This window comes from Dromiciops gliroides, chromosome 2 (assembly GCF_019393635.1).
Source record: "Dromiciops gliroides isolate mDroGli1 chromosome 2, mDroGli1.pri, whole genome shotgun sequence".
Taxonomy (NCBI): Eukaryota; Metazoa; Chordata; class Mammalia; order Microbiotheria; family Microbiotheriidae; genus Dromiciops; species Dromiciops gliroides.
This window is the reverse complement of record NC_057862.1, coordinates 299,247,306-299,391,484: the sequence shown is the minus strand read 5'-3', so window position 1 is coordinate 299,391,484 and position 144,179 is coordinate 299,247,306.

The following is a 144,179-nucleotide window of genomic DNA, read 5'->3' as shown; positions in this document are numbered from 1 at the left end:
TGATGGAGTGTCCATGAAGTATGACCAAAAAAGAAAAGGAAGTGGCTCAGTTATGTAAGAGCAGGAAATAGACAATTTCTGGTTAAGATGGAAGAATGACAGGTCCCAAAGAGGCTAAATTCTTCCATATTTTCTCTAGCTATTACCTAAAAAAGCACCAGATTGAATAGTTGATTTGGAATATTAAGAGAAACATCAATAAACTTTATCATCTAGCCCACAAAATGACAGTGAGAATTAATAAGTACTGAAAGAGGGGTCCCACCAAAAAAAAATGCTAGCACGGGCTCAAGTGAACAGATTAGAATCCCTGCCTATAAACATCCTTAGGGATGAGAAGCCTGCAAAGGGAGTTCGGGGGGGGGGGGGGGCGCGGAGAAAGACTAAATGATGATACCTAAGGGGGTCAAAAGCCTACAGTAGCACCTTGATCAGAGATAGTAGAAGCAGGTTAGAAGCCCACAATGTTGTAGACACTGATACCAACTAGCACTCTTGATATAGATAAATTGGAAGATATATATCTCAGTGGCAAGAGCCCAGCAAACTGAGATTAGGACTGAACAGGGTCTTACCACACTATGCAAGAGGGAAAGAAAAGGTTGAATTTGGAACAAATTTTCAAATCAGGAAGTAAGGCTAGAGGTTTAAGTAAGGAAATAAGGAACCATGATGGTTAAGAGAAATGTATGGTGAAACCTAGAAGATATAAACTGCACAGCAACTAAAAGCAGAGCCTAGGAGAAAAGAATAGCTTGAACAGAGGGACTATGAATAATTGGTGCAAGAATATCTATCAATCTGTCTATCTCTCTCTCTCTCTCTCTCTCTCTCTCTCTCTCTCTCTCTCTCTCTTTCAAGATTGTAGTCAATAACTTGACCACAAAAATCTACCTTGGTGGTAAGGATGACTGACATGCAAACTCATATCCACATACACATACACACAAGCATCTGTATATGTATATGTGTACATGCATGTGTACATATACATACACATATACATTACATATGTATGCATAGTTATCAATTAAACAGTAACCTAAGAAGAAAAATTTAGAAGCTGAATAAAGAGCTTAGAACTAATGATAGGAAACCTTACTCAAGTAACAAACTTTCAGAAAATTAGAATGGACCAAATAGAATTGAAAGACTTTATGAGAAAACAAGAAATATCATAACGAAACAAAAATATTTGACCTGGAGATTGGGTCATTGAGAAATATTTTAAATATGGCTGGATTCCCTGAAAACTGACCCAAAAAGGGTCATGATTTTAAGGGTTATGATTTTAAGAAATCATAAATGAGAAAGATGGCAGATTAGAGGCAACAACCCAGCTGAATTCTGTTAATGTTCTTTTATAAACAACTTTAAAATAACACCTCACATCAAATTTCAAAGTGGCAGAACCAATAAAATTCCAGGGTGAGACATCTTTCTAAAATAACTTAAGAGGTTTGTGCGAGAGGTCTTTCCACTGGGGTGAAGGCCTGTCGGGGGTACAGCAGCCACAGCAGCAGCTTCAGGAGCTCTCAGCCCAGAGACAGTACAAGTGTCAAGCAATTAAGAGATTATAAGGACCCATTGCAGTCACTGGGTACAAATTGTACTGATTGGCAACTCTACTGATCATAGACAGTTCTGGGTTACAGTTCTTGTACAGAAAAGAGAGTTTATGGTCTGCAGCAAGATAACAGGAATCCTTGTCAGTTTCAGGGCCAAGAGGAGCCCTGGCAGGGGTAGAGGAAATGAGAATCTGGTTATAGCTCCCAAGCTGAGAGGAATACTAGTGATTATGGCTATAGGGGAGTAGCAGTCCTTCTTGTGTAAAGACCAGAACACAGACAAGGAGAACAGTGACCACACCTCTCCCTGGATCACACCAACTTGAAAATACCAAAAATTTCCAGGTCCCCAGAACTAGCTCTGAAAATAACAACATGAAGATGGGCATAGTGCCTCCCCACCACCTAGTGAGTAGAACCAAACTTTAACATAAAGTTTCAAATCAAGAAATAGGCTGGAAATTGAGCAAACAAGAAGAAAATAACCTGACCACAAACAGCTATCAGGGTGGCAAGGAAGACTGAGATGCAAATTCAGAAGATGGTAATAATGAGAAAACCAAAACCTCGAGGAAAAATGCTAATTGGACCCAAGCCAAACAAGATTTCCTGGAAGCACTAAAGAAAGCAATAAAAATAAGGGTGATGTAAGAAAATTATGAAAAGACATAGCTTGGTTAAAAAAAAGAAGGCTCAGAAATTCAGTAAAGAAAAAATGCCTTAATAAGCCAAATTGGCCAAATGGAATAATAGAATTTGGCTAGTGAAAGTTAAAGATTCCATGAGATTTCCAGATGCAATAAAACAAAATCAAAAGAATGATAAAAATATATATGAATATACAAACTATATCATTTAAAAAGCAATTGACCTAGAAAGTAGATCAAGGAAAGAATTTAAGAATTATTAGACTACCTGAAAGCCATGTGTTTTTGTTTTTTTGAAAAGAGCCTACATATAACATTTCAAGAAATTATCACAGAAAACTGCCTTAATATCCCTGAACTAGAGGTTAAACTAGAAATTGAAAGACTCTACCAATCACTTCTTGAAAGAGATCCTAAAATGAAAACTCCCAGGAATATTATAGCAAAATTCCAGAGCTCCCAGGTCAAAAAGAACATATTGCAAGCAGCCAGAAAGAAACAATTCAAATATCATGGAACCACAATCATCTTCACATAAGATTTAGGAGTTTCCACATTACAGGAGCAGAGGGCTCAGAATATGATATTCTAGAAGCCAAAGGAACTAGAATTGTAACCAAGAATCACCTACTCAGCAAAACTGAGTATAATCTTTCAGGGTGAAAAATAGATATTTAATGAAAGAGAAAATTTTCAAGCATTCCTGGGAAAAGACCAGAGCTGAATAGAAAATTTGACAGTCAAAAATAAGACTCAAGTAAAATATAAAAAGAAAAACATGAAAGAATAATCATAATGGATTTAATAAAGTTAAACTGTTTACATTCCTGAGAGGGAGAAAGAATTTGGAACTCAGACTTTAAACAGAAAAGAATGTTTAAAATAAATAATTAATGAAATTTTAAAAAAGAAATCATAAATGAAAACTATGGCAGGTATATTAGAAACAATGCACTTGATCACCTCCTAAAGGAAACCCCCAAATGAAAACACCTATGAATGGTATGTACTATATTCAACTGTTCCCCAATTGATGGACATTTACTTTCTTTACTAATTTTTGTTATGACAGAAAGTATTTCTTTGAGTAGAAATATGAATATGAATAGAAATGAATAGCAGCACTGTGCTCTTAGTAAATGTGGGAATTTTATATCTTTGGCTTCCTATATGTCTAACAGTAGGATCTTTAGGTCGATGAAAATAGACATTTTAATCACTTTCCAAGCATAATCCCAAATTACTTTGCAAAATGATTGCATCAATTAACAAGTCCACCACAGTTTTTCTATATTCTCAAGTTTGATTATCTTCATCTTTTATCAACTTTGCTAATTTACTTTGAGGTAAAAATCTCAAAGTTGTTTTATGTTCATATAATTTTAAAACTTATCCATGGGAGATGATTTCTTCATCCTATGTATTTATGGTAGTTCCCTATATCTCTGTGATATAAGATGCTTGTCAAAGATATTTGAAATAAAAATATTTCCCATTTCCTAAATTTTACTATCTTTTTAGTAGTTCCTTATAAATCTGTAATAGTAGACTCATCATACATACTTGATACAAGGCTTTCCCCTTATTAACAATTTCCATTCTTATCCAAGATTCATTGATAAATTATCTATTTTTATCTTTTGTGGTTTCTTGTAGCCTTTGTTTTATTAGGAATTCTTTCCCTAGCCATAGATCTGAAAAGTACATAATTTGGTTATCTTCTCCTTTATTTATTTATTTATTTATTTATTTATTTATTTATTTATTTATTTATTTATTTATTTATTTATTTATTTATTTTATTCATTCATTCATTCATTCATTCATTCATTTATTTATTTAGTTAGTTTTTTTTTTTTTGCAGGGCAATGAGGGTTAAGTGACTTGTCCAAGGTCACACAGCTAGTAAGTGTCAAGTGTCTGAGGCTGGATTTGAACTCAGGGAGTCCTGAATCCAGGGCTGGTGCTTTATCCACTGTGCCACCTAGCTGCCCCCTTCTCATTTATTTTTAAGGTATGATCTTTTTTTTTTTTTTTTTAGTGAGGCAATTGGGGTTAAGTGACTTGCCCAGGGTCACACAGCTAGTAAGTGTTAAGTGTCTGAGGCCGCATTTGAACTCAGGTACTCCTGACTCCAGGGCTGGTGCTCTATCCAGTGCGCCACCTAGCTGTCCCAAGTATGATCTTTAATATTCAGGTCACATAATCACTTTAAGTTAATTGTAGAATATGGTAAAAGAAATAAAAATACTCACCTTTAAAAGTGTCATTTATATAGTGTTTCACACCATATAGTGTTTCAGGCTTCACAACAACTTGTCTAGGTAAATATATACATTTTACAGTTGATGAGATATATGGTTAGGGAGTTTAAATGACTTTCCCATACAGACGTTTTGTGGTATAGTGGAAATTATACTGGATTTGGAGTTAGAAGAGACCTGGATTTGATTTCTGCCTCTGACCCTTAATAGGTGTGTGACCATTAGCAAATTATTTAACCTCTCTGAGACTCAGTTTATTCAACTATAAAATGGGGATGATTTTATATCCAGTACCTACATGACTGGGTTGTAAAGATGAAAATATTTCAATAAGAGCAAAGCGATATACAAACATAAATTTGTTTTCATAATTTGTTTTGATCACACAGCTTATAAAGGTCAGAGATAGGATTTGAACTGAGGACTTCTGTGATCTGCATCTACTATTCTATCTACTACACCACAGTTGCGTCATATCATTCTCTTTAGAGAGAGACAAGGTTGGTGAAAATATTTTCTCCTTTAATTTTGGGGCAAGTCCTCTAAGAATCTCATTCCTAATAATCTTTAAAATGAGGGGGTTGGTTTAGATGATTGTTAAGGTTCCTTCCAGACCTAAGTGTGAGGATCCAAAATCCAGCGGTCCTGTCTCAGGCAGTTGGTTATTAAATTTAGATTTGGAATTAACCTTCTAGGATATATAGTCTAATGTCTTAATTGCATGAATGAACAAACTATTATTTAAAGAGGGGAAGTGACTTACTCAAGGCCACAGAGGAACCAGAGCTTAGATGTTCAATTCAGGTCCTCTGGCTCCTCAGTGCTCTTTTCTACATTTAAAAAATATCTTCCAACTCACTTTGCCCTTTCATTTTATCCCCTATCATAGCCTGCCTATTATTGCATCTATTTTACAGATAGATCTTGTCTTTCAGTAAGTCAGTCAACAAGCAATTATTAAATTCTTACTATGTGCCAGGCACTGTGTTTAACTCTGGGGATATAAAATTTCAAAAAATTCACAATCTAGTTGGTGAGAAAACATGCAAACAACTGTGTACAAACAAGATTTATATAGGATAAGTTGGAGATAAACAACAGAAGGAAGTAACATCAAAGAGGAATCAGGAAAGGCTTTTTTGGACAAGGTGTGCTTTTTTTTTTTAAACAGGGACTTGAAGAAATACAGGGAGGTTAGAAGGCAGAGATGTGGAAACATAAGGGACAATCATTGAAAATTCCAGGAGTCTGAAGATAGAATGTCTCGTACAAGGAAGAGCAAGGAGGCCAATTGACACTGGATTTCAGAACATCTGAGGGAGAATAAGATAAGAAGACTAAAAAATAGGAGTAAGGCAGGTTATAAAGGCCTTTGGATGCCACATAGAGGACTTTATATTTTATTCTAGAGGTAATAGAGGAACCAATAAAATTTATTGAATAGGGGAAGGTGACATGATCAAACCTGCACTTTAGGAAGATCAATTTGACAATTGATTGGAGTCAGAGAGCCTTGAGGCTAGGAAATCAAGCAGCAGCCTAATGAAATAGGCCAGGTACTAGGGTGGTAGCAGTAACAGAAGAGAGAAGGAAGGATATATCCAAGAGATAAATATGAAGTTAAAATCCATAGGACTTGGCAACAGAATGATTACATAGGGTATGAGAGAATAAGAGGTTGAAGATGACATCTAGATTGTGGGACTGCATGACTGGGAAGATGGTGGTGCCATCTACAATATTAGGGAAGTTTGGAAGGAGAAAGCGTTTGGTTAGGTGGAGAAAAGTAATCAGTTTTTGACATGTTGAGTTTAAGATAACAGACTCATTGGGATGAAAAGCAGAGTTATTATTATCCCCAGTTGTATATAGTATATCCAATTCAAGATGTCCAATAGGACAGACTAGAGGGCAGAATTTCCACGCTCTTATTATCTATAAAGATGCTGGTACAACAACTTTCACCTACTTAAAGGCAAACATGCTGCCAAAGGGTTTGATCTCAGCTGAGCCCATTAATATATGACATGAAGAAAGTGAGTTCTCTCTAAGCCTCATTTTTCTCCTCAGGATTTGCACTGGTTGCATTAGATAACCTCCTCCATCCATTTAAATCCAATCTCTACACTTGCAAACTGTGTGGGACTCACTTTCTTCATCTGTAAAATGAGAATAATAACCACTTTGCCAACTACTTAATGGTGTTATTATGAGAGAAAAATTTAAGTCATAAAATTATATAGAAATGTGAGTTATTAGTATTTTTGTTGTCATTATTATTGTTGTAAAAATGTTCCCAATGCTTTTGATTGCTTGTTTGTTTGGTCTTGGTGATGGCACTCTGTCAGTCAATCATAGTATCATAGATCTTTATTTATCTAGAAGGGACCTCAGAGACTATGTAGTGCAACACCCTAATTTTACACATGAAGGGATTGAAGACCAGAAAACTTAAGAAACTTGTCCAAAAGGGGCAGCTAGGTGGCACAGTGGATAAAGCACTGGCCCTAGATTCCGGAGGACCTGAGTTCAAATCTGGCCTCAGACACTTGACAGTTACTAGCTGTGTGACCCTGGTTAAGTTACATAACCCTAATTACCCTGCCCCCCCCCAAAAAAAAAAGAGGGAGAGAGAGAAACAAATTTTCTCAGAGTCACACAGATAGTAAGTGTTCGTGCTAGGATTTGAACCCAGGTCTTCTCACTGAAGAGCCATTTTCCATTCCCTATTAGACATCAAATTGTGTAGACATAGTCTGGTTGGTAGGCCATTCTCTACCATCTCTTCTGTGTCCAGGCACATTCTCGAAAGCAAAGGGAACATTTTGGCTTACTTCTCCCTAGCCTAAAAAAATGCATTCCTAAAGTAAAGAAAATACCTTTAACATCAAGGTACTTTGTTATAATCTTTTAGAGTGCTTTGAGATCTCATGGTGTACAGCACTGACACAAAGTGCTAGAGAAGTTGAATTGTCCTTTACTCTACAATAGTCCTCAAGACTAGCTAACACTCTTCTGCCTGTTCATAAAGCATTAAAATTGAGCCACATTAATGGTGATGATTCTCCTTCAAGATCAACACTTGAACTATTTCCTTGAGAGGCAAATTTCTAGCTTAAATAAAAAGATGATTTAGTATGAAATAATCCCCCTGATTTTTTCCAAGGTCCTATTGAATTTATAAAGTGGTTTAGAGCTACAAATACTGCCTATCAATAAAATCAACCTTGGGACAGCTGCCAGACCCCACCCAGCAATAATGTGAAAAGCACTGAATCTAAAAGGGAATTATAAATGGCTTTCAAAAGCACATGGAGGAGTTTCATGGATATACTCAAATTGCCCAAACCCAGGTAGAACTTGTTTATGTGGGGGAAACAGAAAGAATCTTCGAAGACTTGGAGTCAGATGGTGTGTGATTAAGTCTTGACTCTGCTATTTATAACCAGGGTGACCTTAGGTAAATCATTTAACCTTTGACTCTTCCTTTCCTCAACTCAAAAATGAGAACATCTCACAAGTGGCTTCTAACCTTAACATTCTATAAAAACAACTATTTGACCTTCAATTCACTTAAACACATGGTTAAAATTTACTATATGAAAAGAGCCTTGGTAGGGCCTGGAAATAAAAATTTCAAAAGCAAAACAATCTCTTATCTAAGGATTCTTACATTTTCTTATGGAAATATAACATATATAATATAGGTATAGGTATAAATATACAGATGGAGATAGAGATGGGATAGAGATGATATGGATATGAATATATACATATGTAGATGTAGAGATACACAAAATAATACACAATACTTTCAAATAGGTCTGACAATTGAAATATCAGGAAAGGTTTTGTATAGGATGGAATACATGAATTAGATTTTGAAGGAAATTAGGGATTCTGGAATGTGGTGGTGAAAAAAGATTGCATTCCAGACATGAGGTTCATTTCTTCAAAGGAATGGAGATAGGAGATTGAATATCATGCACAGACACCATTCTATTACTAGAAGTATCTGAAAGGGAGTAAGTGAAAGAAGACTGGTATACATATGGCTTTGTGTGGTAGGCTGAAGATTTTGTGTTTTATCCTAGAGATAATAGGGAAACATTAAAGATTTGGGGGTAGGTGAGTGATGTAGTCAAATCTTTAAGACAGGGGGTTCTGCAGAGATTTTGTAATAATGGACCAGGGAAGGGTATAAAAACATCAGTAACTGGATAGAACTGGTAGGAAGGCCCATTTTTGTCATTCAGTTATTTTAGTCATGTCCTACTATTTGTGATCCCATTTGTGGTTTTCTTTGCAAAGATACTGTAGTGGTTTGCCATTTTCTTCACCAGCTCATTTTATAGAGGAAACTGAGGCAAATAGGGTTAAGTGACTTGCCCAGGGTCACACAGCTAGTAAATGTCTGAAACTAGATTCAAACTCAGGGAGATGATTCTTTCTGACTGCACTGCTAGCACTCTATCCACTGTGCAACCTAGCTCCCAGGAAGACCCTATAGCACTCTAAAATGGGTCAATAATTTTCTAAAAGATGTTTTCTGGAGAAAAGGGTGCTAAATTAGTCAAACATTTGTGATTCAAGCTCTAACTCTGGTCCTATAAAGTAGTATGACTGCAAATTAGCTTACCTCTGTGCCTCAAATTCATCATCTGCAAAAAAGAGATAATGATATTTGTACTGCCTACCACCCAGGGTTTTTTGGGGAAAATCATTTTATAAGTTGTAAATAGCTATAGAAATGTGAGTTGCTATTTTCCAGTGCCTCTCTCTAAATAGGATGCCACTAATCCTTCAATGCCTTTAGCCAGCACATGTGTTTTGCGGGGTCTGATTGAAGAAAAGATTTCTCATGCAAATTTCCCGCCTCTGAAAAGAGAAAATATAAAGGCACTTGGAGAGGAGCTCTGGTCCCACCAACTATCAGCCAGGATTGGGAGCTCTGAGGAGAAAGGTTCCCGTGGTTAAGGGCTATTATTCTGTGGCCAGAAGCCCGTACTGATCCCATCATTTGTGGCTGTTTTTAAAAGGGGATTCATAAGAGTTCTGGCATCAGCCTTATCATTGTGGTTTTGTGGTCACATGGACCAGCTGAAACCCAAGCCAGAACTTAATATGCACTCCCTGTTACCTCCACTGTGCATTGACAGGAACAGTGAAGATCGGGCTGGGAACATGTGAGTAGTTATCAATCTCAGGATCATTTAGAGGTAGCTGGCAGCAAGGAACATAGATTTTAAATATACTCTAAGAACTTTTCATTTAAAAAAAGACTATCAACATTTCCCCAATACTGACTCATGCTCCTGTTGTGCAAAAGCACTGTTGACAAATTCATGTGTAATTTTCCCATTCACCCTCAGCATTATCCAAAATCATAAGTAAGGATTTCAGAGATATTATTCAACATAACCCACAAGAGTTGAAGTGATGTGTCAAAAGAAACTGCAACAGGTATACTATGCTAAAAGCAACTGTATAGCATGGGTGTTTGGGTTAAGGAAAGATCACTAATCAGTTAACGTCTATCAATGCTCAATTTGACTAGCCTGGGATTTTCTTTCTTTTAATGGTGCATTTTTTTTTTTTTTAGTGAGGCAATTGGGGTTAAGTAACTTTCCCAAGATCACACAGCTAGTAAGTGTTAAGTGCCTGAGGCCAGATTTGAACTCAGGTACTCCTGACTCCAGAGTCAGTGCTCTAACCACTGCACAACCTAGCTGCCCCTTAATGGTGCATTTTAAATAATTCTGGATGTACAGTTCAGAAAGCATGGGTTTCATCTCCAACTTTGCTCCCAATTAATTGGTTCTATGGATGTGAGCAAATCTCTTCATTTCCTGAGCCTCAATTATATTCTATGGGCATAATTCTATTTTGTTTCTTGACTCCTGACATCGTTGTGAGAAAAAGTACCTTGTGAATTCTATTGTTCTAGAGAAATAAAAAAAATAACTCTTTCTTGGAAATACACTTTTGGAATTTAATGGATTGTTACTGACTTCATTGAGACCTAATATCCCACCCCTCAAAATAGGTGATAAATTGTACGTGTTTATTCTTTTGTCTCTGAGACGGAGATGTTGTTGCTGCTGCTGTTGGTTTTGTTGCTGTTGTTGTGGGAAGGTGGAACATGAATTATCTGGGAAGGGAGTATTGAATATTAGAGGCCCTAGTGAACAGAATTCTAGAAATAGGTTGAGACCATAAGTATGTTGATGTATAGTCAATTGGGCATTAACTGAGCATAGGTACCATACTTTACTAATTTAGGAAAATACCTTTGACCAATATTTTATGTACTGGGAAACTGAAATAAATTTATTTAAGAACTTTCCAGTTTCATCTGTGAGATGCTCTTTAGCAATATACAAATATGTACTCATATAAATGATGACTTTTTATTTTGCTATTCTCAATTTGTACCCCAACAGTGGCATATTCACCTTTAATTGTCTAGAAAAGGCCAGAGCATTTGATTTTTAGACCTGATTTCATGTACCATAATAGAGTCCCCCTCTCAAGCCTAACCAAAGATGAATCGCAAAAGTTATTTCTCAAATCTAACCAAACAGTAGGGTTGGGTTGAGGATAACATTCAATTCTGCAAATTAATTGCAATCCAGTGACCTTCTTGTTACAGCACTATATTCTTCTAAAACAATAAATACTCTAAGAGCAAGAACACAAAATTTGGAGTTTACTATAATGTACATATTAGGAAAATTATACCCACCTATAATATGGCCTGGGAGAAAAATACCTTAGGATATGTATAAAGATTCCAGTGTTGAAAATTATTTTTTTCATTAACCAATAAATATATGGTGATCAAAATGAAATATTTTCTGATATTTCATTTTAGCCACCAAATGCACATTCAGGTCACTGTCTGCCAGGGGATCCTGAATTCAAGACAGACCAAAAATGAGGGAGTAGGCAGTATAGGGAGCACAATACAATCATAAAAATGGATGAAATGTTTTGGGAAGGGATTTGTGAGATCTCAGGCCTTTTTATTATTTAGTTATTTCAGTTGTATCCCATTCTTCATGACCCCATTTGAAGTTTTCTTGGCAAAGATATTGGAGTGGTTTGCCATTTCCTTCTGCATCTCATTTTACAAATGAAGAAACTGAGGCAAACAGGGTTAAGTTCTCTGCCCAGGGTCATACAGCAAGTAAGTGTTTGAGGCCAGATTTGAACTCAGAATGATGAGTCCTCCTGACTCCAGGCCCAGTGGTCTATCCTCTGGGCCATTTGGCTGCTAAGTTTTAGGCCTAATGTAGATCAGTTGTTGACTTCCTGTTTGTACTTGCCAGATTTTCAGCATCAGACATATCTTCTGTTTTGTATCATCTGGGGAGAAAATGGAAAGATTTAATTAATCCTTTGCCACATTGATATCTGAAAGTGAAAAGACCTTTAATGAAAAAACAACATCAACAACACCAACAAGATGTGATAGAATCAGACAATGACTGAAACCTTTCAGCTACAGATAGGTCAAATATGAATTTGTATAAAGTAAAAAGATGATGACAGAAGAGAGAGAAAAGAGAAGGATAAGGAGAATGAGGAGGTGGATTCTTCATGTGTCATTTTTCAACCTTTGGCAAACAATTAATTTCAGTGGCTCGATGCCATGTTACTAAACTCACAGGTACCAATGATATCAAGGCACAATTTAATGAAAAACAAATGAATTGCTACATATTATAACTTGCTCTTCTAACAAAATGAAATGTTTGAATATTTCATTAAGTGAATTTCTTATAAATATAATTAAGTGTTGAAAGAAAAGGTGATCTAATTGGCACAAAGGAATAATAAAATTTAAAAAAAAACTGGGAAATTGATCATCATATGTTACTTGCTTGAAATTATGACTTCAGACCCAAGTATCTCCACTTTGACTCCACATAATATAATTGGAATAATAGAACTATATTCATAACCAGCTCTGCTACTCATTAAGAGACTTTGGGCAAATACCATCCTTTCTTTGGGCTTCCATTTCCTCATATGTAATATGAGAAAGTTGGGATAAATTTTTTTTTAATTCTTCTAATTTCAAAGGTGGCAGAGGAAAGGAAGTGACTTCCCTGACCTCTCAACAAAACCCCTCCAAATACCTTCAAATAATGCCATAGTACAATTGTTGGAGCAGCAGAACCCCCCAAAACGACAGGGTGAAATAGTTTTCCAGCCAAAGATAGTTTGGAGGGTCAGCAGGAAAGGTCTATTGTACCAGGGAGAGAGTGGAGTGTGCTGAGCAGACCTAGCCCCAGCCCCAGCCCCAGAGAACCAGTCCTTGGGACCCTCTGACTCAACTGTGGCAGCAGCTACTTCTGGAACTCAGTCCAAAGACTGAGAGAGGAGCTCAATGTGCAGTGAGGACCCAGCCTGGGTCAGACAGCACTTCCAGGGTCTCTGAGTCTTTGGGGCCAGCAGCTTGTGGTGAAGCTCAGCTGATGGACCAGTGATGGGCTTTGGTGATTGGCTGGGGTGAAGTGGCTATGGTATCTGCTGGAGTTGGGGCGAAGCACCCAGGTTCTGATCCAATAGGCTGAGTCTGGTGGTGGTGGCCCAGTGGGGGAAGGGCACAGGCACACCAAGCTTCCAAACACAGAGAATCAGATTTCAATCAGACATTGGCTTCCAGGTTGAGATGAGTAGGCAAAGAAAGCAGCAGACTATAGAAAGCATTTTTTGGGAAAAAGTAGACCAGAATAAATGGTCAAAGCTCCACTACCCAAAACTTCCCAGAAAAATATGAATTGGTGTCAGGCCATGGAAACTCTCAAAAGGGACTTTGAAGAAAAAAGTAGGGGAGATAGAAGGAAAATTTAGCAAGGTGGAGGAAAGAATGGAAAGAGAAATAAGAACAATGCAGGAGAGTCATGAGAAAAAAGTCAATGGCTTTAAAAGTCAAATGGGAAAGGAGATACAAAAGCTCTCTGAAGAAAATAATTGCCTAAGAATTAGGATGGAACAAATGGAAGCTAGTGACTTTATGAGAAACCAAGACACAGTAAAGCAAATCCAAATGAATACCCTCCCCCCCCCAAAAAAAAATAGAGGGGAATATGAAATAACTCCTTGCAAAAACAGCTGACCTGGAAAATAGATCCAGGAGAGATCATTTGAAAATCATTGGACTACCTTAAAACCATGGCCGAACAAAATAAGAGTTTAGACATCATCTTCCAAGAAATTGTCAGGGAAAATTGCCCTGATTTTCTAGAAGCAGAAGGTAAAATAGAAATTGAAAGAATCCACCAATCACTGCCTGAAAGAGATCCCAAATGGAAAACTTCCAGGAATAGTATAGCAAAATTCCAGAAATTCCAGTTCAAGGAGAAACTATTGTAAGCAGCTACAAAAAAGGAATTCAAATACTGTGGAAATACTGACTACAGTCAGGATAAACAAGATCTAGCAGCATCTACATTAAAGGACTGGAGGGAATGGAATATGATATTCCAGAGGTCAACGTAACTGGGACTACAGCCAAAAATCACCTACTCAGAAAAACTGAGTATAATCTTTCAGGGGAAAATGGGATTTTAATAAAAAAGAGGACTTTCAGGCATTTGTGATGAAAAGACCTGAACTGACTAGAAAATTTGACTTTCAAATACAAGAATCTAGAGAAGCATAAAAAGGTAATCAGGAAAAAAGAAATAATAAGGGATTTTAAAATATTAAACTATTGACATTCCTATGTGGGAAGATAATACTTCTAACTCATAAGATTTTTCTCAGTATTAGGGCAGCTGAAAGGAATATACTTAGACAGAGGGCATAGGTGTGAATTGAATATGAAGGGATATCTGTAAAGTATTTAATTTTTTTTCACATCCTTCTTTTGTGGGGCAGGCAGGGTGGGGTGGTTTATGTATGGGGCCAGATTTGGGCTTGGGGCCTCCTGGGTCCTGGGCTGGAACTTTGTCCACTGTGTCACCTAGCTAACCCATGATGATATTTTAAAAATAAAGTTAAGGGATAAGAGGAATGCACTGGAAGAAAGGGAAAGGGTGAAGTGGACTGGGGAAAAGAAGATCACATAAAAGAAACAAGAAAAAGCTTATGGAGTGGAGGGGAAGATGGGGCAGGAGTGGGGAAGTGAGTGAACCTTACTCTGATTGGAATTGGCTCAAAGAGGGAATAACATACACACTCAAGTGGGTATAGTAATATATTTTGCCCTGAGGGAAATTGGGAGGGGAAGGAGATGGGGGACAGAGAGGTGAAGGAAGGAAGGGCAGATTGAGGGAGGGGGAAGTAAAAAGGAAAACACTTTCAAGGAGGGATAGGGTGTAGGAAGATAGAAAATAATGTAAGTATCAAGCAGAGGGAATAAGATGGAGGGTAATATAGTTAGCAATAGTAACTGTGAAAGAAATGATGAGCAAGATGTTATCAGAAGGACGTATGAAAAATGAAAACTATCAACAGAGGAAGAACTGATGGTAGCTGAATACAGATTGAAGTATAGTTTTATTTGTTAGCTCATCTTTCTAAATTTATTTTGTCTATTTTCTTTTACAACCCGACTAAAGTGCAGATGTTTTGCAGAATTGCACATGTATGACTTATATTGAATTGCTTTATTTCATAGGGAGGGTTGAGGAGGGAGCGAGGAAGAAAATTTAGGATGCAAAGTTTTAAAAATATCAATGTGAAAAAAAATTTAAAATTTATTTTACATATAACTTGGGGAAAATTCTAAATAAAATGAAAATTAAAAATAAAAAAATAAATTAAAATTCTCCTGGTGTCAAATGTTAGCATAATGGAAAGGTTAAAAACATGTTTCAATTCATCCAAAAATATTGATAAAGTACCTATAAGAAGCTATTAGTATTAAAGGAAGCATCATGTCATGAAAAAAAGAAAAGATAGATTTCAGGGTTCAAGGTATAAAACTAGAATCTGACACTTACTAGGTATGTGACATTATTAAGTAACTCACTTTCTCTCAGACTCTTTGCACTCTCCTTCCTTAACTCCACATCATGACTAGCCAACTTCAAGTTTCAGCTAAAATCTTACCTTCTGTAAGAAACCTATCACATTTTTTCTTAACCGTCCCCCAAGATGGTCTCCAATTTTTCCTTAACATATGTTGTTTATTCATAATGTTATTCATAGCAAAGAATACATAGTTCTTTGTATATTGGCTCTCTCATTAGAATGTAAGCTCCTTGAGAGCAGAGACTGTCTTTGCCTTCATTTGTATTCCCCAAACATAGTGGGATCACAGTGCCTGGAAGATAGTAGGAGTTTAATAAATGCTAATTGAATTTTTCCTTGCTATGCTACATAATAGTGCATAATAATACTTGTGGGGTCTTCCTTACAATGTTGTTGTGAGGAAAGTTTTCTAAATTTTAAGAGTATACCAGTTTATGCTTTATAGGTCCAGAACTTGGATTTAGAAGTTATAGGGAGGCAGATTTTGGATCAATAGAAGGAGAAACTTTCTAAAAATCAGAGCTTTTTGATGATGGAATGTGATGACCTAAGTGGTATCCCTTAACTCTGAAAGATTAGAAATAGATAAAAGGAAAGCCACTGAGTATTCCCATTTTGTACAAAGTTTAAACAATTTTGAAGAACCAACACAAGAAGGCCAAAAGAATCCAACAAACACTTGATCTCTTTGTCAAGCAATAGAGAATTTTTAGTCAAGGGGTGAACCAGATTAGAATAAAAGATCATTTACAAAATATAACAAAGAAGATAGTGAGAATTCAAATACTATCATTTCACCTAACAGCAAAAATCACTGCAGGAGAAAATGAGTATGCAGCGCTTGGCATGAGACCCTCTCAGAAATGCCAAATCATTTCAAGAAAATTTCTAGAGAAAACTATAAGGGTAACAACAAAAAGAAGTGAAATGGAACAGATGTGCCTACATTTCTATCTCAATCTATTATTACCAAGATAGTGAGAAATATTTGCATTCTAAAAGTTCAATAAACAATAGGCAATATGCTCTAACAGTCATATCTAACTCTTTCATCACCCCATTTAGATTAGGTTTTTTTTTGGGGGGGGTTGGTTTTCTTGGAAAACAAACAAACAAAAAAAGAACCCTGGAGTGGTTTGCCATTTCCTTCTCCAGCTCAGAAACAGGGTTAAGTGACTTGCTAGTGAGTTGTCACACAACTAGTGTCTGAGGCCAGATTTAAACTCTTCCTGACTCTAAACTTAGCAATCTATCCACTGTATCATATAGCTGCCTCCAAGGAGATAGAAAAGGTAAGGTGAAGTTAGGAAAAACAGCTAGGTTGGGCCAAATGCAACATTGAGGCAACTCATGATAGAAGTGACAATATTTTAAAAGCACTTGCAGATTAAGTTTCAAGAAATCTCAAAGGAGGAAAAATGTGTCATGGATATTTCAAACAGCATATTAATTATAATAGAAAAAGGAAACTATGAAGCAATTATTGACCCTTATGTATACCTTCTCATCTTTATAAAAATCTTATGAGAGTCATTTCTACATATACCTTGAAAAATCATAATGAAAATATGTAAAGGAAAACAGAATTTTCCAAAAGAATTTGAAAATCTTGATACTGTCCATTGAGGTTCAGCATTGATGGGCCTCAGTGAAATGCTACACTACCACAGTTTTTGTATACATGGATATAATTTGGAACTAGCAGAAACACAAGCATAGCACATACTCTGCAAGTTACTGAAACATCCATTTTCTTAACTCTTCATTCATGGTGGTTGAGGCCAAATTTATCATCTGTGAATCTCATTGGTAAATATTTTAGCTAATATCTGAGGCTGACTGCCATGGCACACTTATTATTTGAGAGATGTGAATCTAAAGATAACTTATTTCACCTTACTCTTTATCTCTAGTTGTTTCCCTCTCTAATTCCCAGAATGCTAGCTTTTTTTTTTTCCATAGAAGATAGATTGGGGTGGAGGTAAATTTCAATTTATTTACTAAAAAGAAGCTGACAAAACACAAACATTCAAGATGAAATATAATTAGTTAATGAGCTCTGCCAATTTTAGTTGACCTTGTTGTTAATCTCACTCTACTTTCATGCATGTTAAGTTCCCTGTACCAAATGAAGTTGGGCAGGTAGGGGTACGAAGTAATGGTAAAGCTCAATTTGTTTAGCAGATTGAAACAGAAAATACACTTGTACACACAACTTGAGACATAGCACATAGGACCCTCTGCAATCTGGTTTCCCACCTCATCACTCAGCTGAGATTGCTTTCTCCAAAATTACTAGTAAACTTTTAGTTATCATAATCCTCATTCTAATTTGAACTTTCTAAAGAATTTGACACCATCAATCCTCTTTAATACCCACAATTTCTAGGTTTTCATGACACTTCTCTCTCCTCATTCTCCATCGACCTATCTGATCATTCCTTAGTTTCCTTTGCTGTATCTTCATCCATATCATGTACTCTAAACATAGGTGTTCACCAAGATTCTGTCCTGTGTTCTCTTCTCTTTTCTCTATAATACCTCATTTTGAGATCTCAGTAGCTCCCATGTTATCTTCTTAGTAGTAGTAGTAGTCATCACTGTCATCATTGTCGTCGTTGTTGTTGCTGTAGCAGCAGCAGCATTTTTATAGCATTTTAAGGCTTGTAAATCATGTTTTACAAATGTTATTTCATCCTCAATACATTTCTGGAAGGTAGGTGCTACTGTCATCACTATTTTATAGGTGAGTAAACTAAGCAGAGTTAAACAACTTTCCCAAGGTCACATAGCTAGCAAGTGTTTGAGGATGGATTTGAACTCAGCTCTCCCTGACTCCAGTTCTAGCATTCTATTCACACTGTGTCACCTAACTGCATCTCTATGCATATGGTTACTGAATCTCTATATCTGGCCAACTTCTCTCTTAAGCACCAATACTGAATCATCAATTGCCTGTTGGAAATTTTCAACTAGACGTCTTTGAGATATCTAAAAATTCAATTTTCCTATAAGATTACTCATGTTTATCCACATAAACACACACGTATAATGCAAACACACACTTTTTTCTTTTCTTCCTAATTTTCCTATTACTGAAGAGGCTACCAGAATGATCCCAATCAATCAGAATAACAACTTTGATGTCATCCTAGACTTCTCACTTCTATAGCATATGTGCAAAATATTGCCAAATCTTGGTATTTCTGCCTTCACGTCCTCTCTAACACATGTGTTCTCTCTATTGTATAGCTACAACCCAAGTTACAGCCCTTATGGCTTCTTATCTAGGCAAAAGTCCTAAATGTTCTACCTGTTTTCAGTTCTCCCCACTCCAATTAGCCCTTGACTCAGGTGCCAAAGTGATTTTTCTAAATGTAAGCTTTACCTTGCCATTTCAACTACTCAATAATCACCAAAGGCCCCCTATTACCTGTAAAATCAAAAGTTCTATTTGGCATTTAAAGTTCTTCACAGCATGTCCTCTTTCAAATATTCTTACAATTTACTCCACTCTGTGTCTTCTATTACAAAATAAATCAAGAAAAAATTCAGTTATCTAGTGAGCCTAGTTGCTGATCTCCAGTTATTTCTTTGTATCTAAATGAAGGCCAGGGTCTCTGGCTCTTCTAGAGGAAATGGGAGGCTTTATTTCTTTAGCAGATAGAAACTAAGAAAGCAAAAGACAAGGCCTAAAGCCAAATATTTTCCATAGTTTTTTTCTTTGACATAGGCTTCAGACTGCCTACCATCCTGGTTACTTTTCTCTGAATTTATTCCTCTTTGTAAATGTCCTTTCTGAAATGTAGCTCCTTCCAATCATGAACCATGCTATCTATCTCCTGATGAGAAGTGGTAGACTCAGGATACTGAATGAGACACGGAATTTTGGATATGGCCAAAATGCAAATGTGTTTTGCTTAATTATATTTATCTTTTACAAGAGGGTTTGCTTGTCTGTTTGTTTTTAGGAAAGGTAAAAGAAGAGAAAAAAGACTTTTGTGAATTGAAAAAAAATAGGAAGCAAACTAAAATGTAGCTTTTTGAAGTAAACAAAATATTTTATATGAGATCTGATCAGAAAGGAGAAGAGTGTGACTCATCTCATTCAGGGTTCTATGGCTCTGTTAATGTAGCTCAAGGTAGTATGAATGAGTACCATGTAATATTGTGATCTCATGTGGAGTTGGATGCCTACTCAAACTCAAAATCTTTTTCATGTGAACTGCCATCTACTGATGCCCCAAACATCTTCTAACCTATACTTGTATATTTGAGTTTTTGACCCCAAATATGGGACTTTGAACCCCTATGAAATTTCATTATTAGATTCAAGTCATCATTCCAACCGCTCCATATCTTTTGGGATTCTATCCTATCTTAGAACCAATTTGAAACAATTCCAATGAGAGCGAGGTTCAAGCATTGTATACCCCACCCCAATTTGCCCCTTCAATATAAAAGTTTTTTTGTGTACCTCTTAAATGTGAAAATTATTTCCCTATTCTGCCTCTCCCCACTTCTCCCAAGGAATCCCTTTTTCTCACTTTTTCATTTTTTAAGGGGGGAGATCATCCCATCACAGTCAATTTACTGTCTTGTCTCCTGTCTATGTAAATTCTTTCTTACTGCCTTAATGATGATAGAGTTCTTAAGAGTTACGTGTTATTTTTCCATATAAAAAATGTAAATAGTTTAACTTTATTGAGTCTTTGATGATTACTCTTTGGTTTTTATCTTTTTTTTTTTTTAACCTTCAACCTCATGTTTGAATGTCAAATTCTCTATTCAGCCACAAAATTTTCACCAGGAATGCTTGAAAGTCCTCTATTTCATTAAATATTTTGCTGGGTAAGTTATTCTTTTTTTTTAATTTGAAGTTTTGAGTTCCAAATTCTATCACTCCTCCCCTTCCTCCCCTCTGCCCTCCCTGATGCAGTAAGCAATCAGACAAAGGTTATACATATGCAATTATGTTAGACATTACAGTGTTAATAATGAGTAGCTTAGGCGGCAGTTAGGTGGCACAGTGGATAAAGCACTGGCCCTGGATTCAGGAGGACCTGAGTTCAAATCCTGCCTCAGATACTTGACACTTACTAGCTGTGTGACCCTGGGCAAGCCACTTAACCCTCATTGCCCCACAAAAATAATAATAATAATAATGGGGAGCTTATTCTTCCTTGTAATCCTAGCTCTTTTGCTTTCCTTTAATGAGGGAGTTGCTAAATTTTATGTGATCCTGATTGTAGCTCCATGATATTGGAATTATCCCTTTCTAGGTGCTTGAAATATTTTCTCCTTGATATGGGAGCTGTGGAATTTGGTTATAATATTTCTTGTTGGGTTTTTTTTTGGGGGGGATTTCTTTCAGAAAGTGAACTCTAGATTCTTTCAATTTATATTTTACTCTCTGTTTCTTGTAATAGGATGTCTAATTTCTTTTTTGATCATGATTTTCAGATGGTCCAATAATTCTTAAATAATCTTTCTCCGATCTATTTTCTAGGTTAGTTGTTTTTCTAAATGAGAAATTTCACATTTTATATATTTTTCATTCATTTTTGAAATTGCTTTTATTGTTTATTAATACTTAATATCTCATCGAGTCATTTAATTCCCACTTTCCCAATTTTATTTTTTAAGGAATTATTTTCTTCAGTGAGCTTTTATACCTTTTTCCCATTTGGCCTATTCTTCTTTTTAAGGAGTTTGGATTTTTTTTCAGTGAATTTCTGTGCCTCTTTTTACCATAATGCAAATTCTGTTTTTAGGGTAGTGTTTTCTTCAGTATTTTGTGCCTCTTTTTAGCAAGCTGTTATTTTTCACTTAGTAATTTTCTTCCACCACTCTCAAAATTCTTTTCCCAATTTTTTCCTCTCCCACTGCTATCTCTTCTTTAACTCTTCCAGGAATTTTTATTTGTCTTGTATCCAGTTAGCATGCTTTCTTTGAGGTTTTGGTTGTAGCTGGTTTCACATTGTTGTATTCTTCTCAGATTCTGTCTTGATTTTCCCTGACTATAGGGTAGTTTTTATTATTTTTTATGGCCATGTCCTTTTCTCTTGATTGCTCATTTTTCCAGCCTATTTCTTGACTTCAAACTTTATATTAAAGGTGGGCTCTGCTCACAAGGGGGATGGAGAGGCACTTTGCATATCTTTTTTATGCTGCTATTTTCAGAGATAGTTCTGGGGGTTCTCAAGTTTTTGTTGTTTCCCAGTGGTGTGATCCTGTGATAGATGTGGTCCCTACTCTCTTGTTATATGCTCTGGTCTTTACCCAGGTAGTGCCCCTGTTCCCCTAAAGCTCCAAGAACTAGCCTTGCTCCTCTTGGTCCTGAAACTCTGACCAGATCCCCTGCTTTCTTGCAGCATGAGAGCTAGTGCTCTTCTCTGCTATATAAATGTAATAATTTCCCCTGCTACCTTGGAAGTGACCACAAACACTCTTCTTCCCCCAGAATTATGAGCAGGGTCCATGTTCCTTTATGAGAAATCATATGCACTCCTCTCCATTCTGGAGCTGCTTCTAAGTTGCCAATCAGTGCCAGCAGCACCCAATGCCATCAACAGGTTGTCTGTAATCTCATTCTGGCTAATTCTCCAACCCCTGTACCATATTTGGGCTAATGGCCCCATAAGTTGCTGCTCCTGCTCCTAATAAGGTTACCTCCAAGGTCCCCAAACTCAAGTTGCCACAGAGTGCACACCTGGATGACCCCCCATAACCTCCTAAATTATCTTAGGTTAGAAAATGATCTCTGAACTTTTGTTATCTCTATCACTCTAAAATTTAATTTGAGGCATTATTTTAAAGTTGTTTGGAGGAGAATGTTTGGGAGAGTTTGATTGAGTTGTGGCCTCTAATCCACCATTTTCCTCCTCAAATTATTTTTCTTCCTATTAAAAGAAATTTTAGGCATAAAAGTTTGCTTTTCAGAACTCAAGATGCTCTGTCTGCTCACTACATGAATTGAAATTAGACTATTTGGCATATCTCTATTTTGTTGTCATTAAACTAGTCAGTTCCAGAAACCTACCTGAAGGCTAACAGAAAAGCTCTTTTTTTTTTTAAACTCAGGACATAACAAAATTCAGCCCTCTCCTAAATTAAAATAAAAAACAAAAAACAAACCAAAACTTGTCATGTCCAATGTCCCTCTTCAAGCGAATGTTTTCATTCACATTGTTCTCCCTGTCTCAGAAGGCTCTTTCCTTTAAGACTGAATACCTGTCTTTAGAAATCCCGTCAGGCTGTTGTGGCATTATGCTTTCTCCAGCTCCACAAAAGAACCCTCTATTAAGGAAACTGGAGACACAGGTTTGGGACTTGGTGCTAAATTTGCCCAAAAGTAATTAGTTCATTAACCATGTGCACAGAAGCTCATTAGGGAGGCCAGTGAAAGTGTAAAGATGCAAATCAGTGGCTTCCTCAAGACCATCAAAAACTGAAGGGGCCTGGAAATATCTGATTCAAACACTTCCAACCCTAAATCCTATGATTTTGTGGCCTCTGTACAAAACTACTCAGAGCCAAAGTAGTTTTAAGAGGTGGCATAATCCCCGAGGTCATAAGATTTCAAAGACACCAGCAGTGTTGCAAGGGGACCCAGTTGGAGGCTTTCTAATCACATCACCTGCTTTGGTTGCCTTATCATCTAATCTCACAATATGTTTGGGAGTTTGATGGTCAGGGCTATATTGAGCAGTTTCTCCCCGCCTGTTTATTTACAAGGTATTAATTAACTGAGTTATTGGCAAGCACCTAACAACAATGAAGTTGGCTTCTCCTTTAAGGTGGGTACTGCAAGACTTAAAGTGCCATATGCCTAGAAAGCTACCCATTTACCCCTATCTCTGCCGGTTGAAAATATTTCCAACCTTGAAGGAGCTGCTGTAATGCCAACTCCTCCAAGAAGCCTTCCCTCATCATCATTATCATGATAATAAAACTAGGATTTTTCAGAAATCATTAAATCTAATCCCCTCATTTTACAAACTCTCAGAATTGAAGCTAATTCACTATCATAAACCAATTAGTTAGTGGCAGACCAAGGATTCAATCCCAGGTGTGCAGACTTTAAAGATGGTACTCTTTCTAATACAGTTTCTTCCCTACTTAAGTGAAGAACTTCTCTTTTTTAGTCTCACAAAGCACTTAATTTATAGCCTTTTCCCCCAAGCTCCACATGGTATCATTTTTATTTTACAGCTATTTCTGTGTGCCTGTGTGTGCCTCTGTGTGTGTGTGTGTGTGTGTGTGTGCTATCTTCTTACTAAACTGTAAACTCCTGAAGGGCAGGGGCTTTCCCCCTATGCTAAGAACAATGCTCTTCATACAACATATACTTAATAAATGATTGTGGAACTTAAACTTGAAATTCCCCTCTCCCTTGCTCAAGAAAAGCTGCCTGAGATGGACAAAACAGAAGTGCCAAGCTGAAAGCAGTTCTTGCTGAATGAAAAAATTTGTTATATTTTAGAAAAAAAATATTTAGGGAGGAACATGAACATTTTCTCCAAGTATTTGAAGGGCTGCTATGTGGAACAAGGTTTAGACATGGTTCTACTTGGCCCTGGAGGGCAGAAAAAAGAGGCTGAATGACTGAGAGACATAGATTCTGGCTCTTCAAAGGAAACATATTTCAATTAATAGAGTTTTCTAAAAGTTGACTGAGCTACCCTATAAGGTAGGATCATAGAATCATTGGTTTCAAGTCAGAAGGGGTCATAGATGCCAACTAGATCAAACATCTTCTTTTACTAATGAAGGAACTATGGCCAAAAGAGATTCATTGGCTGACCCTGGGTCATGCAAGTAATGAGTTCCCCATCACATCAAGCAGAGGATGGATGACCACTTGTCAGTGATATTATTAAGGGGATTACTCATCTGATGTGTTTTGGATAAAACACCCTCTGAGGTCCTTTTCAGTTCTGAGATTCTCTGATTCTATAATTTATTGAAAACACGTTACATATTTCCTGGAATAATAATTCTATAGAGATGATGTTGAGTAAATTTCAGTTGTGTCCAACTCTTTGTGAAGTCATTTGGGTTTTTCTTGGCAAAAGTACTGGAATGGTTTGCCATTTCCTTTTCCAGGTTATTTTATACTTAAGGAAACAGAGGCAAATCAAGGTCAAATGATTTGTCCAGGATCACACAGTTAGTAAGTGTCTGAGGCCAAATTTGAACTCAGAAAGATTGGCAAATATTTTAGATGCATTTTGATTTTATACATCTGATAAAATTAGGTTTCTCTGCATTATGCCTTATATTTTCCTGTTTTATACAATAATAAAGCATACTTATAGATGTAGCAGTGTATTTTTGCTAACACACTAAAGTATACCTTTTAGGTCTGTATCATTGTGGTCAATGTGATAGACTAGGGCTCTTCACATTCAGGTAACTGATCTCAAAAAACTGGATGCTTATTTGTTTGTATATGGGCCATATGTAGATACAGACTGATAGCTAAATAAGCCATTTCATCCCCCAAATCATGCACTGTGGGATTTGTGTGTGTGACTTCACATCCTTCTCACTGAAACACATAAATAAATAAATTAATAAAGAAAGAAACAAATAAATGAATGAATGAATAAACAAATAAGTAAATAAATGAATAAATAAATAGTAAATGAATGAATGAATAGATAAATAAATAGATAAATAAAACCACAAAATTTTTAAAAAAGTTTTCCCACTCCAAGCCTGGTGCCATTGAGCCACCTAGCCCCTCCATAGAGAAAGTGCTTCCCAAAAGTAGCAATGCAATTGCCACATTCTTCCTAGAAGAGACTTCTCTATGATGCTGATGCATGATATAGTGGATATAGCATTTAATCTAGAATAAGAGGATCCAGGTTCAAGTAATGCTCCTGCCACTGATTAGCCTCATTTTTCTCATCTGTAAAATGGGCATCATAACAATTGTATTACCTAAATCACAAGGTAGTTGTGAGTACCCAGTAACAGAGAAGCTGTAAAGAGCTACATATTTCATTACTCCAATAATCAAAGAATCCCTTTGCATGGCACATCTATACATGCAGGACATATTCTTAGCACAAGACCTTTATAAATTGCTATAGCTGAATAAAGAAGGATTGTGTGCCAGTTATTATTATCCTGGAAAAGTACATCTAAGAAAAGAGTTCTCATTTTCAATTCTAACCACATTCATTGTTAGGATGAGGAAGTCTTAAAAAATGGCTCCCCAAAGAAGAAATGCATAGATGCTAACAGTATTTCTTATTTATATAATGCTTTAAAGTTTTAAAAAAGTATCTGTTTTCAAAACAATTGTTTAAGATCATGCAAGTATTACACCCATCTTATGTGTAGGTGATGTAACCAAATCTCTTGCTCTCAACTCCAGCAACATCAGTTATTGGCATGATGGCTACTCCCTGGAAGTAGAAGACATTTGTCCCCAAAGGAAATTCATAAGAAATAACAACTCACATTCTCTAAGTACTTTCCTCACAACAGTCCTTTGAGGTAAATGATAAAAATTATGCCATTTTACTGCTAAAGAAACTGAGATTTATGAATAACAGAGTCAGAGTTGGAATGTGCATCCTTTACTTGCAAATGTAATGTTCTTTCTGACTCATTACACCATGACTTTGCACAAGATTGAAGTGACTTCTACACTGTCACACAGATATTAAGTGTTAAAGTCAGGCTTTCGACCCAGGTGTCCTGACCTCAGGCACAGTGCTCTTTCCCCTTAGCATGGCAGCTGGCAAAGGGATTCCATTCATTTGCTAACCATAACAGCTCTCTTGCTCTCACTGGCTTAGTCAAGGTGATGGCAAAACAGAAAGCCGACTCTCCCATTTTGGTGGAAATCATAGACAAAATGTAGATCAGCCTCCACTTGGGAAGAGGGTTGGGCAAGATGTTAGCAGGTCTTTTGTTCTTGCAGCTGGTCTGTGGAATTCCACAGAGCCAGGGCAGTAAATAATACTCCTATTGTCTGCCTGTGTCAGAGACAGACAGAAGGTACATTTGGACTGGGTCCAAACACCACAAGGGCCACTTGGAGTCACAGTGTCCAATTACCGCTTGCTTGACTATAAAATGCACTTTTTTCCCCCTGAGCTAATTTAAGAATGGGAGCTTTTAATGGGCCCTGCACAAAGAGGGAACTGCAGCTTATGTCAGGGGAAGGGAAGTTTATGTTTGGTACCTTAATCAAACAAGCCTAAGATAGGAATAGTGCAAATATGATTGTACTAAGAAAGAGGAAGATCAGTTCTGAGTTCTTCCTTAAGGAGAAAATAAAAGGAAATCTTTTCAATTCTCAGCTTCTTTTCCAATTACTCAGTGAAGTTATCAGTATTGCCTTTAACAAGAAGCATGGAGAAATCAGGGGAATTACTGGTTTGGTCATATCTATATCATTCTAATAAAAAATGAGATATCTTATTATTTTTTATATCTAATCCAAGTCCTCCTCTGAAAGTTGATTGTGGGTTGGAAGGGATGTTGGGTTGCTGAGCTCTGGGAAATCTTACCAAGCTGGAAAGAGCACAGGCTTAGACAGAGCATGTGCCTGCTGTCTGAGAATAAGCCTATATCTGGGAGGACAGATCCATCACCAGTGGGCTGGCTATCACATTGTACATTCTTTTGGTCATAGCAACTTGTGGAACCTCCCACTACTGAGTCAAGGGGTGACTGAAACCAGGGTCAGTGAAAAGAATACCCAGATTGATGAAATTCTGACTTATTATGGTTTACAGAGTAGTTCTTCATCCATTTTCCCATTTTATTGTCACAACAAACCTATGAAGGAGTCAGGATAGCAATTATAAACCCAATTTTGCAGATGAGTAAACTGAGCACAAGAGAAGTGATGTAATTATTCAAAGGCATATAGGATGTGGGATTAGGTGTCCTGATTTCTTTTCCAAAGTCTGACAGCAGTGACACACAAGGCTACTATCCAAGAAAGAGGCCTACCAACAGTACCACCCCCCCCATGATGTGTCCCTTGAAAGCAAATACTTTTCCAGTGAGAATTAGGATTTTCTCTTTTTAGACAAGATTCTTGCCTTGATTTTGTCCTTTGTCTCTAGAATTTCCTTGGTCCAAGGTAAACCACTCACACTGTCTCAGAGGTCACTCATTTTTAGCAATCTCTTTTTTTGTTTCTTCTCTTACCAATAAGAGAATATTTACTTCTTTCTAGGAATAGCTAAGAAACTGAGTCTACTCTAATGCAGAAAACTGCAGGAGACACAAATCTTCCCCTTTCTTTTGGGGAGATTATGTAAGTTTAGAGGTTTAGTGAGAATATCCAAGTATCAATCCGCCACTTTCACACTAAAATATCAGGAAAAGAAATCCAAATATTATATTTAAAAATATTTAATGACTGATTACATGCTTAATGTCTTTCCTTTTTTGGGGGGAGAGAAAGGATGCGGGGGAGGAATTTTGATGTGTCCTTAAGATACATTCACCCAGAAGTTCAAAAGGTTCTTTCCAAAAAATATACATGTCAGAGTCTCCATACCATTATCAATTGCACTATTAAAGCCTTGAGAAGCTCCCTGATGGTGAGTTCAGCCTCAGTCACTTTCATCTGGGCCCATCTCACAGAGAGCTTCATTTGGAAGAAGACCTAAAAGCCGCATCGGGTAACAAGAAGGGATAAAAGGGGAAAAGCTGTCGGTTCATATTTGCCAATCCATGATGCAGTGAATGCTTCAAGCTTTCTGTCAGAGAAAATGAGGATGTTCTTTGGGGACTCTTTGAATCCTTAAAAGACTAACCTTCTTTAGAAAGAGAAAAGAAATGTCTCCATGCTTAAGTCAAGATAGAGAACTTTTCAAAGGCTACGAAGTTGGTTAGAGCTAGGCTTGGGCCATGTGAGTGATATCCTCATAGGCTGATTGATATTTCCGAAAGGCTGAGGAATTTTGTCCTCAAAATATGGTATATGGACAATGCATTCACACAAAGGAATAATCAAATATTAATAGGGGACTGACTTAGCTGAGTTTCTACTTTTGGATTATCTCTCTTGCCACATGCACAGATGCTTAGAAGGCAAGGAAGAATGTTCTAGTTATTTGTGAGAGGCCATGTCTTTTCTCTGACACTGTCTAGCTCAGTGAACCTAGGTAAATCCTTTTTCTCTCCATTTTCTCATTGGTAATAATATCTGTACTGTTTCCCTAACAGATTCTTATAAATAAAATGCTTTATAAACATTGGACCACTATGGAAATGTTATAGTGTGGATTAGGGAACTGAAATAAGAATTAGTACAAAACTATGGAATAGGGAAAGAGAGCAGGGAAGCACTAAATTTAAAGTTGTAATATTTAGGTTTGAATCTGTAACAATTGGAATGACGCCACCTGCTGGATACTTACTGTAGAAGAGTTCTGCCCATGAAGGGAAGGTCTTTGAGGGCAAGACCAGGAGTCAGGAAGTGACGCGGGCTAGTGGGAGGAGGAAGGAAGAGACTGGCGCTCAGTCTCGCTCTCTTTCCTGGGGACGCTGGCGGAGAAGGGAGCTAGAAATGTGCTCTCCCTTTAACAGATAGGAATCTAGGCCTTTCTCTCTCTTTACCAAATTCTTATTCTCCTTAATAAATGCTTAAAAGTCTAACTCTTGCTAAAGCTTGTAATTGATTGGCGACCACTCATTAGATATTTTAGACAGTTTAGCTAGAATTTTACCCTTAACAAATCTAACCTTACTTGATAACTACCTAAATAACCTTTGAAATTCAACTTTGTCATCTATAAAATGAGAAGACTGGACTAAATCTCTAACACCTCATCTAGTTCCAAGTCCTATGATTATGGCTAGACTTTAGAGCCTATGAGTTAGGCTCTAAAGAAGCAAAATCATTAGTTATCCTCTTGGATCATAAAGCATTTCAGGAGCTGCTTCTATTGTCAGCAATCAGAGGGACATGGGGTGGGGTGCTAATTAACCCTTGCAAGATTATGATGGAGAATGGACCAGTTGTGGAATGGGTACAAAGAATGGAAATAGAATCCTAGTTTGAGAACCAGAGGAAGAAAATTTGGTTAGAGAGGTAGCAAAAAAGTGCTTGCTATTTTACCACAATGATTACATTAGGGGGATTGTTCAAGTAAAAATCCCTGGTGGTTTGTGGGTGATTTTCTGGGTACAGATCTGCAGAAGTATTGTGTTCACAGTTAAGGTGACTCAATTTATGGAGGTGTGGAGATGATTGAGAGTTAATGCTTGCCCCCAGCTTGGCAATCGGCCAAGGAGTTTGAGTGTGTCTTTGGTCCTAGTCCCAATCTCCATGGAGTGATTCTAGCCTTGAAAAGAAATATAATGATAAGCCCTAACAAATATGAGGTATCAGAATGGCATGGTTCTGAGCACCCAGCATTTTCTTTGTTGAAAAGATGCATCCATAGCCAGTGTCAGTATATACATGTGAATGAGTTTGTACCAATGGATTTCAAAGCCTGAGAGATCAAAGACTTAGGGAAGCAATTCTTGGTTATAAAGTATAGTCTGTTTAATGGAAAACATGACTATAAGTTTGGGGCTTAATGACACAGAAGCCTGAGTCCTCTAGTCCTTGAAATCAGTAGTGCAGAGGTATTTAACCTTGGGTTTGAGTTCAGGATAAGCTTGGATGGGGAAAGCATGAATATTTAAATTTTCTTTTTGTTTTTGTTTTTGTTTGTTTTGTGGGGCAATGAGGGTTAAGTGACTTGCCCAGGGTCACACAGCTAGTAAGTGTCAAGTGTCTGAGGCTGAATTTGAACTCAGGTCCTCCTGAATCCAGGGTGCTTTATCCACTGTGCCACCTAGCTGCCCCGAATCTTTAATTTTTAACAATCTTTGGTTTCCTTTGTAATCCTATGTATTTTACATTATGCATTTAAACACTTTACTTTGATAAGGGGGCTATAGTCTTCCAAAAATAAAAAGCCCAAGGCATGAAAAAAAAGTTTAAAACCTTTACATTCGTCTTTTATGAAGAATCAGAAAAGGGTTAACAAGATTCCATGTGGTCTACTGCAAATTACTGTATTTAAAAACTGAAAGACTTAGGTTCAAATCCTGGCTTTGATACTAACTTGTATGACATTAGGAAGCCACTTCAGCTCCTATGATATATGCTGTCTGCTGCTTAAACCCATTTTGCTGGGGACAGGGAATGCACTTTGTAGGTCAAATGCATAGAGCTCAGGCTAAGCCTGTTAACAGATCATCATTAATCAGATGCTCTTTTCAAGATATTCTATGTCCAGCCCAGTACCCAACCACAGACCAACCCAGATGCAGCCACAGTAGCCAGACTCCTTACCCCTTCTCTCAGGGAGCCAGAAGCCAAGTACTCCACAGAACAAGAAACATAGGGAATTGTATAGGAGAGATGAACCCATGCAGCTCAGGAACATTCCTATGAGCCCAGACCTGACCTTCACACTTTCCCACACAGTATCTTTCTGACACACATCAAGTTCCATTTTCTCTTATTTCCCTAATGGCCCTGCCTAACTAACTACAACCCCTGTCCAAAGGGCAAAGATAATCATCTTCAAAAAGGGCTGAATTGTTACCCATATTCATAGGGAGAATCCCAATAAAATGTGTTGTTGTTGTTGTTGTTCAGTAATGTCTAATTCTTCACTGGTCCCATTTTGCTCCTACTTGACCAAGATACTGGAATGGTTTTGCAATTTCTTTCTCCACCTCATTTTACAGATGAGGAAACTGAGGCATGCAGGGTTAAGTGACTTTCCCAGGATCACATAGCTAGAAAGTGCCTGAGGCCAGATCAGGAAGACTCAGGAAGGTGAGTCTTCCTGACTCCAGGTCCAGCACTCTATTCATTGCAAAATTCAACTGGCCCTAGACTTGACATGCATTATATCTGTTCTATGCTCTGAGCCAAAGCTCCTTTCCCCTGCCCCTACCTCTCACGGTGCTTGGGATCTCAGTTTTTTCATGTATAAATGAGGGGATTTAACCAGATGATGCCTGAGACTTTTTTGCAGCTCTAACAATCCATATTCTGTGATTTTAAAGGCCCAGTGTAACATTCTTTGTTCAATCTTACTAAGGTACCTTCCACATTTAAACTGCTAGAGTTCTATGGACCTTTATAACTCTCCCATTTTATGATCCCATGACATGCATGCATATTCTAAATTTAATGAGTTTAGCATATACTACATGTGGAACTTTGTTTAAATAAAATCTCTTTTCAACAACTCTAGTTTGCTATGCATTATGGGAACTCAGATGTCAATCATTTCCACTAAGTCCATAAGCTACATTCTCATGTCAAAATCTACTTGCTGCAGAGATCCCTTATTACATAAATTATTGACACAATAGGCCATTGTAGCTCCTTTGGAATAATTATATTTAATTGTGTCAAAGTCCCATCAAGGACTCTTTTAATCTGAGGATTCTTGAGCTGATAAAATGTTATAGCTCCATCGGAGCCATAAAGGTCTCTTTATGTCATCGGCTATTTGAGCACTCAATATACTGTCAATCTGGGAAAACAATATGGCAAAATACAAACAATTTTCAAACCCACAAGGTCTATTGAGTGTCAGTAGAATGGTTAGAATTTGAATACTTGGAGAGAAGTTTGGACAGTATTGTAGTCCAGGTGGAAAAGATGGCTTGGAAAATATAAGACTTTGGGTAGAAATATATACTTTTGTCCCACTTTGCTATCCTCTCTTCTATCTCCAGGTTATCATAATAAGAGAATATATTTATAAAGTGCTTTAGAATTACAATGTACTTTAAATATATTATCTCATTTCTGATTAATACTATTCCTGTGAATAATAATTACGTCATCATAATAGCTAGAATTTAGAAAGGTTTTCCAAGCACTTTACAAATATTATTTCATTCTGTTATTATAACAACCCTGAGACATAGGTTCCATTTTTATCTCTATTTTACAGATGAAGAAGCTGAGGCACAAAGAAGTTAAGCAATTTGTCCAGAGTCGTATGGCTAGCAAGCATCTCAAGTGGAATTTGAACTCCTCTTCCTTATTCAAGGTCTACTGCTCTATCCACTGAACCACATAGCTGGCATTTATACCTATTTGAATAATCCCCACACCCAGTGAAATAGATGTGATTATTGTTATTTTACAGATAATAGGAAATTAGGCTGAGAGAGGTTAAATGACTTGCCTATTGATATGAGGCTAGTTACAGTCAGAGGTGGGATTGAAACCCAGCATCTCCTGATCCCAGATCCAACATTCTTTTCACAGTTCCACAGTTCCCTTCCAGTACTACAGTGAAGCCCACCTACAAAACAGATGCTATTGAAGGAGTCATAAAAGAAGGCTAATCAGCAAACCAAAGTTCTAATCCCAGCTCTGCCATTAACTTTCTCTTTGGCCTTGAGCAAATTACTTTGTCCCTCTTAAAAGTCCACTTCCTCCACTGGTTAAATGAAAGGGTCTGAGTTTGATCTCTTAGCTCTCTTTCCATTTCTGACATTCTCTACTTTGTGAGTCTAAGGATTCTTCCAAATCTAACACGCGATGGTTCTGTGATTCTAAGGTGCTCTTTTTTTTTTTTTTTTTTGCATCTCAAACTCTATGCTAAATGATTCTAATATCTTGTTCCACTTAAATGCTCTTTGTGCTGTGATTCTCAGATGCCTTCCAGCTCTGACACTCTATGGTTCTAAGTTTCTTTCTAACTCTGATATTTTATAAAAAAAATAATAATTCCATCTTACAGATAAAGAACCTGCAAGTAATTTGCCCACAGTCCCAGAGCCAATGAATGTTAGAACTGGGACAACAATCATATTCATTTCTATTTCCATTGTACTGTACTTGCAAAGCAAAGAAAAGGGAAGCAACTCATTCTCAATTTTAGTGGAAAAATGTTGGGTGCATTTACCAGAATTCTAATACCAGAAAACATCATAAAAATCAACCAGAAAAAAACATGATGTATTAAATTCCTTAGCAAGAAAATCTTGCATTTATTTAGGACATTTGAATGTGGACTGAATTTGCTTTACATAGCTGTAGTGAAGCAGCACTAACCAATAATTTAAGGAAAAATTTCTAAAAGGGGAATGGAAAAGTATGATGATATAGGTCAGTCCCAAGATGTGGATATTGTCACAAGATAATAGTATAAGGCTATGGAAATAGCCTTAACCTGGGGATAAAGAGACCTCGGCTCTAGTTCAGATGCTTCTACAAACTTATTGTGTAACCTTACACAGATCACTTCCACCCTTCTGGGCCTCAACTTCCTTTTTTCTGTAAAATGAGAGAGTTGAACTAGGTGATTTCTAAGGTCCCTTCTACTTCTGACATTCTATCATTTGAAGATTCTAAGGTTGCTTCCATTTCCAAAATTTCTGTGATTCTATTTTTTTAAAAGGTATGTGTGGGTGTGGAACTGAAGTATATTATGGCAGATATGATGCTTAAAATAAAATATCTATCATTAAAAACCAAATTCATCTGGTAAATTATGATAGCACTGACTGAAAGTTGAATCCCAGGTTATTTCATACTTGGAACTTCATCCCAATCTAAGTGACTTTTTCCCCCTTTCAAGTTATGAAAATAGAATAAAAGAACTTTGAAAACTTAATGTTGAAAGTAAGAAGGTGATATTGCTCTATTGGAGAGGGTCTAGTGGCTTCTGTTCTCCAATGGGACATACAGACAGGGTATAGTTTTAAACAAGTAGATCTTAAACTGCTTAGTCTCTGAACCCCTTTATATTATTAAAAATCTTTAGGACCCTCCAAAGAGGTTTTTTTTGTGTATGTGGATTATGTCTATCAATATTTACCATTATTAGAAAATAAAATAATTGTGACATTGTTGTGAAAATATCTTTGACCTTGTGGATTCCCTGGAAGGCTCTCTGGGGCCTTAGACCACACTTTAAGAATAACAGTTCGAAAAACATCTAAGTTGGGCCAAGGCCAAATGAAACACAGAAATGCAAACAACTGTTCTATGAGGAGCAAGATGGCTGTGGTAGGGAATTAACCAGTTTTCATATCCTACTTTGAAGCTTCCATCTGTAAAATTGTGAGATATAAAAACAATAGATACCAATAGAATGAATCTATATGTATATGTAATATATATGCATATATATTTAAAGTCTGTTCCATAGCAGATAAATGACTTCTAATAAAAAAGAATTTATTGGCACCTACTTTTTCTTAGGGGTATCTTGATAAGGAGTTTGTACATAGGATCATAGATTTTAAGCCAAAGGTTCCATAAAGGTACAATGGACTGACCTTGTAGATGCACACTGTCATCTTATCAAACTCTCTCCTTTTACATTTGAGAAAACTGAAGGCTAGAGAGGTTGAACAATTTGACCACAGTTATATAGTTAATACAGAACAGCGCCAAGATTTGAACATGGGTCCTCTGATGAATAATAATCCACACCCTTTCCCCAAACCAGCACTTTCCCACTCTGGGCCATCACCAATCCTAATGTCTTTTGTCTTGCCACTGAAATCCAATGACTCTGAAGAAAAGAGTAAAGCTGATGACTTTACTCAATGCTGCTTCACTTAAATCCAATTCATGCACCAGTTATCACCCATCATGTCATTGATCCTCCTCAAGAACAAAGGATGAACCACAACAACAGCAACATGAAACTGTTCAGTTTCTCCTCCTGGAGTAGTGTTTACCCCAATTGAAGAGAGATAGAAGGTTAGCAGTGAGATTAAGAAGGCAATCACTGCTATGAATAGCCCTAATGAAAGCAATTATCCCTCTCCTACCGTAGGGCTTCTTGGAAGTTGTTACCAAACATTGAGGCAGCCAAGTAACTTTGGGGCTGATGCTCCCTAAATTTCTTCTGATACAAAGGATGTCACCAGGAAGGAAATCTCACATTGGCAGAACAGCTCTGTGGAATATACTTAAGTGGGTTTTCCTATATGTCTGTGGCTTCCTTGGTGTTGTATGTGTCCTTAGGGAAAGTCCTATGCTTTGGGCTGTACTGTACTAATGCTTGAGGCATAAGCTACTGTAGGGATGATCCCTTCCAGTCTTAATATTCTGTGATTCCTGAAGAAGATGTTCTCTAAAATACATTTAAGTTTGAATGTCTATGATCCTAGTTGGGTTTTCCTAAGTCAGAGGAGGCTTATATTTACCATTTCCCAGCTAATATCAGCCTAAATCCTATTGTAAATCCCTTTGCAAATAGGAATTCTTTAATACTGCAGGAGATTTCTGATTTCATTTGGGTAGGGAGCACTCTTTTATGATGACTCTATACCTCAAGGTCAATGACAGCTATGACTTGACAACACATTCTGATACAGATATGTCCTGTCTGCATGTTCCCAGGAGCATAAAACCTGCTACAGACTCAGAGGATTGACAGGAAGTTGATATAATTTTTTACTTTCCATATTAAGTTGAGTTAAAAGTTTTTTTAATAACTCAAAATACTTTCTCTATTTTCTCAGATCTGTCTGTGTTGGGGGTTGTAACATCTTGACAGTAAATTAACTCAGCTCAGACATGACTCAATCAGTTCATCTTTGCTGGAAGCATCTCTGGAGGCTACCTGTAGGGTAACTTATAAAAGTTGAGCTAGCCCAATACTTTGGGATAAAGTTCCCTAAAATCTTTGTCTTATATTGCCACGGTGAAACTGAGTATATCAACAGATTTCTGTTCTGATGGTTCAATATTTATTATGACTGATTACTATTGCAAGTCTGCACTATATAATATAGAGAACAGCATTCTGTTCTTGAAGTTAGGAAGACCTGCATTTCTGTCCTGCCACTGCCACTTACAAACTTTGTGATGATGGGCAAGTCTCTTGACCTCTCTGAACCTCAGCCACATCAACTATAAAATGGGGGAAATAATGCCTATTTTAACTACCTCAAAGGGTCATTGTGAAATTCAGATGAGATAATACAGGATATCTCAAAAGTCTTAATGAAGTTTTAGGCTGCTACAGCTGCCTCCCAGAGTTATGTGAGGATAAAATTAGATAATATCCTAAAATGCATCACAAAACTTAAAACATTATACAAATGCTATTATATCATTAGCATCTGAATATCTGCCATTATAATTGTTATCTTATTCTCTCATAGGAGTAATGATAATGCTTGTGTTAAGTTTGTGTTTGGCAGCTAAGCCTTAGTATTTATCATAGAATTTTGGATGTGCCCCTCTCCAAATTCTTGGGTACTCTTTTACATAATATCTATCATCTGTCTTACAGCAATAGAGAATTCGAACTTCTAGATACATGTATATCACCAGTAATATTCTGACACATCAGCCAGAGAGGGAAAAGTTGACAGAAGAGAATTTCCCACAAAAACTGATTGAGAGCCTTCATAGAAAGCAGAAGAAAGTGGGCTAAAAGGGTCATACACATAAATATGAGAAAAGTTGTCCAAAGTAGAATTAATGTATTCAAAAATAGAGTAAGGGGAATGAATTGAGTATATGTGTGATCTCTGGAGGAGAAGTAAGGAATAGGTTAGAAGAGAAGGCATTGGTTTAGACATTTTTTTTCTCCCTGTGGGCATTTAATAAATGCTTCTTGACTGACAACTTGTATTGTCAGACCAAGACAGATTATTTGTGTCCTGAAACATGTTAGAATGGGAAGAAGCAAATTCAAGATGAAGGAGGTGGAGCCTATATGCAATAGATTATACATTTATACTGCACACTTGAAAATCAGAGTTCCATAGCTGACTGTGGAGTTCTGTGCTGTGCCTTTAAGCACCCTCTCTTTTTCACATGAGGCTTAGAGAGGTAACACTGTATGGTAGAAAGAAAGGTGATCTTGAAGTCAAGTGATATCTGTTCAAATCCTGTCATTTTACTACTTGTGTGACTTTGGGTAAGTGACTTAACCTCTCACTGCCTCAGTTTCCTCAACTATTAAATAAAGTAATTGGACTAGATGATATTTAGGTCCTTAACAGCTTTAACATTTTGTTATTTTCTAAGGATATGAGCTCTAAGATATATTCAAGTTCTGAATTTCAGTGATTCTAGAAAGGATTTCTTTTGATTAGTTAATTAGTATTCCTTACCAATGGCATCTTGAAACCAATAGTAAATCTCTTTATAAATAGAGCTCCAGAAGTTCAAAGATCTGTGAGTTCATTGGTAGAGATATTCCCTTCATAACTGAATTAAGCATTTCGTGAATTTTATGACACCCCCCCCAAAAAAAAGAAAAATAATTTCCTGGTGGCTCATATTTCAACAATGAACCATTCTGAATTTAGCTAGCCTTACTCTTATATAATATAAATAGTCCACTACCATGTCTATACTAAAATCCTTTCCAGCTTTGTAGGACCTTCAAGAGCTTCACTTCTGATGGAAAAGCCTTCAAAAAGCCAGAATCCCCTCCACATAGTAAAAAGGCATCTGAAGAGTATTTCAGTAGAGGTGCAAATATAACAAAACCAAGAAAACATGAACAGACCTGCTCCTTGGATTGCCACTTATTTCAATATCTCTGCAAGTCACCAATTTTCACCAAGTTTTGTGTTGTTAGAGTCTGAGAATATAAGGGAAAGGCAAACAGCTGTGTGAGAAAGTTGCTATTTGAGAGAAGATGAGGTGGTAGACACAAATCCCTGGGTATGCTTAGTCACTGCATAGAGCAGTTTGTGGGTAGCAGTAGGAAGAAGTGATGAATAAAGAAAGAGCAGGCTGTAGAAGAGAAGGCTGCTTTGAGAGTGGTGTCTAGGGCAGGTGCAGAGGCTGCACCAGCTGCCTGCTCATTCAGCCCTGAGAGCCTACTTAAGAGGCTCTGGCTCCTAATTTCTTCCCCTTCCCCCTCATATGAGTTTGGGGGGTTAATCCAGAGTAGCCATTAACCAGATTTTGTGTTGTGACATTTCTCTGATTCAGCATTTCAAGATTCCCCCAGTAATATACAGAAGAGAAAATAAAATCGGGGGAGTATGGAACAGTGGTAGAAAGAAACCCATGCAGGCCCAGAACTCCCTGGGTAAATCTATATGGCTAGGTTTGTGACAATTGGGACGGTAGATCTGGATGGAGCAGGAAGATGGGCCCACACAAGAGAAGTCCACTGAGGATATTGACTGATTCCCTGAGGAGCCATCCCATATCATCAAGAGAGATCTTCTCCAGCTGGTTCCTAGGTTTTGAGGCCCTTGTAGCCAGAGGGGGATATTCCTTCACAGAAGATTCGGAGCATAGAGAGAAGACAGACCACCCTAGGGAGACTTTCTCCATGTGGCAATAAAGGCAGGAGCTCATCCCCAAATACTTAAGGGTTTCTTGGCCCATAAATCAGTCTATAAAAGTAATTACCCAAGATCTTTGAAGCTCAAGCCCCCAGACTTTCAGGGGGCAGGCAGGGCATCTGAAATGCAACATCAGAGTGTCTGTGTCATATAGTGACAGCTTGAAAACAATACCCTCACTGTACTTTGATGGAAGCCAGTTATTCAGCAAAGGCAGAAATCATTTTGCCACAGCGTTGTTGCCTTGAGTTACTGCCAAGCCCATGTTGTTCTGGTCGCATTTCCCATGATGGGTGTTTGGGCTGCCATTCTTGGTGCATGGTGAAATAGGTTCAAAAAGGTGTGGCAGGAAGAGCCTAAGAGCAACTATGTGGCATAGTGGATAGACAGCCAGGCCTGGAGTCAGGAAGACTGGAGTTCAAATTTGGATTTGGATATTTACTACTGGGCAAGCTAATTAACCCTGTTTGCCTCAATGTCCTCATCTGTAAAATGAGCTGGGGAAGGAAATGGCAAATCATTCCCATATCTCTGAGTAAAAAACAAACAAACAACCCTGATGGAATCCTGAAGAGTCCGACTAAAACACAACTGAACAAAAGAGTCTCTGGAGTCAGATGCTTTGGATCAAATCCTGGCTCTCTGCTGCTTACTACTTACTGCTTATTTCCCCATAACTGTTTCTGCATCTATAGAATGGGGATAATATTAACTTCACTAGCAACTTCATAAGGCTGTCATGAGACTCAAATGAGATAGATAATGTGTTAAGTACCATGTCAGAAATGTGATACTGCTTCAAACAAGGACAATGTTTCTGTATACTACACTTTCTATGCATGGGCTTAACATTATACTGCATTTACGTTGCAGAGCCTCAATATTATAGTTCATTAGAGTTGGGAGAGACTTTCGACACCTTTTAGCTTAAGCCTTTCTTTTTGAAAAGGGGAAAATTAGGCCCAGAGAAGGGTATGAACATCTCACTTGGGAGCAGCTCCATTGAATTTGTTCTAGTTACCAGATGTTAGTTGTAACTTTGGTGGTAACAGCATGAAAAAGGCAAAATGTCTCACTCAGTATCACACAGCTAATGAATAGAAGAATTGTCATTCAAACCAGGGTTGTCCAGTCTTCATTCCAATCCAGGACTCTGCATTGGGCCACCTGGCCTCTCTCACCCTGGTGATGTCCCATCTGCCTGGAGGGCTAAGGATGATCCTAGAGGTTGTACAATATCTCTGTCTTCCTGAAATGAGAGAGGGCTCATTGTCCTTAAATGGAGTGACCAATGCAGTATTTATGAAGGGTTTAGGCTGACATGACAGCAAGAAGCTAAAGACAAAGAAAGTGTCCCTAAAATCAATCTGTCAGGAAACCAAATATCTAAGGAATCCTACAAACTTGTTTGTTCTAACAGAAAAGATGTGATGACTAATCTGTTCTCACCTTCTGTGGCTTTCTATCTCCCAAAATTATTTCCCTGCCACAAGGTCCCTAAGAATGAGGAAATGGAGCCATAGGGAGGTAGGTGAAGGGACTTTTCCCAAGTTCACAGAACTACTTACTGGTCACATATCAAGCTAGAATCTTGGTCTTATGGAACTATAGTTCTTTCAGCTGCTACCCATTGAAAACAGTCCTAAGCCACATAGGAGCTCATGAGGACATTGTCTTATTTGGGTACCCAAGGATCCCAGGTGGAAGATCTCCCCATCCTCATCCCACTTATATATGAGGTTGGGAAGGAGGCATTTCCATAGCAGTAGCAGACACACTTCTATTGTCATCCTGCTGTTTGGGATCCTCTTCTTGCTTTGCATCAAAAGGCAGTATAAGGAGAAGGGAGGTGGTAGCAGGCATTTCCAGCCCTCCTGTGATCCCTGTCATTGGTTGGCTGAGCTACTCACTGGCATCAACCTGACAGGCACAAAATATTAATCAAATAAAAGCATAATTGTTTGATATGGCTAACCAGTGACACTGGTGAAAAGAAGGAAAGGGATAGTCTCCTCTCTATATGGACATCATCTGTCTGCATTCCCATTACTAGGAAGTCTCTACATCTAACTTTGTCCACCAAGATTGACTTATGATTTGTAAATGAGTTGGGGATAACTCTTTTGTTGTTGTCATTAAAACTTTTTACTTCTTTCTTCTTTCAAGACAAGGAAAATAATGTACCTTTTTAATGTAGGGTTCTTAATCTTTCTCATTTCATGAACCAGATTGCCTTTTCAATGACGCCTATGGAATCTTTCTCAGAATATTCATTTTAAGAATTTAAAGAATTGTTAATTTAATGAAAGGCTAACAAAAATAAAGATGTATTTTTCCTATCCAAGTTCATGAACCCTGTGAAATCTAAGGTCAAGTTGAAAATTCCTGTTCTCATGATTATTTTCCAATAACACCTCTAGCCATCTATCTAGCATCAAAGCATTCTAATAAAAGAAAATTACAAAAAATATTTATCAAATATCTGTGACCATGGGCATTCTCTACTGCAGACCCCCATGCCTGGAATGCTCTCTCTCCTGCACTATGATTACATATCTCCCTGGCTTCTTTTCAGTCCCAACAAAAATCCTACCTCCTAAAGGAAGGGGTATTTTTGGCCCCTCTTAATCCCAGTGCATTCTTTCTATTAATTATTTCTTATCTATCCTGTATGTAACCTGCTTTGTGTGTGTTTACCCATACACACATAATATATAATATATATATATACACACATATACACACATATATACATATATGTACATATATGTGCAGATTTATGCAGATATAGAGATATAGATGATAGAAATGTATTGAGAGAGAGAGAGAGAGAGAGAGAGAGAGAGAGAGAGAATGTCTATATATTGTCTCTCCCATTAGATCAAAAACTCTTTGAGGGCACAGACTCTCTTTTGCTTCTTTTTTTGTATCCCAAATGCTTAGCACAGTGCCTGGCACATAGGAACTTGTTCAATCCTAATTCTTAGGCAGTTATTTTCTTTAGTGAGCTTTTGTATCTCCTTTTCCATTTAGCTTTTCAAGATATTGGCATTTTTCTCATGACTTTCGTGCATCACTCTCATTTCTCTTTCCATTTTCCCCTATATCTCGCTTACTTTATCTTCAAAGTCCTTTTTGAGTGCTTCTATGACTTGAGATCAATTCATAATTTTCTTGGAAGCTTTGGGTGTAGGAGCCCTGACATTACTATCCTCTTCTGAGGGTGCACCTCAATCTTACTTGTCACTAACGAAACTTTCTAGGATTTGTAACTTCCTCTGCTTGCTCATCTTGCTCATCTTTTACTTGACTCCCAACTCCTTCCTAAGGTGGGGCCCTGCTTCTAGGCTCTACTGTCACAAGCCTCAGGGGGTCTCAGGTGATTCTATTCAAGGAGGGGCAGGTTCTTCACTGACCTGGCCTATGCTCTGGTCCATAAGTAATCCCAGGCCAACTTGCTAATTAACCCAGCAACAAAATTTTGTTTGCTGTGGTTGTTAGCTCAGACAAACCTGCACCCCTCCCCTACCTGGGCCTCCTCAGTGCAAGATTTCTTCCTGGTTTCCACTGGGGTAGGACCACCAAATTCTTCCTCAGCTCCCACAGACACCCCTGTCTGTCAGCTCCCACACTCCCACCCCGGCCAGCCGTTCAGCCCTCTCACAAGACTGTGAGTTTAGTTCCAGAAGATGATGGTTCTGTAGCTGATTCGGAGTCTTGGGGTTAGTTTCTCTGGTGCAGCCTGCTTGGGGCTGGATCTATGTTGGTGCGACCACAGGGTTGGACTCCACTCACAGCCCAGCACCCCTACTGCTGAAATTCTAAGCCACCTTTGACTGGAAAATAATCTCAGCATGTATTTTTGTGGGTTCAGATGCTCCAGGAGTTATCTTATGGCTGTTTGGAGATTTTTGGAGTAATTATGTCAAGACTTGTGTCCTTTTACTTACTGCCTTTCCTCCACTGTCTTGGTCACATAGTAGGAACTTAATGTTTGTTGAATTGAATTGAATGTAAAGCCCTTTTCTAGGTACTGGATGACATATAAATTTAAATATGGCAGGACATCTTCCCTCATGGAGGGTATCATCTCAATTAGAGAACTGTATACCTAAATTACTAATTATAAGCTTTCATGAGAAGTGAATTTTGCAGTTTCTGAGATACAGGACAAAGTGTCATGTTAGGAAGAAGGCCATCACTGACTGTGAGTTCAATAGAGGAAGCAACATTTGAGTTGAGCTTTATAGTAATTCAACAGGCAGAGATGAGGTAAGTCATTCTAAACATGAGGAAAAGTATGATCAAAAATATTGTATCATATACACAGTATATTTGCTCAAGTTCTATGCTTAGATCTTTGACTGCCCATCATAACATTTTTGAATTAGAAAAAACACAAAGAAATAAAGAATTTATAAAACTTGCACATTTTTCTGAAATGAAAATAAGGTAAATATACCTCTTCATCTCAGAGACTAAACTCTAGAATAGGAGTTCTCAAATGTTTTTGTATCATGGACCCCTTTGGCAGGCTGTGTGACCATGAACAAGGGACATCCCCTCTCTGGGGTTTGTGTTCTAATCTATGAATTGAGAAGTTAGAATGTATTCGTGGTTTGTTTGTTTTAACATTCTTGTGTGTCATCAACCGCATTGGCTAGCTGGTAAAGTCAACTACATTTTCTCAAAATAATGTCTTTAAATGCATAAAACAAGACACAGAGAATTAGGAAGGAAGAATATTTTGAATATTGAAATATGATTATTTTTTTTTAAAGTTCCCATACACCAAGTTAACAACCTTTTCAGCAAATGGTCTCTTAAGTTCATTCTAGGTCTAATTATTTTTTTGGTTTTAAAAGTTCTCCTGAACAATATTTTAAGCTATTTAAGGAAGCAGTTAAACTTTATTTTAAAATATTCTTATTTTAGATTTAATATTTTAGATGGATCTTCCCCAAGTAGTCAAAATTAGTAAGGTTATTTTTACTTTTTTAAAGCAAAACTCTTTTATATCCAAGAACTCTGTCTTGATGCAGTAAAAAGATAGCTAGATATGAAGTCAGAAAACTAATGTCATGAGTCCTTGTTCTTATATTCACTATGGTGTTTATGGTCATTACTTAATCTGTATGAGTTTTATTTCCCTTGTCTGTAATACTTGAAGGAACTATCATTCAAAAAGCTAAATAAGATCTTTGTAAACTGTTAAAGAGCTACACAAATGTAGATGGTTTTTGTTATTATTATTTTCCATCCCAAGATTTAATAGACAGCATAAGATGAGAAAGAGGGATAACAGGTAGACAGCCCGAGAGTTCCACTGGTACCCTTGTGATGACAGGGGAAAAAAGCAGGGAAGGCCTCTTTAAACAATGAGTGGACTCCATGTGGTGGACTTGTAGCAAGACATGGGCAAAAGTCAGATGTAATGGGCTGTCCTGAAAGGGTTGCACACTGTATCACTGGAGGGAATTTCCAAGTCAATGCAATAACAGAACCAATTAAATGTTCAGCTATCTATCTGACTCTTCTAGGTGACACTAACTTGCTGCATGATCTTTGGCAAATCATATGCTATCTCAATATTATATTCCATTAGACTGAGCTCTTTAAGAATAAGGACTAGTTTTGGGAGGTTTCTTCAATGGAATTTTGTTTTCCTTAGTTGGTTGGCATAATTCTTTGTATCCTTAGAATATAGCACTGTGGTGTATGGCTCATAGTAGGTATTTTTTTCAGGGCAATGAGGGCTAAGTGACTTGTCCAGGGTCACACAGCTAGTAAGTGTCAAGTGTCTGAGGTCAAATTTGAAATCAGTTCCTCTTGAATCCAGGGCTAGTGCTTTATCTACTGTGCCACCTAGCTGGAACTCATTTCATAGTAGGTACTAAGTGCTTCTTGAATTAACTTTTATTCTAAGATACCATGCAGTTACATAATTCTGTGATTCTATGATTGCTAGGCCCTTTCCAGATCTAATATTACATTATTCTCTGATTCTAATGCCTCTCAACCCTAATGATCCCATGATTTTTTCAATTTCAATTTATTTATTTATTTAGAATTTTCCCCATTATATTAAAAAAAATTATTTTCTCATTGCTTTTTAAAAACTTTGTGTTCTAGGGGGCATCTAGGTAGCACAGTGGATAGAGCACCAGTTCTGGATTCAAGAGGACCTGAGTTCAAATGTGACCTCAGACACTTGACACTTACTAGCTGTGTGACCCTGGGCAAGTCACTTAACCCCAATTGCCTCACACACACAAAAAATTGTGTTCTAATCTTCCTCCCTCCCTCCTCACACCTCCCTAAGAAATCAAGCAATTCAGTATAAGTTATACATGTGAATTAATGCAAAACATCTTCATATTAGTCAGTTTGGGAAAGAAAACAGAAAAAATAATTTTTTTGGGGGGGGGGTTGAGGCAGTTGGAGTTAAGGGACTTGCCTAGGGTCACACAGCTAGTAATTGTTAAGTGTCTGAAGCAGGATTTCTGGTGCTCTATCCACTGCACCACCTAGCTGCCCCTGACAAAATAATTTTTAAAAGAGGAACTAACAAATAATATTATACTTCAATCTGAATTCAGATACCATCAGTTCATTCTCTGTTGATGGTTTGCATTTTTTCATACATCCTTCTAATAGCATCCTGCTCATCATTTCTTTCACAGTTACTATTGCTAACTCTATTACTCTCCATCCTATTCCCTCCCCCTTGCTATTTACTCTATTTTCTATCTTTTTTTCACCCTGTCCCTCCTCAAAAGTGTTTTGACGTTTACTGCCCCCTCCCCCAATTTGCCTTCCCTTCCTTCAACTCTTTCCCCTTATCCCCTTCCCCTTCCCCTTTCCCTCAGGGCAAGATATACCCACTTGAGTGTGTATGTTATTACCTCTTTGAGCCATTTCTTAGGAAAGTAAGGCTCACTCACTCTCCTGCTCCATCTCCATCTTCCCCTCCACTCCATAAGCTTTTTCTTGTTTCTTTTATGTGACTTACTTTACTACATTCCAACTCTCCCTTTCCCTTTCTTCCAGTAAATTCCTCTTACCCCTTAATTCTATTTCAAAGATGTCATCATGGGTCAGCTAGTTGACACAGTGGACAAAGCACCAGCCCTGGACCCAGGAGGACCTGAGCCCAAATCTGGCCCCAGACATAAGCCCTACCATCCTGCCTAACCCACCTAAAACATGGATAAGCATAAAAATAGATGCTTTACAAATGTCATCCCTTCATATTCAATTCATACCTGTGCCCTCTGTCTAAGTATATTCCTTTCAGTTCCCCTAATACTGAGAAAGTTCTTATGAGTTAGAAGTATTATCTTCCCATGTAGTAGGAATGTGAACAGTTTAACCCTTTAAGATGCCTTATGATGTTCTTTTGTGGATTTTGCTGCTCAAGGAGTTATCATATAGCATTTTTTGGAGCTATGTGGACAGATTTATCGGGAGCTCAGAGAGTCACAGCCTTTCCTATAATATGTTGGCTCTCCCCTCCCCCCCCCATGATCCCATGATTTTAAGGTCTCTTCATACTCTGATATCTTTGACCAAAAGTTAAGTTTAAATAGGAAAAAAATAAAGCAAACCAAAAATAGTCCACCACACACTACTTACTTTTGTTCCCAAAACCCTGGCATGAAGCTGGCCTTAGAACTCAATCTTATGTAGCCAAAGTCTAGTTCCAGGAACAGGGGCATTGGCCAATCTACCAGGCAACCATGATGGCCTGTTGAGTTCCTTGGAAGGGAGCAGGGATGGCAGGTGTTAAGCAGAAGCTAGTATAGCACATCTCAAGGACAATTAGAAAAAAATACTGTACAGTGAAGCTCAAAGGACAAAATAATCTTAATTGGCAGGTATTCTTTCTTGAAGAATCATTAAAAACGATAAGACACAAAGGCTGTCCTTTATATTTCATGAACGTAACAACTATTTAAACAGTAAATTAAAGATTCATTCTAGTCTATTATTTAATAAAAATTTTAAGAGTCCCTTTATATTGCTACAATGAAGCCACTGTTAAACTATAAATTAAAGATTCAGTTGTATCTTATTATGTCCTCAATTCCATTTTTTTTGTAAATTTCATATCTCGAAGGACCATTTAACATTTTTATGAAATACTTGATTACTTTGACAAATAGAAAGGAAACTGGCATTCATATTGCCAAGTAGGGCAACATCTATAGAGGGGATTCTTTTTGCCCTTGATCTAGTGTTTTAGTGACTTTGAATTAGAAAACAGGATATTTATTTTATTATGTGACCTCATCCCATCTCTTGCCTTCTCAATTTTGAAGTCCATTTACCTCCTTTCCCAGTTCTTTACTTTTGTCACCTTTATTATCTAATCAGCTGAAAACTCATGTTGAGTCTATCAGCACAATGTCTCTTATATCCATCCTCTTCTTTCTACTCACATGAACACTATACTAGTTTCGGCTTCCATTGCCCCCACTTGGACTATTACAGCAGCATCCTGGTTAGTCTCTGTATATTCACTATATATATCTTCACCTCTACATTTTCCACAAATCTGCAAAATTTATAAAACATACCTGTCTGTGTCACTTCCCTATTCAGGAGGCTTCCCTATTGCCTCTATGATGGAAGATAAATTATTCTATTTGTCATTTAAAGCTCTTCACAATTTGGCTCCAACCTATAATTCTAGATGAATTCCACATTGCTCTGCTTCACATGTTCCTGCCAAACTAGTTTACTCACTGGTCACTTGATCTCCAGCCTTTGCACAGGTTCTTCCTCATGCCTGAAATCCACTCCGTCATCTCTGTCTCACCACACAATGCTTAGCTTCCTTTAGAGGTTGGTTTAAATGTCAACTCCTAAAGGAGGCCTTTCCTGAAACCCTATCTGAGAGGTCCTCTCAGCCTCCAAATTCCTTTGTAAAACGTGTGTGTGTGTGTGTGTGTGTGTGTGTGTGTGTGTGTTTTGGTAATATATTATCTCCCTTTCAGATTTCACAATAGAATTCAAGTTCCTAGAATCAGCTATTGTTTCATTTTTGTCTTTGTATTTCCAGTGTCCAGCATAGTGCTTGGCACATGCTGCTTAATAAATGCTCCCTGAACTAGTGAGCAAATTGAATCTATATCTATCTTTCTGCAATTTCCACTATTACTCCCTAGTTCTGCCCTCCATTTCATTCAATTGAATGAAACAAGCATTCATTAAGCACCTACTGTGTACATACCTCTGGGCTAAGTATTGGTTGCAAATACATAGTTTAGAATAAGTCGAATCACTCTTCCACATGACTGTCATCATTCTCCAGCCTCTTCCTAAAGCTGATGATAGTGTTTTGGACATGAGAGAAAGGAAAGAACCATATATCATGAATTGCCAAGGAACATGGAATCCTCTCTTTCCAGATGGTGGGGTGTACCAGATGTAACACAATAGAGTGCTTCTCAGATGAGAACTTTCTGGAAGAAAAGCAGATGTAGCACTGTGTTATCCTTAAAGTATGGAAGATTGGGGTAGGAAAAGGAGAGGAGGGGAGAGCAAAAAGACCACTCTGTCATCTATTAAGAAACTAAATGGATTCCTGTTAAGGATTCCAATGAAGCTAAATCATTTTGGACAGAGTGAGGTGCATCCATGATAGAACTTCATTGCCATTACTGCAGAATAATAACATGATAATGGCTCACTTCCTCTCTATGAAACAATAAAGTTACAAGCAATTTGTGTTAATGCTATCACATTATCCTCTGATATCTGGGCATTTAACTTCTGTTATATTATCATAATAACAACACTGGGAAAAAAAGCTGGTCTTTTTCATCAGAGGTTTAAAGATCCCACTTTTGCTCCTACCTTTGGGAAGCAAATTATTTTCTTCCCCTTCAAAAAAAAGAGTAAATTGTTCAGTTATGGTACAATGGTTAGAAGAATAGATATTGGTGACCTTTTGTTCTGGAAATATACCATTTTATAGGTAAAAACACACTGGATTTGAGTCAGAAGAACCAGGTTTCAAGACTGGCTCTGACACTAACCCTATGTCTATTGAAAAGTCTCTAAACCTCCAAAGCCTTACTTTCCTCTTCTGTTAACAATACTTGTAGTATCAATCCCACAAGCTTGTTGTGAGAAGCTGTGAGTTACTTTTATTAAGTTACATAATACTTAAGAAAACTTAAATCTATAGAAATATTCATTATTGCCATTATTGTATTATTATAAATGTGACCTGTTATTATTAGAATAATAGAATGTCAGAGATCAAAAGAACTTTAGGGATGAGGAAACATGTCCAGAGAAGGAAAGTGCTTGTCCAAGGTCACATAACTCATTATCTGCAGAGTTAATGTCACCCAAGCCTTCCAGTTTTCAGGGCAGTGATCATTCCACCATACCCCACTGCTTGCATCCCCACAGTACTAGATGCTTTCAATGTGCTGCTACCAGTCCTTTCCACCAAGGAGGAATTATTCTGCCTAAGGAGTGGAAAATAAAATCTATTGCTATTGATCAGCAGTTGTGGAAATTTAAGTTCCAATATACTTATTAATGAACATTAATGTTATCTTACTTCTTATAATTAAACAGTATCAGAACAGAATTGCAAATTGGATTTATCTCTTCCTTCAACTGAACTAGTTCCTGATAAAAAACCATACCTTATAAAGAAAATAATTAAAGGAAAACCCCTCCTGTTGAAGTTACCCTATTACTGAAGCACTGAAGAAATATGATTTGGTTTTGCCAAAAGAAGAACCATGCAGATCAGTGTGTTAAGGCCAGGATTTCTCATCTACTTCTTATTAGAATGACTTTGGAGAGAGGAAGTCTGAATTCAAATCCAAACTTTCACACATAAATAAACGCTTGTTGAATTGTGGAATTATCACTTGTATGGACCAAGAGAAACTACTTAACTTCTATTAACTTTAGTTTCCTAATTATTCAAATGTTCACATTCTCTACTCCAAGGTATGACTATGAAGGAAGGACTTTGTAAACAAAATACCATATAAATGTGAATTATTTTTTGAGAGAATGTTGTGGGAATCTACTTGCCTGAAAAATCCAAGTTCAATGTGCTCTTTAATTACTCTGTGGTCACTTAACAACACTGAGAGACAAGAGAAGAACAAACAGTAGAAGGGGTAATTTCAAATAACAAAATGGCAAAAGATCAGGATGAAGTCTCTTGCCACATTTGGAAGATCCTTGATTGAAAATTTATGAGATTCCTGGGATGAGGATTGCGTAAAATGAAAAGACATGAAGGGGTTTCCATCTGGTCCCCATACTGAATGAGATCTGAAATTTAGCAAAGCTAAAGGTAAAAAAGCCCTTAAATATACACTAGTTCATATGAGTCTTATAAAAAGCCTTATGAGGGAAGTAATATTTTACAATAATCCTATTTTAGAGATGATGAAATGGAGAACCAGAGAGATTTTGTGACCTTCTGAAAGACACACAGCTTGTTTTTGTTTGTTTGGTTTTTTTCTGACCCTAAGTCTGGGGTTCTTTCTACTACACCATACTATGTTTTTCCAAAAAGGGACTAGTCAAGATGCAGACCCTTGTTTTGCACTCTGTGGACAGGGAGGAGTGCCCAGAAGTAAAAGTCACATTGGGTGTGTATCATGGATTTTAAGATAAGTCACCAGAGAAGAGGAAGCATTTAGAACCAAAGAAAATATAGAGAGCAATACAAAATATAAAATCAATAATTTTGCTTATATAAAATTTTAAAACTTCTGCACAAACAAAATTAATGTTACTAAGTTTATAATGAAAGCAGAAAATTGGGAAAGAAATTTTGAAACAAGTAACTTTGATAAAAGTCTCATTTCTCAAATATATAGAGAACTGAGTCAAATTTATAAAAAATAGGGGCAGCTAGGTGGCAAAGTGGATAAAGCACAGGCCCTGGATTTAGGAGGAACTGAGTACAAATCTGGCCTCAGATACTTACTAGCTGTTTGACCCTGGGCAAGTCACTTAACTCTCATTGCCCTGCAAAAACAAAACAAAACAAAATTTATAAAAAATACAAGTAATTTCCCAATTGATAAATGGTCAAAGGACATGAACAGGAAGTTTTCAGATGAAGAAATCAAAGCCACCTATGGTCATATAAAAAAATGCTCTAGACCACTACTGATCTGAGAAATGCCAATTAAAACAACCTCACACCTACCAGAGTGGCAAATACAGGAAAAAAGGAAAATATTGGGTACTGGAGGGGATGTGGGAAAACTGGCCTGCTGTTGTGTTGTTGATGGAGTTGCAAACAAATATTTATAGCAGCTCTTTTTGTGAAGCTAAGAATTGGAAGTGAAAGGAATGCCCTCCAATCTGGGAATGGCTACACAAGCTGTGGCATATGATTGTGATGGAATATTATTGTGCTATAAGAAATGACAAGTTGGGGGGAGGGGGGAATCTGGGTGGTACAGTGGATGGAGCACTGGCCCTGGAATCAGGAGGACCTGGGTTCGGGTCCGGCCTAAAACACATGACTCTTACTGGCTGTATGGCCTTGGGGAAGTCACTTGGCCTTCATTGCCCCACCAACAAAAAAAAAAAAAAAGAAAAAAAGATAGAAAAAGAAAAAGAAAATGACAAGCAGGATGATTTCAGAAAGGCCTGGAAAGACTTACATGAACTGATGTATAATGAAGTGAGCAGAAACAAGAGAACGTTGTGCACAGTGACAGACACATTGTTCAATGAAGAACTGTGAATGACTTAATTAATCTCAGCAAAACAATGATCCAAGATAATCCCAAAAGACTAATGGTGTAGCGTACTATCCAGCTCCAAAGAAAGAACTGATGTTGATTGAACACATACTGAAGCATGCTATTTTTCACTTTCTTTCATTTTTTTCTTTTATTTGAGTTTTCTTGCACAAGATGACTAAAAATAAAGGTAGAAGCAGTATGTTTCAATGTCCACTGAGAATCCACAGTTATTTTTTTCTGGATGTGGAGAACATTTTCCATCAAGAATCCTTTGGAGTTGTCTTGAATCATTGTATTGCTAAGAAGAGTTAAGTCTATCACAGTTGATCATCACAAAATGTTTGTTACTGTTTACAATGTTCTCCTGGTTCTTCTCACTTCATTCAGCATCAGTCCACTGAAGTCTTTCCAGGTTTTTCTGAAATCTGCCTGCTCATCATTTGTTACAGCACAAAGTATTCCACAGGGGGCAGCTAGGTGGCACAGTGGATAAAGAGCCAGCCCTGGATTCAGAAGGACCTGAATTCAAATCTGGCCTCAGACACTTGACACTTATTAGCTGTGTGACCTTGGGCAAGTCACTTAACCCTCATTGCCCTGCAAAAACAAAAACAAACAACAACAACAAAAAACCAATAGTATTCCATTACATTCATATATCACAACTTGTTCAGCCATTCCTCAATTGATGGGCATCCCCTCAATTTCCAATTCTTTGCCACCACAAAGAGAGTTGCTATAAATATTTTTGTACATGTAGGCCCTTTTCCCTTTTTTATGATCTCTTTGGGATACAGATCTAGTAGTTGTATTACTGGGTCAAAGGGTTTGCACAATCCCATAGCCCTTTGGGCAACGTTCCAAATTGCCCTCCAGAGTGGCTGGATCACCAAAAATGTATTAGTGTTCCAATTTTTCCACAGCTTCTCTAACACTTATTATTTTCCTTTTTTGTCATATTAGCCAATCTAGTAGGTGTGAGGTGGTACCTCAGATTTTTTTTTAATTTGCATTTCTCTAATCAATAGTGATTTAGAACATTTTTTCATATGGCAATAGATAGCTTTGATTTCTTCATCTGAAAACTGCCCATTCATATCTTTTGATCACTTCTCAATTGGGGAATGACTTGCATTCTTATAAATTTGATTTAGTTCCCTATATATTTTAGAAATGAAGCCTTTATCAGAAACACTACCTGTAAAAATTGTTTCCCAGCTTTCTGCTTCCCTTCTAATTTTGGCTCCATTGCTTCTATTTGTACAAAAACTTTTTCATTTAATGTAATAAAAATCATCCATTTTGCATTTCATAATATTCATAATATTCTCTATCTCTTATTTGGTCATAAATTATTTTCCTCTCCATAGATCTATAGAAAGGTAAACTATTCCTTCCTTTCCTAATTTCCCTGTGGTATCACCCTCAGACATAAGTCTAAATCATGTACCCATTTTGACTTTATTTTGATATGTGGTATGAGGTATTGGTCTTTGCCTAGTTTCTGCCATACTATCTTCCAGTTTTCCCAGCAGTTTTTGTCAAATTCTGAGTTTTGTATCAGAAGCTGGAGTCCTTGGGTTTATCAAGCAGTAGATAACTATAGTCATTTACTACCGTCTCCTGTGCCTAACCATTGTTTGACCACTCTATTTCTTGGGGTTTTTTTGGGGGGGGACAATAAGGGTTAAGTGACTTGCCCAGGGTCACACAGCTAGTAAGTGTCAAGTGTCTGAGGCTGGATTTGAATTAGGTAGATCCTCCTGATTCCAGGCCCAGTGCTTTATCCACTGAGCCACCTAGCTGCCCCTACCACTCTATTTCTTAGCCAGTACCAAATAGTTTTGATGACTTCCACTTTAATAGTATATCTTCAAATTTGATATGGCTAGTGCACTTTCCTGTGCACTTTTCTTTTTCTTTTTCTTTTTTTTTCGGTGAGGCAATTGGGGTTAAATGACTTGCCCAGGGTCACACAGCTAGCCCTGTACACTTTTTCTATTATTTCCCTTGATCTTCTTGACCTTTTGTTCTTCCAGATGAATTTTATTATTTTTTTCTAGCTCTATAAAATATTTTTAAAAAATGTTTTTTATCAATAATAATGATGATGATGATGATGAAGCATCAGAGGAAGCAGCAAAAGGAAGGAGAAATATTTTAATTAAGCCAGTCTCAGTAAAAGAATGAAAAGAAAATAGGAACTGGAGTCGAACCAAGAAGAATCAAGTTCTCCAGGACAGCTGAATGTTCCTTAAGGAAACCATATTAGAAGAATGAGGAAAGATGATAGTATGGGCCAAAGCAGGTTAAGATACAAAGATATGACTTGTTCTTATAGCAGCCCCACATCACACATGCTCTAAAGTATGCCTACCCCAAGCTTCTTTGAGCTATCCTGGAATGCCCCAAGATGAATGAGGGCAGAGATAGGGGTAATGATATACTTGCATGATGAGCATATATTCCACCAGAAAGATTTTCAAGATTAATGTAGCACTGTATAGGTGGAAAAAAAAAAAAAAGAATCACAACGGATTCTGAGCAAGGGTGTGTCGGTAAATGATTAGCAACTGGTTCTCAAAAAAATGCAGGTCTAACCTTTGCTTTCAGTCTTCATTATTAACATTTTCTCTGTCACTTTCTTAAGAGTAGACAAACAATGACAAAAAAATCATGTGATGATTTGTATAGTTTGCTGATTTCTGAGTATTCAATTCAATAAACATTAATTAAGTGCCTATTATATGCCAGGTACTGTGTTAAGCACTGGGAATACAATTCTTAAAAAGAAAAATAAGGGGGGGGCAGCTAGGTGGCACAGTGGATAAAGAACTGGCCTTGGATTCAGGAGGACCTGAGTTCAAATCCAGACTCAGACACTTGACAATTAACTAGTTGTGTGACCCTGGGCAAGTCACTTAACCCTCATTGCCCTGCCAAAAAAAAAGAAAGAAAAAAAGAAAAGAAAAGAAAGAAAAATAATATGTACCCTCAAAGAGCTTACAGTTTAAAGGGGAAGACAATACACAAAAGGAGACAGAAAAAACAAGGGTGGGGATGTGGGATACCTGGCACAGGGACATCTTGTTCTGTGAAGTTTAACCAAGGGCAGCAGATGCAAAATGTAGTGAAATGAGAGTCAATTTCAGCCTTCTATAAAAGAAGGCATTGGGAGGAGTTTGGTAATCTTCTTTCTAGCCCTGTAGTCAGAAGGGAGAAGAGCCTGATGGAGGTGGTGTCAATCAAAGCCTGAGTTAGCAGCTTGGTGTTGAGATTGGTGGTGAGATTAGGAGTGATGAGTTTATTCTGGGAGGGACATCTTGTTCCGGGTAGTTGAAACCAGGCAAGGCAGCAGATGCAAAGTGGAGTGAGGCATAAATGCTCAACCATGTGCTCTTCCAAGCTGGTTCAAGCTTGCTCCAGCAAACCCCTGACCAAGTCAGATAATCAGTTCAAAACTCATCTCTGTTACAACATGTATCACCCTTTCAGTCAGATCAGCACTCTGGGTGGTTATTTATTCAGCTATTAAAAAATGAGGTTGGTCTATATCAGAGATTTAAAAAAATTGTTCTGTAATGGACACCCCTTTGACATTCTGGTAAAAACAACGGAACTCTTCTCAGAATAATGTTTTTAAAGGAATAAAATCAAATACATAGAAACTCAAAGGAAGTCACTGATACTGAAATGTAAGTTCAAGGGTCTCAGGTTAAGAAATTCTGGTCTAGATGATCTCCAAAGTACCCTCAAGAACAAAAAACCTGTGATTAACCTTAAGATTTCCCATGTACCCAAATTCTTTTTCTTGATATACCTACCCTTACCTTTCTATTTATATTATTTTTTTCACTTTCTTCATCTGTAAAATTAGGTTGATAATAGTTTCACCAATCTATACAGGATTGTTGCAAGTATCAAATTAAATGTTATTTTGGCTATTTAATATTATTTGTAGTAATATATTACTGATGACTACATCCATCCATACTGTTTCTTTTGTTGTACTGTTAAATCCTTAAAGGCAGGAGAGCATGCCTTAATTTAAAATATTTACCTTAGTTAATATGATATTATGTAGCATAGACATAGAATGTGAGACTGACAGGAGTCTTAGAATGATAGAAAATAGACTGTTAGACCTAGATAAGAACCTTGGAATCATTCACTTAACAGAAAATCATAAAGAAAAATCGCTTTAATTATCATATAATTATCATTTCATTAAGTCAGTCCCCTGATTTTTTAAAAAGAGGAAAACTAAGAACCAAAGAGGGCACTTGCACAAAGTCATACAGCCACTGATTGGCACTGCTGGAACTTGAACCCAAGTTGCCTGACTCCCCATCCAACAGTAATTTCATTACGGTTCTTGCAGAATGCTTTCTATATTTAGTTGTCATATGAAGGTCTCTCTAGGTCTCCTGGAATCTAAAATAATTCAGAATACCCTGCAGATCCATGTCTTACTAAAAAATCTCTAGCTCTATACCTTGCACCTGGAAATATATAAACAAATTTTTGAAATGCATTTTATTGACTGGGTGGGAACATCTGAAGAAAACACACAAGCACACTTCTGGTCAGACTCAATTTGTGTTCTAAATCCTGTTTCTATTTTTTTCCCTAAACTGATCCAACACCATTCAGGGTAATTTTTTAGATCACATTTCTAGACTGTTAATCCAAATATGTCTTGCTTATTGCATGGGGTCAAAAGCTGTTTGTTTTTTTCTGGGCAATTCAATTGATGAAGGATAATAGAGTATCCATCCATTTATTATAGTCCACAGCCTTCTATAAAGATTGTGCAATAGAATCTTTGAATTCAATAATTCTTTCTTACATGAAAATCCTTTATGCCTGGGTCCAACTCATTATAATAGTGCCTCAAGACATATAAAACTTAGATGGGAAGAAATCATCATCTTTTTCTATGTGTTGCTTTGCTGGTATTTCTAAGGTAATATAGTGTAAATAAGACTATGACTCAGAGGTAAGAATTTATTCATGACCAAGGCATGAGAAAAGGGGAACTTTCCAGCCAATAATAGTAACCATGCAGAGAATGAGCCTTTCTGATTGAGGCTATGAAATAAAAATGAGAATGAAAGGATCTTCGTTTTTTGTGTGTTATTTTAGACCTGTCCATGTGTTCCTACATCCACAGCCTTATACTCCTAAAGTATTAGAAGAATGTTAAGAAACCTTACAATTTGACAACATAGGATATCTATAATGAGAGTACCATGACCCTTGAAATGATTGAACCACAAACTGTTCCATGTATAAAGGACCTCAGAGAGCATCTTGACCAATATCTTTTACTGCCATTTCCTCCTATTGTCATAATCATTGTTTCTATCTTTTCCTTTTCATACATTCACAGCCTGGCTGTTTATACTAAGAGAATCCTTTGGATTTTCTGCCTCCAAACCTTAGTGTATTTAAGTCAAAAAGGTCACAAAAACTTTGCTGTTGGGTGCGAAACAGATTCTTTGCAATTCTACCACAGAGTGATACAAGGTGAGTCAAGAAGGGTATAGTTTCAGGCAGGGCTCATGTGGTTGTGAGTTAGCATGACTGTGGTAGATTTGAATTGTCTATTATTTGTTATGTTGTGTCTTTGTGAGTCACTGTGGACCGTGGCATCTCAGAAGTTTTATAATCACACAAAGTGATGGTTTGACTGGTGTATTAATAGTAAGTAAAAAGGTCAGAACAGGACAGCTGTACAGTAGGAAAGAACACTGACTTTCTAATCAGAGAATCTGGATGTACAACCTGCCCCTGTGATTTTGAATATATCACTTCCTTCTTGGGCTTCATTTCCTTCATCTGCAAAATTAGAAGATTAGATTAGACACTGCCTCAGGTCCCTTACAATTCTGTATCTACAGCCCTAAGTCTGCACGCTCCCCGGGTATTTGTGTATACCTGTGGACAAATTTAATAGCTACACTTGGGTCCAAATGCAGGTTAATTTGATCTCATGGATTACACTGAAACTTGGTAGTATAGGGCACACATCTGGAATATGACTAGACAAAAAGAAAACAATCAATAAAAGGGGAGGTAGAAAACCATTCTACATCAAAGTGCTCAGAAATGTTTGGATTTCATTCCCCTCTTCCATACATCTTGCTGAATCCTTAGCTACCTTAAGGCTCATTTCATGAGCCCCTCCCTCCTATGAGAAAATCTTCTTGACATCCTCAACTGTTAGACTTCCTTTGTTCTTCAAATTATTATGTTTATACTTATCTGTTCACATGTTGGGACTCCCCCTACCAACCTGAGCCTTCCAGTAAATTTAAAGTCTTCTGGATTGGTTCTGTTTACTGGAATTTTTAGTTGGTTTATTCCTTATTGTATTCTTGGTGTCTTATACTGAGTTTGAGTTTGTTCAGTTGTGTCTGACCCTTCATGAACCCATTTGGAATTTTCCTGGAAAAGATACTGGAGTGGTTTCTAATTTTCTTCTGCTATTCATTTTATATATTGAGGCCAATAGGGTTAAATGACTTGACCCGTGCCATACAGCTTATAAGTGTAAGTAAGTGTTATAAGGCTGGATTTGGACTCACAGACTCACAAAGATGAGTCCCTCTGACTCTTGGACCAGTGCTATATCCACTGTGCTACCCAGCTGCCTATCTTTTACTAATACTTAATAAATGGTTAGCTTTAGCAATAAAAGAAGAAAAAGGAATTAAAGGAATTACAATAGGCAAGGAAGAAACAAAACTATCACTCTTTGCAGATGATATGATGGTATACTTAGAGAGTCCTAGAGAATCAACTAAAATTACTTGAAACAATGAACAATTTTAACAAAATAGCAGGATATAAAATAAATCCACATAAATTATCAGCATTTCTATACATGACCAACAAAGTCCAGCAGCAATAGATAGAAAGAGAAATTCCATTTAAAGTAATGTTAGACAATAAAAAATACTTGGGAATCTACTTGCCAAGACAAACCCAGGAACTCTATGAAAACAATTATAAAACACTTTTCACACAAATAAAATCAGATCTAAATAATTGGAAAAATGTCAATTGCTCATGGATAGGCCAAGCTAATATAATCAAAATTACAATTCTACTTAAATTAATTTACCTATTCAGTGTCATACCAATTAGACTACCAAAAATTATTTTAGAGAGCTAGACAAAATAATAACAAAATTCATCTGGAAAAACAAAAGGTCAAGAATATCAAGGGAAATAATAAAAAAAAATACACAGGAAGGTGAGCTAGCTGTACCAAATCTGAAGCTTTAGTATAAAGCGGCAGTCATCAAAACTGTTTGGTACTGGCTAAGAAATAGAGTGGAGGATCAATAGAATATGTAAGACACAGGAGACACAGTAGTAAATGACTTTAGTAATGCAATGTTTGACAAACCCAAAGACTCCAGCTTCTGGGATAGGAACTCAGTATTTGACAAAAACTGCTGGGAAAACTGGAAGGTGGTATGGCAGAAACTAGGCATAGACCAACATCTTACACCTTATACTAAAATAAGGTCAAAATGGGTACATGATTTAGACATAAAAGGTGATACCTTAGGTAAATTAGGAGAGGAAGGTGTAGTCGACTTCTCAGATCTATGGAAAGGAGAACAGTTTATGACCAAACAAAAGATAGAGAATATTATGAAATGCAAAATGGATGATTTTGAATACATTAAATTAAAAAGGTTTTGTACAAACAGAAGGGATGCATCCAAAATTAGAAGGGAGGCAGAAAGTTGGGAAAAAAATTATAGCCAGTACTTCTGATAAAGGCCTCATTTCTAAAATGTATCATAAACTAAATCAAATTTATAAGAATCCAAGTCATTTCCCAATTGAGAAATGGTCAAAGGATATGAACAGGCAGTTTTCTGATGAAGAAATCAAAGCTATCTATTCCCATAGGAAAAAATGCTCTAAATCACTATTGATTAGAGAAATACAAATTAAAACAACTCTGAGGTACCACCTGACACCTATAAGATTGGCTAATATGACAAAAAAGGAAAATAATAAATGTTGGAGAAGCTGTGGAAAAATTGGAACACTAATGCTTTGTTAGTGGAGTTGTGAACTTATCCAACCATTCTGGACAGCAGTTTGGAATTATGCCCAAAGGTCTATAAATCTGTGCATACCCTTTGACCCAACAATACCACTATTAGGTCATTATCCCAAAGAGATCACAAAAAAGGGAAAAGAACCCACATGTACAAAAAATATTTATGACTGCTCTTTTGTGGTGGCAAAGAATTGGAAATTGAAGAGATGCCTATCAACTGGGGAATAGCTAAACAAGTTGTGGTATATGAATGTAATGGAAAACTATTGTGCTATAATAAATGATGAACAAGGAGATTTCAGAGAAACCTGGAAGGACTTACATGAATGGATGCTGATTGAGATGAGTAGAACCAGGAGAATATTGTACACACTATCAATAACATTGTGTCATGATCAGTTGTGATAGACTTAACTCTTCTCAGCAATATAAAGGTTTGGCATAATTCCAAAAGACTTGATGGAAAATGCTTTCCACTCCCAGAAGGAAGAACTGTGTAATCTAGATGAAGATTGAACCATACTGTTTATACTTTTTTGGTTTTGATTTTTCTTTTTTGAGGTTTTTCCCTTTTGTTCTGATTCTTCTTTCACAACATGACTAATGCAGAAATATGTTTAATGTGATTGTACATGAATAACCTATATCAGATTACTTGCAGTCTTGGGGAGAGGAAAGGGAAGGGAGGGAGGGAGAAAAATTTGAAACTAGAAAATTTATAAAAACAAATGTAAACTATCTCTACATGTAACTGGAGAATAATAAAATACTTTTATGATAAAAATAAAAATAAAATTAACCACACACACACGAAATGCCATAGAGTAATCATATAGCAGTAGGCATCTGGTGGTACTTTTCCTCTGTTAAAAACAGTTAATAAATTCTTCTTTTGATTTAAGGAAGCTTTTATTCTTAAAAGGGGGAATCATAGGATGATAGATTTAGAGTCAGATAGGACAGTACAACAATGGTAAGAACAACAGAAAATAAATTTAAAAATAATGTTTTAAAATTATAATGAATCAAGTTCAACTAAAAGAAGAAATAAGAAAAGTTGCTTGCCCCCTTTTTGCATAGGTGGGGGACTACCAATATGGAATATACTATATGGAATGTCAGACATTTTTGATGTGTTGCTCAGCTTTCATGAACTTTTTTCCCTCCATTTTTATTTGTGAGATTCTCTAGGAGGGAGAGTAGGAATTGAAAGTAATATAAAATGATGTTTCAATGAAAATTATTTTTTAAAAAATATTAGAGGAAGCAACGAGAGATTCTGTTTTTTGGTACCTATTTCTCTCCCAAAAGAAGTATCTAGTAGATTAGAAATCATTTAAGTTTTATGGGAAGGTTATTTTCCATGAAAGTTATTTTCTCATGAAATTAGAGAGCAAAGTCAGATATACTTTGACATGTACTCTAGATTTGAAGAGATCAGATTTGAAAAAATTTTAAAGGTAGGATCCCACAATCTAAAAGGGATAATCAACTGAGAAAGAGAGGGAAGCTCTCAAATATGATGCAAGGAATACATGAAGAGAAGCTATTCCAATAAGAAGGATAAAAAAGAAAGCTGTCTAATATAGAAGGAACTTAGCTTTTTAAAAGGTATATACAGAAAGCAGAAGCAGAGACTGAGAATAACTATGAATCCATGGCCTGGTCTTATAAGACAAGGACTCTCAGGGAGGGCCAGGGGGGGTGCAACTAGGTGACACAGTGTATAAAGCATGGGCCTTGGGTTCAGGAGGACCTGAGTTCAAATCCAGCCTCAGACATTTGAGACTTACTAGCTGTATGACCCTAGGCAAGTCACTTAACCCTCATTGCCCTGAAGAAGAAGAAGAAGAAGAAGAAGAAGAAGAAGAAGAAGAAGAAGAAGAAGAAGAATTAGAAGAAGAGTAGGACTCTCTATTTCTTTACTTTATCATTCCTTTTCTCAAGTCATGATGGGAAGGAGTTAAAGGAAGCAAAATCTACCACATGGTCCTGCATATAGCTAGCCATGTTTACTGAAATAATGTTGTATTTTCTATGTAACAGTTACAATGAGATCTTTATTTCTACTGGTCTTATGGTCAGCCATTGCGAAAAATGGTAAAGAATGTTGTTCTTTGCAGCCCTGTCTTTTTTTTCTTTCTCCTTTTCTCTGTGACCTTTGAAGAGTTACTTCCACTCTCCAAGCTTCAGTTTTTAAACATTTGAAAAGGGGATGGTATTACTTGTACCATATTCCTCACAGGCATTTAATAAAGGATTATTGACTAGCTGACCAACAATGACTTGTGAGGAAATTTTCTGATTCTATGTGACACCCAGTCAGATTTTCTTTACGTTCCCCCTTTGAATTTCAGTCCATTCCAAATTTAACGAATACATGGAATAATGTAAAGAATGCTGGTTTAGGAGCTAGAAACTTCCAGTGGCTTTTTTACTTTCTTTTTGCATCATTTCATATGCATTTTTTCCTATCTCTGGCTTCCACTGTCATCAAACATTGAGGGAAAGGGTTAGATGAGACCATTTTGAAAACAGCTTCTAGTTTTAATATATTGTTCTATGAATCTCAATTCTTTTCCTCCTAGCACTGACATTCTATAGTCTTATGAATTTCTCCCCAATTTGAGGCTAGTGTTAACTGGCTAGTAAAACCCCAAACATACACTGTACTACAGACATCTGCTCAATTTAAAACTGTGTGTTTCTCAGGGGAGATTTGTCCCATATGTTTCAGGTTCACAAACCTTGAACCAGAAAGCTAATAGTCAAAAAGTGAATATGAAATTCTCTTCCCTCGATTCCTATCCTTTCAGTTCATTGACTTTATCTACATGGTTTCCAAACTGTTGATTTTGAAATTTTAAAAAAAGATTAAAAAAATTCAGGCAAATGCCATTTTGGTGCCTCTCTTGCAAAAACAAACAAACAAACAAACAAACAAATAAATAAATAAATAAATAAATAAATAAATAAATAAATAGTTCCACTCATTTCTTTACAAAATTGACCAGCTGTTCAGTTGTCATGTAGACCCAGTCTCAAGTCCCAAGATTTCAATTTTCCTACTTATGTAAAATCTCATCTAGATTTTAAAAAGTCCACAATACAATATGGATAGCCTATATTTAAATCATTAAATCTTGGACTAGATTATAAAATTTTTAAGTTTGGAACTCACATGTTCCTTAATACACAGTTTACATGTAGTCATCATTTACAGACTGCTTTATAATTAGAAGACATTTAAGTACTTTATTGTCTTTATTAGTATTTTATTAAGTACTTTATTATATGATTATCTCAGTACTAGAGACTAGGTGGAGCAGTACCATCTCTGTCTTGGTGCCTCTGCACAGATTGGCCCCAGTACCTAGAATGTATTCTCTTCTTATCACTTCTCTCCAATTCCCTTCCCTCCCTTCCTTTGAGGATCTATTCCAGTGCCATCTATTAGAGGAGACAAATCCTACTCCTTGCTCCATTCCTACCTCTCACCTCATGTTAATGCTCTCCTACACTCAAATTACTTTTCATTTATTTTGGATATATTATATATATATAAATGTGTGGTTTTCCCCATTAGAATATAAGCCCCTTAAGAAATACTTGGAGATCACTAGAATAGCTTCTAATACTGATTTTGGAGTCAAAAGACCAGGGATCAGGGGGTGGCTAGGTGGCACAGTGGATAGAGCACCGGCCCTGGATTTAGGAGTATCTGAGTTCAGATCCGACCTCGGACACTTGACAATTACTAGCTGTGTGACCCTGGGCAAGTCACTTAACCCCCATTGCCCCGAAAAAAAAAAAGACCAGGGATCAGATCCTGCCTCTGACACTTACTATTTAGGTTTCCCTCACTTAACCTTGCTGAACCTCAATTTCCTTGTCTGTAAAATCATGGAAAGGGGTTAAAAGGCCTCTGAGATGCTTTTCCAGCTCTAAATAAAAGTAGTAATGATGATGATGATGATTTAAAGTTTGTAAAGTGTTTAAATTTAACGAGCCTCAAAGGCCAACAACTATTTTATTTTGGTTGGTTGGGTCTTTGTATCTGAGACACTTAAGCACAATGTCTGAAACATTTTTTGTTTGTTTAGTAGTTCAATTGTGTCTGACTCTGTCTTAGCATACCACTCCTGTCCACACGATTTTCTTGGCAAAGATTCTGCAATGGTTTGCCATGTTGTTCTCCATTGGATTAAGGCAAATAGAGGTTAAACAATTTGCCCAGGGTCAGTCACACAGTTAGTATCTAAGGCCAGATGTAAACTTAGGTCTTCCTAATTCTATGTCCTATGTTCTATGCACTGAGCTCGCTAGTTGCCTGGTATATAGTAGATACTTAATAAATGTTTTTGAATGAATGAATGGGTGGGTGGATAAATGAAGACTTGTATCGATATAAAAACAGAATATCAATTTAAAGATCATTATGGAGACTTACTAGCTGTGTGACTCTAGATAAGTCACTTAATTTCTGAGAAATACAATTTCCCCTTATGTAAAAAAGATAATATTTTTATTGCATACCTCATTGGCTGTTCTGAAGCACAAATTCTAAAAACCTTAAAGATTATATGAATATAAATTATTATATGTTAAGAATATATTTTATATGTGTATATCTTCACACATATATGTTTGGAATATCTTAAACTATCTCTCTCTCTCTCTCTCTCTCTCTCTCTGCATGGATTCTTCTTTTCAAAAGAAATATAATGCTATTAAATGCAGTAGTGAAAAAAATCACTGCCTGGGCTCAAATCTCAGTTCTTCCATTGTCACTGATCACACAGGTTATTGTGCAGAAAATATTTTATAAAATTCAAAACACTATAGAAATGTGGGTTGTTATTGCCCTTATAAGGCATATGAATTCTCTTCCTAGATTCAAGAGATGAAATGAATTTCCCAAATTTACATGGGAACATTGATAGAACTAGAACCCAGCCTTTCTGGTTTCCTGGTTCACAAAGCCAGACCAGACATCTCTTCCCACCTAACTACATTCCTTTGGACTTCTCAGTCATGCCTGTATACCAGGAATCTTACCTCCTCTCCCTCCTATTTTTCAGCTTCCTTCTGTGTGTTAAGTTCCTCCATTAAATGATAAGCTCCTTGAGAACAGAGATTCTCTCTCTCTCTCCCTCTCTCTCTCTCTCTCTCTCTCTCTCTCTCTCTCTCTCTCTCTCTCTCTCTCTCTCTCTCCTCTTTTGTATTTGTAACCCCAGCACTTAGCATAGTGTCTGGAACATAGTAGGTATTTAATGAGTTTTTAATAACTGATTGATGACTACTATACCCATTCCTTCACAGTTTCCTTAACCAGTTTTTATTCAGAATATCTTGTTTCAGTTAAGTATGTTAGTACATTTTCCTATTTTAGGAAATATATGCAGTATTTACTTCCCAATATGCTTTATTTTTCTTACATTCTTGCCTTACCATTAACTTACTTTCCCCACTTGATGAGTTCTGTTCAGGTTCTTTCTTACTTGTCAAACCTACTTCTTCTGTAACCTTCTATCACAACAATCAAAATTAGAATTTGAATCTGGAGATTATTTTTCAAATATCCCTCAATTTCCCCTTCTTAAATTTAATCTCTCGCATTCTTCAGATGTTTACTGCTAAAATATTGAATCAAGATGATGAAGACAGGTGGAAGGAACCTCAAAGTGTGAGGTTGTATAATAATGACCACAGAGGGAAGATCTGAAAGTGTTAGTAAGGAACAAAGAGTTGGCAGACTCCTTTTGACCTAGTGCATTGGACGACCATGAGAGAAAGAACAAACTGTGTCCAGGAATGATGTGTCTCTCAAGAAAAAAACACCTTTCTATGAGCAACAGAAGGTGGAAGAAGTATGATGAGGTGGAGAATGAAATGGGACTCTATCAATCAATGAACATATATCAATGATGCAACTTGGGTTCCCAAGGGCACAACAGGAAAGAAGAGAAGATGAGGGCCAATAGGGAGAGTATATGACCTTTGATTTTTGAGCTGGGTAACAATGAAGGCAGAGATTGAAGTAGCAAGGAAAAGAGCTTTCACTTCACTGGATGGTAACTGAATGACCAGGATTAAGGGAACAGAAGGTAGGAATTTGCCTTCCCCATAGGGATGAGGGGAAAACATTTAATTGGGGCCCCTCATCTCCAAGGTTTTGTGATGACTATGCAGCATTGGTCAGTGGCATTGGCTTCTATAGATTCCATTCCAAACATCAGAGAGCTAAGCATCAAAGTGACAGAAAGTTTGTGTTGAACATCTGGTCAGGAAATACCTGGTGTTTGTGCCCCCAGTATGAGATTATACTTACTCTCAATACAAGATGAAGAGGAAGAAGCACATCCAGACATATCTGACAGGTAGCACAAGTGCTTGGCTCTCAGAACCTGGAAGTTTTGAGTTCCTAGAGGCACTACAGGCTTTTTATTATAATGGGCTCCTTTTAAAGCACTTCATTTGTGAATCTTTCCACTGCATTTCTGTGGATTTAAACATTACAAACAAGGTTTTAAATAGGAAGAATTTCTGTGCACAAAGCAGTATCTGGCAAGTACCAAATCTGTAATCAAGACAATGAATACAGAAGGAACATGGATTACTGTGAGGCACAATGTAGGCGATAGATTTAAGATAGACCTTAGAAGATAATAGGATTTGGCTAGTTAGATCTTATGGGAGAAAAAACATTCCAGGAATGAATGTAGAGGAGGTAGACAAGATATTATAATAAAGCAAAATGGGTTTGTTTCCCATATTTCCAACAGGAAAATCAGACATTTTTTGTAGACACTGATAATAATTTTATAGCTTGCTACCTGCATTTGTGTATACATATATACACAAATGATGAATAAAAACTATACATTGGGTATACATACATGTACAAAGGGTGGAAATATAAAATTATGGTTACTATATATACACATGTAATATATGTATACTCACAAGAGAAATGGAAACAAAATATGCCTGACAAAAATACACGCAAAAAATGATCATGAAAAGTTGGGGAGGTGACCTGTAATATGACATAGATGATCAGTATATCATTTTCAGCATGGAAATCCTTTTCACCTATGCAGATCAGTAAATCATCTATAACTTGTAGCATTCGAGAGAGTCACTGAGAGGTTACATGACATGCCCAATGTTCACAGTGTGTGTTAGAGATAGGACAAGAGCTCAGGTCCTTCTGACCATAAGACCAGTTACCACTTAACTACCTGTAATAATACTAATTAATAATAGCTAAAATTTTTACAGTGTTTTATATGTGCCAGCTACTATGCTAAGTATATAAAATTAATATTTCATTTGATCCTCACAAAAAGCCTGAGAGGTAGATGCTATTGTTATCTTCATTTTACAGATGAAAAAAATTGAGGCAAACAGAGGATCATACACCTAGGAAGTTTGTGAGATTATATTTGAACTCAAGAAGATGAGTCTTCCTGACTCCAGGCCCAGTGCTCTATTCATCAGGCCAACTAGTTACTTCCACTACTCTTTGACTAGAGATATATGATCAAATAGGAGTAGGAGGCAGTTTGATGGCACAATGGATAGAGTACTTGGCTTGGAAGGAGGACATGAGTTCAAATCTGGTCTCAGACACTTACTAGTTCAGTCACATTAGCCTCTTTTCCTCAGTTTCCTCATCTGTAAAATAAGCTGGAGAAGGAAATGCCAGGTCACTCCACTTTCCTTCCCCCAAAAAATCCCCAAATGGTGTCAAAAAGAGCTGTATGCAACTGAAACAATTCAATAAGGTATGATCACATGAGACTATCAATTGCAATAATATAACATGCTATGATCTGGGGGGGAAGAAGTACCCCGTTCATTTTATAAATGAAGATACTAGGGAATAAATATCAGAGATAGAAATCAAACTGAGTTTCTCTTTCCATTAAATCCCACTGCTTCCTTTACCAACAAAAATCATATTGCCTCTCATAAATGGAAGTATTACATAGGAATAAATAGATCAATATGTGTATGCATACACAAATTACAGATATAAAAATACAAATATGAATCAACAGATAAAATGCATATGTGCAGTAAAAAAACATACAATTGTAGCTACATATATTAAAAGGTAGTAGAGAAGGCAGCTAGGTGGCACAGTGGATAAAGCACAAGCCCTGGATTCAGGAGGAACTGAGTTCAAATCTTGCCTTAGACATTTGACACTTACTAGCTGTGTGACCCTAGGCAAGTCACGTAACTCTCATTGCCTCTCAAAAAAACAAAAACCCATTGATATAAGGAAATCCCAGATGAGGAAGCTCGTTCTATCATCATAGGTCAACACCTTCTCTGCAGCCCATAGTCATAGATTTGTCTAGAACACTGAAAGATTAATTGACTTACAGTATCTCATAGCCATTGTGAGTCAGATTTCCTTAACTCTGAGGCCAGGTCTCTAATATAAATGTTAAGGCTTCCTTTATTATAGTAGTAATAGTAATATATAAATATAGTATGGATAAACAAACAGATAAAGACAGAGACACATAGATCCTGTTTATTTTCCCCAATCAGTATAAAGTCCTCAAAAATCATTGCTAATAAATGTGTATTTTTTAAAGAAAAGTGAAACCTAATTCCCCAAAATGGAGTCTGCCTCACATTGCTTAAATGACATCATTGAACACACAGTCAAAATTCTCCTTGCAATGTATACCAACCAATGACATGATACATTTAAATCAATGCCCCTGTCTATATCTCTCCATCTCCAGATATTGATGCATTTTAATAGTTTAATTTTCTCATAATGAGGTTACAGTGGGTACCTATATCATTATTTTTTTTAAATAGTTCCATTCTACAGTTCTCATCAGGTAATTTGGGAAACATAAGATGTGCCTCTTCTTACTGTTATTTCAAAGAACAAACAACTATCAGAAGACATACAATCAAGCATATTGGAATTAAGTCTAATCTCCTTTGGATTCCACGAAGCTGACCTATCTATATGCAATTTGCACAGATGGTCATTGAAAATTTAACCATTTTAAGAGAGGTGAGGTGAAGCTGGTTTTTAAAGGGGAGAAAGAGGAGGTAGAAGGACTTGTTTAACTTTACTTAGTTCACTGAGCCAAATTTATAAAAATATAAGTCATTACCCAGGTGATAAATGGTCAAAGGATATGAACAGGTAGTCTTTTTTGTTTTGTTTTGTTTTGGGTTTTTGCGGGGCAATTGGGGTTAAGTGACTTGCCGAGGGTCACACAGCTAGTAAGTTTCAAGTGTCTGAGGCCGGACTTGAACTCAGGTCCTCCTGAATCCAGGGCCAGTGCTCTATCCACTGCGCCACCTAGCTGCCCCGAACAGGTAGTTTTTAGACAAAGAAATCAAAGCTATCTATAGTCATATGAAAAAATACTCTAGGGCAGCTAGGTGGCACAGTGGATAAAGCACCAGCCCTGGATTCAGGAAGACCGGAGTTCAAATCCAGTATCAGACAATTGATACTTACTGGCTGTGTGACCCTAGGCAAGTCATTTAAAACTCATTGCTCTGAAGAAACAATGTCCTAAGGCTGTGTAAAACTATATGCATTTATCTCCCTTTATTCTGAAAAGTTGATGGCCACCTAGCAAGGGCTGATGCTAATTCAACATGGGGGCAGCTATGTGGTGCAATGGATAGAGCTCTGGCCCTGGATTCAGGAGTACCTGAGTTCAAATCTGGTCTCAGACACTTAACACTTACTAGCTGTGTGACCCTAGGCAAGTCCCTTGACCCTCATTGCCCTGCAAATAAAAAATAATAATAAAAAACTCTAAATCACTATTGATCAGAGAAATGCAAATTAAAACAATTCTGAGATACCAACTTACACCTATCACATTGGCTAATATAACAAAAAAAAAAGGAAAATATTGGATGTTGGAAGAGATGTGGAAAGATCGGGATGCTAAACCACTTTTGTTAGAGTTGTGAACTGATTCAACCATTCTGGAGAGCAATTTAGAACTATGGCCAAAGGGCTATCAAAGTGTGCATACCCTTTAATCCAGCAATACAACTGCTATGTTTATATCCCAAAGACATCCCCAAAAAAGAGAAAAAAAGACCTATTTATGCAAAAAAATTTTATAGCGGCTCTTTTTGATTTGCCTATGAATTGGAAATCAAAGGAATGCTCATCAATTGGGGAATGGCTAAATAAGCTGTGATATATGATTGTAATGGTATATTATTGTGCTATAAGAAATGACAAGCAGGGGGGCAGCCAGGTGGCACAGTGGATAAAGCACTGGCCCTGGATTCAGGAGGACCTGAGTTCAAATTTGGCCTCAGACACTTGACACCTACTAGCTGTGTGACCTTGGACAAGTCACTTAACCCTCATTTCCCTGCAAAAAAAAAAAGAAGAAGAAGAAAAAGAAAGAAAGAAAAGAAAAGAAATGACAAGCAGAATGATTTCAGAAAGTCCTGGAAAAGATTATATGAACCAATGTATAATGAAGTAAGCAGAACCAGGAGAACCTTGTACACAGTGCCAGCAATATTGTTTGATGAAGAATTGTGAATGTGTTTTTCTATAGTCAACAATGTAATGATCCAAGCCAATCCTAAAGGACTAATGATGAAGCATTTTCAAAGAAAGAACTGATATTGATTTACTTTCGGTTTTTTCTTCTATTTCAGTTTTCTTGTATAAAATTACTAATGTAGTACTGTTTTATATAATTACACATGTATAACCTATATCTGATTGCTTACTACCTCAAAGAGGGGTAAAGGAAGGAGAGATGAAATTTGTAATTCAAAACTTTAAATAAAAATGTTTATTATTAAAAAAATTAGTTCAGCTTTAGAGGAGTTAGTTTAGTTAGTTCAGTTTCAGTTGAAGAGATATTTTAATTGCTACTTAGTTATCAATATCATTTATATCTCTTTATACTCACACAAATGTCTATATTTTAAATTTGATTTGTTAGCTCAATACTTCAAGGAATCCATGACTTTGTTGATCTATTTCTTCTGTTGGTATAGAGAACACTCCATCCATAACTTTTGATCCTATGAAATTGTCACTTTTCTTCTACCATAGATTCCCCACAGGGAAGTACCCAATTTACTCAATGTGCTTATCTATTTTTTTACATTTTGTGGGTACCAGTGCAGCACTTGGATTGTCCATCTGTTATTATTCCTGCTCTATATCTGTCTGGGCCCCTCTTTTTTTAATCATACAGTTCTGGAATGATATCCTCCCGCCACTTGTTCATAGGTCATCACTGGAAATATGTTACAACCTATTTATACTCACCATGCAGCTCTTCATGGACTTTTGGGTGTCCTCCAACTTAGCTTCTTTGAAAATTGTGGTATTCCAAGATTCACAACCATATGGTATCACGGAGAGAATAATTGAGTTGAAAACATGCATTTTAATACTGGGGAGCACTTTAGATTATTCAAAAGTACAATACTGTTCAATATCCCAAATGAAATTCAGCCCTGCTCTCTTCTGTCTTCCAATTCAAACAACTCATTGTCCATCTGCAGTACCTGTCATAGACAAGTTTTCTAATAATAAGAGTTTACGTGTAAATGGATATTAAGATATGCAAATTACTTAACATGTATTATCTCATTTGATTCTTACAGAAGCTCTGTAACCCTCTAGAGATTATTGCATCCATTTTACAGATGAGGAAAACTGAAGGTGACATGGTTTAAAAGATTTTTCTACCAGCATACAGCTGCCTGGGGTGAAAAGGTGGATTTTAAATACAGGTTTCTTGGGACTTCACATACAATCATCTTACTATTGCAGCATGCTCCCATCAGTTCGTACAAACGTACTAATCCAATGGATTGTCCTTCCAACTTTGTTTCATTATCTGGATAATCTTTCTTCAAAAATTATGACTTTCATTGAAGAGGCTCTGTATTGTACAGAAGTTTGATGTAATTAGGACAATATCATCCACAAATGGGAGCATGTAGAAGACCTCACCTTCTATAAGGAACCTTTTTTTCATTTATTCTCTGTACAGGATATCCTACATGACAGTATTCAACACTGCTTGGTGAGCATACACATTAATGTGTTATGCTCCACTTGATGTAGATAATCAACATTGAAGGGTCATGAACAGAATTACCTTTGTCTATGCTCATATTAATAAAGAAATTTTACATGATCTGTGATGAATAAAATCTAATGTGTGTGTCCTTACCTGCCCTCTCCATACACCCCCCCCCCAGTTTGGGGGGGACACTAGCTAGGATTTACTTATAAATTAGAAACTTCAGCAACACTGTTTGGGCCTTAAGCATTTATTAAAGTATATTAGAAGTTAGTAAAGACAGAACACGTGGAGTTCAGAAAGATAGCCAAAGCCTATCTACCCTAGGGTTCAGAATTGACTCCTTCCCTCAGCCAACAACCTGAGGTTCAGGAAGGAAAGGGACCAGAGCCAGGGAACCATCCTCTCTTCCTGCTTCCTCTCTCCCTCCCCTGAAGGGGAGGTCCTTCAAGCTGATTGGTGGTCTCCTGTTGATGTTGTAGTCCACAGCCTCTGAGAACAACACCCCATGCAGGACTGGGCCAGGTGTGATCTAGATTTAATCAACCTTAAGTAGGTTCTCAGTCAGTCTCACCCAATTCAATCAGTTCAAAATCTATCTCCAGGTGGGGCCCCTGGGCGTCTGCCAAATCCCATTATTTTCTCACAGATCAAAACATGAATAACAGACAGTTAAAAGAGAACTTTTAAGTCTGAATTATTTCTCTACCATGGCAAAGAGGTTGTTTTTCCCCCTTTTTGCAATCAATGAACAATTTCCATAGAGGGCTTTGTATTTTCTAGGCAATTCAGTCAGTTTTGTGAATGTAAAGATTAGATTTGTTATAGAAATTTGTTTGCAAAAGCCTGCAAATGCCTTTCTTAATATATCCTTAATACATTTGTAGCTTACCTATATGTGGATATCTTATCCTACACATAATATATCTACATGTGTAGATATCCTTAATATATGTGTACCTCTTTCACTAAAGGTATTATTTTAGAAGAAAAGATGGGCATAAAAGAATGTATTTAATATCTTTAACACAGTTTTGTCAGTAATATGATCCCACTTTTTCCATCTTGAGGTTATCTTTTTTTTTTAATGTTACAAGACAGTTCTTTAGTGATCCAGACCAAATCTTATCTAGAAAAAATCTCCACTACAACATGCCCAACCACTGGTCACCCAGGCACTGAATAAAGACCTCCAATGAAAGATAATCTACTACTGCCAAAAAAAACATTTTCCTATTTTCTACAATTATGATTGTTAGTATGTTTTCCCCAACATTAACACTAAATTTGCCTTGTTGCTAATTCTATGTTCTACTCATTGTTCTTAGTTCTGCCCTCTGGGGTCAAATAGAAGAAAAAATTAATCCTCCATTTAGGTGGCGTGGTGGAAGTTCTGGGCCTGGAGTCAAGAAGGTTTGAGTTCAAATCCAGCCTCAGATACTTACTAGCTTTATGTCTCTAGGTAAGTCCCTTAACCTTTGTCTGCCTCAGTTTCTTCAACTATAAAATGGGAATGATAATAGCACCTTCCTCATACATTTTTGTAAGAATCCAAAGAGATATCATTTGTATTATTAGTACACTATGTCCGATACATAGTAGGTGCTTAATAAATACTTGTTCCCTTCCTTCCCCCACTTCCAGATGATAATGCTTCAAATACTTAAAGGCAGCTAACAAGTATGAGGTATCTTTTTCCTGAGACAATTTATCCAGTTCTAATTCTCTTGACTTACAGGCCACTTTTCCTAACCTGAATGTCATTTTGACTTCTTCGAAGAGCACAGTGGGGACTGGAATATTAGAGTCAAGATTTAGTAATCCTATTGTAATTGATGATGAAAATAGGCATCCTGGAAAATCAGTTCCTTTTTTTCATCAAGTATTTGTTGCCTTGCCAACTTCACTGATGATTGCTCTTAGGATAATACAATTTATTTGTGTCTTATGACAAACTTTCCATAGACCTGTTTACATTTTTATTATGGGGTTTTTGTGTGTTCTTTTATAAAACAATGCTATTTAAAATCTTCAACCATGCTCCTCCATAATGTCTTAAAAATTAGTTTGTATTCTAAAGTGGTATTTCCTTTGGCTGCCATCTTTATTCTCTTGGCAAAGAGCTTAAGAATTTGCTAACTGAGGTGGTTTCTAAGATCCTTTAGCCTACCTTATTTTGTTTGATATCACTTAAATTTTTGTAGGATGTGGTAAAAAAGAGGTCAACATCTTTTTTGTCATTTTCCATTTTTCAGTAAAAGCATCATATTAAAGTTAGAATTATACACTGAATCATTTCATTACTATCTCTTATTTTATTCTGATGGCATTTTTTTTTGGACTGAGCTGGAAAAGACCTGGAAGATCACTTAATCCAACTCATATTTCCATTTCTCCTGCCTCCACTTGGATTTTTGCAAGCAAAGAGTGGTCTGACTACCAAATAGACAGCTGAATCTAATATGATTCTCACACAGGTAACTAGCAATTTCCTGTCTATTAAAGGCCATGGTGGAAACAATAATGACTTTGAGGACAAATGGCCTAGGTTTGAATTCTGCCTCTAACTCTTATTACCTGGTTTACTTTGGGCAATCTCTGTGCCTCAGTTTTCATCTATAAGATGAAAATGGGACTTTTTACTGTCCCTTATCTTTGAAACATATATTGTTCCTTCCAACCCTAAATCTATTCTTTTATAAAATAAATATAATTTCATTTAAAATGCTATATGGAGCTTGTCATAACCAACATCTTCCAATTATCTTCTGGAAAAATGTATTTATGATGTATTGATTAGAGGTTTCTGAGTCATTTGGATTCATTCATTTCTTAAATTTCAGCCATCTCTTTAATATCATCTTCATCATCTCCATTGTACACAGTACCTGTCATAGAGTAAGCACTTAATAAAGGGTTAATTTGTCTATCTATCTATTATCTATTATCTATCTATCTATCTATCTATCTATCTATCTATCTATCTATCTATCTATCATCTATATCCACTTTGTCATCAAAGTCATCAAGTATCAATGTGTATGATGATTGATTTAATAGACCTCTTTAATATTAAGAATAGAATTTCTCTAATTCTTCCACTGAAACAGATGTTGGCACATAAGGTATAATTATTTTAAACAAGATAAACAAGATTTCTAGGAAATACTTTCTTTCTAGTGTATAACAAATTAACAAAATCATTCATTTTCCATATTTAGACCAATTAAATTCAACATACCTCTATAAATGCTTACTGTGTGTCAGGACAGTGGTAGGTCTATAGATACATGATGAAACTAACTCTACTCATGTCTGTTTTCTGTCTTTGTTTGTTTTTATCCCCAAGGAAAATCTGTGAGCCATTCTTAATTTAATTGCATATTTCTTTTGTCTTCTGGTTTCCTTTATCACCTGAATATTAATATTGATGTGCTTCGATTTTTTTCTGGTAGTATATTGATGTTGATCATTAAACAAAAAGCTCATATTTAGAACATCTACAATGAAGATAATATTTATAGATGGTCGAATAATTGTCTTAACACCCCCTCCCCATTTCTTGTCACTATGCCACCTTCATTGTGGAAGCAGAAGACAATGAGCTCAGAACAAAGTTATACTTTTTTTAAATAAGGAGAACATGTTCTATAAATTTCTTTGTCCAAAATAATTCATCACCTAATAGTCAGACTCCTAATGCTAAGCCTATTGGTATCTTTTTTGGACTGGTCCTTTGTCTGAAGCCAAAATCTGCCTCTAGAGCAAAAGATGTTACAATGAAGCAAACATCTGTCTTATCTACAAATAAATCACAAACAAGGGATAAAAGATTTGTTTCTTGTCCCCAACTGTTTCCCAGTGGGTTGAATATACTTTGACATCACCTCCTTTTGAGGAGTGGTTCAAACACCATTTGTTTTGTCCAGACCCCTCTATCCATTTCCCTCCTTTATTTTATATAATCCTCTTGTGCATACCAATTATGAAAAATCATGTTACTCCCCTTAATCCTCATTTATTTTTACATCGTTCCCTATTTCTTTTTTTCAATTTAAAAAAAATTTTTGTGGGGCAATGAGGGTTAAGTGACTTGCCCATGGTCACACAGCTTTTGTCTGAGGCCATATTTAAACTCAGGTCCTCCTGAATCCAGGGCCAGTGCATTATCCACTGTGCCGCTTAGCTGCCCCTGTCATTCCCTATTTCTTATCTTTTTTTCCCTCTTAAATAAAATAACCACTCCATAGCTCTTACATTTCTTTCTTTTCTCTCTGTATGAAACTTAAAAACAGTGAGATTTTGAAGGAAAACTTGCCTCCTTTATCTTATAGAATATAAGCACTTTGATAACTATTTTGTTCCTTTTGGGTGCTTAAATATATTAACCTTTCTAGTTTTCCATTGTCTCCTTTGTTTGAATTATAAAGACTCTATCTAGCTATGGCATTTTCATCTGGAATGCTTACAAGTTCTCTCCTTTTTTTTTAGTGAGGCAATTGGGGTTAAGTGACTTGCCCAGGGTCACACAGCTAGTAAGTGTTAAGTGTCTGAGGCCGGATTTGAACCCAGGTACTCCTGACTCCAGGGCCGGTGCTCTATCTACTGCACCACCTAGCTTCCCCCAAGTTCTCTCCTTTAAAAAAAAAAAATCAAATGTCTATTTCCTTCACTCCCAACCACCATGCTCCTCTGGTATGATAACACTCAGTTTTTCAGGATAAATTATTTTTTGTTGTAAGCTGTTTTTTAACCTTTGATTTTTAAATATGTTCCAAGATTCCCTCTCCTTTAATGAAGTTTAGTATAGGCTTGAGTGATTATTACTGAGGTGCCTTGGTACTTTATCTCTTATTTTTTGACTGCGTTATTTTTTTCATTGACCTGGAACCTTTAGATTTTGACTATGACATTCATTACTGTTTACAATTTGATTTTTCTTTCAAGAGGAGATCAATGTTTTATTCTATTTTTATTTTGTCATCTAGTTCTAATAGATCTGAGTAGTTTTATGATCTCTCAAAATGTATTCTCCTTTCATTTTGTTATTTTAAAGCCACTGATGATTCTTAAATTAGCTCTCCTTTAGCAGTTTTCATAATCAGTTGGTAGTAGATGTATTGCATTTATTATAATAGTAAACACAGTACATTTAATTTAACATTTCTTTGTGATGTTTCATGAAGTCATTGAGATCTGTCTCATCCAATCTAGTTTCATGGAGTTGTGGTGGGGGGACTTTATTATTTATCATTTATTAATGTTGTTTGAACCTATTTTTATGTGGCTAGAAAATTATCTACTCCAAAAGCTTATTATCATAGAGTTCAGGCAAACCTTAGTGACACTACAGGGAAGTAAGAGGGTTATAAGGAATATTTAGATTCCACCCAGTGCCTGTTTTTGGTCTATTCAGGTCTTGTTTTTGGTCCACCCAAAGACTGTGTTTTGGCTTCCTCTAATTAGACTAACTTACCTGCTGATATACATCTCAAATTGCTCTTCTCTGGGGCCTAACTACTTCCTTTGAAGTCAATCAGGCAAATGTTTTTATGTTCTTTTCTGAATTCTATATAATGTGGGAGGTAAACATACCTTCTTCTGGCTCTCTTCTTTACCAAACAACCTAATAAAATTCTTTCTAAAACTATTTCAGGTTAGGCTGTTTGTTCTCACTGCTAATAGTATATACACACTTGAGTAAGATTTTCCATCTTTTATTATTATTCCCATTCAAATTTTTTACTTAAGAGCTCTAATTTCTTTTTCTTTTAAACTTTTTTTCATTTCTTCCAACCATTCTTCAATTCCTTGTGGTCAAATGATTATTTTCTCTGGGGTTCCACTTATATTTGCTGTGAATTAAATTCCTCTCTTTGTTTATCCTTGGGAGTCTTATAATTCATAACATTTCTTTATTTTATTTGGAGTTTTCTTCTATTTAACCCATGTCAATTCCTACATAGGGATTTGTTCCCTAGCCAGTCTCTTCATATTTCTGTACTCTTTTATGGAGCTGATAGATGCTATTTGGTCCTGACATTCCTGAAGAAAGTACTGAAGCCACAGTTTTGGATGGGATGGTTGGGACCAGAATATGCCCTCTGCCACTCTGTTTCTTGCCTCTTCATTGTAGTGACTCAACACAATCTCTGTCTCCTCTTTGTGTAATTCCCCACTAGCAACTTATTCTAGTCAATACTATAGCTCAGAAAGGTCAGAGAAGAACAAAATAGTTCCAGTACTCCTGAAAGACCTGTGCTAAACTTACCTGTGGAACTTTGATGGCCCTGTAACCTTTTATGGCTTTTTGGCTTTTTATAGCTTTAGTTTCAAGTCTCTTGGCACATAGTTCCCTGCTCCATTTTCTTGGGAAGTGCATTACTGAGGGACTACTTCTGTTCCCAACTGCAGCTCAAAAAGACCAAGGTCAGGAACTTGCTAGCTATAAGCCCTACTAATGAAGCTTGAGTTAGCATCACCCTTATGTGTTTTTCTCTCTGAGAACACAGAGGCATCTGGCTGTCTTCTTGTGTGGCCCTGGACTTGAATGAAGATCTAGTGTTTCTTTTTATGTAGTTAACATTTCTCTATTTTTCTCTGTCATTTTTTCATATAATGCTCTTTTAAATCTTTTTTTTTTCACTATTTGTTGAAAGACCTGGCATCTTCTAACACCTTTTATGTCTTCATATCTGACATAATTCTTTTCCTAACTCCAACTCTGGATAAGTCACTTAATCTTTTACAGTACATCACTGATAACATTCCTTCATAATCATCATTACTATCTTCCCCCAAATACCCAATCGAATCCTTCTTTAATTTGCTACATTGTTGAGATGATGACACAACCATTTCACTTCAGTCTTGCCGTAGATTCTTATCCACAATTTGTTTCTTTGATAATATCATGACCTGGCCAAGGAATGTCAGCCACCTAATTTTACATATGAAGAAACTGAACCTTAAAAAAGATAAAGTTGGGGGCAGCTAGGTGGCACAGTGGATAAAGCACTGGCCCTGGATTCAGGAGTACCTGAGTTCAAATCCGACCTCAGAAACTTGATACTAGCTGTGTGACCCTGGGCAAGTCACTTAACCCCCATCTCCCCGCAAAAAAAAAAAAAAAAAAAAAAAAAGATAAAGTGATGGCACAACCATGTCGTACAAGTAGCTAGTGAAAGAAGACATTGGTTAGAAGCCATGACTCTAAAGGGCAATATTATTTCTGCCTCTCTAGTATGGAGAAAATACCTCCCATTCATAATGTGGTAAATTTCCTTTTCCTTACATAAAATACATTCTTGTTCCACACCAAAAAGCAATATATCTACACCATTAAAGGTGCTCCCAAGCCCTGGCGTGATAGGAAGATCTATGATCAAAGTAGTGAGCATTCTACTCTGGATTTGCAATATATGTGTCTTTCAAGTATAGGACACAGATGCATTGAGCATTTAAAGAAACATTTTAAAGTTCAATGTTACTGTGATTAATGCTTTATTGAATAGTGGGCAGTAGAAATGCTATCAGCACTTACACGAAATAATTCAAATAGAGAACATTGTCCATTGCATAAAACTTCCATTTAGGAATATGTGTGTGTTTTAAGTGCTTTTGTGAGGAATTTTAAACTATGGAAAAGGATCAAATGTAAAATTGATGGCTTTAGGGTGATTTTGCTTTCCTTTGGTAATTTAGCTGCATAGGTTAAAATAATAATGTGCATCTGTCAAAGTAAAAAGGAAAGAGAACTGCAGAGGATGATAGTAGAACATCAGGAGAGCATATCTGACTGGCTCAGCTGATACTATGGAAAAACTAGTATTTGAATACTTAAGATCCAGAAATGGAAGAGATCTTAGAAATCTTAAGGCCTGCCCCACCTTCCCTCTACAATATCTTTGGAAAGTGTTCATTCTGAGCCTGCCTCTTGAACCTTCAGTAATTGGGAACTATCTACTTTCTTTTATTCACATTTTATTTGATTTTTTGTTTTTTCTCACTTAATAGTATTTTATTTTCAACAATTACATATAAAGATAGTCTTCAACATTCATTTTTGTAAGATTTATTCCAATTTTTTTCTTTCTCCCTCCCCTCCCCAAATAACAAGCAATCTAACATAAGTTATACACGTACAGCCTTGTTAAAGAAATTTCCACATTTCTCATGCTGTGAAAGAAAAATAAAAACAAAAGGAAAAAACTATGAGAAAGAAAAACAAAAACAAAAAAGGTGAAAATAGTATTCCTTGTTCTGCATTCAGACTCCTTAGTTCTTTCTCTGAACGTAGATAGCATTTTCCTTCATGAGTCTTTTGGAAGTGTCTTGGATCATTGTATTGCTGAGAAGATCTATGTCTGTCATAGTTGATCATTGCACAAAATTGTTGTAATTTAGTACAGTATTCTCCTGGTTCTGCTCACTTCACTCAGCATCAGGCCACTTAAGTCTTTGCAAGTGTGCTGTTTTGTTTTTCTGAAATCTGTCTCTGTTCATCATTTCTTATAGCACAATAGTATTCTATCATATTTATATACCATAACTTATTCTTCCATTTTCCAATTGATGGACATCCCCTAAACCTCCAATTCTTTGCCACCACAAAAAGAGCAGCTATAAATATTTTTGTACATGTGGGTCATTTTTATTATATCTTTGGGATATAAACCTAGTAGTGCTATTCCTCAGTCAAAGAGCATGCACATTTTTATAGCCCTTTAGGCATAGTTCCAAAGTGCTCCAGAATTTTTGGAGAAGTTGACAACTCCATCAACAATGCATTCATTAGTAAATGCATCTCTACTTTCCCAAGGCAGTTTACCACCAACAAAAACATTTAGGCACCAGTGATTAGCACCCCAGTTCAAATTAACCTTTTAACATCAAGTAGCTTTTTTTAAAAACAATCTTGGGGGCAGCTAGGTGGCGCAGTGGATAAAGCACTGGCCCTGGATTTAGGAGGACCTGAGTTCAAAGCCAGCCTCAGACACTTGACACTTACTAACTGTGTGACCCTGGGCAAGTCACTTAACCCTCATTGCCCTGCAAAAAAAAAAAAAGAAAAAGAAAAGAAAAAGAAAAAAGAAAAAAAAACAATCTTTATTTCAAAAATATAGTAAGAACAAAAGAACAGATCCCCCTGTACACTCAATACCATAATGAGGGCTCATTCTCTTATGAAAGGTAGGTTCAAAATGTAACTCAGTTCCTATACAATAATAGTCATACCAACTTCATGTTTAGATGTGGCATAGCTGCAAGATGAATCCTGAACTTGACTTCTAGTGGCCTGGGTCTAGAAGATCACTCTTGAGGGTTATTCCTTGTTCCTTTTGATGTCAATTCCATTCTGAGCTGGTTGTAAAATCTGACCTAGAATACTTGGCTGCTCAGATGCTCTCTGGACCTTTAGAAATTTACAAGATTAAGGACAGACTTCATGGGCTCTCCCTTTATAGCTTGATATATGGATATGGATGCTATCCAATAACAAACAGAGCAGCTGAGAAGACAACAGCAAGAAAGTCCTGTGGGAATCCCAAGAAGGCCTTTTGAATACCCCTGTAGCCAATCAAAGAGCTTCATGTTTCACAGATTAGAACCAGTTACAGAATGTCTACAGATGTTCCACAGTCTCTCAAGGCACTTCCTTTATACATAATTATTACTGTCCTGGAAATAAGCTTCCCAGTTCCTCCACATAGGAAAGTTGTATCAGCTGAGTAAACCAATGGATCTGCACATGTCCCAGCCCCCAGTTACAAAAGTATTATTTTTATTACATTACAATCATTTCCTCTTACTCCTTACCCTGCAACTGTACTTCCCTTCTTTTAGAACAAAACATCATTTAGGCAAGATAAACAGATTTTAGATAGATAGATAGATAGATAGATAGATAGATAGATAGATAGATAGATAGATAGACAGATGAATGGATAGATAAATGATAGGTAGGTAGATAGGTAGGTAGGTAAGTAGGTAGAGATCTTATAGACTATACCACATACTAAATCTATAGATTATATACCTTTCTAATAAGAAAAGGAAGATTTATTTCATCATCATTTTTCTATGACTAGGGTTCTCTCAAATTATAGGGAAGGAAACTGAACAAAAGAAAGTAAATCATGTTTCCAAGGTCACAAAGTTAGTAAGAGCCAGAGTTGTGCTCAAACACAGGTGTCCTTTATATGCCAGGGCTTTTATCACTAAGATGGGACGAAGGACTTAGCAACTATCAGTATGAATATACAAAACTCATCCAGATTGTGGAATCTTTACACTTACATATCTAGAAAAGAAACAAAAATGGTGAGTAGGGGGATGTCTACCCTAATCATGTGATGACTTTCCCTGACAGAATCGGTAGATGAGAGCTATTTGTTCCAGTAGACTTGAAGGTGTTGAAGTCGGTGCTGCATTCAGTGCTGTGGAGTGCTGACTTGGTCAGGCATCAAAGACACCAAGGTCATTCACTTTATCCTGGACCATGGTCAGTCCTTTTGACTTTTGTCTTGCCACTAGACTTTGATGTCTCTGCAAGAGCGAGGCTTGTAATTTTGCGCAACTCTGCCTTACTTAAATACAATTCACATGCAAGTCAAGACATCACTTGTGATGTCATTGGTCATCTTTGGAAACAAAGGATTGACAATAACATTTATAAACTTAATAACCATCAACAAATAAATAATCAGAAAAGGTCTGCAATGTTAAAAAAATGAAATGTTACATAAACCCTTAGCATTGAAAAAAAATAAAATCAGGTATTTGATTAGAAAACAACAAGAAAGAAAACAAAGAAAAAAATTTTATCTTTCTGGATATCTTAGACAGATATTGATAATGAAGTTAGAAGTAAAGAGAAGGAGGTCAATTGGCTTGTGTGGCTGTGCTACGAATGTGATCATTGATATTTTAGACAACAGGAAGCAAAGTAAGTTACTGAAGAGGTAGAATACATTATGTAAAATCATTCCTGTGACTGTAGTTATGTAATAAGGCCTATTTTACCTGTGTGCTTTGTTGTATCCTTCACTGAAATAGCATTAACTGGGATATTTTTCATTATCAGCTATATATTATAGCAGAAATAGCCCTAGACTTGGATCCAGAAGGCCTGAAGTTTCTATTCTTATAGCTACCAGTAAGATTATGCCAGGCAAATCACATTCCTTCTGCAAAACTTAATTTTCCCATTTGTATAATGGGTATAACAAAGTGGGTACCAACTACTTTACAGAGTTCTTATGGGAAATCACTCTGTGATTTTATAATATAATAAAATCTAAATCTGAGAATGATTTTAGAAATGATCTGATGTAACCTTCTCACCTCACCGCAAATTAATTGAGGCTCTGAGAGCCAACGTGATTTGTTTGAGATCAAGTCAGTTAGTAAGTAGATTGAGATTTGATTTACATCCAAGGACTGTGACTCCAAATTCAATGTTCTTTACACTAGAGTTATCAAATACACAGTCCATTGGCCACATGTGGCTCACAACACATGAGCCCAAAACAGATTAAAATGTAATTGGGAAATGTTAAACAAAATAAATAAAAATACAATAAGATGCAGATAATATCTCATTTTAAAACTAAGTCAATAAGCAACCTGCAAGAATCTTTACATACAATTTAGTGGCTCCGATTTCTATATGTTTGATACCATTACGTTATGCCACAACATACTGAAAGAGCTATAAATTGTAGCTACATCCCAATTAGCCAGAATAAGTCATCCTATGAAGTAGTCACATGTATTTAAATTATAATCATGTAAAATATGGCCATTGATTCCAGCCCAACGGAAATTTACAGTGTGAATTCAGATAATGCGACCACTTCAGGGGATTAATTTTTTCCCACTAAGCAGCTACTTCAATGTCTACTATTATTTTTACTTCCTCTGCCTACCTTACAAGAGCTGTGAGAATCAAAAGTGCTTATTGGATGTGAAGCATTTTATAAACTCTAAAGCTCTTGAAAGATATGAACCACTTTGATCACAAGCTAAAAACTGAATCAAGGATATATATATATATATATATATATATATATATATATATATATATATATATATATATATATATATATATATATATATATAGGCTATAAGCAACAAACCCTGCAGGCCCGCAACAAAAGAAAACTATTACTATCCCAATAGATTTTTGTATTCCTTACTTGTAGGAAATGAGTGAACGTGGCACAGAGTATACTCTGTAATGGCCAACAGCAACAAACTCTTAGATTAAAGGGATGCAACTTTTCCCCAACAGACACATGACCAGAACATCTGTAGCTCCACTGATGGGCACATGTGGATGGAAAGAGCAATCAAGCCACCATCTGGGATTGGCAGAAGACTGCCAACCACTTTGCTGTTGTCTCACATTCTTTCTGAAGTGTGAAGAGACATAGGAACCCATGGAGATTTGGTGAGAGTTTATTGAAAAGTTCATAGATGATGGTAGATTTCCAGGAAGAGGAAAAAATATCAAGCAATAAAAAAGAAGACTAATATTTTGAGGCATGTTCAGGTGAACATTTGAAAGGATACACAGAATCACTAAAACACAGAATGTCCAAGGTGGAGGGGTTCTTTGAGATCACTGAGGCCAATCCTTTCATTTTATGGATGAGTAAAATGGGTGCCTGAGAAGAAGAAGCCTTCTGGCTCCAGGACACACTACAAGAAATCAGTAAGAATGAGAGGAAGAAGCAATGAATGGTGGTAGTGGTTACTCTCTGTTGAAGATTTCTAAGGCAATTATTTGTGAACCTGAAAACAGCAATCGGGAGGTCTGCTATCCTGCTAGGCCATATCGGAAATACAAGGAAGAACCTCCAACACTAATCAAGCCTGATAAATACTATTTATTTCTGGTGATTCACATAAAGACAAGTGATGCTGCAAAAATGAATATAGGAAATTTTATCGAAAAGTATAAACTTTTGGACAGGAAAACAAAAGACCTAGAGGACACAGGTTATATGTTCTTCACTGTTACATACTGGAATCCAGGACTTCAAAAAAGAAAAAAAATGGAAGTTAATAGTTAAAAGGGTATTTTTGGAGAATGGGATTTGGATTTGTGGACCTCAGCCTAAAATACAGGAAGGATGGACTCAGAGGATATATAACAAAACTTGGCAAAAAATGTATTGGCCTGGAGTCGTACAAATCTAGGGACACAGGACAGGCTCAAGGCTGGTTTTCCTGTGGCACCACTGGAGAGCTCTCTCTAAGTTGACATAAGCTAATTGATGACTACTCATTGGGTTTAGTAATTAAATCAGTTCTGCATCCAACAAACTATGATATTATCCAGCTCACATCTTTGCATTTTATTTCCAAAGATGGCATAAAAGATTCATATCGTGTTTTGATATAATCCAAGAATACTACATCTAGAGCTATACTGACCAACCCTATTAACTTTGTCAAAAAATAAATTATTTTAATAAGATTTTATTGACATCATTTGTTATTTTCATCACTGTAATTTTCCCCAATATCCCTCCTCCTCTCTCCCTCACAGAGAGCCATCTTATGTAACCATTTTTTAAAAAAGAATAAATTTGCATAACTATTCAATACATTGAAAAATATGTGCAATGTCCCACCTTGTGAAGGGCAGGGATTTTTAAAATCTATTTTGAAAGCCATTCTTATTCTTTGTAATTTTGTAACATTCATTTGGGATTTCTTTTCTTTTTCTTTTTTTTTCCTGAGATACAATGAGGGTTAAGTGACTTGCCCAGAGTCACATAGCTAGTAAGTATCAAGTGTCTGAGGTCTGATTTGAACTCAAGTCCTCCTGAATCCAGGCCCAGCTTTATCTACTGCACCACCTAGCTGCCCCTCATTTGAGATTTCTTTTGTGGTTATTCTTACCATATACATTGTCATCATTGTGTATACTGTTTTCGTGTCACTGTACCAATTTATGTGGATGATTCCATGAAGAACATATTCATTACATTTAATCATTCACTGTGGTTTATTGATGTTGCTCCATTTTCTACTAGTGTTTGCTATTTTTCTTTTTAAATATCTAGAAATTAGCCTTTTCATTTGTTTTAGAATTTTATAAAGAATTTAAATCAAGTCCATTGAACTATAATTTGTAGACTCTTCTCTCTCTTTTGTGAAAACCAGTACAGGTATCTTCTAGTCCTGTAGTATGGCTCCCACTTCCTAACAGATGTTTAGTAATGGAATGGGGCAACTAAAGAGATGATGAATTCCCTGGTACTATAGGTATCAAACTGACATTTTTCATGATGATTTCAGAGATGATTGGCAGCTACTCAAAATCTATTAATCAATCATTTAATTAGCAAGCATTTGTTGAGGTTTACCTAAATTCCTGGAACTCTGCTTTACATTAAGGATGCAAAGAAAAGAGGAAACCATCTCAGCCATCAAAAGCTTATATACTCTCATGGGAATCAACACACACAAATCAGTCTTTTTCTGCCCTTCCTCCCTTTCTTGCTCAATTAAATTGTATTATTTGTCTTCAGGATATGCTTTTTTTTGGGGGGGGGGAGTTCTTGTTATGCTTTTTTCCTATAAAAATTTAGTGCCACAGGAGTCTACATTTAAAAAAAAACTTTTCTCCCCAAATCTAAGATGCATGACAGATTGTCTATTTTTCCTCTCCTTTATCAGAATTTATGTGATGGGGTGGTCATTCCCCCCCACCCCCCGCAAAGGTCCCATCACTTCTACTTCAGCTACCAGTTCTATCTGGTTAGTAAAAGTTAGGGATGTGATAGTTTCCCCTTGTTGTTTCCTCTGCTTCTTGAGGACCAAAATTATCATTAAGTAAATCCAATAATTTACTTGATGCTTTTGGCTGAGAGCTCTGGCAGATGTCTAGATAATTGAAGTCCCTCATCAACTACTATGTTATACTTCTATGCTTATGATGTTTTTTTCAAAATTCAACTATTTCCTCTTCCTCCTCATATACTATGTAGTATATTACAATAATAATCTGACTTTTCTTTCAGACTCTTATTCTTCACCCAAAGGCTCTCTCTCCATCATTCCCCCCTCCTTCCAGGATTTCCTCACATGCACATACATTTTTAACATATGATATTGTCTGTCATGCCTTTTGGGTAATTCCTTTCCCATTCTGCTTCTTAAACTCTAATAGATTATATGCTTTCTTTAACAAAAGAAATTTTTTTTTCTTTTTGTTTGTCTTCAGTACTATGACAGTTACAAAATAGTAGCTTAATTTATAGCTGTTGATTAAAGAGAATGGTGAGTATAAAGTAAACTGTAATATATGCAAAATATGAAATATCTTTCTTTTTTTTTGCAGGGCAATGAGGGTTAAGTGACTTGCCCAGGGTCACACAGCTAGTAAGTGTCAAGTTTCTGAGGCTGGATTCGAACTCAGGTCCTCCTGAATCCAGGGCCAGTGCTTTATCCACTGCACCACCTACCTGCCCCTAAAATAGGGAATTTCTAAGAGCTACAGTAAAGGATATCATCAAGGAAAAACATGATAAAACAGGGGTTTGTCATGTGGCAAAAAAGTGAGGGAAAACTGGTTGTTAGCCTGTGTGTCACTTTTCATTCTTTTTGATATCAAAAAAAGTGTATTTTTAAAAGCCCCAAGCACATTCAGTGTTGTGCAAGGGGGGAAGGGGTCAACCATTTATATCTTATGATCTGTATTATTTTTTTAATTTCTTTTATCTTATCATAATCTTTTTTTTCTTTTTTTTTGTGGGGCAATGGGGGTTAAGTGACTTGCCCAGGGTCACACAGCTAGTAAGTGTCAAGTGTCTGAGGCTGGATTTGAACTCAGCTACTCCTGAATCCAGGGCCGGTGCTTTATCCACTGTGCCACCTAGCCACCCCCTGTGATCTGTATTATTGAAGGGAATTATTCAAGTCATTGAGATTACAGCTTCATTTATGCCCTTCCAAAACCATATTCCAGTTATAATCTACCAAGTCTCAGTTTTACCTTTCGTGAAGATGTCATGTGCAGAGTACTAAGAAAGAACATAAGCAATAAAAGATCACTAGCCAGGCAGTTTATCACTCACAAAAATTCAAGTGTGTGACTCTTTAGCCCTTCGGTCCCTCATGCAAGCATAGGTTGTGATAAGACATGTACACCAGATGAAAACTCAGAGTGTTTACTGTATGCCCTTATATATAATTTTTTCTGATTAGAATCACAGGGACCAGGAAGAAAGGCAACTTACAGGCAATCAACACTCCAAATCCCTACACACACACACACACACACACACACACACACACACACAGATATGTATTTACATGCATATATGTGTATATATGTATATGTGTGTTTTATACTATATGTTTTATTATTTGCTTCTACCTTGAATTTTGACCTGTGAAAATTATTGTGTATCCCTAATGCTATTTTTCTTTCTGTTACAGTTCTTACACTCATACTTAGATTGGGGCCACTTTGTAGAAGGCTTTAAATGCCAAATAGAGAGGTTTATATTCAATTCTAAAGTCAATAGAAAGACATTGGGGTTTATTATGGAAGATTGTAACATAATGAGATACCTCTGATTCATGTAAATCACTTTGGTAGCAGTGAAAAGGATGGATTGGAGCGAATAGAGACTTGAGGCAGGGGGAATAATTAGGAGACCATTGCAATAGTCCATGTGAGACCTGACCAGGACATACACTAGAATGGTGGCTGCATGAGTGGAAAGGGAGAGATGTGGGAGAGATAAAAATGGAAAGATTCATGCTATCATACAGCAAATTGTAGGGAGATTGAGTCTTGAGGAAGAGAAGATTTAGAAGAGAACAGCTGCTATCTCCAAATATCTGTGAGGTTATCATGAGGAAGATAAAGGAGAATGGTTCTGTCTGGAATAAGAGGAAGAATCAGGACAAGGAAGAGGAAATAAGACAAAGGAAGACTTCGGCTGAATCCAAGGAAGCTCTTCCTAACAGCTGCTTAATAATGGAATAGGGCAAATAAAGAGATAATGTGTTCCCTTGTACTATAGATACCAAACCGACATTGGTCACTCTTTACCAGTCTCTCCTTCAAGATGTTCTGTCTTCTTCATGTTTCTGTTACAAAACCTTACTATCACTTCTCCAACCTGATTCACTAGTCGTGCTCCATCTTCTTTGCTGTCTCATCATTCATTATTTCACAAGCCCTACCTGTGGATGTAAACTGATGCTCAGCCCTAGGTTGTCTTTTATCTCTCTCTGTTCTTTCATTAATGATCTCATTATCTTCCAGATGTTTAATTATTTTATCTATGCATATGACTTACAGATCTAAATAGCCAACTATAGCCTATTTCCTAAGGTATGTGTGTGTATGTATGTTTCTATGTCAAATACTCTACTCATCTTCACCTCCTGACTTCCCTTTCTTCCTTCAAATCTCAGCTAAAATCCTGCCTTCTACAAGAAACCTTTTTTAAATTCTAGGACCTTCTCTCTATTGATTATCTCCAATTTATCCCATATATCTCTTGTTTGAACATAGTTCTTGTTATCTCTCCTATTAGATTTGTGAGTTCTTTGAGAGCAGGGACTGTCTTCTGCCTTTCTTTGTATCCCCAGCCCTTATCAGAGGGCCTTGCACATAGAAAACACTTAATAAATGCTTACTGAATGACTGATTGGCCCTCCTCCATGCCAAAAACATTCCTTCCTCATCACGAACTTGAAGAATTCTCTTCTTCCTTCAATAATCAGGTTAAGGTAAAGTTTCTCTTTGTAGATGATTCACAGATCTCTGTATTCATGTCCATTCTCTCCCTATGCTAAAATCCTGCAATATCAACTGTCAATAAGTAGATATTTTAAATTGAATGTCTTGAAGACATTTAAAACTCAGAACGTGCAAGCAGAATTGGCTTTCCCCACAAACCTTCCCCTCTTCTTTACTCCTCTTTTTCTAGCAAAGGAAACACTGTCCTTCCTGTTTCTCACTAACCTCAGTATTGTTTGACTCCTGACTTCCTCACTCCCCGCATGCTTTTTCTCCCTCCCCCTCTCTTAGATATGAACACTTATCTCTACTCACATACCTACCACATCCATCGAGCCCTCATCAATTGTCACCAAGATCATTGTAACAAGCTCATAATAAATCTCTTTGACTCACATCTTCTATCACAGCAGGTCATCCTATGTTGTCACCAAAATAATCTTCATTGCAACTGATTTGACCAATTTGATGAACCCTATTGTCTTTAAAATAGTATATAAACTACTATTTAGCTTTTCAATCCTTTCACAACTTGGCCGCAAGCTATCTTTCTAGCCTCCATAAACATCACTCCTCCTTACCACTTTATGATGTGACCAAACTAGATTTCTTTCTATCCTTTGTAAATTCGGCTCTATATCTTATCGCTATTTTCAATGGCCCTTACTTCATACCTGGAATTCACTCTCTTCTCACCTCCATCTCATAATCTCTCTTTCCCTTCAAGATAAAGTTTAGTCACAACTTTATTTATCTTTTTGGGGAGGTGAGGCAATTGGGGTTAAGTGATTTGCCTAGGGTCACACAACTAGTAAGTGTCAAGGGTCTGAGGCTGGATTTGAACTCAGGTCCTCCTGAATCCAGGGCCAGTGCTCTATTCACTATACCATCTAACTGCCCCACCACTTTATTTATGAAGCTTTTCTTTGTATCCTACCTACTAGATCACTCACCCCCAAACTACCATGCATTTAAATACTTTGTATTTATTTACTTTATATTTTTATATATTTTTGCAGTTTCTCCATAGGGATTGTCCACCATTATTATTCTTTGGACTGACTTCACTCCAATAAGTCTGGGTTTCCAAGAAATAGATCATCACCCCATTGCTATGAACCTCACTGATCTATATTACTAGAGATATCCCTGATGTAAGGTGGATAAGGGATACAACCATTATAACTCCTGTCCTCCATTAGCATGCTTCTCATTTTTATAGGATAAGTCACCAGGTCCCCAATATTTTTAACATAAAATATTTCTTTAATGATAAGGCAAAGTCAATAATAATCATTACATGATAGTTATTCAATATAAATAAAATGCAGGAATAATACAAACATCAAAGTCAACACATAAACCTGTATAACACTGTCCCATAAATTGATGTAATATTGGCCTGAGAAAATAGGCACATATTTACAGAAATCTAGCTGGGAGGAACATCAGTGAACAAAATCCAGGTACTCAGGCCAACTTATAACCCTGAAAGTCTCAAAGACTTTGGTCCCTTCTTGTTCTTGTTCTTGTTCTTGTTCTTGTTCTTGTTCTTGTTCTTGTTCTTGTTCTTGTTCTTGTTCTTCTTCTTCTTCTTCTTCTTGTTCTTCTTCTTCTTCTTGTTCTTCTTCTTCTTCTTCTTCTTCTTCTTCTTGTTCTTCTTGTTCTTCTTCTTTCTTCTTTTTTTTTGGTAGTAAGGATAAACACATTTTTCACTTTTATTTGCATATTAATGCCACATTTACTCCCATGCCATAAACTTTTGTTTCTTCAGTTTCTTTTGGGATATATTTTTCTTTTGAGCAACCTCCTCCTCCAGTTTAGGAACAATTTGTTCCTTTTCAGTCAACTTAGGCTGTTTCATGGATAATCTTGAAGTGGACCCAGAGATTTGAACTCCTTGACTTGCATGATTTTGTGGGGTTCTCTGGATCAAGAGAGCACCTCACTATTTTAAATGTTTACCTAGGATGGCTCAAGGGAAAAGAAAGAGCCTCCTTGGCCCCTTCTTGAAAAATGTATATTATCCAAAACCCCTTATTATTAATAGCTAGCATTTAAGTTTGGCAAAATGGTTTACAAATATTTTCTTGTTTTATCCTCATTACCACCTCAGGAGATAGGAATTTTTATTATCCCCTTTGTTACAGATTGGGAAACTGGAACAAAAAAGGGTTAAGTTGGCCAGTGTCATAAAGCTAATAAATCTCTGAGGCTGGGTTTAAACTCAGGTCTTCCTGACACCAGGTACTGTGCTCTTTCCACTCTGCCACCTATCTGAATATCTTTGATAATTATCCTTCCTTCTATTTCTTACTATTTTTTTTAAAATCCAGTCCTCTTCTGCTATTGAACTGATGAAACAATAACAACCTCTTTTAATTAACAATCATTTTTCTTTTTTTAAAAAAAATATTTATTTTAATTCTGCTCAATTACATGTAAAGATATTTTTTGAGTTCCAAATTTCTCTCCCACCATCTCTTTCCTCCCCACTCTCAAATCCAGTAAGCAATTTGATATAGGTTATACATTCCAATCATGTTAAACATATTTCCACATTAATCAGAACAAAAGGAATGAAAAAATGCAAGAAAAATAAACAAGAACAATAACATAAAAGCAACAACAAAAGTGAAAATTGTATTCTTTGGTCTACATTCAGAATCCACAGTTCCATTTCTGAATGTGGAGAGCATTTTCCACCATAAGTCCCCTCACATTATTTTTTCAAAGGTGTCTGAAAAATCATTGTACTAGTAATAGTGACAAACAATTCACTTCTACAAGAGAACTCTTCCAATTGGCTCTCTGGCAATATAAACAAGTTCAGCCAGCTCCACACTCAACAGGATTCAGCATCACCCCATCAGCTATGCTTATAGCAAAGCAGCTGCAAGGCTTTTTTTTTTTCTACCTCCTTCTTTTCCCTCTAAAAGCCAAAAGGGGTAATGGAAAGTAAGTAAGAATCTCTGAGATGTTATCTTTTTCTCAAACTCTAGTTGTTACAATAGCTCAGAATTGATCTTTCTTAAATTCTGCAGGCTCTCTGTCTTTTCTTTAGCCAATCCACAAAGCAGTGCTTTTCTTCCAATAGTAGGCTTCAAGTACAGCAATGGAACCCTTTCTCTCATCTAACTGTTCTTGATGTCATCTTATGCAGATCCTACTGACTTCTTTAATGATCTTATCATCCTTTTTACCTCTCTCTTTCTGGGTTCTTCACTTGTATGTGATAGCACAAATCAGATCATCCTGTTTGGTCAGTCAATGATTCATCTCTTTCCCTTAATGGTTAAAGCTCACTAAAACCAAATTTTGGCCAGATATAAAGCCAACTTCTATTTAATCTCCTCATAGCCTCCAAATTTACCATTTTATGATACTTAACCTTAGATAAGCATACTGATGAATACCTGTTTAAGGGAAGAGAAATGGCATAGTGCAAGGCACTATGGTCTCTCAGTTCATCTTCATACAATTGGGGTTTTTTTTTGAGTTTAGGGTTTTGAGAATCTCAGAGGCACCTAGGTGGCAAAGTGGATAAAGCACTGGGCCTAGATTCAGGAGTACCTGAGTTCAAATCTAGCCTCAGACACTTGATACTTAGTAGCTGTGTAGCTGTGTGACCCTGGACAAGTCACTTAACCTTCATTGCCCTTCCAAAAAAAACGATTCGGAGAATCTGTTTCTGTCCTCACATTTTTTTATTGGAAAACCATGTTTCTACAAATATAGATGTATCAGTTTTTCAAACACAAAATTTAATTTTCTACAACCTTCAACAACCAAACTGCTCATATATAGAAAAAAGTACCTTCTATTTTGTATATAAACTTGTCTTTGATTAAAATATGATTTTGTCAAACATATAGATTGTTTTCTTTGTTGTATTTGTATTCCCATCACATTGCAGGTGCTTACTAATTGATTGACTGATTGAACCTCTAAAATTTCTATGAGCATGTCCAAGGCAAATCAAGTGTTAGTGGTGGATCCAGCACTAGACCTCTTATTCCCTCTCTTCTAATTCTGTGTTCTTTCTAACTTAGATCAACCACTAGAAAGGTCAGTCATCCCCAATTTCATTCCTTTTACTTTGGTTCCTTTGTCATTTTACTCTGCAATGAACTTTGTTTTTACCACTGCTGCAGCTCAAGGAATAATGACCCCAAAGATGTTTCCTTGAACTTAAAATGACAATCCAGAAGACAATAAAGAGATTTATCTTGAACTCAATGAGAAAGATACATGGAAAGTGAGGAAATAGGAAGCAAAGAAGTTACTTACCAAGACCTGTATGGACCATGCTTAATTAAGACAAGTCATATTTTTTCTGGTGACTATTCTAGACAATAATTCCTGCTGGATAAATAGAAAATAGTTAATTGGCTTACTAAGGCAATACTATATTTATTTAGCATTATTCTCTCTACTGTAAATTTAATTAAATATGGTTTATGTATATCATACAATTCATTTCATGGTTCCAACATTAAAAAAAACAAAATTCCTTTGGGGTATAAATTGGCAGATTATTTGCTTCTTTATTAATAAAGAGCAAAACATGATATTCAAAATACTATGTTGGTCTGAATATAGGCTACACTTTCTCCCAAATCTAGCTTGGTATAGTCTATAATCTTATTCTCAGAAAGAGAATAACAATGAGGGGGATGAAGGCAAAAGTAACAGCAATAATAAAGTGAATAAAAATACCTTTATTTTAATTGAAAGAACTATAAAAAATTCACTATATCTGCGTGTGTGCTTTAGAAAGAGTACTTTATATAAAGAGTATTTTCTGTACCTTCATTTAAATATTTATATAGGGTATTTATATAGAGAATATTTTCTACACTTTCACTCAAGTCCTTCTACTAATGCCTTATTATGGGCTCCCAAAAGTTGTGCCACTCATGAAGAACTATCCTACCAGTCTGGTAAAGCTCTGATTATTGGCATAGTAAAGGACTATGAGTCTATCTTTTGAAGACCAGACTGTGGTATATGATGTTGATGGAGTATTATAGTGCTATAAGAAATGATGAAAAGGATGACTTTAGAAAGGCCTTGAAAGACATTTACGAAATGATGTATTGTGAAGTGAGCAGAACCAAGAAAACTTTGTGCACAGAGACAGTAATGTTGTTTGATGAAGAACTGTAAATGACTTGACTATTCTTAGCAATGCAATGATCTGAGACAATCCCAAAAGACTATTGATGAAACAAACTATACACCTCCAAAAAAGAACTGATATTAATGGAACAGACTGAAACATGCTATTTTTCAATTTCTTTCATCTTTTTTCTTTTAATCAAGTTTTCTTGACCAAAAGGACCAATATGGTAATGTTTTATGTGACCATACATGCATAACCCATATCTGATTGTTAGCTGCCTCAGGGAGGGGGGAGGGGAGAAAAGGGAAAAAGGGATAAAAATTGGAACTCAGAACTATAAAGACTATTGCAGAGTAGCTAAATTTTGAGAAGCTAAACACCAAAAGTTTAACTATAAAGAAATGAATTTATTTCACTCATAGAAACTCATGAAGTTATTTGCTAAGTCCTAGAAGCAGTCATAAGCCAAACTGGTGGAGAAGAGTCATATAGTGAGGAAATTATTAAATCCTTGGAGTAGTTAATTGTAAATGTTTTATTTTACTTTTAAAAAGATCTCATTTTCTGATGAGAAATTATTAATTCTCTTCTTCATAAACCATGGTTTCATCCTTGATTCTTTACTCTTCCTCATTTCACTTCTTCAACCAGTGGCCAAATCTTGTCATTTCTACCTCCACAGTATGCCTCTTATGAGTTCCGTTCTTTTTCACACAGTCATGGCCCTACTTCAGGTTCTTATCATCTGCGGCCTGGACTATTGCAAAGTCTCCACATTGGTCTCCCTGCCTCAAGTTACTCCTCTCACCATTTACTCTTCCACACAATTGCCAAAGTGATTTTCATTTTTAAAACTATATTATTTTTTTAATTAACAAAATTATTTTTATTTCCCTCCCATTTTCTACTATTAAAAAGAGAAGAGAAAAAAGAAACCCTTGTGATATATATGTATATATATACACATATATGCATATACACATATATGCATATACACATACATATACATATACACACATGTGTGTATAACAAGTAAACCAAATTCTCTCATTGACAAAGTGATTCTCCTAAAGTTTGAGTTTGATTATGACACCTCTTTCTTAGTAAACTCTAGCATGTCCCTACCTCTAGTAACAAATTAAAATTCCTCTCTTTAGTATATAAAGTATTCACAACCTCACCCCAACTTAAATCCAGCCTTCTTATACATTTCTCTCCTTCACATACTCTACAATCCTGTAAAATGGGCTTTCTTACTGTCTCTCATTCAGGCAACTCCATTTCCCATCTCCTTTCCTTGAACTGGCTTTTCCCTGTAATGATGTTCTTCCTCTTTTCCTGCTCTTAGGATTTGTAGTTTTCTTCCAGATTTGATCCAGGCACCACTTTCTATATTAAACCTTTCCAAATCTTAGTCCCCAGCTGCCAACTCCCCATAAAAATGTTGTGTATTTATTTTATAAATACATTATATGTATAAGTAATTTCTCCTTGATAAAATATAAGCTTGACATCAGAGACAGTTTCCTTTTTGCTTTCATAAACCAATTACCTAGTAAAGTGCCTGGCACATATTAGGTACTTAATAAATGTTTATTGATTGATCATCATGTTCATACAATTCATACTCCTCTTTGCACCTCATCCTCTTCTTCATTATTCTCTGTTCAAATGTCAGTTCATTTCAATAGAAACTAAAATATAAGTGGGAAGCTTGATTTCCTAAGGGACAGAACAATGCAATAGATCCCTAAAGCCAAATAAATAATGAATCTTGAATTCTCCAGAGAATTCTTCACAGCCATGATGAGAATAATTGAAGATTTGATATGTAGTAAGATTTCTAGGGCAACAGAAAAACATTTGCAATCACCCCCAAAAGTCCCACCAGCATGATATGGTGTCTGTCATTACAACTATTAGAGGCATTCCCTTGAGTCAAATCATTGAGTCCCCTTATTGAATATGTTTTCTATTTTAAAATATATATATGTATATGTATGTGTATATGTGTATGTATGTTTACACACCCAGGTGTGTATATATATATGTGTATGTATATGTATGTATGTGTATTGTGTGGGTATATATATGTATGTATATATATGTGTGTGTGTGTGTGTGTGTGTGTATAATCCAAGACCTGCCTTTCTTTTTACCCTTCAACCCAAATTACCTCATCTCCACTAAGATCACAAGACAAACAAAACTCATTACAAACATATATGGTCAATAAAAACAAATTTCCAAATTTTCACATTGGTTATGTTTCATCTTGTTTTCTTAGTTTTACACCTCTTTATCAGGAAGGGAATAGAATGTTTCCTCATTAGTCCTCTGGAATCCTGGTTGATCATTCCAACCATAAGAAGTTAGGGAAATAATATTCCATCACATATATATGCCATAATTTATTCATCTATTCCCCAAATTGTGTGCATCCTTTCATATTCCTACTCTTTGCCACTTTAAAAAGAAATATAAATGTTTTTTGTATATTCTCAGAATTTGTTTTGTTTAAGACTTAACCTAACCTGTCTCTAATTCCTCTTCCCCATCTATTTCCCTATTGAATAAAGTATATTTCTATACACAATTTTGCGTGTATTCTTCTGTTCTTTGACAAGTTCAGTGGAATGAGGATCAATTGTCAGCCACTGGTCTGTATCCTCTCTTGCCTGTATATATTGATGTCTACTTGTGTACTCTAATTTTATGAGGTGATTTTCCCTAATCTTCCTTTCCTTTATTTCCCCAATGCATCCATTTCCTTATCTCTTTTGATCCTTTTCTTAAGATCACCAAGATATAGCATAATCATTCCACAACTTTGTCTAATTGGACTCCTTCTATGAACCCTGATGATAATAGGGTTTGGAGAAATCAAATGTACCATCTCCCCAAATTTGAATGTAAGCAGTTTGTTCTTTAGTTGTTTATCATTGTTCATTCATGATTACCTTTTTATGTTTCTCTTCACTCCTGTGTTTGAACCTCAAAGTGTTGCTGCAGCTGTTGTCTTTTAATCGGAATACTTAGAAGTCCTTTCTTTCATTAAGGGTCCATTTTGTTTTCTTCTGTAGCATTTTTTTCAGTTTTTCTAAATAAGTTTTCTTGACTACAAATCCATATATTTTGCCTTATGAAATATTATATTCCAAGTTCTTTATTTCTTTGTTGTTGTAGCTATTAAATTTTGTGTAATCCTGACTAGCTCCTTAGTATTAGAATTCTTTCTTTCTAACCAGTAATTTTTTTTTACCCTCAAGGTTTCTGTATTTTAGCAATGATATTCCTAGGAGTTTTCAGTTTGGGAGTTTGGGGTTTCTTTAAGGAGGTGAATAGTGAGTATTTCTATTCCCACTTAATCCTCTAGTTCTAAAAGAAGTAGATGGTCTGCTTTTAATATTTCTTGAAATAGGTTGTTTAATCTCATTTTTTTGGTCACATCATTCAGATAGTCCAATAATTTTTTTCTTTTCCCTTCTTGATCCATTTTTAAGTTCAGTTGTTTTCACTTTGAGGTAATTTACATTTTCCCCTGTAATTTTTCTCAATCTTTTGACTTTGTTTCATTATTTCTTCTTGTTTCATGGAGGCATCAGTTCCTCTTTGGTCCATTTGAATTTTCAGAGTGCTTGATGATTGGGCAAGATCTTGTACCTCATATGCCAGGCTATTAATTACCTTTCTATTTCTTCTTTCCATAGCATTCATTTCTTTTCCAACTTTTTCTTCAAGCATTTTCATTTAATTTATAAAAACATTTTTAATCTTTTTTTTTAAAGCTTGCTTCTTTGGTCCCTGAAATTCTCCTCTAGTTTGTGCCCAAACTATATTTTACTTGGAGGCATTGTTTGTAGATGTTGTAGAATCATTTTTTTTCTGAGGGTTTTTATTATTCTCGAAGGTCCCTGCCAACATAATAGCTCATTATTCCAGGACCTCAAAGAAAGGCTGAGGACCTGCAAGCTTTTAGTGCTCTTGAAGTGGTCTGATCCTGGACAAATTCTCACTGATTCTACCTGATCTGAGTTCTATAAGTTCCTGACCTAGCTCACTTCTCCAACCACAGTTCTAATTTCCAACTTGTGCTTTGACTTATAAATCTAAGTCAAAGAATCTCAGAACTGGAAATGGACCTCTTATGTCACCTCATTCAGCATATGTAACAACCTCAACTGATGACCATCTAGTCACTGCTTTAAGATCTCTCTGAAGTTAGCTCATTCCTCTTTTTGACAGTTGTGATTGTTAGGAATTGTTAGAGCTGAAATCTATCTCTCTATCCCTCCCCTTCATTGTTTCTCAGGAGCAAAAAATTGCACAATAAAATCTTCTTCCATGTAACAACCTTTCACACACTCGAAAGTGTCTGAAGTCCCCAATGTGATGTCACTCCTTTCTTCTGCAAGATTATCATCCCTAATTATTTTAAGCAATCCTTATTTTAAATAGTTTCCTGTCCCCTTCCTGTGACAGCTTCCACATTTTTCTGGTTCTCTTAGCCTTGACTTTGAGGTTTCAGTACCATATCACTGACCTCCATTTATGCCTTGGACAATCAGTGTATAACTCTTCCCTTTTTCATTAGTATAGACTTAGTTTATATTTGGAACCAAAATTCAGGACGCATATTCAAATTTATTTTTCCGCCACAACTGTTCAGGTTTTTACAGTAATACAGGGTGCATTTTGGGTTTTTACAATGCATTGATCATTACTATCACTGTGTTGCCATATCAAGTCATCCCTATGCATTCTGGGAACATTACTATAGATGTAGAGAAGACTGGATAGCTTCTCCAAGCTTTTGTGTGTCATTGATCCTAAAGTTTTATCCACCTGAAATTCTCTATCATTTGTTGTTCTCAATCTTCTGTGACTTGCTATAACAGTGTTAATATAGGTCACTCTCAAATATAGTCTGTACTTCAAAAATGAGATTTCTTTGTAATGAGAAAAATATGCCGGTGTATCCTTAAAAATGAGCTAAAGAATTGTAGATAAAAGGAATGCCCATCAATTGGGGAATTGCTAAACAAGCTGTGCTATATGATTCTGATGGAATATTATTGTGCTATAAGAAATGACAAGCAGGATGATTTCAGAAAGACCCGGAAATACTTTGTATGAATTGATATATAGTGAAATGAGTAGAACCAGGAAAATGTTGTGCACAGTGACAAACGCATTGTTCAATGAAGAATTGTGAATGACAACTATCCTCAGCAATACGATGATCCAAGATAATCCTAAAGGACTAATAATGAAGCATACTATCCACCTCCAAAGACAGAAGTGATATTGTTTGAACACAGACTGGAGCATGCTATTTTTCACTTTCTTTCATTTTTTCTTTTATTCCTGTTTTCTTATAATAATGACTAATATGGTAATGTTTTACATAACTGCACATGTATAATCTATATCTGATTACTTACTGCCTCAGGGAAGGAGGAGGGGAGAGAGGAAATGAGGAATAATATTTAGAACTCAAAATATTAAATAAGAATGTTTATTATTTTAAAAATGAGATAACCATAGACCACACTATTTTGATATATTCACAATTTCTGGAAAGGGTCAAAAGTGGAAGGTTTCACTGGGAAAGTGATTAAATATCTCGGTCATATAGCACCTAGTAGCTTGTGCATAGTAGGTACTCTATAAATAACAGTGGTGCTGGTGGTGGTGGTGCTGGTGGTGGTGGTGCTGGTGGTGATGATGACAATGATGATATTTTAGACACTTAGTACCAGAAAATACATTAGGTCTCTGAGATACAAAGACATTAAATTAAATAGTTTCTACCTTCAATAAGCTTACATTCTGGTGGGTGGGACAATAGATCCACATAAAACTATATCTAGAATATCAACTAATATATAAATCTGACCATAATACTTCACTATTCAACAAATTCCAGTAGCTACTTATTGCCTGTAGGATCAAAGGCAAATCCCTCAATGGCATTTATACCTTTTTACAACCTGTCCCTAATATGCTTTTCTAGTCTTATTGTACATTACTCCTTTCTACACATGATGAGATCCAGTCAAACTGAACTTACTATTCCTCATATACAACAGTGCATTTACCATCTATGAAAATAACAAATCCTGTGAACTGGTCATGTTATTCAAATTCAAAATGCATATATCCATTGGACTGGAACCAATTACCATAGTTTACACAATTATAACTTTGAATAGTGTGAATTTTATTACATTCAGTATTTTCATGGGATTCATTATTTACACTAATTGGGATCTAGATATAAAAATAAATACATGGTAATTTAGAAGAGGAATAAACACTCAAATGGGGAGATCTGGAAGCTCTTCGTGACAATGCTGATTTTGAAGAAAACTAGGGATTTTTAGAATCAGCGTTGAGACTGGAATGCATTGCAGGTATGGGGACTGAGACCCAGGACTACAACTCAGATTTGAGTATGAGCAATGTAACAGAGTCCTTTACTCAGTGCCAGGAAAGGGACCCCTGTAATCTCCTTCTGAGCAGTTGTCTAACCCCCTTACCATCTGTGGGCTGAGAGCTCCTGAACCAGCTGCTGCCACTGCTGATTCAGTCATTCCCAAGGCCTGCTCCTGGTTTACTGGGTCCTGGTCCGAGTTTCTTCAGCCTGCATTGAATGGTACTCTACTCACACCCTGATATAATAAATCTACTGCCAGCCTGTTTTACCCCATCCTTTTGTGAGTTCTGCAACTACAGAATTTGTTTTGAGGCAATATTTAAAGTTATTTCCTGGAAAATTTAGGAGAGCTCAGGTGCCTTTTCTCCACCATCTTGGCTTTGCCCCTCCCCCCCTTCCCCCAGTATATGATTTTGATAACTTTTTTTATCATGGTTATCTCTTAATTCTTTTTTCTTTTTGTGGGGTAATGAGGGTTAAGTAACTTGCACAGGGTCCAACAGCTAGTAAGTGTCAAGTAACTGAAGCTGGATTTGAACTCAGGTGCTCCTGAATCCATGGCTGGTGTTTTATCCACTACACCACCTAGCTGCCCATCTTGATAATTTTTACCCACATATAGGAAAACCTAGATATGTATTTTCCCATATTTGTCTAAGAACCTACTCTTTAGTCACCTCGGTTTTCAACTTCAGGATCATCCTTAACTCCTCTGCCTCATTCACCCCACAAATACATGGTCACCAAATTTTGTCATTTCTGCTACCATATTTCTTACACCCATCCTCTTCTGTTTCCTCACAACTCTCAGCCTAGTTCACATACTCATTACCTCTTCTGTGGACTATCGTAAGAATCTTTTAATTGTTCTCCCTGCCTCCTTCCTCTTCCCTCTCCAATCCATTCTTCAAATTACCACCAAACTTATTTTGCTAAAATAGAAATCTCACCATAATACTTCCCTATTCAACAAACTCCAGTAGCTACTTATTACCTCTAGGATCAAATGCAAATTCCTCTTGTTGGTATTTGTACCACTTCACAACCTGGCCCTAATAAGCTTTTCTAGTCTTATTGTACATTACTCCCTCACACATCGAATGAGATCCATTCAAACTGAACTTCTTACTATTGTTCATATACAACAGCACAGCTACCATCACTATCCCTTTGTAATCCCTGACCTGTAGACATGAAATGCACTTCCTTTTTTATTTATTTCTCTTCAGAAACACTAGTTGGCTTCAAGGTTCAGTTCAAGGATCACATTCTTCATGAGACCTTTCTTTATGCTTCCAGGTTTGACTTAGTACCTTCCCCTCAAAATCAATTTATATCATTTAAAATCTATTGTGTATATGTATGTATAGATGGGTGTATAGATGGATGGATTGATGTCAGGGAGAGAGGTTGAAAGAAGTTATTAATTGAATGATTTATATATTCTGAGACTTCCCAAATAAACTCTTAGTAAACCCATAACAAAACAAAGGTAGATTAATATTTGGTGGGAGAGATAAGCACCAAGAGGACTTCAGTATATTGAATCATGGGTTATATTTGTGTAAATATATAAGTCAATAATAAGATTTCTGCTTTTTATTACTGCTACTGGCACTATTATTACTTTTCCTTCTCTTCCTCCTCCTCCTTCACCTTCTTTTCCTCCTCTTTCTCTTTGTCCTCCTTCCTTCTTCTCTTCCTCCTCCTCCTCCTATTCCTATTCCTATTCCTGCTATTATGACCAATACAAGACTAAGAATCTGCTACTGCTTCTACTACTACTGAAACATTTTTTGAAACCAGAAAAGTGTTTACGCTCCAGTAGTTTAAGAAAAAAAGACTCAGAAAGCTCACACTTCCAAACTTTTTTTCCTTTAAATGAACCTTAAGCTCCTAACACCACAGCAAATCACCTTGTCCAGAAGACTCAGTCACCTCCTCCCCCTGTTTCAAGACATTAAAGAAAGAGGGTGTTGCAGAGCTTGCAATGACACAGAGGATGGCAGTTTTAACACTTAACCTTCTAAGGGGATGACAGATGCCGCTCACACTTCCCTTGCCTCTGGTCTGCTGAGCTGGTTGGGGAAGGTACAGATGCAGGTCCGGAGGGTGAATGGGGGAGGGGCATGAACTCTTCCTGGGTTTTTGTTATCATCACCTGTAGGGGAATCATCCAAATCTGCCATATGCTCATGTGAGATGACGCTGTATATTTTTAGAAAGTTTTAAAAGGGAGATAGCCAAAATATTTTTACTACACAGCAGGCAGTATTTCATGTTAAAGAGATGAGGGAATGGGAGGGGGGATTATGAAGCTTTAAAACTATTCCACAGATTGAAACAATCAATATATACCAAGACTGGGGGGTGGGGGGAAAGATTCCTGCATAAAGTAGCTCCCTTTGGGGGATTAATTTCAGTTATGTGGTTTTGGGGAAGTCACTTTATTTGTACAGACCTCACTTTGTTCATATCCAGTTGTTTTTTTCTTTTACTTGTAGTGGAGGTTAGAGTGAGGAAGAGGAGAATGGCTTAGGTTGTAGAAAGAAAAGAGATAAATTCTAAGTTTTCACGAAGCTTTGATATTCTATATTCTAAGATTTTAGGGTCCCTTCTATTTCTGAAATTCCTTATCATATGACTGTAAGGTTCTTCCTCCCTCTTAAATTTGATGGTTCTGGATTCACTCATAAAATCCTGGATTAAGAAAGAGAAGATCAGGGTTCTAATTCTGACTCCAACACTAACTAGTTTTGTGTCCATGGACTAGTCACTCCTTTCCATTTGGTGTCATTTTTTTTTTATCCATAAAAATAAAAGGATTAAATTTGGCCATTGCTATGCTCCCTTTCATCTCCCACATTCTATAATCAATAATTCTATGAAGTGAGGTTTACAATTCAAATGCTAACCCAAGCTGCTTTTCTCATTCAGACCCATAATTTTGGAATTTTGAGCTCTAAGGCAATAGAGGCATTGTGAAGGAGGAAAGAAATAGAGATCTGGCACTGGAGTCAGCAAGGCTTTAGTTTACTGAGGTGAAGTAGGATGAATGTTCATTGTGGACCCAGAAGACCTAGGTGTGAAACTCATCTCTATCACATTGTCTGTGTGACCTCAGGTGAGTGATGATGATGATGAAGATGATAATAGCTATCATTTATATGATGGTTTTAGGTATGCAAAGCCCATTACATATATTATCCTCACAACAACCCTGTGAGATAGGTGTTATTATCATTTTTATTTTATGTATGATGAAACTGAGGTTGAAAGAGATGCCTTTCCCAGGGTAATACAGCTAGTAGAAGCCTAATAGTATTTAGACACCATCTTCCTAACCTTGAGTCTAGCAAGGACTGTCTCTATCCACTATACTTTCTGGGGCTCCATTTCTTCACCTGTAAAATAAAGATGATAAACTAGACAACATACAAAGTGTCTTCCAGCTTTGACTCATTCCCCAAAATATTAACTTTCTGGCCATGGGCAAATCAGCCAAATTTCTGAGTAAATTACAGAAGAGTAGCGGATTTTCGTGGGAGTCAGGGGGTAGTGGGAAAAGGAACATAGATTTGCATGGGGTGGGCAAGGCGGGACTTGGAAATTTACTGTTAAGTTTCAGTGGGATTCTAGAAAGTAAGTCATTATAAATTACAAGTTAAGATGTGTTTGCAAATCCTGCGTTAAACAGGAAGCCAAGCAGTTACCCATACCCTAGTGGGATAACTTTTCTACTTTCTCAGTTTCTTTCCAAGGTATATGCATAGAAGATACCTAATTCTCATAATTCTAGAATTATTTAGAGGGAATACAATGTGTGGATGTACATGAGAGATAGTTGGCCTCAGAGCCAAAGAAGCTCTGTATTTAAGTCTCTCTTCTGACACACACTGGATATGTGAGCTTAGGCAAGTTATAAACAATGCTCTAGGCAACCCCCTAATGCTCCAGTTGGGCAGAAGGTGTCAGCTTACATTGGTAGAGTATAACTCATTAGAGTAGCATGTTACATGTTATAACAGATGAGCTCAGAAGGGAGAAAAACCTTCCATTCAGGAATTTCTTTTCTTTCTATACATGTATACTGTCACTATTCATACTTATTTTCTTCTAATCTAAAAAAAAACCAACAACACATTTGCATAGCATTCATATCCATCACTTAATTTTCTTCTCCCAAAAATGTTTTATTAGTTTTATTAATTTATTAATTTTTTAAAAAAATATTATCAATTCCTACTTACTAATCATTCTCCTAGTATCTTCGACCTGTCTTCCCTTATAGCAAAAAAGTACAGTCAAATAGAACTATGTCAAATAATTCCCAAGAAGATGCTAGGAGGAAGTAACTGTGTTATTCTCACCATTTTACAAATAAGGAAACCGAGGCATATGAGGTTGGTTAAATGGCTTGGCCAAGGTTACTTGGCCAAAGTCACTTGGAAAGTAGAAAAGGGAAGCCTGGCCAGGATCAGTTTTCTGGCTCCTATTCCAGTAATTTCTCAACCACATAATTCTGTCTCTAGGGTAGAAAACAACTATATGCTTCAATTTGAAAACTGTTTTTCTTTTTCTTTTTTTTTTTAATGAGGCAATTGGGGTTAAGTGACTTGCCCAGGGTCACACAGCTAGTAAGTGTTAAGTGTCTGAGGCCGGACCCGAACTCAGGCACTCCTGACTCCAGGGCCGGTGCTCCATCCACTGCACCACCTAGCCGCCCTGAAAACTGTTTTTCTTAATGAGGAATATAGAAGCTATTCCCCAGCCCCTAAAAAAGCTACCTTACCATGACCCCTATATTACAGACTTACCAACACAATATAATTAATTAATCCACAGTATTATAAATTAATAAATGCTGTCCCTTCCACCACCAAAGTAGATCTCATTCACTCAGAGCACTTGTTTTGGAGCCCTATGACCTAGTTTCAAATTCTAGCTCAACTACTTACTAATTGTGTGACCTTGAGTGGGTAGTTTAATCTTTTGGGTTTCTTCATCTAATATATAACAGTATAGAACTAGATCACCTCTAAGTTTCCTTCTATTTATCTCTAAATTCCATCATCCCATACCTTAATGGAAGGTTTCATGAGTTGCTGAGGGTAAAACATGTCAACACCTTATGGGCCACCTTCTGGTGATGAACCTTCCTATGCTTAGCTACCATGGCTAATCCTTAGAAGACACAAGCTTTCCTGGGTTAATAGGACCTGCTAGACCTGACGGGGTAATGGTATAACCTGCATAAGCCAGGGCCACAAGAAGCCATTGGAAGTTGCCATCGGACTTGGAGAAAAGGAAGCCAAATTATTTTGTTTCTTTGTTTTGGCTACTGCCTACAGCAAACTAAATCAAACCCCAAATTTAATCAATTCAGAAATAAACCCATGGGGGCAGCTAGGTGGCGTAGTGGATAAAGCACCAGCCCTGGATTCAGGAGTACCTGAATTCAAATCCGGGCTCAGACACTTGACACTTAACTAGCTGTGTGACCCTGGGCAAGTCACTTAACCCTCATTGTCCTGCAAAAAAAAAAAGAGAGAGAGAGAGATAAACCCAAACTGACTGGTGACTTTGTGTGATATAAATGAAACAGCTAGTTAATCAGGCTTTAAAAAAAAGATCACTTCTTAACCTTTGAAATTAGTACATTTTATGGCATAGTAGGCTTTCTCCTACTAAAAATGCTAAGAAATTAGCACCATTGATAGGGATTCTGACAATAAGAAGCAAGAGAATCCTCAAAGGCCTCTCGATTTTAGAACAAATGATACATAACAAGAAGAGGGCATTTGTTTGCTTGCTCTGAAAATGACATCTCACTTGACCTTTCAGAATTGTTTTAGTTTTTTCCTTGGGTTAGTCATTTTATCCAAAGCAGTTCATCCGAGGGACTGAAAGAGAAAACCTCCCTTCTCATCTCTTTCCTGTAGAACTAGCCTTTCCTGAAATTTGCATAAATGCCGACTGTGCTACCTAGGATCAGTCTTATCCTGATTTATGGGTGTGTTTGTTGCACTTAGCACATAAATATCCTCCTCCAGGACATTTCTGCTCTGGTATTTATTGACCAAAGACAACTGACATTAAAAATGCGTTGAGATCTTGCCAGATATCCACTAGGGAATATTTGAGAAAACATGCTATCCCTAGGTGAATGAAAGTCATCGAGGCAGTGATTTTGCCACTGGGGTAAATAACTTGCCAGTATATTTTACTGCCTTTTAAAGATTTTATTAGAAGAGGATTATGTCTTCATATGTGGCTTTCTTCCAGCTCATCAATTCATTAAGAAAAAAAAAAAACACTGAGAATGAATGTTGGAATGCTGGAACCAGAAAGGACCTTATAATCATAGTGCCATTGATACTCAAAATTTTTAAAAAATAAAATAAATGAGACAGGATTTTAAGAATCTAAATCATATTACGAGAACCAGAAGAAATTTTAGAATCATAGAATGCTAAAGCTGAGAGAATCTTGAGAAACTGTCTCTTCCAACTACTCCATTTGGTAGATGGGTAATCAAGGCACACAGAGGAGAAAGGACTTGCTCGGGATTCTTTAGTGGCATAGCTGAGATTGGAATCCAATTCTCCTGACTCCCAGGATTCCTCTTTTGCATTTAGCTCACAAATAACCCTGAAATCTAGAAAACACCCTATTTCTTCTGAACTAACATTTGTAATTCACATTGAAGTAGGTAAAAATTTATAGGTATACAGCATATAGGTAGCTTTATTCTACCATGACCATTCTGCTTATTCTTATCATGATCAATTTTCTATTTTTCCATCATTTTGATCACTTATCTTAAAAAGAATTGGGAAATTAGGTTCTGTAACTTACATAGAAATGAGAAGATGGGAAGGGGGAAGGGGACACTAAAGAGAAAGAGATAGCATTAGTCATCACTCAGAATCTTATACTTACCAGTTCTGCCATTACCAGTGCATCAATGTAATTAACAAACAGCTTAGGAGACAACCCTGACTGAAAAGGACAAAACACGCTGGTGACTTCTTGTTGCAGAGATTTAGCCATCTTTCCAGGGGAAAACAATGTGCTTGAGTAACCTTTTAGCTTTTTTCCTACCCTTTTCCTCTTTTCTAGGATAATTATTTATTTTTAGCTTAATTAGCTAATTATACTTGTGTTAGGTTTTAAGAAGGAAATCCCTTTGTTTAGGTATAAGAAAATGGCTTTTATTGGGGCTTTTAAAAAATTTTGGTTTTGGTCAGGAGGACCTTTTAAGGAGCTGTATGTGGGGTTATTGGCAGGATTTATAATTGATTTAATTGGTGTTAATTGATTTATTAGCTATTTCAGGGTAGTCATTTAAATGAAAGCACCCAAATGAGAGGAACTCACATTCACATGTCACTTTACCATTTAAAGGCCTTTTCTCATGGAAACCCTTTAAGGAATATAGCACAGCTATTATTATCACCCAATTTACAGATGAAGAAACTTAAGCCCAAGAATGGTGAGGTAATTTTGCTAAGGCCTCCCAGGTGATAGTGGAATTGAGACCTAAACCTAAGGCTTTGGAATTCTAAATCTAATTGTTTTTACACCATACTCTCTACATTTTTATATTCTACAATGCAAAATGGTTCGTTTTCATGTTGTTTGTCCTTTGTTTTCAAAGAGGACCATGACTTCAGGTTGATGTTATGACTTGAACTAAATTGGATTTAAGTGAGGGAATACTGCACAGAGTCACCAGGCTCATTCTCTCTTTCAGAGCCATCTAGGTCCAGTGGTAAGATGTACATCAGGAAGATGGAAAATGGCCCCAGATTCAGTGGGAGACATTAGCTTCTTTAAGCTAAGCTGTTTCTCAGTTTTCTGTTTGTGTGAGGTAACACCCATTCAGTGATTAAGGTTAGGTAAGAAGTGAGACAAAAATGGCCTCCTTTACCTAGTCAAAAAGGAACACTGAAACAGGATTCTGAAATCCCAGATCTACTAATTATTAGTTCTTTGACCAAAGACTTCATCTAGGTCAACTACCTAGCTGTTTGACTTCACTACCTTCCTAGGTCTCAATTTCCACATCTGTAAAATGAATGTTTTTGATTAGATTGTCTCCACCACTACCACCCCCAAGCTCCATAGCAACTCTAGCATTGTGTAACTATATGAATGATTTTTCCTTATAAATGTAAGACTTCCAAAGGGAAAAAGATTCAGTCAAGGGCTTGAACCACAGAAGGTAAAATCTTCAAGGATACATACAACCTCCTTATAAACTAAAATATTTTATTATTACAAGTATCTATTGGTTAATGACTTCTTCAGGGTCCTAGAAAGTGTCAGAGAACTTGAATGAGAGGGATCCAGGATGTGTCCAAGAAGCAGAACACATGACTTACTTCATGTTCTTATAGTAAGAAGTCTAGGAAAATCACTCAGAAATGGAGGACCTCAGAGAATACCTATAGGAGTAACAACTCCTTCAATTCAATTCAAGGATATTTTGGTGGGTTTCTATATGTTTTCCCCTAGTGGTAGCACAAAAATGTTGGGGAAAATTTGAATGTAAGTAAAAGCTCTCTTAGAGGTAGAAGAAACATACATGTGACATAAAAAACTCAATAAAATATTTTAAAAAGGAAGAAAGCATGCATATCTGAGTACCTATGGCTTTCTCCAGCCAGTGTGTCCTAACTGACTACACTGAGGTTTGGTATAGGTTGTTATCTTAGAAATCATCATGAGGCAGCTAAGTGGCTTAGTATATAAAGCACAGGACCTGAAGTCAGGAGGAACTGAGTTCAAATCTGGCCTCAAAGACTTACAAGCTGTGTGTATCATCTACAAAATTCTTGAGGAATCAAGGAAAATTTGATGGAGAAATCCATACTTTCAACTTTGGGGAATTATGAAATCCATGTAATAGTACATGTGGTATATTTTGCATAAAATTTCAATATGGTTTCATATATGCAAATACATGTAAGCTATTTATTTGATGGTTTCACGTGTAAGTGTTATTGTAAGTTAATGCATATTTATACCTTTAACCTATATAAATATACCTTTTGATGCATGTTTATATATGATTCATATTTTACCTATATGTATATATGCACCTGGCATGATTGGCAGGTACCACAAGAATGTAGCAGACATGTTCAGTGGGAAAGACTCATAAAAAAGGACTTTATGATAATGTCATGGGCTTGGGGTTTTAGTAGAAAAGGAATGATTTTACCATAATTCTTTTTATCTAAGTGGTGATTAAAGGAATCCTGTTTGTCTCAGTTTTCCTCATCTGTAAAATGAGCTGAAGAAAGCAAAACACTCTATTATCTTTGCCAAGAAAACCCCAAATGGGTAAGAGTCAGACATGACTGAAACTACTGAACAACAATAGCAGGGGTCTGGGATCCAAACTGAAATGTGACAATAGGCAATGGCCCAAGAATTATCGTTAGGCCAGTGTCAAAGAGTAATTGAGCCAAAGCAAGCATAGGAGATGCAACGAGATATTAATGATATGCATACACATACTAGACCCAAGATGGATGCAAATACCACACAACTAGTCATCTCATTGCTATAATGTGTTTCCTTATATAGCTGGATGGGGAATGACTCCTTTGAGGGTCGGAAAGAAGGTAGCCATATTTCCTTGCTAAGTGGAACTCATAGGTGAGTCCCATTTCTCTTCTTTACATGTTGTAATAAATATGAATGTGTTTGGGTGTTTAATAGAAATTTATTTGCTTTCAGGAAAGTTGACATGAATATCCCTAAAGGAGAGTAATGTCAAGTCACCATCTGAATGGTTGGTTTCTGTAATGTGGCTAAAATTCTGGCTATACTGTCTAAAATTCTAATGAGTGGTTACCAATAAATTAGAAGCTTTAGCAAGAGTTTAGACATTTAAGCATTTATTAAGGAGCATAAAAATTTGGTTAAGAGAGAGAAAGAGGCCTAGATACCTACATCTATCTATCTCAGGGAACCAGCATTTCTAGCTCCATTCCCCACGAGGTCCTGACGAAAGAGAGAGCCTCATTCCTTCTTCGTCCCACAAGCCTCCTTCTAAACTGGAAACATCAAACGTCACTTCCTGATGCCAAGAAACTGACCTTCCAAGCCACATGGCTTGTCCTCAGATACCTTCTCCTCATGGTGGAGCTTTCCTACAGTATCTCTCCAGCAGGGGGTGTCACTCCAATTGTGAGAGTAAGAAATAAGCTAAATTCAAATGTTCCAATGATAAAAGGGAGAGACCCATAAAGTGGGTAAAATTTGAACAATCTCAGTGGTATAAAAACAAAGCTCCCCTATATAGAATCTAGTCCATGTAAGCCCAGAGCTTCTTCAGTCCTGAAAACTCATGTTCTAATAGGCATTTGTATCCACCTTTCTGATCACCTTGAGAATGTATTTATTATTGGTGATGAATATTGTCCTCTGAACATACATATCATGCCTCAAAGATTAATGATTTTGTTAGGCTGAGCACTCCTTCATGGAGGCCAATTTGGCATCAGATGATCCAAGTTTAAATTGCATTTCTGTTCTTAAAAGCTGTGTGATTTGGGTCAGGTCACTTTCAAGTTGAATTGGATAACATATAAGGTAGGTAACTAATTCTATATCCTATGAATTCCTCTTTCCCTGAACTTATATTTTTATGAACCCCTATAGTTGGAAGAAAAGTCACTATCTGTTGTCCAGTTTTCTAAAAAAGAGCCCCTTTATGTCCTTTCTAAGTGGGCCTTTGCCCAGCAGGTATATAGTCAACAATGAGTACCATATTTGAAACCCCTGAACTTGGCAAGACTTAACAGATCTTGAGTTCTGCCCACCTAGCCTTCAAGGACCTAGAATGAAGAAGCATGGTCAGAGGAAGTCTGTGTCTTTGAGCATAACAGGGACTTAACAACTGTCAATTCAATTTTAATTGAGTTGAGGTCATCATGTCACAGGATTGTAGATTTAGAGTCATCAGGGATCTTGGTGGAGTTCATCTAGTTCAAACCCTGAATTTTAACCTAAAAGTTTAAGTAAAATGCAGAACTCAAGCCCTAATCACCTGATTTCAAATCTAGCACTTAGTAAAAGTCATTACAGGTACCCCTACAATGTTCCTTATTCTTTCTGTAGGAGGTATTGGTCCAAAGACTTAACTAATTAGTCTTCTTTTTTTTGCAGGGCAATGAGGGTTAAGTGACTTGCCCAAGGTCACACAGCTAGTAAATGTCAAGTGTCTTAGGCTGAATTTGAACTCAGGTCCTCCTGAATCCAGGGCCAGTGTTTTATCCACTGTACCACCTAGCTGCTTCTTCAAAGTTCTTTAAAAAAAAAAAAAGATGAATAGGGGCAGCTAGGTGGTGCAGTGGATAAAGCACTGGCCTTGGATTCAGGAAGACCTGAGTTCAAATCCAGCCTAAGACACTTGACATTTACTAGCTGTGTGACCTTGGGCAAGTCAATTAACCCTCATTGCCCCACCAAAAAAAAAGAGCTTTGAGGTCTGTGGATGGATGAAAAAAAATGAACATAAGTGCACAGCATCATGACTACTCATTATTTAATTGAATGATTTGCAAGGCTCCTATTGTCATGGCAACAGAGCACTATTTATAAAAATTAAGGACATAAATTATAAATAATAATATTATTACAAGCAGAAGGGACCAGAACCTCTCAATCAGAAGGGAATAATTTCCAGATGGAAAAATCCCTGCTTGCCTCACATACGGAGGGGAATCTTGACTAATTCACATTTGTAGTGTTCCCAGAGAAAGAAATAGGCACACAAGGTAGGTCAAATGATTGGTGGAGAGTCAAGATGGTGTAGTGGAGAGAGCACAGGATTTGGAGTGAGAGGACCTGAGATCAAACCCTATCTGTGACAAGTATTAACTGTGTCACTCTGAGCAAGTCATTTGCATTTAGTTTCGGTTTCCTTACCTATAAAATAAAGGAGGTAGACTAGATATTCTCTACAATCCCTCCCATCTCTAAGTCATGGTCTTTTGATTGATGTTATTAATGCAACAGTCTATCTTTGCACTCATCAGGAATAACAAGAACCCACAGGGCTAGGTTCGGTGAATGGGGTAGGGAAAATGATTTGATGCTGGTAAGGGAATCCTGCACAATTAAGGTCATCCCTGGGATAGCCAGTGTGATAGACTTAAAGCCAGAAAGGACCTTAGAGATCATCTCTTTCAAAATCCTCATGGTAAAAAGGAATAACCGGAGACCAAAAAAGGAAAGCAACTCCCTCAGGCTCTCACATCTAGTTAATGAGGCAATACTTGATCCTCAGTACCCTGACTTTCTTCTGTCTAGTGGTCTTCCCACTACCACAAGATGCCTCTTTACCTAAAATTCCCCGTATTGGAATGATTGCTTGGTCTGACATAGAAAAAACATTTGCTTTCATTGTTAGGGAGTTACAAACCCAAACCCCATACAGAATGATCCCCTATAGAATTTTTACTTAGACTAACTTCCAAAGAAAGGTGTTTTTAGGAAAGCAGTGTTAATCAGAATAAATTTCTCACAATGAACTCGAATCAAATGTTTACATAATATAATTGCTTCTGCTTGCCACGACCAAGGAAACGAGCTCTGTATAGAGCCTGTCTCCAAAATGCATATTTGAATGCATTTGATGAGCATAAGATCACTGCAGGTCAAAGACATTATTGATTAAAGGGGAAAAATGATTGGGGCAGTTGAGTGTTCCCCATTTCATACACACACACACACACACACACACACACACACACACGCACACACATGCACACACATTGTTGTAAAGCACTGGAGGTGTGAACTCTGAAATTTCTGAAAGAAAATGTCAAACTTGGGAAAAAATTTTGTTAGCAGAAGGGAGGGTCTATGAAGAACAGATTTACCACAGTAAAGCAGGCCACAGAGTGAGAAAAGTCCTTTGCCTAGGTCATCTGGTCAACAGATGCAATGAATGAAGCTTTTCTGGCTGGAGACTAAGGATCTGGGCCATTTTTTAAAAGAATTTTTAAGAGGTGAGTTTTCATTCACCCCTTTGTCTTCCTTCCCTTATGTTAATAAAGAAAGTCATAAATAATAACACAGTCCTTAGGACTAAGATCATACCATCTTTCCAGAAAGCTCAAAACCCTTTCCTAGTTGCACATTCACTCAAACATTTATTAATCACCTTCTGTCTTCAGGGCCAGACCTTGAGCCTCCATACTTTGATGGGTTAGCACATATTTTTGAGAAAGAGAAGGCAGAGTTTCCAATTACTATTTTGTAAATGAAGCAAATAAGATCTCTGAGAGTTCAGATAATTTGTCCAATAACTCTCAGCAAAGAGGGAACCATAAAAGGACCAATTGGCCCCGTCGTTGAATGGAACATATCTTTGCTATTCTTTGTATCTTCCCCATCACCAGACCAAAGACAGTGTTTTGAATACAGTGGGAGATTAATAAAAGTATGTTTTAATGAATTATTATGTCCCTGCAACTCCATCATCACCATGGATTCCCAGTGGCATTAAATAATAACCCTTCAAATTTACAATTCACTTTCACATCCATCATTTCATTAGATATTTGCAAATGAGGGAGAAAAAACAGAGAATATTATCCCCTGATTTACAGATGAGGAGACTGAATCTCAGATGGGGGAAATAGCTTAGTGTCATGGAATTTAGAACTGCAAAGGAAATCAGAGATCATTTAATCCATCCCTCTCATTTTAAAGATGAGGCTACAGCTGTATAAAATAGTAAATGAAATCAAGACTTGAACCCAAGTCTTTTAATTGAAGTTAGAGTACTTTTTGCTGCACCTAAGGCAAGGTACCACTGGCAATTAATTCATTTGCCCTGGGAAGTCTTCCAAAGCTGAGACGATAGGGAGATGGCATCCAGAAATTTATAAATTAGCAACTCCATGCACTGTTACCAAATGTCAGCGTTTGTGCTAAAGCATTTATATTTTTTGGAAGTTATTTCTCCATATGAGAAAAAAAAAAGAAAATGTCTACCTTTGTATCGGTACTGCTAATTGGGATAATTTTTGTTTTATTCTTTTTTTAACAGCAATAGAACATCTTGATTCCTAGGACATTCTACAATCTCTAACACTAAGCCAGCAGCTTGCAAATGGTGAGTGGGAGAAGTGTGTATGCACAACCTCCAGTATTTTCTTCACAGGTTTTGTGTGTTCACCGTTCATATCACTACAATGTTTTGTCAATGGGTGTTTAAAGTGTCACAACCTGAGGCCTATCTCTAAGGATGTGAGTAGGACTGTTTCTTGGGGGAGTGGGGTGGAAGGGAGGAGTAGGGTAAATTCATTGTCTTTTTTAAAATTGCTAAAGACAAAAATAAAAATTCATCAAAGACCAGAAAATGAGGTGTTTTGTTTTGCTTTGTTTTTATCACAGAGATACTGCAGACACCTTGCCCAGCTTTTAGATAAACATTGATTTAAGCAGATAGTTGATGAATTATACAGAGCTTTGTATAATGGGAAATAAAAATAAAGAGCTTGACATTCCTACGAGGACAGGATCAAATCAGTTGGAAGGTCTTTCTGTTGGGGATATGGCAATCCCCCAAGTAGAGGCCCTGATAACCTAATTCAAGTATTCCACTCCCACCTACTGTCCCAAGTCTTTGTTGTGCTGTGAAGAACAATCTTATTACTAAGGATAACTTAGAGTTCTGTGTTTTTTAAAGATGTTTAAAGTTATTTTAACAATTTCATTGTGTAAGTTGCATTAGTATTAATATCTTCTTTGTGTTGTTTCTTTATTGTACTTGAAGATGACCAATAGCATCACAATGTTGGGGTCAAGGTACAGAGTGTTCAACAGTGGCTGATCGGTCCAATAGAAACTCGGATGACTCTAGCTCAGGTAGGGCACAAATAGTCCATTTGAATATTTGGGATGGAGATGTCTCTAGATTTCTGCATCTCATGTTTCCTCTGTGTGACTATGATTCTACTTTGCTTGTAGAGCACAGCACCTTCTTTGATGCAGGCACAGCATGCTGTGCAATTCTGTGCCAGCATCTCCCATGTCTCACCATACTAAAGTTCTTCAGAGAGACCTTCAGGGGTCCCTTTTACTGCTTCTTTTACACATAAGAAGAGTAAAGTTCATGGAGCTGAAGAGACATGCCTAACATGATCCCAATGGTAAACATTAGAGCCACAACTAGAAACCAAATCTTTCAATTTCAAGTCCACTATCCTTCCCACTATATCACACTGATTGGTCTGGAGAATGTGACAGAAAATTGATAGGGCAAAAAAATGAGGGATTAAGGTGGTTGGCAACTGAGTATTTATTTGTATAATGCAGCTTTTTAAGAGAAATAAGATGGGTCAGTGAAGAGAACACTGACTTCATAGGTGGGAGACACATTCTAGTCCTATTTCTGGGATGCACTGTATGACTATAAGCATTGAACCTCCCTGTAAGTGATGTGGAAGAGTTTGGACAAGCAAAGTATATGAGTGGTTGAATTTAAAAGAGAAAAATTTGGAAAACTTCAGGGGAAATAGAGGAAAATTTAGTGGAGAAAAATTGTTGGATATAGAAGCTACTTCATTGAAAGAGAATCAAGATCCAGAATAATTAAGGATAATTAAGGACCAAGGAAGATTAAGGAATAAAACCTGAAGCAGATGACTGAGGTAGGAAAAAAAGAAGATAGTTGGCATGAAAAAATCAAGTACACAAGAAATGCTAAGAGGATGTAAAAGGTCATATGATAAACAAATTAGGGAGAACAAGAGATACTTTTCATAGCTATAAAGAAGAGATTTGACACAAAGGTTAGAAATTACCATAAAAGATAAAATGGGCAGTATTGATTACCAGACATTTAAAATCTTTTGTGCAAACAAAATGAAAAAAGATTGAATTAGAAGCGGAAATTTTAAATCGGGGAAATGTTTGTAGCAAATTTCTCTGATAAAATCTTGTGCCCAAGACATATGCAAAATTGATGCAACTATATAAAAACAGGAGTTGTTCCTCATAGATATGTGGTTAAAGGCTATGAATAGGCAGTTTCAAAAGAAAAATATATATATAATCCATCAATAATCATATGAAAAATGCTCCAAATCACTAAAAATAATAAAATCCAAGTCAAAACAAGCCTGAGGTCATTCTTCACACCCAGAATGATAAAGAGAGAAAAAAAAAAGGAAAAAGAATAATGATTGATTGGATAACAGTAAGACAGGAACACTAATGTGCCATTGTTAAAGCTGATGAATTGGTCCAGCCATTCTAGAAACAATATCTATATTCAAAAAGTCACTAAATTTGGCATAAGATTTAACAAATCAATAATAATAATAATGAGTAGTAGTAGTAATATATGGATAATGCATATATCACTTTAAAGTTGCAAAGGGGCTTAATATACATTATTTCACTTGATCCTTACAACTCTGTAAAATAAGTGCTATTATCCTCATTTTATAAATGAGGAAACTGGGGGTAAGAAAAAATTAAATGACTTTCCCATGGTCACAAGGCAGTGTCTAAGTCCAAATTATACCTCAGTTCTTTGTGCCTCTGAGTTGTCAATACACAAAACCACATCTCCACCTTCTACATCATTAAGCACATAGCCCAAACACAAAAAGAATCTACATATACTGGAAATGTCCAGAAAAGCATTTTGTTGTAGCAAAGAATTAGAAACCAAGTGATGTAATATGAATGCAATGAATAATTATTGTGACAAAAAGGAGAGATTTAGCGAAACCTGGAAAGACACAAACTTATACAGAGTAAAGTGAGCAGTCAGGAGCACAACTTGTACAATGACTGCAATACTAAAAACAACAACATTTCTGTATGTCTCTGTCTCTCTCTGTACCTCTCTGTCTCTGTGTCTCATTCTGTCTCTGTCTTATATTTGACATTCATCTTCCCTGCTAACAGTCTCCAAAATCATCCATACATAGATTAGTTTACCAGAATCCAAGGTTATCACTCTGCCCCACTTCCCCTTGAATCTCTCCTCTGATGTGGGCCCCAGCTGACCACCTAAGCGTGGGGCAGGGGGCAAGGATGATCATGTTGGTCCATTTTGAAATTCTCTTCCATGTGTATTCTGTTCAGATAATTGAAAATGTTTCCTTTAGCAGAGTGGTTTTACAAGAATGGATCATTTTATACGTAAATCCATTACAACTGGTTTATGGATGATCTGCTTCCTCAGGCTTCTTATTTTGCCATGTAGTACATAATCCTTTGAGTGACTCAGTTCCTTCTACAAGGATTTAAGAGCTCCACTTCTTCTATCACCTACCCTGTTTAAAGTCCCTTCTCTCAACCTTCTCTTCCTTCTTTCTTTACATCCATTCATTCCTTTCACTTTGGAAAAAAGGGTTGGGTTTTTTTTTTTTTGCCATTGATGGGGGAGGGTTGAGGGAGAGAGAGGATCCAGCTGTCCATTTCTCTGGGTTGTTTCTCTTGGATGAAACTGATGAGGAAGATGTCTCCATCTTCCCTTGATCCCCCCTAGCCCTTTAGATCTCCATCCTTCTTAGTGACAACAAAGCGAATATATTCCTTGAGGGGTTAGAAAGGGGAGTAATACAATAAAATCACAGAAATCATCAGATAAGAGAGCATCCAGTAAGGGTCAGAGGAAGAATCAAATAGTAGGAGTAATTGCTGATTTGCTGCTCAAGGGATTACAGAAGCACCGCTCTTAAACCTGATAATGACAAGAGGAATATTTTTTTCCCTAAGGGTTGTATTGAAAACATGACAGAGATCTTCCCAAGACTTATCAAAACAGATGACAACTACCCACTTCTGGTGATTCACGTGGGCATAAATGATATTTCCAGAAGGAACCAAAACCTATTGCCAATGATTATGAAGTCTTAGGAAAAACAAAAACAAAAACAAACAAACAAAAAAAACAAACCAAAACAAACCAAAACAACAACAAAAAACAAAAACAAAAACAAAACACTGAAGACTATAAGGTCATATCTGAGAATGGAATTTGGATTTCTGGACAAAAACTTAAAATATAGGGATAGCAGATTCCTGGCCAAAGAAAAAATGTACCTCATAGAGACTGATAAGAATTAATTTTCAGAATGTCTTGCAAATCTAATCAAAAAGATTTTAGATTAAAAGGAATGATACAAGAAGATCATCTATATGTAATAACCCACCTCCTTCCCCAGCTAGATGTCATACCAAGTAACTTCTTGTTGTTGCTGTTGTTGTTTGTCCTTTGTTCTTGAAGAGGACCATAAGATCAGGGTGATATCATGACTTGTACTGAATTAGATTTAAGTGAGGGAGGGCTGCTCAAGGTCATCAACCTCACTCTCTCCTCCAGAACTATCTGGGTCCCATGGCAAGATAGACATCAAGATGATTGGAGATGGCTCCAGGCATTTAAGGCAATTGGGGTTAAGTGACTTGCCCAGAGTCACACAGCTACCAGTGGTAGCTGAGGTGAGAGTTGAACTCAGGTCCTCTTGACTCCAGGGTCAGTGCTCTATTCACTATACCAACTAGCTACACTGAAGGGAAAAGAATGGCAATTGAGATGCCTCAAAGTTCAAAAGAGACAAATTCCAAGAAAGGAGCCCGTATTAAAGCAGATGGCCTTAAACTTCTTTATACCCTAATACCCCAAGTTTAGACACCAGTAAAGAGGAACTAGTAATCTTACTACAAGGAAGTATTTATGACTTTATTTTGTAGGTATCACTGAGATTTAGTTGAACGAAACCCATGTCTGAACTATGGCTATGGATTTTATATATCTCAGTAAAACTAAATGGGAGAAATGAAATGACAGGTAGCAGGTAGTATAGTATATTAAATAAGTATGCTCATGTGAAGAAATACAGAAATCAGAAGGAGGAAGTATGTTGGAGAGTATTTGGGTGAAGTCCAAAGGAGAAGAAACGCAAGTGCTTTTTTGTCATTGGAGTATGCTTCAAACAATATGAAAAGAAAGAGGAAAAAAAGATGTTTTTTGAAAAACAGACAATAAATGGAGTGAATATGTTAAACAAATGTTAAAGTTAGGACCTCATTTGGAATGAAGTGAAAAAGATATAAAAACCTATTCAAGAATAAATTGAGCCATTTTAGCAGTTGGTAGGGCAGTGGCATGCTTTTTTCTTTGGGGGGACTTTTATGCTATGTTTTAAAGGATAATCAAACCTTTTGTGGTTTGGGACAATCTAGATTGCTTCTTGATGACTTAGTCTCATCCACTGAGTTATACACTACTAAATAAATAAATAAAATTAAATATAATAAATTATCAGAGACTATCTAGGAATAACAGGAGCCATAGGGTTGACCTTACTAGCAAGTACTACAATGGCGATAATAAAAACTACAGAGGGAAATTGAGTCTAGGCTGAAGGGAATCTCTTGGGAATTATCATTGTTGATGAGGAGTGGCATAAACAGTTAGGAATAGGCTCACCCATAACAATTACATTCGTGGATAGAAGGTAAGACCAGATACCACATCTAGGAGAAGAAAAAAACCCTGAGATATAAGTTGTGAGGGAAGAACACAAGGATATCCAAACACATGTGCCCACACCACTGTGGCACCATATCACTAGAAGGCGCCTGACTTGAACAGTTCAGGGAAAGTAAAGCCTGGAATGAAAGGTTTTCTGAGATTAATTAACCCTCCATCAATCCTGCCAAATAGCTTACTTTAAGAGTCAAGAGGCAATAGGGCTTAGGATCATAACATTTCAAAGGTGTAAGTTAGCTTTCAAGTCCAATCTTGCTATTTCAGAGAGTAAGAAATTGAGCCGCAGAGAAATCAATATGTTCAAGGTTATGTAGCTAGTGAGTGGCAGGGGCAGAATTCAAACCCAGGTTTCTAAATTCAAGTGCAACATTCTTTCCAAAAGAAGATAGGAAACATATAGTTATACAACCACAAATATGAAAAAATGATCTGGGAGTTCTGGTTTCATTTAACTTTAACTAATTTAAATGTAAATACAGATTTAACCAATTTGCGTATGATATGACAACAAACCAAAAAATCGATACCAAGAGCAAGACCACAAAAAAGAATAAAAACTAATGCATTAGTAGGCTGTTAGTTTTTATCATCATCATCATCATCATCATCATCATCATTATTGACAGATTTTATTTCCATATTCTATACCTCTCTCATTCCCTACCTACCTACCCTTTTGCCTCCCTGAGATGGTAAGCAATCAGATATAGGTTATACATGTGCAATCATGTAAAACATTCCCATATTAGTCATTTAATATGAAAAAAACTCAAGTAAAAAGAAAAAGAAAAGAAATCACAAAATAGCATGCTTCAATCTGTGTTCAATGAAGAGCAATTCTTCCTCTGGAGGCAGATAGTATGCTTCATCATTAATCTTTTGAGATTGCCTTGGATCATTGTATTCCTGAGGGTAGTTAGGTCATTCACAATTGCTCATAGGACAATAATGCAGTCACTGTGCACAATATTTTCCTGGTTCTGCTCACTTCACTATATATCAGTTCATATGAGTCTTTCCAGGTTTTTCTGAAATCATCCTGCTTGTCATTTCTTATAGCATAATAATATTACATTTCAATCATATACCACAGCTTCTTCAGTCATTCCCCAATTGATGGGCATTCCTTTGATTTACAATTCTTAGCTACCACAAAGAGTTGCTATAAATATTTTTGTATATTTTTTCTTTTCTCCTTTTCATAATTACTATTGTTAAATGTTTCCCTCCATCCTATTAACTTCCCCTAGATATTTACTCTATTATCTATCTTCTTTCACACTATCCCTCATCAACAGGGATTCACTTCTGACTGCTCCCTCTCCCAATCTGCCCTCCTTTCTTTTACCCTTTTCTCCTTATCCCCTTCCCCTCTTACTTTCCTGCAGGGTTAGATTGCTTACTCCACCCAAGTGAGTGACTATGTTATTCCCTGCTTGAGCCAATTCTGATAAGATTAAGGTCTTTGAGCCAATTCTGATGAGTGTAAGGCTCATGTACTTCCCAACTCCTCCTCCATCTCTCCCCCAACTCCATAAGCCCTTTCCTGTTTCTTTCATGTGGGATTTCACCTAACTCTACCTCTCCCATTCCCCCTCTCCAAGTACAATCCTCTCTACCCTCAATTTTACTCTAAAGATGTCATAATGGGGCAGCTAGGTGACACAGTGGACAAGCATCCACCCTGGACCCAGGAGGATCTGAGCCCAAATCTGGCCCCAGTCACAAGACACTCATCCACTGCTTAACCCCTGAGCATGTCACCCAACTTTGACCACCCCACAAAAAAAATAAACAAAAAATACTTTACAGATATCATTCCTTCATATTCAATTTACACCTGTGCCCTCTAAGTATATTCCTTTCAGCTGCCCTAATACTGAGAATGTTCTTATGATTTAGAAGTATTATCTTCCCATGTAGGAATGTAAACAGCTTAACCTTTTAACATCCCTCAAGGTTTCTTTTTCCTGTTTACCTTTTTATGCTTCTCTAGATTTTTGTATTTGAAAGTCAAATTTTCTATCCAGATCTTTTCATCATGAATACCTGAAAGTCTTCTTTTTCATTGAAATCCCATTTTCACCTGAAATATTATAATCAGCTTTGCTGGGTAGGGGATTTTTGGTTGTAATCTCAATTCCTTTGCCCTCTGGAATATCATGTTCCATGCCATCTAGTCCTTTAATGTAGATGCTGCTAGATTTTGGGTTATCCTGACCATGACTCCACAGTACTTGAATTCTTTCTTTGTAGTGGCTTACAATATTTTCTCCTTGACCTGGGAGCTCTAGAATTTGGCTAAAATATTCCTGGGAGTTTTCCTTTTGGGATATCTTCCAGGAGGTGATAGGTGGATTCTTTCAATTTTTATTTTACCTTCTGCTTCAAGAATGTAAGAGGAATCTTCCCTGACACTTTCCTGGAATTTGATGTGTAAGCTTTCCTTGATCATGGTTTTCAGGCAGTCAAATAATTTTCAAATGATCTCCCCTGGATCTATTTTCTCCAAGGAGATATTCCATATTGCCCTCTATTTTTTATTCATTTCATTTTGCTTTATTGTTTCTTGATTTCTCATAAAGTCATTTGCTTCTATTTGCTAAATCCCAATTTTTAAGCAATGATTTTCCTCAGAGAGCTTTTGTACCTCCTTTTCCATTTGTCCAATTTGGCCTTTCAAGTTCTTGACTCTTTTTTCATGACCCTCTTTCATCACTCTCATTTCTCTTTCCATTTTTACCTCTACCTCTCTTAATTTATCTTCAAAGTACTTTTTGAGCACTTCTATGGCCTGAGACCAATTCATATTTTTCTTGAAAGCTCTGGATGTAGGAGCCTTGATGTTGCTATCATCCTCTGAGGGTGCACTTCAATCTTCCTTGTCACCAAAGAAACTTTCTATGATCCACATCTTTCTCTGTCTGCTCATCTTCACCATCATGAGTAAGCTGTTTTTCAAAAGAGGCAAAATTTTCAGGAAAAGAAACAGCATATTCAAACAATATCTGGAATCAAACTACATTTGGAGTGTTGTGCTTAGTTCTAGAATTTACATTTTCCAAATGACACTACACCGATAAGCTGGAGACACTGTGGAGAATATTGTCCAAGATGGTGAAGGTTCTGAAGAATATCCTATCTGAGTATGTAACATTCTGAGTTGAAGGAACTGCAGGTGATATCTAGAAGAGACTTAAAAGGAACATGAGAACTGTCTTTGCAAATTTGAAGGACTGTCATGTTCCACTTGATACTAGAGGGAAGAATTAGGAGCAAATAGTGAGAGGAAGATTAATTTCTGATAGAAGAAAAAACTTCTTAACACTTAGACATCCAAAAGTGAAATGGACTGCTTCATAGAGTCTCCCCTCACTAGAAATTTTTAAGTAAAGACCACTTATCAGAAATACTATAGAGGAAATCCTTCTCAGGTTACACTCATTCTATCAGGTGGCAGCAAGCACTGTAATTCTACAACTCTGTGATTTGAAGGAGTCTCAACAGTTTGGAGGCAATATGAATGTCAACTAGAATTGTTTTTGTAGGCTTTTGGGAGGAGTAGTCCAGGAGATAGGATTGGGTATTCCCAGTTGCTGGAATCAGGGGAAGACAGTCAAGTATCTGTGAATGGAAAGTCTTTATGAGGAATCTACAGAATCACAGAACAATGAACCAGGTTGTAACGATTGGAATGACGCCACCTGCTAGAGAAATACTGTAGAAAAGCTCTGCCATGAGGTGAAGGTCTCTGAGGGCAAGACCATGTGTCTTTTCTTTGGCATCAGGAAGTGATGTTTGCTTGTGGGAGGAAGAAGGGGGAGGCTGGCACTCTGACTCGCTCTCTTTCCTGAGGACTATAGTGGAGAATGGAGCTAGAAATGTACTCTCCTTTTAATAGATAGATGAATGTAGGTCTTTCTGTCTCTCTTTTTTTTTTCTGGTTTTTTTTTTTTTTTTTTTTTTTGTGGGGCAATAGGGGTTAAGTGACTTGCCCAGGGTCACATAGCTAGTAAGTGTCAAGTGTCTGAGGCCGGATTTGAACTCAGGTACTCCTGAATCCAGGGCCGGTGCTAAATCCACTGCGCCACCTAGCTGCCCCCTTTCTGTCTCTCTTTACCAAATTCTTATTCTCCTTAATAAATGCTTAAAAGCCTACCTCTTGCTAAAGCTTATAATTTATTGGTGACTACTCATTAGATATTTTAGACAGACTAGATAGAATTTTAGCCTTTACAAGGTCAAGGTACTAAAGAAATGCTGCTGCTAGGGAAAGATCAGACAACATTCATTTATTAATTCATTCATTCACTCACTCACTTACTCAACAAACATCTCTGCAGAACGTATTGTTTCAAAGGCAGATATAAAATTTAGGCTAGATACATTCCTACCCTCATGAAATTTGTATTCTGGTAGAAGAATTAGACACCCACACAGATGAATACAATGTACAATATTGACATAATAAGGCCATTCAAGAGGTGCAGAACAAAGAGTGATGTGAGCCATATGGGGCAGAAGACTAGAACTAAACATGGCATGGTTGATTTTCCAAGGATTGAACTGAAATATTTGTGCATTGGAGGTGGATATTGAGATCTGGTTATTTAGAATGTGAAGTGTGTTCTGCTTTGATATGCCAGTGGGTCCCACACCCCACCCCTTGCAGAGGTGCAATTATTTGGCTCTTTGAATCACCTCTACCATCAGGCAAGCTCCAGATCTGCTCCCAGGAGAACATTTTTGCCCACCCTGCTGTGCCATGGAAGGGAGCTTTATACCATTGGGCCAGAGGCAACAGCTTTGCCTCATTCCCACTTCAATCAGTCTCACAAACAGGAATAAATGTGTATGCTACACTAACCTGCCTTCATGAGTGACCCTCTGCCCTCCTGGGAGTTTTCTTCTTTGCAGATCTGACCAGTCACTTATAGGATCTTGGAGATTTAAAGTTGGAAAGGATCTTAGGGAATTACCTAGTATAACTCCTTCATTTTCAAATGTGACAAGACCCATACACATGAAGTGACATGTATCATATAACATTCTACACAATTTGTTGTGCTACAAAAAGAGCTGGTCCTAGAGTGAGGAGGACCTGCATTCAAGTGCTGATTCTCACTAGTTATATGATGTTGGGCAAGTCACTAAAAGTATATGAGTCTCTATTTTCTCTTCTATAAAATGGTAATAATAATTTGAGAATCAAATGAAGTACTACATGAAAACTGTTTTGCAAATTTTAAAGTTGTAAATCAATCTGCTCTTATTACTGCCCAAGATGACACATGTAACAAGTATCAGGAGTAGGTTTCAAAGCCAGGTCTATGGAATTAAGATTTAAAATGCAGTATTTTCTGCTCTTCCACCTGCCATAATCTTTCTGTGACCTTATTCTTGGCTGTGGCTATTGGGATAGCACTTGGTTTAGCTGAGCCCATCTCCCCTCCACCAAGACATTTCCCATCAACAGAGGACCCATATTCCCTGGGAGCAGAAGTCTTTCAACATCTGGAACCCAATGGGCAAAGAATTCCTACATTTTTACAGGCTCATCTTATCTCTTTCCAAGGGGATTTAAGAAAACACAGCTATGACTAGGCATGCCTAAGAAGGTATTTTATGATGATAGGATTTATAGCAGGAAGTGACCTTCAAGAGCATTGATTCCAACCATCACATTTTACTGAGGCCTCAAACTTGCCCAAAGTCATATAATAAATTAGTGTCTCATTCAGAACCAGAACCCATGTCTTCTGGCTCCAAATAAAATGTTCTTTCTATCATATAACATATTGTGAAATAAGAAAGAAATATTTTCCAGATTAATCTGAACAAGGTTAAATACCATGCTAAGTAATTAGGCCAAGTAATAATGGTTTAAAGCCACCAGGCTGTACCTGCCACATCTCTCTACCACCTTTTAGGAGCAAATATACTAGAGCTAACTACCAGGAATTTCCACACTTATCCTTATGACTTCTTCAAACTAAATTAAATGAATTAATGACAAATTTGCATATATGTGTGTGTGCCCATGTTCATAAACATTCTAAGGAATGTTCTCAGCATTTGGAAACACACCCAAAGTCAATGATACCCTCAAAGTGGGGGGAGGGGGTCAACTATACATTATTCCATGTGCTAAAGACCTCTTCTTGGTCAGGAAGGAACAGCCAAACAAGTGACCTTAGAGATACTATTGGAGGCTACTGGCCCCTCATTATCTCCTCGTTATTCACCAATTAACCTGCAATAATAAAGATGAAGAATAGTAGCTTGTTTATACCCTGCTCAGGATAAAATGATCAATATTACCCTGGGAACAAGGAAAGTCAAACCAAGTAATCTTCCCATTCCCAATCTAGATATGTCAAGGCACATTATGTTCCTGGGTGGGCAAATGAGGAAAGCACTTTAATTTTACTTTTTAATTAATTAATTAATTTAATTTTTTGCAGGGCAACGAAGGTTAAGTGACTAGTCAAGGGTCACACAGCTAGTAAGTGTCAAGTGTCTGGGGACGCATTTGAACTCAGGTCCTCCTGAATCCAGGGCCGATGCTCTATCCACTGTGCTGCCTAGCTGCCCCATATAGCACTTTTAAAGTTGGCAAAGTGCTCACCAGATGTGATCCTATTTTATCCTCACAACAACACTAGAATACAGATGCTATAATTTTTTCCTATTGTACAGATGAGGAAACTGAGGCAGGTAGAGGTTACATGACTTGCTTAGGGAGAAAGGTAATAGCAGAGAGTCTGAGAAGTCTTTGAAAGAGGTAGGTGAAAAGTATTGTGTGGTTCCAGGAAGGAGAAACAGGACCAATGGATATAGTTACAGGAAGATAAGTAGAAGGGAGAACTGTGAGATTAGCACTGTAGATGAATGACTACTATAGTCACTGGGATTTGGAACAAAGCATTCCAAATCATTAGTCAAGGGTGTGTCACCAGTAGCATTGTAACTAAATGTGGCACATTCTCCTTGAGGAAAATCTGGACATCTCTGATCACAGGTTACTGAGATGACCCAAACCCTTCCACATGAATGATTCATTTCCCGACATTGGATAGAATAGAAATAGCTACCATTTTTATATGGTTTTATATTTGCATAGCATTTTATAGATATTGCCCCATTTAGCTCACCATACTATGAAGTGGAAAGTACAAATACACCTTATTATCCTCACTTAACATATCAGGAAATTGAACTTGGACTAGCTGTGTGACCTTAGGAATGGTCCTTACTAGCTCAGAGGCTGTTTCCTCACCTTTAAAGTGGGCATCATTATACCTGTACTATCTACTTGACATGATTTTTGTTGAGAAAAACATTGTAGAACGTTCTTATTGATAATATTATTCTTGACTCCAAGGTTAAGTTAGGCAGATGGAACTATACAGGAATTTAAATTCTGGCATCTCAGACTTGGAAGTTTGGAGTTATGGTAATACAACATCCTACCAGAATTTAGCTTCTCTTTTACCATTTCCCCTGACAGAGGCTTCACTGTGTATCAATTTAATTCAACATATGTGAAACCCCTAATATATGTAAGGTTCTATGTTCTGTTGGGTAATTTTTAAAAAGTAGCTACAATGGAGACCTTGCTTGGGAAGAACCTGTCATCTTAAAATCCAGCAGTAGTGCAGAGGATAGAACACTTGACATGAAGTAAGAAGACAATGATTCAAATACTACTTCTTACATTTATTAGGCTTTAGTTTTTTGTTTTGTTGTTGTTGTTGTTTTTTGGAGTGAGACAATTGGGGTTAAGTGACTTGCTCAGGGTCACACAGCTAGTAAGTGTCAAGTGTCTGAGGCTGGATTTAACCTCAGGTTTAAACTCCTGATTCCAGGGCTGGTACTCTACCCACTGTGCCACCTAGCTGCCCCACTAGTTTTTATTGTTGTTGTTGTTTTTTAACAGCTAGATAGTGTGCTTGGTGTTGCAGTGGATGGAGTTCAAGACCAGTTTCTGAGGTTCAGTACCAGTTTTCAGTTCAGTCTCTAGTTCCTGGAGTCCTACCCAAATCTGGTTTCAAGACACTTCAAGACTAGCTATGTTAACTCTGGGCAAGACACAACCAGTTTCTGCTTTAGTTTCCTCATCTGTAAAATGGGGATAATAATAGCACCTCTCTTCCAGAGTTGTCGTGAGGATCAAATGAGCAAATACTTGTAAAGCATTTTGCAAAGCACAAAGCACTGTAGAAATGGTTGCTATTTTTTTCATTTTACAATTTTTATTTTCCCACAATTACATGTGAAAAGAACATGTTTAACATTTTTAAAAAAATGTTTTAAGCTCTAAATTCTATCCCTCCCAACTCTTATCCCTGCCTGAGACAGTAAGCAATCCTTTATAGTTTATATATGTGTTGCTATTATGCTACAATTTGGTACATGTCATTTTAGATCTCTGAATTCAACTTCAGGGCTATTACCACACTGACTAAATAATGCCAAAAGTTCCTTTCAACATAAAGATATTAAATACTGAAGAACTTGGTTTACATGATATTAATTTGCAGTTCATTGAAAAGATATTCTTTAAGAGTTCTCCTTCTTCAGTTCTCCCAAGATATGTGATTATGTTGGCATCAGTACTTGTCTAATAGACAGAATGTGGAATTTGGGAGTCAGAGGTCCTGGGTTCAGTCCTTAATTCTACAGCTTCTGACTTGTGAACTTGAGTTCTCACCTAATCATTTTGGACCTGTTTTCTCCCATTTATTATGAGGAGATTGAACTAGAACTTTCAGGTCCCTTCCAGTCCTAAATCTATAATTGAGATCATCATCCTTTTTATAATTTTATAATTTAGCAGGTAGCCAATCATGTCAGTCTTTAGTCAACACACATACAGTCCAATTGCCTTTTGCTAGAGGCCTTTCCATATGGAAAGGACCCTAAACAACATTATCAAAAGTCCAACATCATCTCTAAGCCATGAAGTACAAGAATAGGACTTAGTGTTTCTAAAATATTTTATGGAAAACTATCATCATAGTATGTCAAAAATGGAAGGAATCTCATGACACAGAATATCAAAGGTGGAAAAGACTTTAATCCCTAGAAAGTTAAAGATAGAAGTAACATGGACAACCAGTTAATACGGACTTGACTGCCAATATCACTTCGTAATGTTACAGGGAAGCTAGACATCACAGTGGATAGACTCCCTGGTTTGAAGTTAAGAAAGCTAATTTTTGTGAATTCAAATTGGACTTCAGACACATACTAGCTGTGTGGCCCAAGGAAAGTGACTTAATCCTTTTTACCTCAGTTTCTTCATTTGTCAAATGAGCTAGAGAAGGAAATGGCAAGCAATTGTAGGATCTTTGATAAGAAAACCCCAAATGGAGTCATGAAGAGTCAGCCACGACAAAAACAAAACAAAACAAAACAAACAAGTGAACAACAACAACAAAAGTGAAGGAAAAAGACTTCCCTGGGTTCCCACAGGTAGCATTTTGTTCCAAATGTATTGCTCTTTTCACTATAATGCCCTGCCTAGTTATAGATTTGGGGACCAAAAAAGAGATTTACAATCACATAACCCAAAATGTTAAAAGCTGTAAATGACCTTAGAATCATAAACAATATAGAAATATCTTTCAAAAATACATCTAGTCCAAGTCCCTCATGTTACAGATGAGAAAACTGAGATAAAATGAGGATTATTTTCCCCATTTGACAAATGGGATAACTGACATTCAGAGAAATTAAATGACTTGCCTCAGGACATACAGTGGGATAATATCAGAGCTGGGACTAGGGCCCAGGTTTTGTGACTCCCAGTTTACTGTCCTTTCTGAATACTTCATTCATGAATGGGATTCACATTGTTCACATGCAATTTCCCCTACTAAAGGACATTAATATTTCATATTATTTTTCTTTGCCCACTCTATAGTCTAGCTAAACTTGTTGACAAGTTCTTTTCTCTGTCTTTCCTTGTGTCTCTGGCCATATGCATTTCTGTGTCTGTTTCTATCTGGGTCTCTGTCTTTCTGTGTCTCTGTGTATCTGTCTGTGCAGCTGTGTGTCTATGAATCTGTCTTCTGTGGTAGGTATAATAGGGATTAGGGTTATTATCCCCATTTTACAGATAAGGCAACTGAGTCTTAAAGGAGTAAATTGACTTGCCCTAGGTTAGTTACTGACTTGCAAAACTTGGACTAGAACCTGAATTTCTGACATCTAGCTGAGTGCTCTTTCAGCTATACTATATTGACTTTCTAATGGAAAATGTCCTAATTTATCCCATAGTAAAAATCTCACAAGGAAAGCAGAACATATAGATGAGATTAAAAGATATTGGCTGCAGAAAACTGGGGCACCAGGAGGTGTGGTGGGTAGAGTGTTGGGCCTGAAGTCAAGAATATTCATCTTCCTGAATTCAAATCTGACCTCAGATACTCACTAGCTGTGTGAGGGCAAGTTACTTAACTCCATTTCCCTCAGTTTCCTCATCCATAAAATGAGAGGGAAAAGGAACTGGCAAACCACTCCAGCATCTTTTCCAAGAAAATCAAATGGGGTCATGAAGAGTTAGACACAACTAATAAATGACTCAATGCAGAAAAGTAATTTAAACTTTACCCAATGTGTGATATTAATGGCATCTTAGAGGGAAGTCTCTGGTAGAGTGCCATAAGACCTTGTCCATGGTCCTGTTCTGTTCATCACTTCTATCAACTGCTTGTATGACAACAAGGATGAAATGATTATAAGAAGGTGGGAGAGATAGACAATACTTCATTTTACAGGTTTGGAATCCCCAAAGTTCTTGGCAGGTTAGAAAGATAGACACCTTTCATGGTAAGTAATATACCACACTTGACATAACTACACAAACAAGTGTAAGGTAAGGTTACTAAACTATATAGCAGATAATGAGGAGAACCAAAAACAAATGGAAGCTTTAATGTTTTAACTTGAAAGGATGTGATGGTGTTGAAAGGGAGCCAGTGAAGCTAATGTATGTTTTGGTTTTGGTTTTTTTGTTTGTTTGTTTTGCAGGGCAATGAGGGTTAAATGACTTGCCCAGGGTCACACACCTAGTAAGTGTCAAGTGTCCAAAGTCAGATTTGAACTCAGGTTTGCTTGAATCCAGAGCCAATACTTTATCCACTTTGCCACCTAGCTGCCCCACTAATGTGGTGTTAAAGTACATGTATAGAGACACAGTGTGAAAAGTAAAGGAGATGATCAGCCCATTGTTCTCTGTCTTGGTCAGACTACACCTAGAATACTGTATTCAGGTCAAATCACCACATTGTAAGAAGGATATTGACAAAATGACATGCATATATGAAATAATAACTAGGTGTAGCACAGTGGATAGAGCACCAACCCTGGAGTCAGGAGGACCTGAGTTCAAATCCAACCTTGGACACTTGACACTTACTAGCTGTGTGACCTTGGGCAAGTCACTTAACCCCAATTGCCTCACTTAAAAATAAAAACTTTTTAAAAAGAAATAATAAATAGGTGTGTCAAAGGATTTAAAACTAAACTATACAATTCATGTTAAAGAGACTTAAAATATTTAATCTTGTAAAAGAAGAATAAGACTATTTTCTTATTTTCAGAGAGAACTAAGGGGAAATGACTAAGAGTTGCAGAAAGACAAAGTTTCTGTATCTCTAGCATCTAGAATAATTCCTTACATTTAATGGGTGCTTTAAAATGTTTGTTGGATTTCATTTTCAGTCATCGATCAATTAAGAACATTTATTAAGTTTTTACTATCCAGCGTAGAATAAATACTATGATGAGTGTCTTTATTCTGTGTCATAGAAAGAGCCTTTGATGAATCTAGGGATATTTAATATAGAGAAAAATGGAAATATTATAGATGTTTTTAAGTATCCAAAATGCAGTCCCAAAGGTAAAAGTTACAAAGAGCTAATTTAGTCTTGAAGGAAAACAATTTCCTAGCAAATAGAACTGTCTGAATGTTGAATGGGTCTGTCCCAGACTCCTCCCCTTTCCTTCACTTGAGGTTTTAATTTTATTTTTTAAAGGAAATGTTAAATGCTCATTTGTTGGTTATACTTTAGTAGGGATTCTTTTTGGGGTACAGACTGAATGAACAGGCTGCTGAGATCCCATTCAATTCTGAAATTCTTTAATTCTAAGGCATAAACTGCTGACATTTATAAAATGCTGTCTAGTTAAAAATTGCTATTACATACACTTACCCATGTGATCTTCACAACCACCCTTCAAGGAATTCAAGAAAAGGTACTATTATGTCCATTTTAGAAATGGGAAAAAAACTGAGGTTTAGAAAACTGAAGGAATTTACTCCTAGATCACAGGGCAAGAAAGTGGGGGATCTAAAATTTGAAACCATTTTTTTTTTACACCAAGTCCAATTCTTCCATTCACAGACACATGTGCTAACCCACAATTCGCACCTACTTAGGGCAGGCTAGTAAAATCACCAGAGCTATTTTTATTTGGAAGAATAAAACCTATTCCATTTTAAGGCCCTCTACAATCTGGCTTTAATCTATTTGTCCAGATTTATTTAATAGTATTCTCCTTCACTTGACCATTTACAAAGGAAAGTACAAGTAGCTGAAACATATCTGATGCCCAGATTATAACATTGCTTTGGCTAAACAATCTATTCAGTTTATTCATCAGTTCGTATAACTGGAATAGCTAATACAAATGTACAATAAATTAAATCCCAAATTGACCAACCAGGATAAGAAAGCCAAACTAGTTTGCCTTTGGGAAACTGCAAAACTCCTTTAATGGCCATAAGCTTCCCATGGAAATAAAGATATATTTCTAATACCAATTATCTACTAAGTAAAGTCAATAAGCATACCTAGGAGCTAGGCACATAAGTACTGGGGATGCAAAAAAAAGATTAAAACAGTCTCTGTCCTCCAGGAGCTCACATCCTATGATAGAGACAACACACAAACTGTATACAGGAAAAACTGGAGATAACTGTAGAGGGAAAGCATTAGCATTAAGGGAGTCTGGGACAGGCTTCTTCAAGAATGTGGTATTTTAGCCGATAATTGAGGGAAGCCAGGAGATGGAAATGAGAAGGGAGAGAATTTTGACCATTGGGGAGATTAAGAGAGAGTGGGGAGGTTATTTTGACACTTAGATTTTGATCTTGAGTTACCAGGAAGATGGTAGGTCTTTGGCAGTAACAAGGACCTTTGTAAAAAGGTGAGGTTTGGGATAGGGAGAGGAAGAGAATTTGTTCATATTTAAACCCATTGAGTTTAAGATGTCTACTAAATATCCAATTAGAGAGAACAAATAGCCATTTGGAGAAAGCAAGAGAAAGGTCAGGACTAAGTGACCAGAGCTGAGAATTATCTGCATAGTGAAGATAGATAATTGAATCCATTGAAGCTTATAGAGTAAAAAGAGAAGAGGATCTAGGACACCCATGGTTAGTAAGTGTAACGTGGATAAAGATACAGGAAAGGAGCATGAGGAATGGTTAGAGCATTAGCAGGAAAACCATATTGGAGAAGTATCATTAAAACTTGAAGAGAAGAGAGTATTAAGAAAAGGGAGAGTAATTGTGTCAAAGGCTGCAGAGAAGTATGAGCATTCAAGAAAGTCCATTAGATTTAACAATTAAGAGATCATTGGTAATTTTGGAAGGAGCAGTAAGCAGTAAATTTGGAGATTTATTAGAGGTACTATGTGGTTATAAGACATGGAACACAATAGGCTCTAAAGTATTCAAAAAGTATAACATGTAGTGGGACAATAGAGGGGCACATGGTGACTATGTGATCATACTATAATGTGTAACTGAAGATTAACTTCACAGAAGAACAGGAGTAAAAGATCTCATCAGGAAATTGTATTATAGGAAATCAAGATGGGATAGAAAATGGTAAAGGCAAGGGATAGCAAATGGCTAATCTGCATCTTCAATGATAACTTCACAATGTCAAGAGTAGAGAAAGGTCTCCAGCACTTTTGGGTATGCCTCTTATGGTGAACTTGTAGAAAGAAATGAATGAATATGTAGAAAGGCATGGATGTATTGTGATCTGAATTATTAAAAGTTTTTTCCAAAGGAAAAAAGAATTGGAAATTGAGGGGATGTCCATCAATTGTGGATTGGCTGAACAAGTTGTGATATATGAATGTAATGGAATTCTATTTTGCTGTAAGAAACAATGAGGAAGAGTTCAGAGAAACCTGGAAGGACTTGCATGAACTGATGATGAGTGAGATGAGCAGAACCAGAAGAACATTGTACACAGTAACAGCAACATTGTGTGATGAACAGTTGTGATAGACTATATTCTTCTCACCAATCCAATGGTACAAGAAAGTTCCAAAGGACTCATGATGGCAAAGGCTCTCCAAATAACAGAAAAAAAAAAAGGAACTGTGAAATATGGATACTGATTGGACCATACTATTTCTTTTGTTTTTGGTGCTGTTGGTTTTTGGCTTTGAGGTTTTTCCTTTTTGCTCTGATTCTTCTCTTATAACATGACTAATGAAGAAATATGTTTAATGTTATTATGTATATATAATCTATATCAGATTACCTGCTGTCTAGGTGAGGGGAGAGGAAGGGAAGGGAGAGAGAAAAATTTTAAATTGGAAATATTATATAAACAAATGTTGAAAACTATTTCTACATGTAACTGGCAAATAATAAAATACTTTTATTTTTAAAAAAATTTCTTCCAATTCAGTGAGATCACAGACCCATTTTAGTATTGAGCACTGAGTACTCACCTTCATATACTCAACTTTCCAAGCAAAGTAGATGCCTATTTCCCACTTTCTTTCCCCACTCCCATTTCCCTGTGTTTGATCACAAGGTCATCCTCTGCCAGAAATGGACTCCTTCCCCTAAATTTCTTTACTTTCCTAAATAACCAGGTCACATTCCACCTCTTTCATGAAGACTTCTATGATCATCTCCTCCTCCCCTAACTGAAAGTGACCAATTCCTCTGCTAATTTTCTGTAGAAATTTTTCTGTGGATCCCCCCTTTTTTTTTTGCCCCATTATGTGTCACTTTCTGTCTTATTTCTTGTTTAGATAGGAAAGTATAAATTCCTTTCTGTAAGTTGTTTTTCATCTTTGAATCCTCATACTCAAGCACATGACCTTGCCTATACTATGAATAGATTTTGTTGTCATTTTTTCATGATTATATTGAATTAAATTGAATTCAGAGTACAGATGACATGAAAGAGATTAAAACTATACTAATATATTGTTGTTTTTCAGTCATTTCAATTGTATATGATTCTTCATTACCCCATTTGGGGTTTTCTTGGCAAAGATACTGGAGTGTTTTGCCATTTCCTTCTTCAGTTAGTTTTACACATGAGGAAACTGAAGCAAACTGGGTTAAATTACTTGCCCAGGGAAACATAGCTAACAAGTGTTTGAGGCCAGATTTGAACTCAGGAAAATTTCTTCTTGCCTTCAAAGATGGTTTTCTATTCACTGCACCATCTAGTTGCCCATAGTGATGTATGTATGTATATTTATATTATATTCATATGTATATATTTCTATATAATAGATATTACATAGAAATGGGCACATGTATATTGTGTACATAATACACATATATATAATGTATTCGTATATGCATCCATGTGTTCATGTACATGCATGTGGACACATTATATAATGTGTATACATATATAATATAGACTATATTGTACTGCATACATATACTATATTTATATGTATATTGGTCATTTTCCTCTAGTCTGTAGCCAATTCTTAGGCCTGATAGACCAATAGTTATCTCAAGCTGAGGAAAATGGTGGATAGTGCCAAGATGTGACTACTTGAAAAATTATGCTTAAGCAGAAGTAGTGTGGCATTACAAAGATCAGGATTATAAAGGGCCTGGGTTCAAATCTAAAACCTACTACTAATTACCTATATAACCTTGGACAAGGTATTAAACCAGATTAGGCTCAGTTTCCTTAAACTATAAAATAAGGGATCTAGACCAGATAAACTTGAAAGATCTCTCCTTGCTCTAACTTCTAAGAACCTAAAACCTCTATGGCTAAACCCTATAGTGTGCTCTCTGGCCACACTTCAGGCCTGATTTTTCATCCTAGTAACAAGAATGGAGAATAATGCACACAGGTATAAACAGACAGGAGAGAGAATTTACAACAGATCCAGTCCCGTAAGTACAAGCACACTTGGGAATTACATTTGAAATGATAACAAAAACATGATGGAATACAGAGGAACAATAATTGATGAGCAGGCTTGGAAGAAAGAAGTCACCAAGGGGAGGACGGTGGAGAAGATTGAAAAGATGATGGAACCATCAAGACAAAAGACTATGCAAACTCACAGGGCTACCAGGCATCAATACATGCCAGGAAGTTAATAATTCTTCTCCAAGGGAGCCAGTTGGAGTTGCAAGAACTCTTCATATCTGTAAGCAAAATTCCCTAACAAGGGTTGAGTGCATCCTATGGTCAGGGACGAAATCTGAAGAGGAGGGTCAATATGGAGAGGACGTTGGAGAAAAGATACCTCCTCCTACTCCTCTGTAGAGGCAGGAGGTCTATAGGTATGGAGCAGACATATAATTTCAGGAAAAATACATATACCCACTCACATATATGTGTGTATACATATGTATATATATGCATACACACATAAACACACATATAACTATATTTGTGTATATGCACATGCATATGTATGTATGTGTATATATATGTGTGTGTATACACATATATACATACACACATACACATACACACACACACACACACATATATATATACCTACACAAATTTATCAGTTCTGCTTAGGTTTTTTTTTTCTTCCTCTTTTTTTCCTTTAAAAAATATTCTTTGGGGCAGCTAGGTGGCCCAGTGGATAAAGCACCGGCCTTGGATTCAGGAGGACCTGAGTTCAAATCCAGATTCAGACACTTAACACTTACTAGTTGTGTGACCCTGGGCAAGTCACTTGACCCTCATCGCCCCACAAAAACAAAACAAAACAAAAAAACCAAAACAAACAAACAAACAAAAAACTGTTATATGGAATAGCACTCTGGGAAACTGAGCTCCTTGAGAGCAAAACTGTCTTTTTCTTCTTTTTGTATTCCAATTCTTAGCATAATCTCTGACACATAGTAGGTGCTTAGCAAATGTTTGTTGACTGACTTACTGAGATGGGGGAGGGAAGGAGTAGTGAGAAAAATTTAGAGAATATAAAAACAAAAGATAATAATAGGTTTCTATTTTAAAAGGAGAAAAAGAAGGACATTAGACTCAATTTAAGAAAGCTGAGTTCTAATCCATGATACCAGTAATTCACCATTAACATGGTGATCCAAAACAAAAACTTAAAAAAGGGATTTAAGGCTAACTCTGCTATATACTTTTTATCTTGAGCAAATCCATTCATTTCTCTGGATCTCAGTGCCCTTTTCCAAAAATGGAAGTTGGGTTCTATGATATCCTAGGCCCCTTCTACCTCATAATTCTATGGTCCCATAACTCAGGTCATCTCTAAGTCTTAGTTTCATCAGGTGTAAAATGTGTATAGTAACACCTGCTCTAACCCCATAACATGACTTTTATGAGGATCAAATGAATTATTAGAGGTGAAAACACTATGAAACAATAAAACAATCTAGAAATAACTGCTAGGGTTTTTCTTTTAAAATACAGACATAACTTCTGGCAGGAAAGAAAGGCTCCTTGGAGGAAATGCCATTGTAATTATTGTATCATTATAACCACTGTAACTGTTCCATCATCCATGGAGGAATCAAAAGTGATTTAAAGTGTATTTAAATTATAGACAAAGGGCAGCTAGGTGGCACAGTGGATAAAGCCCTGGATTCAGAAGGACCTGAGTTCAAATCCGGCCTCAGACACTTTACACTAGCTGTGTAACCCTGGGCAAATCACTTAACCCTCATTGCCCCACAAAAAAATTAAAAAATTAAATTATACACAAGTATATACATATAAATATATAATTTTAACAGACACATATATGCATGATAACAGGTTTTCAAAGTGCTTTACATCTAGGGGCAGCTAGGTAGTGCAATGGATAGAGCAACAGCCCTGGAGTCAGGAGTACCTGAGTTCAAATCTGGCCTCAGACACTTAACACTTACTAGCTGTGTGACCCTGGGCAAGTCACTTAACCCCAAATGCCTCACTAAAAAAAAAAAAAGTGCTTTACATTTATTCTCTCATTTGATCATCAAAATAAAGCTTTATGAAATACTTTTTTAATATCAGTCCCATTGTACAAAGGGGAATGAGGCCATGAGAGTTTAAGTGACTTGGACAAGGTCCAATATTTGAAACATGATTTGAACTCAGATATTCTTGACTTCCTGGACAGTATGCTATTAACTATGCCACCTAGCTGCTGCATGTGATTTAGCAAGAGCTTGTGTTATCCTCTTTTTGGGTGAGATTTGAAAGAGAGAACTTGTGTGGCAAACTGGAACCATATGCTACCTGGTGGTTTCAAACAAACAAACAAACAGAAAAACTACCTCACTCATGCCCAACCGTTTGTACACATATCTCAATTTTTATTTATTAATTTTGCTTCATGATCAGAGCCCAAGGGAAAACATTGTGAGACTTTTGAAACTAAGGAATTATTACTACTAATAATAGTTAATATTTTCATAGAGATTTAAAGTTTATAAGCTTCATTCCTCACAAATGTCCTGTGATAAAAAAAATAAAGTGTAATCTTTCCCATTTTATAGATAAACTGAGGCTCAGAGAAATTCATATTGGGCTAAAATCCAGGATACTAAGACTACTCTTCCCAGTATGGTACAGCTCTTAAAATCCTTTGGGGTACAAGGGACTTTGACTCAGTAGCCAAGAGACTAAAAATGTTCTCTGTCACAGAATTATTGAATTCTAGAATAGTAAGTCCAATTTTTAGTCCAATTCATCTAAACCCCACCCAATGAACAATCTCCTCAATCCCTGTACACCATCTTCAACAAGAACTCAACAGACCTTCTCCTTGATACCTCTCCTTGATATGCCCTCAAATACCATAGAATATCAAATCACCAAGATCCTCAACTTAACCATGATGCCTCAGCTGCCATCTCACCACAGAATTTCTCTCAGTACCTGAAACACCTATCCTTCCCATCAGCCTCCTCAACCTGGAACATCCCTCCACTAGTAGCCCTTTTCTCCCATTGGTGAGTTCTCATCAGTGCCTACATTTTAGGCGTGGACTCTGGCTACCTAAACTTCATTCCTCTCTTGACTTTGCTTTTTGGCTTCCTAGATTTTGAAACCCTGACCTCACAGAGTTCTTCAATCCAACCCCCCGCCCCACATTTTTTATTTTATTTTACTTTTCCCCATCAAAATGTAAGCTTCTTGAGGTCATGAATTGTCTTTCTTTTTTTGTTTATATTGGTATCTTCAAAACTTAATATAGTGTCTGTTTTATAGTAATTGCTTAAGAAATCCTTGTTGCCTTGTATCATCTTTCATGACCTACATATGGACAATACAATACAATGGAAAGGTCTCTAGATTTAGAGTCTAGGAGCACCTGGCTTGAATCCCAACCTTATTTGCTGTGGATGACCTTGGTCAAGTCATTTAGGCTGTCTGAACTTATCTCTGGAATTCTATATGTGAAAAATAGTCTTGGAGTAAATGTCTCTAAGAACACTCCTACCTCTAAACCTATGACCATATGAGCTCTACTTAAAGAGAAAGCATCACTTCCCCAAATAATTTATTCTATTATTTGACAACTTTATTTCTTGGGGAATTCTTTCTGCTGAGTACAAAAGCACCACTCCATAACTTCCATCAAAAGAATGATCCTTGGGGCAGCTAGGTGGCATAGTGGATAGAGCACTGGCCCGGGATTCAGGAGGACCTGAGTTCAAATCTGGTCTCAGACACTTAACACTTACTAGCTGTGTGACCCTGGACAAGTCACTTAATCTCAATTGCCTCAAAGAAAGAAAGAAAGAAAGAAAGAAAGAAAGATCCTTGTGAGCTTGAATTACACAGAGTAACATTCTGGGAAAAAGGGGGAGACTGAGTCTTAAGACAAATTCCTATGGCACTCTCTATCATATTTGTGAAATAAATGAAAGGTTGAGGGTCAGGAAAAAACCTGGGAAATATTTAAGGAGGAATGTATCAGTTTTAGCTGTGCAGGGTTGAAAAAGTTTTGAGGAGGTAGAGTTTACTTGTGTTTTGAAGAAAGGGAATGACTTTAATACAAGGAAATAAGGATAGGGGCATGAGAGTTAGTTTATTTCTCATCAGGCATGGCATAAGCAAAGACACAAAGGTGAGAAACAAAAACAAAAAATGAGAGCAGGGGAAAGAAAATAGTCCAATTTGAATAGAACATACAGTACCTAAACGGAATTAGAATGAGCAAAACTCTGTAAGAAATAATATGGCCGGGGCAGCTAGGTGGTGCAGTGGTTAAAGCACCGGCCGTGAATTCAGGAGTACCTGAGTTCAAATCCGGCCTCAGACACTTGACGCTTACTAGCTGTGTGACCCTGGGCAAGTCACTTAACCCCCATTGCCTGCAAAAAACAAAAAAACAAAAAAACAAAACAAAAAAAAAAAAGAAATAATATGGCCTCTGAGTCTTTCTGAAAGAAGCTTTTTCCAGTTTCCCTTTATCTCAGCACCTTCCTTCTGAACTAAGTCTCCATTTATTCTGTGTATTTATTGTATATTCTGTGTATTTTTGTAGTTAATTGTTTGCATTTGTCTTCCTCAATAGACCGTGAGTTCTTTAAGAACAGAGACTGTTTGGTTTTGTTTTTTTTTTTTTCTGTCTTTGTATCCCCAGGGTCCAGCATAGTGCATGCCACATAGTTGGTGTTTAATAAAGGCTAGTTAATTAGTAGGCTGACTGATGAGGTGGAAGAACCAGATTTTTTTTTTTTGAGTGTCTCAAGATGTGAGTTCTTATGTCCATACAATTATCTATGTGATGGTGATAAGTCATTTTCCCTCTGGAATTCAATTTTTGCCTTTGTAAAATGAGATTAAAGGAAATTCATATTATCTCTAAATTTCTTTGCAGTTCTGATATTACATAGTTCCATGATTCTAGTGTTCCTCCAACACTGATATTTTATGCTCTGGGAACCTAAGGGACCTTCCCATTCTGACAGCTTTTGGTCCTGAATCCATCTTACTATGGAAATTGTCATGTTCCTCTCTCATATATATTTTTTTCTTCATAAGGAACATACTTCTCCATAAAGGGCTACATGTTGAGAGGCAGGCTGGGAGATGAGATGAGGGCTTATGGAAATGTGTTCTCTCTTCTTCCTCTTCTTCCTCATGTAGCCCACTAATCCTGATTCAACAAGATTTTTAATTCCTCCTTCGTGGCTATACAAACAATTTTCTGATCCCAAGACTGACGCCAGACTAAGACTAGTGAAACTCTCAGGTAAAGCTGTGGACAGGTTTTTGGTGAAATTCTAGCTCATAAATATTTGCTTAATCAACCTGACCCATAAATCACCAAGTAAAATAAACAGAGTGAAAAATGTTAAGTCTTTAAATGCGCACTGACAAACTTTCCTAGAGAGCCGATATTTTCTGTAACGGCAATTTTATTTATGCATTCCTGTATTCCACTTTGACGGGGGATTATTTTTCTCACAGCCAACTCAGGCTGATTGATGCAGTGCGGCTGCTCACTTTCAGATAGGGCTGGTGAAGCTGCAACATAAGTTTGTGGCTGTATTTAAAATAGGGAATACAAAATGGGTTTAAACTTTAATATTTCATAGAGACATTTAGTTTTACAAGTAATTTATTTTGGAAGCTTGCATTGCTGCCTGGCCACTGTTGATTCTGACTAAGTTGATGTCCAGAGCCACCTCTGCATATTAATATCATTGGCATTGGGCACATTAAAAGATTTTAGGCTTACCTTATCACTGGGAGATATTTAAAGAGCCATGCAGGGAATGAAGTAAATGTTTTCCTCTACATTTATATCAGGATATTGGTTTTTCATACAATGACTTTAACTAATATATCCTCCTCAGACAAGGGGAAAAAATCCAGCAACATTTACAATACACAACTCTGTAAATCATGAAAGACTTTAGATGTAGAGCTGAATAATTTTTAGAATCACAAATGTTTCCAATCATCACACCACACATTGGATTAAAAAAAAAAACCCAGCTAGAAGATTTTTATTTTAATGCGTACTTGTTTGTTGAAAATAGAAACTATAGAGAAAAAGATTTCCAGGATAGAACTCAATCAGAATTTAAATAGAATTAGGAATCAGAGACATATGAGATCATGAAATGTCAGAGGTAGAAGTGTCTTAGGATCTTAGAAAGTAGAATGTTGGAGCTGGATAGTACATTACCTTCATAGAATGTAATACCTAAGAGATTTTAGAAACATGAGATTTAATGATGGGGATGGTTCCAACCTTCCTTTGTGGTCAATACGCATCACTTCTCTTCTTATACTCTGCCATCCCATCAGGTTTATTTTCTTGTTGATCTTCACATGTGACACCACAAACTATCTCTATTGTCTTGTCATGTCTGGATCATGCCTTAACTTCACATCTTTGAACTCTCTATATCCTTCAAAACCAACGTCACAATCCACCTTCCATAGGAATTCATTCTTGCTCTCACGAGCTGCTACCATCTTCCAAAATTCCCTTGTATTTATTTTCTAAGTGTTTTTACCTATTATATATGCCTGTATTACCTCTCTGACTGACTGTAAGTTCCTTGAAGTCAAAGCCTATTGCATTTTTTACTTTGTATTTCCAAAGCTAACTAAATCCTTAATAAATATAAGCTATAAAAAATTTTGGAGGTCCTCCAGGAAGAAGTTCTTTGGCTCTATTTCAAGTGACTATAGAACATGTCCAAGGTCCTTTTCAGGGTACTGGGTTGTTGTAAAGATCAAGGGAAATGACAGGTATAAAGTCTTCCAAAATTCTCTCATTCTCTCTCTTTCTCCCTCCCTCCCTCCTTCCCTCCCTCTCTCTCTCTCTCTCTCTCTGTTTGTATACACATATATGTATATAAGTATATATGCACACCCACCTATATATATATACATATACATAGGTAGTGTGTATCTATATGTATATATGTGTATGCATGTATATATACAGAGCTACACATACATATATTTGTATATATACATATATATATAGTCACAATCATGTTACAGTCTTACGAGTCCTATCTGAAAGTGAGCATATCTATGCATACACATGTATAAAATGTATATATTTGTGTATGTATATATAGTAATAGCATTATATATATAAAGTAATATAATTATAATTAATATTTGCAATTCCAGAGAAATCTAGTTAATATGAGTTAAAGATAAATACTATATGTATCTGGTAATATTCCTGTTGACGGAATCTGTATTCCTAGTCAGACCACTGACTAAAAGGAAGTAAATGTAATATCTTATTTTATTAATTGATTATTCATTTAAAAAATCATTTCATAAAATGAGTACTTAATGCCTATTCTCTCAGAAGATGTCTCCCATGAATATATTAAAATAATA